This window comes from Phascolarctos cinereus, unplaced genomic scaffold (genome assembly GCF_003287225.1).
Source record: "Phascolarctos cinereus isolate Bilbo 61053 unplaced genomic scaffold, phaCin_HiC Scaffold_5;HRSCAF=322, whole genome shotgun sequence".
NCBI lineage: Eukaryota > Metazoa > Chordata > Mammalia > Diprotodontia > Phascolarctidae > Phascolarctos > Phascolarctos cinereus.
The window spans coordinates 272,409,211-272,552,682 of NW_027555958.1; the positions used below are offsets into that span (position 1 = coordinate 272,409,211).

At 41.6% G+C, this 143,472-nt stretch overlaps 6 protein-coding genes and 1 long non-coding RNA gene across 13 annotated transcripts in view; 3 read left to right on the plus strand and 4 right to left on the minus strand.

Moving 5' to 3' along the window:
- LOC144457727 (uncharacterized) overlaps positions 1-3,132 on the plus strand; it is a 9,481-nt gene extending 6,349 nt beyond the window's left edge. Inside the window, exon 2 of the long non-coding RNA XR_013487171.1 lies at positions 2,655-3,132. This is a non-coding gene — a long non-coding RNA (uncharacterized LOC144457727). The remainder of the gene's footprint in view (positions 1-2,654) is intronic.
- Positions 3,133-31,481: 28,349 nt separating this feature from the next.
- On the minus strand, positions 31,482-35,376 carry ALYREF (Aly/REF export factor). The gene is made up of 6 exons (XM_021000890.2): positions 35,039-35,376; positions 34,508-34,639; positions 32,916-33,063; positions 32,259-32,322; positions 31,979-32,155; positions 31,482-31,776 (listed from the first exon to the last, which is right to left on the minus strand). Exons 1-5 carry the CDS (start codon positions 35,276-35,278, stop codon positions 32,008-32,010), a joined length of 732 nt encoding a protein of 243 aa, XP_020856549.1. The 5' UTR covers positions 35,279-35,376; the 3' UTR covers positions 31,482-31,776; positions 31,979-32,007.
- Positions 34,568-64,808, plus strand: ANAPC11 (anaphase promoting complex subunit 11). 2 transcript variants are annotated; one of them, XM_078155865.1, is made up of 3 exons: positions 34,568-34,656; positions 38,289-38,411; positions 64,182-64,808. In XM_078155865.1, the coding sequence occupies exons 2-3, from the start codon at positions 38,303-38,305 to the stop codon at positions 64,325-64,327; spliced, it is 255 nt and encodes an 84-aa protein (XP_078011991.1). In that variant the 5' UTR covers positions 34,568-34,656; positions 38,289-38,302; the 3' UTR covers positions 64,328-64,808. The 2 variants fall into 2 exon arrangements, with proteins under 2 accessions (XP_078011991.1, XP_020856552.1); XM_021000893.2 differs by lacking the exon at positions 34,568-34,656 and adding an exon at positions 35,441-35,611.
- Positions 64,809-64,900: 92 nt separating this feature from the next.
- Positions 64,901-68,781, plus strand: NPB (neuropeptide B). The gene is made up of 2 exons (XM_021000892.2): positions 64,901-68,320; positions 68,538-68,781. Exons 1-2 carry the CDS (start codon positions 67,958-67,960, stop codon positions 68,664-68,666), a joined length of 492 nt encoding a protein of 163 aa, XP_020856551.1. The 5' UTR covers positions 64,901-67,957; the 3' UTR covers positions 68,667-68,781.
- Positions 68,782-79,617: 10,836 nt separating this feature from the next.
- PCYT2 (phosphate cytidylyltransferase 2, ethanolamine) lies at positions 79,618-92,436 on the minus strand. Of its 4 annotated transcripts, none has more exons than XM_021000886.2 (13): positions 92,212-92,436; positions 88,681-88,769; positions 88,002-88,163; positions 87,590-87,656; positions 85,506-85,590; positions 85,092-85,136; positions 83,655-83,793; positions 83,190-83,272; positions 82,853-82,930; positions 81,764-81,829; positions 81,384-81,449; positions 80,935-81,023; positions 79,618-80,751 (listed from the first exon to the last, which is right to left on the minus strand). In XM_021000886.2, the coding sequence occupies exons 1-13, from the start codon at positions 92,298-92,300 to the stop codon at positions 80,625-80,627; spliced, it is 1,185 nt and encodes a 394-aa protein (XP_020856545.1). In that variant the 5' UTR covers positions 92,301-92,436; the 3' UTR covers positions 79,618-80,624. The 4 variants fall into 4 exon arrangements, with proteins under 4 accessions (XP_020856545.1, XP_020856547.1, XP_020856546.1 ...); XM_021000888.2 differs by lacking the exon at positions 92,212-92,436 and adding an exon at positions 91,499-91,654; XM_021000887.2 differs by lacking the exon at positions 81,384-81,449.
- A 761-nt stretch (positions 92,437-93,197) lies between these two features.
- SIRT7 (sirtuin 7) lies at positions 93,198-105,396 on the minus strand. The gene is given in 11 exon segments (XM_021000928.2): positions 93,198-93,961; positions 99,642-99,748; positions 100,463-100,543; positions 100,670-100,759; positions 100,761-100,907; positions 100,990-101,088; positions 102,021-102,093; positions 102,253-102,323; positions 104,437-104,541; positions 105,010-105,147; positions 105,239-105,396. Coding segments are annotated over 11 exon segments (1,215 nt in total). The 5' UTR covers positions 105,332-105,396; the 3' UTR covers positions 93,198-93,750.
- A 93-nt stretch (positions 105,397-105,489) lies between these two features.
- MAFG (MAF bZIP transcription factor G) lies at positions 105,490-117,556 on the minus strand. Of its 3 annotated transcripts, none has more exons than XM_021000854.2 (3): positions 117,492-117,556; positions 111,428-111,489; positions 105,490-111,309 (listed from the first exon to the last, which is right to left on the minus strand). In XM_021000854.2, the coding sequence occupies exons 2-3, from the start codon at positions 111,461-111,463 to the stop codon at positions 110,857-110,859; spliced, it is 489 nt and encodes a 162-aa protein (XP_020856513.1). In that variant the 5' UTR covers positions 111,464-111,489; positions 117,492-117,556; the 3' UTR covers positions 105,490-110,856. The 3 variants fall into 3 exon arrangements, with proteins under 3 accessions (XP_020856513.1, XP_020856509.1, XP_020856508.1); XM_021000850.2 differs by lacking the exon at positions 117,492-117,556 and adding an exon at positions 117,125-117,330; XM_021000849.2 differs by lacking the exon at positions 117,492-117,556 and adding an exon at positions 116,742-117,064.
- Positions 117,557-143,472: the final 25,916 nt, after the last annotated feature.

The following is a 143,472-nucleotide window of genomic DNA, read 5'->3' on the forward strand; positions in this document are numbered from 1 at the left end:
GAGAGATCTAGGAATGGCCAAGTAGTCTGGGGTGACTGGAGGAGGGGTCTAAGGAGGATCTGGGTGGGAGTGGCTAGAAAACTGGGGTTTCCGTGAGGTAACAGAACACCAGGGACCTGGACCAGGTGACCAGGGGAGAATGGAGCTTCGATATGATTAAGAGTAGGAAGTGGCTGGGCCCTCAAATAGACAATGGAGAGTTAGGCTAGGTTAAGGGTAACAGAATTGAGAGATTGGGCGTAGGCAATAATGAAAGGCCAGTTGATAGGTTTGTAGCCTCAGGCAAAAGCCAGAGATTTGGCCATGTGGAAAAGTCCAGGGCTTCTCCTTTTTGGGATCCAGATCCCAAAGACATGGTCTTTTCCTTTTAGGGGTTCAGATCCCATTCTCATCAAAGCCACTTGGTCACCACATGCCACAAGGGATTGCAATACACTTTTTTTGTTTGTTTTTACTTTTTGGTGAGGCAGTCAGGGTTGAGTGACTTGCCCAGAGTCACACAGCTAATAAGTTTCAAGAGTCTGAGGCTGGATTTGAACTCAAGTCCTCCTGACTCTAAGGCCGGAGCTCCATCTACTTCGCCACCTCATTGCCCTACAGTCTACTTTTTAAAAAGTCACGATCCTTTTAAATGCTGTCCTCTCCCTATTAATTTGAGATAATTTAATTTTGAAAAGGGGATCCAATATATGTGACACTGGATTTTTGTACTGATAATCAGGACTCATCAAGAGCACACTTATTAAATTTTAACACTTTGGTCTTAAAACTAGCTCAATAATTTGCATATACTTGAAGATGATGGAAACTGTTGGTTATAGAAAAACTGAAAGCTGTTCAAAAGGACATTGCTGAGGCCAGTACTTTGAAAAAATACAGCCAATGAAAAGCTGCAGGAAATCTTGATGTTGCTGTGGAAAATATTCTCAAAGTCTCTACTTATTTCAGCATTTGGAATCATAGGGAACTTAGAGGCCACGTGGAGGCCATTCTGGTAGCTCAAGTTTCAGATTGGAATGAAATGAGATATTTGGTGGTAAACAACAGGAAATTTACTTTGCCAGATAGCATGGAAAGGATACTCAACCAGGATATAGCATTTGACTTAGGGAGATAGGACCACATGCAAAAATGTGTCTAGTCTGTAGGACAGAGTGTGGTGACTCACACTCCCATGACCTACCTGAGCTGGCCTATACCCTTAGGTGGCCAGTTAAACTGTATAGCTCAAACCTTAGCCCTCAGGCCAATCACCCTTGAGTCAACCCTTGATTTACTTCCCTCCCTTGCCTTAGGAGAAGAACTAATCTTAGTAGATTTTGCTCCAGTCTCACGACACCCCTTGGCAAGAAGGCCCTCAAGTTCTAGTTCTCTTTAGGGCCATTATTGGAAAAACTGGATTTTAAGGATTTGAGAAGCTTGGAGTAAGTAGCACTGAAGGGAGATTAAAAAAAAAACAGCTAAACCAGAAAAATAGCAAAAGTGACTAGCCAATCAGGGCCCAGTCCTTAGACCATTTGCTCTTTCTGATGGGTTATACAGAGCATGCACATAGTAAGTGTTAAATAAATGCTTCATTCATTCATTCATTCATTCAGTATTCTCTAACTACTGCCGATCAAATACATGGAAATATATGAAATAATTTTCTTGTCGTAAGTGACTGAAAGGTCAAGATTGATCAAAGTCTTCTGGTTGGCTGCTAAGCCAGAAGGACCAATAATTAACTGTATAGAGGCTGAGCAGGAACTGAGTGAGCATACTAAAAATTGGAGCAGGTGATCTCTAATTCTCTTCTCTGGCAGCTTTCCTGTGAGAAAGATTACTTCTAGATCCCTAATGATAGCTTGACCACCATGTTTGTGTTTACTTTCTTTGTTTTTGTGTTATTTATTCTTTTCTGATTTTTGGTAAATGAGTGTCAAGAGAAAGAAAGGACCATATTGTAACCTTGTGAGCTTTAGGGGTGCCCCAAGTAGAGTCGGTAGCAGAGTTTGCTAGTAGCCACAGCAGCCGAGTCCAGAGAGGAGCCCAAACAGCTATAAGAAATGAGCCATTGGAAAAGAGTCAGTCTAAGTGACCCTCATGTTTTCACGTTGCTCAACCTTTGGGTACAGTACTCAGCCAGCCTGCCAGAGAAGACTGGTTCCCTACTTAGAACTAATGCCATCTACAGACTATTCCCATCACCTGAGACCAATCTGCCTGACTCTAGGCCCAGTACACTATCCTCTGTACCACTTAGCTGCACTAAGAAGAAAGCAGAACTTGATATTTATCAAAATTGTGGTACATAACAATACACTTACTAGCTGTGTGACTCTGGGCAAGTCACTTAACCCTCTTTGCCTCAGTTTCCTCATCTGTAAAATGTGCTGGAGAAGGAAATGGCAAACCATTCCAGTATCTTTGCCAAGAAAACTCCAAATAGGGTCACAAAGAGTCAGACACAACTGAAAATGACTAACCAACAACAATAAAGAATGAAAGAGCCCTCCCTTTGGGAATGAGGTGATTAAATAACAAATACAGCTCAACCAAGAAAGTCCTAGATCTCACCCAAGGGGAAGTTCCTCAAAGTCTCTAATATAGCAAGCTGCAAACAGGGACATGATGGAGACTGCCAGCTCTTCTTATGTTGGCTTTTTCCCCAGAGTCTTTTTCTTCAGGAACCTGAAGTGAGATTGGCATCACCCATCTTCTCTCCTAAATCTGGAAGCCAGAAGCATCTGAAGTGACTACAGAGCCTGTGAGATTGAAAAGACTGGAAGAACCTGACAGTCTCCTTTCTCTTGCTCTCACAAGCTCTACCCTGGCCCCTCATCTCTGCCACTTAGGAGTGAGTCCTATACTAATGGTTTCTGGGACTCCAGTTGTATTCATGTTTCATGTTTATAGAAATGTTCTTTCTTTTTTTGATCTTTAAGTTGGGAATAAAAAAAATAAAATATGAGAAAATCTCAAAAGTGAGGAAGATCACAGATATAGACATACTAAAGAGCATATCTTTTATCTATTGTATGTGTATGTAAAAGAATATATATTTGCAAAAGCCCTTGTTTTATTTGCTTATTATTTAACTGGGAATTATTTGCATTGTTGTTTGCTGAATGTAAACAATGTTTTCCATCACTTCCTACTGTGTCTTTTAGTTTAATAGAGTATAGGGTAATTTGAATTATTAGTATTTTAAAAGCATTTTACACCTTAATAAATAGATTTTGGTGGTTCATCTCCCCCTCACCGACTCACTGGCAGGTAAGTTAGAATACTCCTTGCTTGCCACTGCCACTTCCAGGTTCCATTACCACAATTATTCATCACTCATAGCCTCTCCTCCTTTGAGGTTCACACAATCTGTATATTCTACCCATTCAGAAACCTGGTAGCTGTCATCTATAGACCTCCAGAATACTTCCTTTCTTTCCTTAATGAGTTAAGTACCTGGCTCATAATCTTTCTCTCTTCCCCAATTCCTGCCCTTACATGAAGGGACTTTGAGAGATATACACACAATTATATATGAATATATATATATGTATGCATACATACACATATATACATACTCCCTCAAACACCCTCACCTCCTAGTTTCTCAAATTACTAATTTCCCATGACCTACTCACCCACTTACAAAGATGGTCACACCCTTGATCTTGCCATCATGCTATCAAGTTCATAAACTCTGAAATTCCCTTACCTGATTACAGTCTGTCGACTTTCCACCTCTTTCTCTGCCTTCCAGTATCAAACCTTGTCCTTCATACCGTGACATCCAATCCCTTGATCCTTCAGTTCTCTCTTAGGCCATCAACACTGCACTAGCTACACTTTCTTCCTTCCCTTATCTGCATCCCTTGGGAAACTAGTTCAATTTTACCCTGTCTTTTTGAGTCCTTTGCCCCCTTATACCACCAATTGTTCTCTACCAAACCTCAGCCTTGGATCATTTCCCTCCATCCACTGCTTTTGCTCCACATATGCTGCTGAACAAAGGAGGAGAAAAATCACTCAATCATGATGACTGAGTCCACAAATTTGTTATATAATCTCAATTGGACTGTTGGTGCTATTCGGCAGTTCTTTTATTTTTCCCTAATTAACTTACTGTTCCACTCACCATAGCCACTTCTCTAAACATTTTCATCCTTTTTCAAACTTCACATGGCTCTGCTTCCCCTCCCTTCTCAACTGAGAATTTTGCCTCATATTTTACTGAAATTGAGACCATTCACCCAAAACTGCCTTTTCTCCACTTCTTCTAATCTCACATCCCTCTGATGCCTTCTACTATTTCCACTATTTCCTCCTCTATTGCTGTCTCACATGATGAGGTCCTTCTTGCCAAGGTCAACTTGCCTTCAATGGTCAAGTGATCCTATTCCATCCTGTTTTCTCCAAGGCCGGGGCTGGGGAAACCTGCAACCTTGAAGCCACTTGGGGCCTGGAGGCTTCTGGTTCTCCATCTGCTCCAAGGGATTGCCTTCACTATCATCACCATTTCCTCACTTTTCAGTCTTTCCCTATCTACTGGCTACTTGCCTACTGCCTAAAAACATACCCATCTCCACCATCTTCAAAAACCCCTTGCTTGATCTCTCCATCCTAGCTAACTATCGTCCCATATCTTCCCTGCTTTTTGTTGCCAGACTCCTTGAGAAGGCCTTCTACTATAGAGGTCTTCCCTTCCTCTCTTCTCACTCTCTTACCTTTCTACAGTATAGCTTCCAACTTCATCATTCAAACAAAACTGGTCTGTCCAAAATTACCAAATGATTTCTTAATTGCCAAATGTAATGGACCTTTCTCTGTCTTCATCCTTCTTGACTTCTCTTCAGCCTCTGACACTGTCAGTCACCCTTTTCTCTAGATTTTCCTGATAACTTCTTTCTCTTAGTTCTCCTGCCTCTCTGACCAGTCTGTCTTCTTTGCTGTATCTTCTTACAGGTCACATCTCCTAACCCTGGGTGTCCTGCAGGGCTCTGTCCTGGGCTCTCTTCTCCTATACTATTTCACTTCATTGTCTCACCAGCTCCCATTATTTAAATGATCATTTCTTTTTTTTACATGGTACTTTTCCCCCTTTAAAAAATTAATATTAAAGTTTTTGCACAAACAAAGCCAATGCAACCAAGATTAGGAGGGAAGCAGAAAACTGGGAAAGAATTTTTACAACCAGTGTCTCTGATAAAGGCCTCATTTCTAAAATAGATAGAGAACTGAGTCAAATTTATGAGAATACAAGTCATTCCTCAATTGATAAATGGTCAAAGGAAATGAATAGGCAGTTTTCAGATGAAGAAATTAAAACTATAGTCATGAAAAAATACTCTAAATCACTATTGATTAGAGAAATGCAAATGAAAATAACTCTGAGATACTACATCACACCTATCAGATTGGCCAACATTACAAAACAGGAAAATGATACATGCTAGAGAAGATGTGGGAAAATTGGAACACTAATGCATTGTTGGTGGAGTTGTGAACTGATCCAACCATTCTGGAGAGCAATTTGGAACTACGCACAAAGGGCTATACATACCCCAGCAATACCACTTCTAGGTGTGTATCCCAAAAAGATCATACAAATGGGAAAAGGACCCACATGTACAAAACTATTTATAGCTGCTCTTTTTGTGGTGGCAGAGAATTAGAAATTGAGAGGATGCCCATGAACTGAAGAATGGCTGAACAAATTGTGGTATATGAATGTAATGGAATACTACTGTGCTATAAGAAATGATGAACAGGCTGACTTCAGAAAAACCTGGAAAGACTTGTATGATCTGATGCTGAGTGAAGTGAGCAGAACCAGGAGAACGTTGTACACAGTAACAGCCACATTGTGTGATGACTAACTTTGATAGACTTATCTCTTTTTAGCAGTGCAAGGATCTAAGACCATTCCAAAAGAGATGATGGAAAATGCTATCCATATCCAGAAAAAGAACTGTGGAGTGTGAATGCAGATCGATGCATATTATTTGTTTTCTCTCACTTTTTTTTGTTGTCTTGTGGTTTCTCCCATTGGTTGAAATTCTTCTTTATGACATGACTAATGTGAAAATGGGTTTGATATGAATGTATATATTGAGCCTATACCAATTTACATGCCATCTTGGGGTGGGTGGAGGGGAGAGATGGGGAGAAAATTTGGAGCTCAAAATCTTTTGGAAGTGATTGTTGAAAACTAAAAATAAATAAATTTATTAATAAAAGAGACAAAAAATTAAGATTTCTCCCAATTACATGTAAGAACAATTTTAACATTTTTCAAATTTTGAGTTCCAAATTCTCTCCCTCTCTTCTTTCCCTCTCTCATTGAGAAGGCAAGTGATTTGACATAGGTTATACATATGTAGATATGTATACATGTGTAGACACTTAATGATCATTTCTACTCTGATGATTATTTATCCAGCCCTAACCTCTCTTTGAACCTCAAGTCTTGAATCTCCAACTGCATGTCCTGTGAACATCTTAAACTCATCATTAACTCATTATCTTACCCCCTAAACCCTCCTACCTTCCAAATTTCCCTGTTATTGTTGGAGGCACCACTAGTGCATAGTCATTTCTTGAGGCTCACAACTGAGATGTCATCCCAACTCCTATCTATCTATCCTTCTATCTCACTCCCCATATCTAATCTGTTGCCAAAGCCTATAGATTTTACCTTCTAACATCTCTTATATCTCCCTTTTCTCTCCTTTGATAGTGCCACCACTCTCATGTAGGCCCTTATCACCTCACACTTGGACTACTACAGTAGCTTGATGGTTGGTCTCAACTTCCATCTGTCCCCCACTCAGCTGTCAAAATAACGTTCCTAAAGTGCAAGTCTGACCATGTCACCACTTACCCCTTCCTAACTCAATAAATTCCAGAGACTCCCTCTCAATTCTGGGATCAAATACAAAATCTTGTGTCATTCAAAGCCTTCATAACCTAACCTTCCCCCAACCCCAACCAAACCTTCCAGTCTTCTTACATCATACACATTCTCACATACTCTTAGATCCACTGATACTAGCCTCTCCTGCTCTTTGAATAAGACATGTCATCTCCTAATTCCAGACATTTTCACTAATTGTTCTTCCTCTTAGTCTCTTGCCTCTTTGCTTCCATGGCTTCCTTTAAGTACCAGCTAAAATTTTCCTGGTACATGAAGCCTCTTCTAATCCCTCTAAATTCTAGTACTTGATTGTTTCCTACTTAGCCCTTTTATAGCTTATTTGTACATAGCTGCTTTCATGTTATTTCCCCCATTAGATTGTGAGCTCTTTGAAGGCAGGGACTGTCTTTTGCTTTTTTTTTTTTTGGTATGCTTGTCTCTTAGCACAAGAGCATAAGAGTAGAACATAGTAGGCACAATAAATGTTTATTGACTAATTGACTAGGAAAAGAGTAAAGTGTGAGAAGGGAGCTAGAAATAAGATTGAAAAAAGAAAGAAAGAAAAATGAAATAAAGAAGATTATTAAAACATGTTTTTGAAAAGCACAGAAGGGAACAGAAGGAAGGCCAGAAGGAATCACAAACAAGCCGGACAACCTTGAAAATAACATGTTGAATTTATTACATAGTTAAAAAGAAAAGCAAGCTACCCATAATATTTGCATTTATATATGCTAACCTCTTTGTTCTACCATATCTATGGAAATTCTTGTTTTAGTTCATGTTTGTTAATTTCATAATTTTTTAAAATGGAAAAGAAAAAGCAACTTGGAGGGAGAGAGTTTGTGGCAGAACAGGCATACTATTGTACTTTTGGTGGAACTGTTAATTTGTTTAACCATTCTGGAAAGGAATTTGGAATTATACACAAAATTGTTAAACTCTGCATACTTTTTGATCCAGAGTTGCCACAACTAGACATATGTCCCCAAAGGATCAAAGACAGATATAAAGGATCCATATATACAAAATATTATTTACAACTCTCTTCAGTATTAAAAAAAAGAGTCAGAAACAAAGTGCTTTTGTGTCTATCAATTAGAGAATGGCTGAACGTAATAAATTATGGTATATGCATGTAATGGATTGTAAGAGATGATGAAAGGAATATATAGTAGGAACAATATCCTAAACTTTGCCCCCATGCTAGTTTAACTAGTTTTTCCTTTAAAAAAGTTATAACCATTCTCAAGACTTGGTTGGCTCACATTCTCCAACTGATAAATAAATGGTTGAAGGATATGAGCAGGCATTTTGGGACATAAAGAAACAATAAAACAGTTAAAAGAATGGGAAAAAAAATAGAAGAAAATGTGAAATCTTATCAGAAAACAACTGACCTGGAAAATGGGTCAAGGAGAGATAATTTAAGAATTATTGGACTATCTGAAAACCATTATCAAAGAAAGAGACTAGACACCATCTTTCAAGAAATTATCAAGGAAAATTGCCTAAATATTTTAGATCCAGAGGGTAAGATAGAAATTTAAATAATCCATCAGTCACCTCCTGAAAGATCCCCAAAATAAAAACTCCCAGGAATGTTATAGCCAAATTGCAGAGCTCTCAGGTCAAAAAGAAAATACTTCAAGCAGGCAAAAAGAAACAGTTCAGATTTCATGGAGCCACAGTCAGGATCACACAGGATTTACCAACTTCCACGTTAAAGGAGCAAAAGACTTGGAATATGATATTCTGGAAGGCAAAGGGGCAAGTATTATAACCAAGAATAAACTACTCAACAAAACTGAATATAATCCTTCAGAGGGAAAAAAAATGAATAAATGAAATAGAAGACTTTCAGGCATTTCTGATGAAAAGACCGGACCTGAATAGAAAATCTGACATTCAAGCAGAACACTCAAGAAAAGTAATAAAAGGTAAACATGAAGGAGTATTTACAAGAAACTCAATGATATTGAACTATTACATTCCTATATGAAATGATACATGTAACTGCTAAGAATTTTATCATTATTAGAACCATCCAAAGGAGTTTACATAGAAAGAGGGTATGGGTTTGAGTTGATTATGTTGGAATGATCTGAAAAAAAAATGAAGGGGTGAGAAAGAGGGATGCATCAGGAGAAGTAGAATGGGGAAAATTTTCTCGAATAAAAGAGGCATGCAAGGAAGAGATTTTACAATGGAGGGGAACATGGGAAGGCAATGCTTGAACCTTACTCTCATTGGAACTGGTTCAAAGAAGGAAGAATGTGTATACACACTCAGTTGTATAGTAAAAAAAAAAAAGTAACTGACCCAATGAGGAAATAGGAGGGGAGGGGTATAAGAGAAGTTTATAAAAATAAGAGCCATTCCCTTATTTATAAATGGTCAGAGAATATGAATGGGCAGTTTTCAGAAGAAGAAATTAGAGCTATCTATAGCCATGTGAAAAAAAATGCTCCAAATCAGTATTGATTAGAGAAACCCAAATTAAAACAACGCTGAGGTACCATACACCTATCAGAAATGACAAATACTGAAGAGGATAAAGGAAAAATAGACACATAGGGAACTGGGGTTGGTAGAGTTGTGAAATAGTCCAACCATTCTGTTTTCAATTTATAGCCCAAAGGGCTATGAAACTGTGCATACACTTTGACTCAGCAATACCACTACTAGATCTATATCCCGAAGAGATTTAAAAAAAAAAAAAGGAAAAGGGCCTATGTGTATAAAAATATAGCAGCTCTTTGTGGTGATGAAGAACTGGAAATTGAGGGGATGCTCATCAATTGGGGAATGGCTGAACAAGTGGCATATGATTGTGACGAAGTACTATTGTGCTATGGGGAATGATGAGAGCGTCATTTTAGAAAAAAATATGAAAGCCCTATATGAACTGATGCAGAGTGAAGTGAGATCATTGGGCACAGTAACAGCAATGTTGTAATGATGAACAACTGTAAAAGACTTAGCTACTCTGATCAATACAATGGTCCAAGAGAATTCCAAAGGACTCGTGATGAAAAAAATGCTATCCATCTCCAGAAAGAAAACTGATGAACTCTGAGTGCAAATTGACATATAATTTTCTCACTTTCTATATTTTTCTTACTTTAAATATAGCTAATATGGAAATGTTTTGCACAGTTACACATGTAAAATTAATATCATATTGCTTGCCTTCTCAGTGGGTATGGGAAGGAGGGAAATAATCAGGAAATCAAAATTTTAAAACAATGTTAAAATGAATATTTTTTTTTTGGTGAAGCAATTGGGGTTAAGTGACTTGCCCAGAGTCACACAGCTAGTGAGTGTTATGTGTCTGAGGCTGGATTTGAACTCAGGACTTCCTGACTCCAGGGCCGGTGCTCTATCCACTGGACCAGCTAGCTGCCCTTTAAAATGAATAAATTAAAAAAAAAAAAGAAATGAAGAGGACAGTTTCAGAAAAACCTAGGAAGACCTATATAAACTGAAGCAGAGTAAAGTAAGCAGGCAGAACCAGGAGAACAATTAATGCAATAACATTATTGTAAAGACAACTTTAAAAAGACTTTAGAATTCTGATCAGCTTAGCTCAGAATTCTACATAATGATCAAACACAATTCCAGAAGACTTGTGATGAAACACAAGACTCCCTTCCTGACAGAGTAGTGATGGACTCACAGAGTAGATCGAAGCATATATATGTTTTTGGACACAGCCTATGAGGGAATTTATTTTGCTTGACTCTACATGTTTATGACACAAGTTTTGCTTTTCTTTCTTTCTCAATTGGGGGAAGGGATGAAGTAGCAATGTTAGTAATTGGGGGGAAAATTTTTTTTTTAAATTAATTGGCTTAGGATGTTAAAGGCTGCTGACATCACTTCCTGGTTGCCTGAGTATAAAACAGCCATAAGGAGCTCTAGATTCTTTCTTGATGCTTAGGGATCTATGAGGGGAACTCAGGCAAGGGAGCTTCACTTAGCTGAATCAGCTCAGGGTGTCCTCAATGCTTGTCCTTATTTAATTTTCTTCTGCTAAGGCTAAACTCTTTTTCTTAGCTGTTGAATGATTTAAAAGTGTCTTCTTTTGTTCTGGTATTGAACCTAAGCTTTTAGGAGACTTTCTGTTGTTTAGTCATTTTTCAGTTATGTCTGACTCTTTGTGACCCCTTTAGCGGGTCACATATTGGAGTGGTTTTCCATTTCCTTCTCCAACTCATTTTACAGATGAGGAAACTGAGGCAATCAGGATTAAGTGACTTCCGTAGGGTCACACGGCTAGTCTGAAGTCTGATTTGAACTCAAGAAGATGTCTTCTGACTTTCAGCCTGGTATTCTATCCACTGTACCACCTACCTGTCCCAGGTTGTAAAGACAAGCAACTTGAAAAGGCTTTAGAACTCTGACCAAAGTAGATCAGAGTTCTAAATGATGATCAAACACAGTTCCAGAAGACTCATGATGAAGTACTGAACCTAAGCTATTAGGAGACTTTCTGAGTCAGGCCTATCCCAGAACAGAATGTGAAGATTGGTGTAACGCTCATTTGCAGGAGGGTCTCCTCATTGGAGGAGATTGATTATTCAATGCACTGTCCCAGTTCCAAATCAAAACCCTGCCTCCCGTGCCCTCTCCACTCCCTGCCCCCAGTGACTGGCACCCTGTCTTCTCAGAGTTTCCCTGACAGGCTGGCTGACTATATCACCCCAACTGCAATCTTGGCTCTAAGGTTGGAGTCAGGCTCAGACTTCAGGTCCCTAGGATCACCTTTGGCATGTGAAACTGAGGACAAACAACACAAAACAGAAATAAATACCCCTAGGCCCATTTCTGGAGCCTGGGTAAAAGGGAGGAAGAAGTAGAAGGAAAGTCCACCTCTCACTGGTTCAATGTAAAAGCAGAAAAAGAGTGGTGGAAAAGAGGATTGACTGGCTCAGTCTCACCAATTTGTAAGATGCAGTCAGCTAATCAAAAGAAGCTACTTCCATTCATGTGGCAGGGGATAAAAAGGACTCCACAGTAAGCAATCTGGATATGCACCAAAGTCCTCTCAAAGGGTCATGTTCCCTAAACTGGGCAATGCCCAGACCTAGTGATTTGGAACACTCTTATATATGTTTATTAGTAGTAGCTGGCAATCTTTCTTTTGAGAACTCTTCATTCATGTCCTTTGACTACTAATCAACTGGGGAATGACTTTTGGTATTATATATTTCTGTTAGTTGTCTAAATGTCTTGGATGCCAAATTCCTAACCAAAAAAATCTGATACAAAAGTCTTTTCCCATTTGACTCCTTCATACCCTAAGCAAAACCTTTTCAAACCTTTTCAATTTTGTGTAATCAAATTATCTATTGTATCTTTTGTAAATACATCTCTGACTCACCAATATGAGAGGTACATGATCCATTTCTCTTAATTTTTTAATGGAATAGTCTTTAATTTTCAGGTCATGTGTCCACTTCAAATTTATTATCAAATATGGTATAAAATGTTGGTCTAGCCTAATTTCTGCCAGGCTGCTTCCCAGTTTTTTCCAGTTCTTATCAAATAGGGATTTTTTTCCCCCAATGGAATTTGTTTTGAAGTTTATCAAAAATTGGGTTACTAAGTTCTATAATTTCTCATTCTCCTTTTACAAGTTTATTCCATTGATCTATTTTTCTAATTTTTTAAAACCACTTCCAAATAGTTTTGAATACTATCGCTTTATAATATAGTTTGAGTTCTGGAAGTGCTATTCCCTCTTCATCCCTACCTTTTTACATTATTTTCCTTAATGGTCTATATTTTTTATTCCTTTAAAAGAAATTTTAATATTTTATCCACTTCCATAAAATATTCCTTTGATAGTTTGATTGGTATCGAATTAAAACTGTAAACTAATTTGCATAGTATTGTCAGTATATTGGCATGACCCAGAGAGGTATGATCTTTAATGTGGACTTCTAAATTTTTTTTTTCAGGAGTTAGATTAGCTCTTTATTTTTTATTAATTTATTTTGATTTATCAACAATCACTTCCATAAGCTTTTGAATTTTACATTTCTTTCCCCCTTCCTCACCTCCCCCCTCCCCAAGATGGCACTCAATCTGATATAGGCTATACATATATGTTCCTATTAAACATATTTTCACATTAGTGATGTTGTAAGGAAGAATTAGAACCAATAGGAGGAACCACAAGAAAGAGAAAACAAAACAAAACAGAAGAAAAAAATAGCTAATAGTATGCTTCAATCTGCATTCAAACTCCATGGTTCTTTCTTTGGATGTAGATAGCATATTCCATCATGAGATCTTTGGAGATGTTTTAGATCCTTGCATTGCTGGGTTAGTCATCGCACAATGTGGCTGTTACTGTGTACAACGTTCTCCTGGTTCTGCTCGCTTCACTCAGCATCAATCCATACAAGTCTTTCCAGGTTTTTCTGAAGTCCTCCTGCTCATCATTTCTTATAGCACAGTAGTATTCCATTACATTCATATACCACAACTTGTTCAGCTATTCCCCAATTGATGGGCATCCCCTCAATTTCCAATTCTTTGCCACCAGGAGAGCTGCTATAAATATTTTTGTACATATATAGGTCCTTTTTCCTTTTTGTTTTTTATCTCTGTTGGGATATAGACCTAGTAGTGGTATTGTTAGGTCAAAGGGTATACATGGTTTTATAGCCCATTGGTCAAAATTCCAAATTGCTCTGCAGAATGGTTGATTCAGTTCACAATTCCACTAATAATGCATTAATGTCTCGTTTTTCCCCTACTGGGCATTTTTTGAGGTGTACATCACTTTGTTGTTTTTCAGTCACGGTTGACTCTTCAGGACTCTATTTGGGGGTTTTGCTTGGCAAAGATACTGGCCTGGTTTGCCGTTTCCTTCTCCAGCGCATTTTACAGATGAGGAAACTGAGACAAAGAAAGTGAAGTCAGTTGCCCAGAGTCACATAGCTAGTGTCTGAGGCTACATTTGAACTCAGGTCTTCCGGACTCCAGGCTGGGCATTCTATGCACCTAGCTGCCTTAGGCAGCTAGATAATCCCTAGGATTATCTAAAAGTGAAGATTTTCTGGAATTTGTATACAAATGTACCCAGATCTCTCTCTCTCATACTTTTCCCTAGAGAGTAAGAAATTTTTATTGTTTTATTATGTCTAGGGAAGGGGTGGTGATTAATAATTTGAAGTTGGTCTCTAAGCCTGGAGACATTCTTACACTGAAATTTAACTGACCCAGACCTAACCTACTATCAGAGGTTTGGGTAGTCCTTATGCTTATATATATTGTGAGGGATGTGTTTCACTGTGTATGAAAAGATAACTCAGTTTTGCTGAAGATTACAAAAAACCTTAATGGTTGATTATTGTCCTTTACTCAAAGAAGACCAAAATGACATCACTATGTCTGGATCAATATACAACAATTTGTCCAACTGTGACTGATCAGACCAATATGAGCTTGGAAGGCTCTAACAGAGGTCGAGAGCAAATACTCCACATGAACATTGGGGATGGATATTTCTCTAAATTTGTGCATCTCATTTCTGTTGAGCTACTGCAATTCTGCTTTGCTCATAGAGCACAGCGCCTTCTTTGATGCTGGGCAATCCTGTGTCAGTGTCTCTCATGTCTCAAAATTGATACTAAAGTTCTTCAGGGAGACCTTGAGAGTGTCCTTGTATCACTTTTTCTGACCAAGGTACTTACCTTGTGTGAGTTCTCCATAAAATTGTCTTTTAGGCAAACATGTATTTGGCAATCAAACAATGTGACCAGCCCATTAGAGTTGTACTTCTCTGCAGTAGAGTTTGAATGCTTGGCAGTTCAGCTCCACAAAGGACCTCAGTGTCTGGTACCTTATCTTACCAAGCGATCTTCAGAATCTTCGTAAGACAATTCAAATGGAAGCAATTCAGTTTCCTGGCATGGGGCTGGTTTACTGTCCAGGTTTGCCAGGCATACAACAATAAGGTCAGCACAATGGCTGTATAGACCTTCAGCCTGGCAAGTAGCCTAATAGTTCTTTTCTCCCACATTTTCCTTCGGAGTCTCCCAAACACTAAGCTAGCTCAGACAAGATATGTGTCAACTTCATCATCTATGTCTATATACGTGGAAAGTATACTGCCAAAGTAAATAAACTTATACACAACATTCAGAATTTCTCCATTTGCTGTAACTGATGGTTCCACACATGGATAGTGTGGTGCTGGCTGGTAGAGAACCTCTTTTCGTGGTGGTGTGAGGTCAAAATTAGCAAAAGTGGCAGAGAATTGATCCATGTTATGTTGCGTCTCAGCCTCAGAGGCTGCACTGAGTACATAATCATCTGTGAAAAAAGTCACACACTAATTCATCCTCTACTTTAGTCTTGGCTTGTAACCTTTTCAAGTTCAATAATTTACTATCAGTTTGGTAGCTGACCTTGATGCCATTTTCATCCTCTTTGAAGGCATTTGACAACATCATTGAAAACATCATGCTAAAAAAAGCATGGAATCCACACCCAGAGAAAGAACTATGGAGTCTGAATGCAGATGGAAACATACTATGTGCTCTCCTTAAAAAAATAAAAAAACATGGAAGCAAGCACACAGCCCTGCTTCACTCCATTGGTGACTGGGAAAGTGTGAGATCATCGTCCCAGAGATCCAGAACCCATGCAAGTATGCCGTCATGGAAGTGGCATACAATACTGATAAACTCCAGGCAACCAAAATTTTGTCATGATCTTCCACAAGCCCACACAACTGACAGTAACAAAGGCCTTGGTCAGATTTACAAATGTTGTGTACAGACAGACCTGTTCTGCTCTTGGCATTTCTTCTGAAATTGTTGAGCAGCAAAGACTGTATTGACTGCTCCTTGGCCCTTTCTGAAGCCACACTTACTCTCAAGTAGATGAATCAGGTGAAGGATTAGCCTATTAAGGAGGGCTCTGGCAAGATCTTGCTTGCGATGCCCGAGAGACTCTGCTGTGATTTGTCACAGGACAACCTACTTCCTTTTCTTTTATAGAGGTGGACAGTAGGGGCATCCTTGATCTCCTAGGAGATAACTTCCTCTTGCCATATAACCCAGAAGATTTCAGTCAGCTTTTGTATGAGTCCTAGACTCCCTGCCTTGTAAATCTTTGCTGGAAATGGCACTAGGCACTTTGCCACACGAAGAGCCTAATGGCATTCAAAACCTCTTGTTCGGTTGGAAATTTGGCTAGAGAGGGATTGACTTCAACCTGAGGTATAGTCAATGGCTTTAGCATTGGTTGATGATGGTCTGTTGAGAGTGCTATAGAAGCGTTCGGCCCATCTGTCCAGGATTATGTCCTTATTGATCAGTGCTCCATCAGTGCTGAGTAGTTGAGATGCACCACAGATCTCTGGCCCATAAATAGCCTCCGGGGCATCACAGAAGTGCTTTAGGTTGTTACTATCAGTGTAAAACTGAATTTCATCTACTTGGTTACTGAGCCCAAAATCCTGCATCTCTCTAAGCTTCACACACACTTTACTTTTGATGGAATTGAATGCTGCCTTCTCAGAGATGGATGAACCATCCTGCTGGTAAACTCTGTGAAGTTTTCATTTTTCATTTAGTATCGTTTTCATCAAAGCAATCCCAGATGAGTAAATGAAGTACTGTAAACCAAATTTCTGAAAGCTGCCCCACTCCTTTTCTGCTACACTGCTACAAGGTAGCTCAGCTTTCTCTCGAAGTCAGCAACAAACTGTTGGGGTGTGGAGAAGCCCTCTAATCTGTTGACATTAAGTCTTTTGGTAGTCATCTTGCCTTGGGGACTCAGCTTTTGTTGAATGTAAATGTTTAGGCTGGAGAAGATGTCTATGAATTGTCCAGCACTCTGTGCCGCACATTGCCCTCATCACTCTCACATCCTCTCTTTTTTCCAAATTATTTATTTATTTATTTTTAGTTTTCCACATTCACTTCCATAAGATTTTGAGTTTTAAATTTTCTCCATCTCCTTCACCTCTCCCCTCCCCAAGATAGTGTATGATCTAATATAGGCTCTACTTATACATTCATATTAAGCATATTTTCCCATTAGCCCTGTCTCTTTTCTCCTTAAAATGACATAGTCTATTAAATGCCCGTGTTTGCTGTGAGAGTGCATCCATGAAGTTTTATTGGGTTTAGGTAAACAGAAGATGGTGTTGGTGACTAGGTCATGAGACACACATCTTCAGTAGTAAGTGACCATTGCTGTTGTTGTTTCTGATTCCATTCTTCCAAAGGACTCCCTGCCATGTCTGATAGTCTGTGCCTACTCTGGCATTAAAGTCACCTAGAACTACAAGTTTGGGTCTCCAGATCTTCATAAAATTTTTCTTTGACCCCATCAGGGTTTGTCACAGTGGGAACATACAAAGAGATGATGGTGGAATGGCACTTTCCTGTAAGTGACAATTGTATTGTCATGAGCCTGTCATTCTCTTCTTTGGGGAGATAGACAAGCTTGTGGACTAGAGTAGATTTGACTGTGAAACCTGTATTAGCTTCATGGTGCTCCCCATCACGGTGACCCCTCCAAAAAAACATATGTACAGTTCCAACTTCAGCAAGCTGCCCTTCATTTGCCAGCTTTGTTTCACTAAGGGCTGCTATTTAGACATGATACCCACTAAGTTCTCTCACAACAAAAGCTGTACATCTTCCTGGCCTACTGGATTTCGTGTTGTCCATAAGTGTGTACACATTCCTTGTGTCAGTGGTGAGTGGAGTCATCTTTGGAAGTTTTTGCACCTTTTTTTTTTGTGTTTCAGCTGTAAGACAGGTAAAGAGTGAAATCATAAGGAGTTTAGAATCACATGGCATGGGAGAGTATTAAACCTATGCCAATTTGAGTAAGTTTTAAAAACAGATTTAAAATGTTCAATTTTACAATTGCTTCATATGTACCAGTTTCTTACTGTCTCATCTCCTAGCTAATCTTGAAAAATGAGACAGATAACCTTTATATCTTTGTGTATGGTAAGTTTGTCAGTTGGTAGAAGAGTTTGATGTGTAAAGGATTTCATTCCCAAGCCAATGTTCTCCACTTTAGCCATAGAAAAGAGAGAAAGGACTGAAGCCTGATGAGGAAAGGACTTCACCAGAGAACCCTAGACTTTAAGCACTGCTACTAATTATCAGGACTTTTAGCCTTGGATCCACAGACCCCAGTTATAAAAGGTTTTTGTCCTAAAGATTGACATGCAGTATATTAAACCATTCAGGCCAACTATAACAAATATCTTTCTGTTTTAGAGTGAATTGTCATACATTCACCTTCTATATAAAATCTCAGAATGTGATTGTATTCATTTTGAAATTATTAGTTTGTGATGATTGATGTTTATATCGGAACTTGTTAAGAGGTAGAAATTTTTAGAAACACCTTTAGTACAAAAGATGGATTTTTTTTTCAATAACATACTATGCCACACTGTGAAGTTGGTGGTATTAATGTTACATTTAAACAGTGAAACTTCCTGTGTAAAGCAGAAACTCTTTGGAACTATGATTTTTATTTGATCTGAATTTTACTCCAGATAAAAGGGTTTTTTTTTGTTTCTTCTGAGTCAGTGACTGTTATGCATGGGAAGATGCCAAGGGCTGCCTACAGAAAGTGCTGCCTTTCCCTCAATCAATCCACATTGTGCTAAGCACTGGGGATACAAAAAGACAAACTGTCTCTGCCCTCAAGGAGCTTACAATCTGATGCCATAGTCAGCCTGGTAAATATATGTTGCTAGGAAGGTTGAGAGGATAGCCTTATGAAGGCAATGGCAAGATTCTTTTGACTTTGTTCGCCCACTGAATGGAAAAGTTTGTCATATGGATCATGTTCTGGCTAAGACACTCTGAATATGTGAGGAAGGGAAGAGAGAGAGAGAGGAGGAGGAGGAGGTAGGTGTTGTTATTATCCCCATTTTACAGTTAAGGAAAGTGAGGTTAAGTGACTTGCCCAGGGTCACATAGCTAATAAGTGCCTGAGGCTGGATTAGAACTCAGATCTTCCTGATTCCAGGCCTAGCCCTTTATGTGGAGTTCTCATACATGAGTGACTATTCTGACACATGACTGAGTTTTTATTTTAATCTTTATCCCATTTGCCTGGGGTCAAACAGAACTAGGAGAGCTGTTTCCCCAATATAACTATGACAGTTCAGTCTGTGGCTTTCAGGCCCAGCCCTAACTGAACAGTTTTAATGTCTCTCTTCCTCTTTTTTTACAGTCACTTCCTCTGAATGTGATAGGAGAACAGTACATTTTATGATGAATCTTATCATCAGACATACCAGAGTCCACAATCACGGATATGTAGGAGTGGAAGTCCCTACTACTTGTATTTCTACTGCTCTGAATTTGTTAGGTTAAAATTTTTTTTGTAGATAAAAATGTTATTTTTGAGACCCCACTACCAGCTTCAGACAACTGAAGCCTATTAGAGCCCTTTGTACAAGTTCTAATGTGTGCTCTGAAACACAGGCAACTGGTGAGGGAACACCAACTCAAATATTTTGTGTTATGATCCCTTGATAAGGGGATGAAGATGCTAGAGGAAGAACTATACATAGATTTGAAAATACAAATGGCACTCCCTTTAAGTCCTATGTGTTTAACATGCTATTTTTTCAGTTACTACTTCCTACACATTCACAATACAGATATAGATAGCAATTATACTCCATTAAGACAATGCATTATAATGTTTTTTTAGTAGCAAGATAATGCAGTGAATTTTTTTGTTGTTGTTCAGTTGTTTCAGTTGTGCCCAGCTCTTTGAGATCCCATGGACCTCTGTCCATGAGGTTTTCTTGGGAAAGATATTGGAGTGGTTTGCCACTTAGTGGATCATCTTTTTTTTTTTTTGACAATGCAAGTGATCCGTATGCAAACAGGTTAAGTGACTTGCCCAAGGTCACACTGTTAGAAGGTTTCTGAGCTGGATTTGAAGTCAGGTATTCCTGACTCCAAGCCCAGCACTATCCACTAAAACACCTAACTGCCTTGGTGAATTTTTTACCATTCTTATTTGGCTGTGTGGTTCAGTGCCTGGATTTTAATTCAGAGCACCACCATTGCCCATCAATAAACTATATTTTTTAAAAAGTCATTTCATACATCATCAAACATTATTTCTTTTTTTCTTTTAATTAATCTATCATTTCCTTCTGAGTACGTTTGTGTACAAACCTAATAAATATCCCTCAATCCATAGCTGCATTGTTGGGCAAAACAAATGGCCGTGGATTGGTAGTATCTAAAAAGGTCTGTCTCTGCTTCTTAAATTTATCACCTCTCTGTCAAAAGGGAGTGGTGTTTCATCATTCTTTTAGATTCATGAGTTGTCATTACATTGATTAGAGTTCTAAAAGTCTTTTAAGTTGTCTTTTCTCTATAGTGTTATTGTTTTATAAATTTTTCTCCTAGTTCTGCTTGCCATTTGGTATCAGTTCACAAAAATCTTCCCAGTTTCCTCTGGAACTGTCCATTTTATTCATAATTTCTTATAGCACTATATTATTCCATCACATTTCTAAGTAAACATGGGTTTACTCTGGTCCCACTCTGAGGATCAGTTCTGCTATATTTTATCTGATCCCTACATTAAGGTTCTCTAGAGAATTGGGGAGTTTCTATTCTTATGTCATTGGCTCAATCCTCACCAATTATTTTGCTCCCTTTTTTAGGGGGCCAGTGATTAGCACCCTAGTTGCCTTTAATCACTTAACATCATATGTACTTGTTTGCGTGTGGTCCCTTTCGGCCCCCAGCCCCTGCATCATTAAATTTTGCTTTCCTTTGTATCCCTAGTGCTTAGAGCACATAGTTGGCACCTGATAAATGTTTATTGACTGACAAATATTTATTTACTTCAAGGGTATACCAGTAAGAAACACAAATATTTTCCCTAACACCTCAGAAGGCATAATGCTCTCTATAGGACCCTTACCCCAGTCTCTGGAGAGGGGAAGGGAATTAGGTTTACAGCTTAACTAAATTCCCAATTAGCACTGTTCCATCAAATTCAAGTCCAAGGGTCAAAGACTGTACTCCCTGCACCTAGAAATGAAAAGGAGAAACAGAACCAGACCATAACTTTAATCCCTTTTCTTGTGGCCATGTGACTGGGAACAGAGGAAGGAAGGCCCACCCGCTTGCCAAGTAGCTTTACTTGCTGAATGAAGGTGCTCTACAGGAAAGACAGTAGTCTATGCATATTCAGGTGGTATTAAAGATGTAGACAGTTCTGGCTATGCAGCCAGTGGAAAGAGACTGCTCTTCACCAAGTAGCAGGCCAATACAGAATATCCATGCATGGGCCAGTTCTGTCTCTCAGAAACAAGTCCCCACCAGCTTCCACTTGGATGACTCTATCTTAGGTGATCTGGGCATGTGCTACCGTTGCCGCTTCCCTCCCCCCATTACAAAAATACCACAATTTGTTTAGCTGTTGCCCAATAGGAAGATACCTAGTTTTCTGTTTTTTTTTAAACTAGTGCCAAATAGTTTTGGTAACTACCGCTTTATAATACTGTATTTTGAGGCCACTTCTAGACTTCAGCAAGTTTACAGGACAAGAGGGGCAAGAATAAAGACAATGAGATGAAAAGGTAAAGCATTTTTGGAGGTGATGGGATCATTCCAGGCAAATAGGATAACTGAGGCTTTGAGTAGTTCATTTGCATAAAAGGACAGCAAACTAGACTTCGGCATAGATTGCTTTAGTATCTTTCCCCCAACCCAACCAGTCATTTGCACAGTCCAACAGGAGACCATGAAAAAACTTTGTGGTTTGTTTTGGTTTGGTTTGGTTTTGTTGTTGTTGTTGTTCCTTACCCCATTTGGGGTTTTTTTGGCAAAGAAACTGGAGTGGTTTGCCATGCCTTCTCCAATTCATCTTACAGATGAGGAAACTGAGGCAGGTAGGGTTAAGTGACTTGCCCAGGGTCACATAGCTACTAAATATCTGAGGCCAGATTTGAACTCAGGAAAATGAATCTTCCTGACTCCAGCCTCAGTGCTTTATCCATTTTGCCACCTAGCTGCCCTATTAAAAAATTAGGAAACCCTGGGGGCAGTTAGGTGGCCGCAGTGCATAGAGCTCCAGCCTTGGAGTCAGGAGGACCTGAGTTCATATCTGGCCCCAGACACTTGACACTTACTAGCTGTGTGACCATGGGCAAGTCACTTAATCCCGATTGCCTCACAAAAATGAAAAAAAACAAACCGAAAATCGAGGAAACCCTGAACCCAGGTTTGGTAGCTACTAGGCACATGGCCACTGATTGGTTTTGGCCTGGCTGACAGAGGTAAATATTTGTGTAAAGTACTTAATAGTCGCCACAAATTAGAGTGAAGTCTCACATTGAGGGTGGGGAGCTGTGAGTGAGGAAAAATTCTTAAATCTCTCATGTCTTTCCCACCTCCAACTTAGAAGATGATAAACCTCAGAACCAATTCCCTCAGGTAACAAAGCTTCTGCCAGTCCTGGGCTATAGTTCTCTGACCTTTTGAAAAGGGCACAAATAGCACCCCAGGCTGGAGGTAGTAAAGATTGGATCTGCCCAGCAAAGAGAGACCTTTTGAGAAGTATGCCTAGCAGGAGTGTGACCTGCCTTACCTACCACCATCACTTCCTGCAGGGAACTTTGAGGCCCTGCTGTTCCAGAGTTGTGAGTTTTCCTGGAATCTGTGTATATGTGGGAGCACGTGACCCAAAATGCTTTATGCCAAATGTTCTTGCAATGTCATTTGAGCAAATGCCTTTGATAACAGCCAATTTAGTATACTGCTGATTGTTAATGAGAAGCACGTTGCCAGGGGATTCTGAGTTACAAAGTTGTGGAAATAGCTAGCTTACCCATGGGATTACCCTTAGAACCCAAGGCAGCAGTGATCATTTTGGGAACCCAGCCCAGAGAGGTGAAGTACAGGTTGGAGGTGTGGACCTATTATAGGCATGGTTTCTTATGATGAAGTTAAATTATATTACATTCATGAACCACAATGTGTTTCGCCATTCCCTAAACAATGGGCCCCTTGTACCTTGCGTACAGTTGTTACCACAAAAAGTGCTACTTTGAATATCTTAGATACTTTTTTCTGTCTTTTCCTTCTTTGGAGTATATATGCTTAGTAGTGGGATCCTGGGTCAGAAGGTATGGGCACTTCAGCCACTTTCTTAGCATAATTTCAAATTGCTTTTCAGAATGGCTAGATCAATCCTCCTTCAGCTTTCCCAACACTGTATTAGCATGTCTATCTTTCCATAGCCCTAAAATGTAAACTATTTCTATGTTTTGTCATTTTGCCAGTTTGCTGAGTTATGAGTAAAAAGACTCAGTTGTTTTGATTTGCATTTCTCTTACTATTAGTGATTTAGAAAAACCGTCCATATGGTTCTCAATAGTTTGCAATTCTTTTAAAGAAATGTTTGCTCATATTCTTTTACCACATTCACTAGGGAACAGTAGGAGTTGTTTTTAATCAGTGGCTTGGAGACAATCCTATCAGATAAAAGTTTATCAGATTTGCAGTATATATGATGATTTGGAATCTAGTTCCAGCCTATATTTCTAAACTTATTATATATCACTCCCCTTCATAAACTCCACATTCTAGTCACAAAGACCTTGCATTGGTTGTCCATCTTCACTGAAATATACTCTGCTCAGCTCTGCTTCTTAGAAATCCAAGTTTTTTTTCAAAGCTTAGCTCAAGCAACATCTTTTACAAAAGCGTTTTCCTGACAATCCACCTCCCCAGCCCCATCAAATTATCTAGCATTTAATTTCTATGTATTTTTGATCTACTTGTTTATCTATGTTGTTTCTCCTAATAGAACATAAGCTCTGCGGATAGGGAATTTTCCATTTTTGTCTTTGTGTTTCCATTGCCTAGCACAGTCATCTACTTAATGAATGCTTAATGATTGAACAGCCTCTTTGCTGTTCCTCAAACAAGGCACTCCGTCTCCAGACTCCAAGCATTTTCACTGGCTGTTCCTCATACCTGCAATTCTCACCCTTCTCATCTCTTGGTCTTGACTTCTTTCAGGTCCCAGATAATGTCCCACATTCCACAAGAAGCTTTTCCCAACCCTTCTCAATGCTAGTATGTTCCTTTTGTTGATTATAGTTTCTATTAAACAGTGAGCTCCTTGAGAGCAGGGACTACCTTTTGCCTTTCTTTGTATCTCCAGTGCTTAGTACCATGCCTAGTGGGCACTTAATAAATGCTTGTTTTCAACTGTGCATAACCTTTGATCCAGTAATACCATTGCTAGGTCTATATCCCAAAGAGACCATAAAAAAGGAAAAAGGACCTACATGCACAAAATATTTATAGTAGTCCTATTTGTAGTGGCAAAAAATTGGAAATTGAGGGGATGCCCACCAGTTGGGGAATGGCTAAACAAGCTGTGATATGTTAATGTAATGGAATACTATTGTGTAGTAAGAAATGATGAACAGGTAGATTTCAGAAAAAACAGGAGACTTGTATGAACTGATGAAAAGTGAAATGAGCAGAACTAGGAAAACATTGTACATAGTAACAGCAACATCGTGTGATGATCAACTATGAATTACTTAGACCTTCTCAGTGATGCAGTGATCCAGGACAATTACAAAGGACTCATGATGGAAAATGCTAACCACATCCAGAGAAAGAACTGATGGACTCTGAATGCAGATTGAAGCATACTATTTTCAATTTATTTTTTGTTTTTTTTTTCTTTTTGGTATGTTTCTTCTTTCACAACTGTGACTAATATGGAAATATTTTACATGATTGCACATATATAACCTATAGCAAACTGTTTACCATTTTACAAAGCGGGGAGGGAGGGTGAAAAATTCGGAATTAAAAATTTTGCAAAAAATGAATGCTAAAAATTGTCTTTACATGTTAATTGGAAAAAAATAATAAATGCTTGTTTTTTCTGACCTCTGATTGACTGATTCAGACAACAGAATCAAGGCCCAAAAAGAACTTGACAGGCTAAAATAGCCCACACCTATAAGATAAAATTTTGTAGCAACAAAAGTGTTACATTTGGGTTCACAATACCAGTAACACAAGTACCAAACAAGGTTGGTTAGGTATTTCTTATACCAAAATCCCTGGAATTTTAGTAGAGTACAAGCTCACTATGAGCCAACGGTGCATCATGACACACACCTACCACCCCCTAAATTCCATCTTAGACTCTCGTGCCAAGAATTAGGAAGGTGATAATCCTGCTGTTCTCAGCCCTCTTCAGAACACATTAAGAGTATTGTGTTCAGTTCTGGGAGTCCTGTTTTAAGGACACTGACCAACTGGGGACTGTCCAGGAGGTTAATCAGAATCTTAAGGCGACTACAAACTATGCCATAGAAAGAGCAGTTAAAGTTCTTGGCATGTTTAACATGGAGAAGATTTAAAAGGGAATTATGGCTCTAAGGGATTGGCATAAATTGGAGATTTTAGCTGAATAAAGAAAAACTTGAGTTCCCTATAACTGGGGGCATTCAAACACAGACCTGGACTTTTGTGGGAGAATGTTGTAACTCAGCTATTCCTTTTTAGGTACATATTAGGCAAGATGACTTCTGAGGTTCCTTACAATTTTGTAATTCTAAGTGGTCACAAAGTGGAAAGAATTTGTGGATACAGGATAGCAGGATAAATTAGTTCGTTATTTTCAACTTTGTTATTGCTTTCTATGATATCTGTGCCTCCACTTTAAAATATACCCCCTTAAAATTTTTTTAAAGCAAAGATTCACTATTCAACAAAAGATTAACAATTTGATTAAAAAAACTGTTGGGAAAACTTGAAAAGTTTTTCAGAAACTAGATTTATACCAACATTTCACACCATTTGACACAATAAGCTCTAAATGGATACATGACCTAAATATAAAAAGTCTTATCACAAAAAAACTAGATGAGAATAGAAGGGGATATCTGTCAGAACTATGGACAAGGAAAGTGTTTCTGACCAAGCTAGGGATGAAAAAGATCACAGGAGACAAAATGGACAATTTTGATTACATAAAATTTAAGTTTTTGCACAAAAGCAATGCAGTTAGAATCAGAAAACTGTGTTACACTTTGACCCACTGATACCACCACTCATAATATACAGCCAAGGAGGTTAAAAAAAGAGAGCAAAGGCCCGTATGTACAAAAGTATTTATAGTAAAGAATTGGGAACAAAGTGAATGCCTATCATTTGGGGAATAGCCTATCAAATAATGGCATCTAAATATAATGGAATATTACTGCACTATAAGAACTGATGATAGGAATAGATTTAGAAAAACTTGGGAAGACTAAACTGTTAGAGTGAAGTGAATAGAACCAGAACAATTGATACCAACTATTTTGAAAGACTTAAGAATTCTGATCAAGGTAAAGACCAATCATAACTCTAGAAGACTGATGACGAAACATGCTTCCAATCTCTTGACAGAGAGATGATGATCTAGAGAAGGGGACACATAAAAGCAGGGCAGGGTTCGGAACTACCATGTTAAATTTAATTTGCTTTAAAAAAAACCAAGTCATACATCATAGATATTCATAATACAATCCTTTTTTTTCTTTGTGTAAGGAAATGTTCATGTTTGTTGATAGTTATCAAGTTCTTAATAAATTTTTTTAAAAATTTTACAATAGTTTTGTTTATGGGATCCCCCCCTTTCCCTCCCCTCCCCTTCACATCCCCCCCCCCCAATTATATTACAGCAGTGAAATTGAAGTCACCGGACCTGGATATGAATCTTTGCTCTGCCATTTATGAGCTGTGTGACCTTGGGGATGAACTAGATGATATCTAAGGTCCAACCCTATGGAGCCTCTGTCCCTGACCCCCTACCCTGTGAGCCTTCTCTTGTAACAAAATAAAACAAAAACAGGTAAAACCACCTAAACATTGATCAAGTCAGATAGCAAAATTCCACAACCATAATCAACCACCCCTCTAACTAAAGGAAGGGATCCACTTTTAAAATTAAAGTGGAATAGAGAATACTTCCAAGCCTCAAATTATATTATACAACAGTAACCATCAAAACTATTTTGTCCTGGTTAAAAAAACAACAGTAGATTAGTGGAACAGACCACAGGAGGGACAATCAGAAACAATCAAACTCAATAACCCAGTGTTCAATAAATCCCAAGAGATAAACTACTTGGGGGACACCACCCTATTCAATAAGAAATACTGGGAAAGCTAGAAAAGTCAGAAATGAAGTTTAGACCAACATCTTGTACCATATGCCACAATAATCTTAAGATAGATGACCTGAATATAAAAGGTTGCTATAAAATAATTAGAAGAGAACCAGATCAGGTACCTTTTGCAGCTATGGATAGTGGGAAAATTCTTAACCAAATGATATCATAAAAGGCAATCACGAAAGATTTAAAATGTTAATTACATGAAATTAAACAAACTTCTACAAACAAAATCAATGCAACCAGCATAAGGAAAAGGGCTGATTAGATGAAAAAAAATGTGCATAAAATTATCTCTGATAAGGGTCTGAAATGCAAGATATATGGTAAATTAACATAAAGATGACCAAAAATCATTCCTTAATGGATAAGTAGTCAAATATAAACAAAAAGTTTTCAAAAGAATTGTTAACTGTTAGCAAACATATAAAACGCTCCAAATCACTAAAAATAAGAAAAATCTAACTCAAAACAACTCTTGAGTTTTTACCTCATACCAGCAAATTGGCAAAAAAGATGACAACAGATGGAAACAGTTGATATTTGAAGGGCTGGAGAAAGCCAGGAACACTAATACACTGTTGGTAAAGCTGTGAATTGGTTCAACCATTCAGGAAAGCAATTTGGCATTGTTCAAGAAAAGTAACTAAAATGCCCATACCTTTTGTTAAGCATATATCCTAAGCAGGTCAAACACAGAAAGTTCACACACACAGAAACACAGACACAGACACACACAGACACAGACACACACACACACACACACACACACACACACACAATATTCATAGTACTACTTTTTGTGGTAACAAAAAAACTGAAGCAAGGTGGTTACCTATTGATTAAACGGCTAAACAAATTGTAGTTGATGAGTGTAATAGAATAGTATTGTAGTATAAGAAACTACAAATGTGAAGAATTCAGAGCAGCATAGGAAAATTTGAGTTGATGCAAGGTGAAGTAAGCAGAACCAGGAATACAACATACACAATGAGTACAACATAAATGGAAAGATAATAAGCATTTATGTAGTACTTACTATATGCCAGGCATTGGTGCTAAGTGCTTTACAAATATTTTCTTATTTGATATGGAAATAGTAAAAAGTTGAAACAACACTGTAATTCTGATGACCAGAACTGCACCTACCTCTCTCCGTTCTGTACAGAGGTAGGGAACTATGGATATGGAGTGTTGCTTATAGTATGATTTTGTTTACTGATTTTACTGTTTACTTTTTTCTTCTGTCTTTTAATATCTTTGTTACAATTTTTGTTCACTGGGTAGGAAAGCTGAATAATATACCTGGAAATGACAGTGATGTATATAACCTTTTTATTTTTAATTCAATGAATATAAGATTAAAAAATTCAAAATAAAGGTGCAAGAATTTTGTGCTATTCTATGCAGTAAGGATAAATGACAACCAACATCACTGAACACTTAATTTGTATATTGCACATAGCAAGTGACTGATAATATAAATGGTTGTTAAGATTGAAATGCATCAAGAAATGGGCAATGAAAATGTAAGAAGTGCCCTGTGCTTGAATACTACCCTAGCCCCAAGATATCTTTTTTGATCCTCTATTTCCTGTGATAATTCCTATAAAACTTCTGAAGCCAGTGGGCACTCAGTCATTCAGTTGTTTCATTTTCTCTATTAAATAGCTGTCCTATTTGAGTATTTCTTTAAACATGTTTAGGAAATAGAACCCCCTCCTTGGCCTGCCTCTGATCACATATTGAATAATAAATTTACAATAATCTTTCATTAACTGATCTGCCTTTTGATCCTTTCCTCTAAATACACAGAGACCCCATACTATGCACCTCTGGGCCAAGAATAGCGTTTATTCATTGTGACATAATGCTTCCAAGTGTTCAAATATTCTATCTCTGCTGTTCTCATTCTATTAACCATTCTGCCTACAAACACACAATAAATGTAGAGAAAGGTTTTTCTTGGTTTATTTGTTTTCTAAGGTAAACTCTCTTATGACCGTATCTGAGGCAACAGCCTATCCATCCATTTTTATAATTCCCATTTTCCCAGTAACTCTACAGGTAAATCACTTGGAGAACGAAATATTTTATCTTACAGAAGTAATGAACAGAGTGAAAACAACAGCAGACTCTCAGTCAGAGGACCTGGGGTCCAGTTTCAACTCTATCCACTACTAACTCAGCTGTGAGATCTCAGGCCAAGACACTGAACCTGTCTAAGCTTTTGATTCCCAACTGCAAAATGGTTAATAATATTTGCTTCATCTACCTCTCAGGTTGTCATGAGGAAAAGAGCTCAGTGGCTGTCTTGTTAAATGTATAGCAAAAAAATAATCCCCACTATAGAACCGAACCAGGCTATGTTTGAGTAGCTGTGATAAGGGTGAAGTCCATTCCATTTTTTAAAAACTCCAATGGTTAGGAAGTTTCCCTTGCATTCTGCCTAAATTTTGCCACTTCAGAATTCCTACTTACTGGTTCTAGAGTTCTGCCCTCTGGTAACAATCAGAACAAATCTAACACCTCTTTACAGGATAGCATTTGAAGCACTTTAAGACAGCTCTCGGGTTGCCCAATTCTCTTCAAGCAAAGTATCTCTAGTACCTTCATTAATCCATTTGCCCTTTCTATGTCTCCTAGCTTTTCAACATCTTCCCTAAACTGTGGCACCCAGAACTTGACACAATATACTGAACACAGTCTGACTAATGTTGAGTGCAAAGCAACTATAACCTTTTCTCTGGAACCTATGCCTCTTACCCCAGCCCAGGATAAGATTTTTTTGGCTGAGACAGTCTGCAATCCATTAAAAAATTTTTTCCAAATCAAAGTCTGTACATGCCTTTATCGTTCGCTTGTGAAATCAATTTTTTTTTTAACCCAAGTCTTAAGACTACATTTATCTCCATTATATTCCTTATCACTCAGGGATCATACAAGTTGCTCAATCCTAGCCATAGGCCAAGAGACAACAGAGCTAGGGTTGGTGGTAGCTTAGCCTTAGCCTCTCTCTTTGGGTTCCTAACAATTAGCTACTAGCCCGCTGTTATCCAAGATCTTGAAAGTGGAGCTTCAGGGCCTCAAAGAACTTCTATTTTGAGTTGTTTGGTAGTCACAAAACTTCCACATTCTGTACCAGTTCCCATAGGAAGAAAGAAAAGCTACTAAAGGGAGGCCACAGACCTCATGATAATTAGCTGTGTATCTAACTTTAAGAGGGCCATCCATTTAGCCAAGTTTCCTACTTTAAGCATGACTCATGGCAGCTTGAGTCATGCCACTGAGACTTTTTGGGCACTCTTGTCCTTTGGGCCAGACGGACTTTCCACCTGCTTCTTATCCATAGGACACTGGTACAGTTCTGCTTGGTGAAAGGCCTCTGGTATACATGGAGTACCTGTAAAAGTAGCCTGACATCCTTAAATCCTTAACTCAATTCACAACATTGGTCAGCTGAGGTTTACCAGCCCAGCTCACTCTGATAAATTCCATGCATTTTATAAATAATTCCTGAGTAAGCAAGAAATATTTTTTTCTCTTTTGAATATTCCAGTGAACCACAAAGCACAAGGGTGAAGCAATTTAAGATTCAGTTATATTACTAGTACACAAAAAAAAACACTCCCTCTGAACAGGGGTGCCAGGGAGCATTTTGAGTTTACTTTAAAAATATTAGGAAAGGGAAGAGGCAGGTAATCTGAGAAATGGGCTACTAATTTTTCAATAGAAATACAGGGCACACTGGTACAGCATTGTTAACAAACTAGGCAGTTTTGGCTTGGGATCAGAAATGATCCTGTTCAAAGGAGAATAAACAAATGTTAGCTTGTCATCCTGCCTACTGTAGACTACCAGCTTTCCAGATATGGAGGTATTATGCTCTGTGCCCAAGAAATTAGTTAACTATCCCCTAATTCCTTGTCCCAAAAAGCATAAAGAGACCACAAGGAAAACCAGTATTGTTGCAAAATTTTTTCAAAAAGTGAAAAATCAAATTTCAGAAACCTTTCATAGTTCCAAATGTTGATGAGTAACCTCTTTCATCTACATAAAAGTTTAACACTGTCTCATGATGAATAAATTTATAATCATTTTTCATAACCAATCTATCCTTTTGAACTTTACCTCTAAAAACATGAGACCCTACTGTACACAGGCGGGCCAGGAATAGGGTTCTCAAAATACGATTCATTTTTTTGAATGGCATGGTATGGTAAGACCAAATAGCAATCCCAATGGGAGCTATTCATCCAGTCTACTCAGCAACATACCAACTCGGACATGAAAGTTCTGTGCCACGTACACAGCCCACTAGCAGTGGGATGAAGCAAACAGTTCCACTTCTACACACATTTCCATTTTATTATGGCAAAGGTGAAAACGCCACCTTCTCCACAACAGCAACCAGTAAAATTTATCCCAAAAATAACTTGGTACAAAACAGGTCTGTTTCAGAATTAAAAAAAAAACCTTTACATGAGTTTTAAATCCTATTTCGAAACATAAAAGAAACAAATCCATCATTGACAGCAGAGCCACAGTCCTCTACTCCGCCCTCCATCGAAAGGGTAAAGAATGAGATTCCTGGGTCCTGTTCCATGCAGGGAATATGTTGGCTACTTTAACTGGTATCCATCTGAAAGAAAAAAAAATAGACAAGCACTGTAAGAAAGAATCTTAACACACAGCAAAAGGTATCTCAGATAAGACTGAGAATGCCTCACCTCAACAATCTGACTTGCTCTGTCCCTAACAGATGCGGGTTGCTGGAAAGAGGCTATTCGCAGCACAGTTCTGGAGCCACTCACCACCCCACACATTTCTACCCCTGTACTTACCCTGGCATTATAAGCATCCAATTGTGCATCTAGTTCTTCTGCGGAAAGCTGTTGTTTCGAATTTCTTCCAGTCCCTCTGCCTCGTCCTCTATTGCTCCACGAGTGCCTCTCCGGGTGCTGCCTCCACCACCAAAACCCCCAGAGCCACGGTTTCTAGTCATTCCACCTCTATTTACACTAAATACAAAATTAAAAGGAATAGTGTTCACTTAGACATGCCTAAAAAGGCTCCCAAAAAGATTATATAGCCCTGATGGATTCCAGGAAGCCAAAAACTAACCTCTGTGCAGGTCTTCGTTGTGTATCAATCTGTGATGTAACAAGCTGAATATTCATAGGGCGACCTGCAGGAGAGGAAGAGGAAAGAAACATCAATCACTTTTCTACAGAACAATTATATGGTACTAGCAATGTTCTAGGCTCCATGCAAATAATACTGGATGGGTACCTTGTTGTCTCATTCTACATACAAACATGGGAAAAGAATGGAAAACATTTGAGAACGACAAATGGCAATAGAGAAACCACCAACCTCCTCTTTGACAAAGTTAAAACTGGGTAAATATTCAATAACTTTTTCTTTGGTGGATATGGGTTGGAAGAGGGAAATACGCCTGGCTGACCTAGTGGAAAAAAGATCCAGTACCTTTTTCTTTATCATTATAGCCCCGCTCTTTGAGGTGTACTATGGTGGTTCTGGGAAGGCCTCACAGAAGTGAATCTTCAGGAAGGGATCTGAAGGAGGGGGTCACAAGAGGTTGGTCCAGATGTATGGGGCAGCACGAAAGGTGGCAGAACGGAAGAGAGAGACAAAGCGGGCAAATGCAAAGTGTGCTCGGCCAGAGTGGGCAAATCATATTCCTACATGGGCAGATGACAGCCCCACACTCCACAAAACGTAGCACCCAGCCCTTCAATGATGGAAGGCTCAACTTACCATCCAAAGGGACACCATTATACTGTTTCATGGCCTTCAGAGCATCTGCTTTTCGCTCAAAGTGAACATCTGCTGTTCCTAAGCTCCGGCCAGACCGATCGTAATGTACAGCTGCCTTTTTCAGAGTTCCAAATTCAGCAAATAGTTCCTAAAAATAGGAAAGGAAGGCAAAATGATAAATACGCCTCTCTCCCATAGTGTCCAAGGAAGAGGACCCTAGAAATATTTATATTAGGAGTTGTGTTCCTGAAAGGGAACACACATCTAGGGGATAGAGGGTGGAAGAGCGGAACAGCAACTTGAAAAGCAGCGGGGCCTGTCCCAGGTCGTGCCAACTTTGGGGCATGCCATCTGTATGATGCTATGGGCCATAGAGTGCTTTGCCCAGTGGTGAGGGGTATAATATTCATCAGCTGTCTTTTCACAGATAAGAAAAACCACTCTTAACAAAAGAGTGTTCTGAGAAATTAGGAAAATCTCCAGGTCACAGAGCAAGGGAAGCTTTTCAGGCCACTAGAACAGATTTAAGGGCCCATAGATTCAGTAGACCTGATCCCAGACCCACCCCCACAAGGCAGATTCTGGCTCACCTGCGTTTCCCTCTCCTCCTACTCAAGCCTGCCGCAAAGTCTGACGTCAAGCGCTGCCATGGAAACTGCCCTGACCTCACGGCAGGCTGGGAGTTGGAGAGGGAACCCAGAGTGTGGGGATACTCCGGCCGCAGGCACACAGCGGGAAGTGGAGTTCACCAAAAGCGGTTTCCAGTGGATGCCAGAAACCACCTTAAAAAAAGTGTTGACACACCATGAGTGCTTGTCTGCCTTGCTCTGTCCTCCCACAGCAAAGCCATATGGCTGGGCTCTAGGAAGTTTGACCCAGGAAAACCTAGCATCCTGTCCCAACCATTTCCAATCTCCAAAGTTTTACTCCAGGGAAGGAGTTTCTTAACAAGAAAGACGGGGTTTTTTTCGGGTCGGTTGTTTTTTAAAGAGTACTGTTTTTTGACAATCCAAAAACAGGTGCTTTGCAGAAGAACATATCGGTAACTGAAGAATTAACACTGAACATATTTTGACTAAGACCAAACAAGGTTACAAGGCTGCAACAAACGAAAATAACACTGCCTCTGCTCTTTCCACCTGAGAGAAGTTATGCCTCCTCTCTCAACAAACCCAGCATTTTCAGCACAAAAATAAATTACCTAAAAAACTGTCCAGGCTCAACTTAACCATTTTTGCTTCCTGGAACAAGGTTAACTCTGACCAGAAGTTAAGAAGCCTGCCTACCTTGGAAGCAAAAGATACCGACTAAACAAGTCCCCCATAGCTCAGCACAGGCCAATCCCACACTCCTTACTGTACCCTGAACTTTAAGCCACTGCAAAAACATCAACTGATGGCCACAGCCTTTCCTACAGAAAGATGAGGATAAGTCACCCCCAGGGCCAGATAAGGGGGTGGGAGGCCACCTTCCCAGAAAGAGGGAGGGGGTGGTAGGTGGAGCTAGAGGGTCGAACCCCAAACAGCATAATCCAGGCTGTGCACTTGGCTCCCGACATGGGTCGCTTAAGCGGAAGTCTCCAAACTCCTTACCTGAATATCCGCATCTGAGACCCCAAAATCCAGATTGGAGACCAGCAATTTGCCACCGGTCTCGACGCCAGCCCCGCCTCCAAAGCCGCTGTCGAACAGGTCGTGTTGCCACTTATCTGGAAGCTGTTTTGGCTGAAACAAATACAAAGGTTGGTGAGTCGTCCCCCCCCCCCGGCCGGGGCCTGGCGGGTTCTCCTTTTCCTGAGACCCCTTCCCGCTCCCTCCGCCCCCAGCAACAAGGGGAGGCGGTCGCCTTCCCGCCCCCACAAGCAGGCCGTAGTTCCCGCCCGCAGGGTCGCCATGAGGCTCCAGGCCTTGGACCTCGGCGGCCCACGAGAAACAAAAGGCCTCGGGGGATGGGTGGGCCGGGGATCCCTCGGTCGTGGGTCAGCCCCGCCATCCCCCTCACCCCCCACGCCCCCACACACCGCCCCGGCCTCACAGGACTCAGCTCCCCCGGCCTCGAAGCTGCCCGCCTGGCCCGCTTGGTCCCGGCCCGGCCTCCCCCTCTCCCCGGGCTCGCTCACTCACTCGGCTGTAGGGCGCGGGTCGGTTCCTGCCGCCGCCCCCGGCGCCTCCGCGGGCCATGGCCGGCCTATTCCGGATGGGCCCCCCGCCCCGGCTCACGCGGGCTGCCGCCTGCGCGCCCCCGCCGCCGCGGCCGCCCTGGGCCCCGGCCCGGCCTCGGCCCCGGCCCCCGCCGCGTCCGCCCCGCTGGCTCCGGTTGAGTTTAATGATGTCGTCCAGGGACATGTCCATCTTGTCGGCCATGGCGGGCGCGGAATCGGGGCCTCGGCACGAACCCCGCGCGTCAGTACGTCGGCGCGTCACTTCCTTCCCAGCCGAAGGTTGAGGGCGCTTCCGGGAAGCCGGGGCCTGCCTCCCAGCTGGGGCGGGAGTACGCTGGGTGCCGGCTGGCGGCGGCTGGGCGGGGGAGCGGGTGCGCGGGCGGACGTCGGGCGGGCTGACTGCGCTCCGGGACTGCCTCCCTAGCTCTCTGCTCCGGCTGCAGAGTGCTGTCGCCGAGGTCCCTGCGGTCCCTTTTGTACTCGTCACGAGGGCGCCAACGGAAGGGCTCGAGCTGGGAGACAGGCGCGAACCGAGGTGTGAACACTTAGCAAGGGCGGCTCCCTCGGGAGGGGGCCCCAGCCTCGGGGAGGAGGGGCGAGCCCGGGGGGAAACAGCGGGGCCGGGGGGGAAGGGGAAGGGGCGAGCACGGCGAGAGTCCTGTTGGGGGGCGAGAGCCCAAGAGTGCGGAATTCGGGGGGCGGGCCGTACGGGACGGCGCGGACTCGAGTGGGAACTCAGAGGGGGAGGGGGCGAAGATGAAGGGGCTGGGATTCTGGTGGGACCTCCAGGGGGAGGGGCTCGGACTCCAGTGGGAGCTGGAGGAGGGGACTTGGACTGCTCAGGCTTGCCTTGAGTGCGAGGCCTGAATCTGGTGGGAATTCTGGGGAGGGGGGCGGGGACAAGTGAGCCTGTGTAGTCTGGTGTGATTTTAGGTGTGGGGGGAGCAAGACAGGTGCGACTCCAGAAAGGGAAGGAAACCGATTTGGGCCTAAGGTGTGCCCCAGTTCACCTGCCCAGGAGAGGCCTCCTCCTGCTCGGAGGGACGATTTCTTTAGGTTGCATAGTATTTTTTCATGTTTTCAGTTGGATTCTGTGAAGCTTTTATTAAGCACCTACTGGATGCTAGATTCTCGGAATACAAAAACCAAAATGGAACCACCCTTGCTTTCAGGGGGCATTTATTCTACTGGGGTGGTGGTTATGTTCCCATCTAAGACAAGACTGCTCAAATCTTACTTTTCTTCTCTCATTAGGAGTTCCTGTTTTTATATAGCCTTTTTATAGGTTTACAGGAAGCCTTCCTCTAGCAAGCCTTTGAAGCAAGTAGTCCAAATGTTACTGCCCCCATTTTAAAGATAAGGAAACTTAAGCTCTAGGAAGTGAAGATGCTAGACAAGGGTCACATACTTTGCAAAGTTTGAATGGGAACTTGGGTCTTCTGACTCTGGACCCATGCCAGGAAGTGGTGGGATCTAGAATACTTGGGGAATGGATTTTGGAAACATCCGTTTTACAGAGGAGAATTAAAATTAAACTTTGAACAATTGCTGTATTTTTATTTACTAAAAGATACTAAAAGATTATTTTGTCATTGTTTCTTTTAGTGTACAAAATTTTCCTCAAATCTTATCTCACAGGAAGGAGGAAAATAAGGGAGTGAATATAAACAGAATACAAACTTTTAGAAGGTGAACAATCTTTTCCCCTCCATCTTTTGTCCTCAGCCTTTTTATTTTGATGCCTTGTAATGATCTGCTTCACTATATATGTATCTGTATGTTTATAGACATATGTAGCTATACATATATGTGTATCTCTCATCTATACACATAGATGTGTGTATGTATGTATGTACACATATTCATACACACATATGTAAAAGCTTCCCAGGACTTCTGTATAGCTTTTTTATTTTTAATTTGATTTTTTTGGTGAGGCATTTGGGGTTAAGTGACTTGCCCAGTCACATAGCTAGTGAGTATTATGTGCCTGAATCCAGATTTGAACTCAAGACCTCCTGACTCCAGAGTTGGTGCTGTATGCACTGATACCTAGCTACCCCAGTTTAGCATATTTTTAAATGTGAAAGTTAAAAACAGTTGATAACTTTTCTGCTTTTCAAAAAAGCCCTTAGGAAAAGCTTAGTGCATCACAGTATCAAACCCCTATCAAATAGATAGGGAGCTTTCTGTTCCCTGCTTGTCCTGTTTGGTTCTTTCCAAGCTTCCTATTGGAAATTTCTGGCATGTTTCTTAGCAAGAAAGAGCAGGGAAAATGAATCTTCTCCTCTGGGGCAGGCCTTTGACTTTGTGTTTTTTGAACTTCAAGCAGGTAAAGGTATAGTCATCCCTTGACATTCTTGAGGATTAGGGGTGCTGGACTGCTAAGAATGTGAAAAGGCAGGAATAACTCGGTCCCACCCCCAAATCTTTATTTTAATAGTTCAGGTTATATTTATTTAACACAAAAAACAACACACTGCACCTATAAAAAAAATTGCAATTTCTACATGAGAGAGTAGTATCTTGCACACTTTGTAGCTGCAGCAACTGCTTCACAAATATCCTTCTACAAATTGCAAAATACAAAAATCACTGCTGAAAAAAATCATGTGACTGAGTTTGGATGGTAGAGAGACAAAGAGGAGGTGGTCCCAAAGAGTGCATTGCTTAGGCAAACTTTTAACAAAATTTAACTGTTTACAATAAATTTATGTACATATACTTATGGTAGTAAATGAGAAAATAGATTAATAATACGACACAGTATTTATGCGTTGATGACTTACTAATTTTTTTTGTTTTCTTTACATACACAAGTCATCTACAGTTTTCTAAAGTGCACTGCAAATCTCCGCAAATTCCCATTTAATTATCCACGGCCAACCTTCAAATAACCAAAAGCTAGAATGTGAAACCCCCAAGTATCTAGAGATGACTGTATTTCTAGTGAGCCCTAAAACTGTTTTTTGGCAAAAAGATCATTCCGTTTGTATTGCTATGCCTCCTACCCTTTAAAGGTACCTTGTTCGCCTAGATTTATGTTGATAATGAATCTCAAAGATGAGGAACAAAAACAAAGACATAATCAATGCACTTAGTTATTGTTTTTACCCAGGTCCTTTGTCACGGAATGGATTGTCACCTTTAACCTCTACCCCATTTGGTTTCCTCTCCAAACTATTCAAGATAATTCCCTTTCTCCTTCCTAGGCTACAGCCTCACCATGAAGGTGAAGATTAAGTGTTGGAATGGTGTAGCCTCCTGGCTTTGGGTTGCCAATGATGAGAATTGTGGTATTTGTCGAATGGCTTTTAATGGCTGCTGCCCAGACTGTGAGTACATCTGTCTCATTCTGTTCCCTTTGCTTTTACTTTCTTCCTTTTCATTTGTATTTTTCCTACATTAGTATTTACTAATGGGTCCCAGTCAAGATGAACTCATTGAGTGAACTCATTTCTTATTGCATAGGTGAAGGAAATTCTCAACAGTCAACCAAGGCTATGATGCTTTTGCAAAGAAAGTATCAGGCTTTCAGGCTTTTGACCGAAAAAATAGGCTGATTTGTATGTGTTTGTGTATATGTATGTGTGTATTTTGCATAATGAGCACAAGAAATTTACTCTAGATATAAAAATGAAATAATCAGTTGGTTCTATAGTCAAAAGAATTCTTTGAACCAGACTTTTAACCATAATCTAGGATGTGTGTGGAATCATAAGACTATAGATCTAGAAATGAGGAGTCCTCAGTTCTCTCCTTACTTTTTTTTTTAATATAAATTTATTTTTAGTTTTCAACATTCACTCCCACAAGTTTTTGAATTCCAAATTTTCACCCCATCTCCCCCCCCACCCCAAGATGTCATGCATTCTGAATATCCCTTCCCCTAGTCTGTCCTCTCTTCTATCTCTCTCCCCTTCTTTCATCCCCTTCCCCTTCTATTTTCCTGTAGGGCAGGATAGACTTCTGTACCCCATTTCCTATATTTCTTATTTCCCAGTAGCATGTGAAAACATTTTTTTGAACATATTTTTTTAAAACTTTAGGTTTCAAATTTTCTCTTACTCCCTCCCCACCCACCCTCATTGAAAAGGCAAGCAACTCAATATAGGTTGTACATGTGCAGTTATGCAAAACACGTCCATAGTAGACATGTTGTGAAAAACTAACTCTATTTCCCTTAATCCTATCCTGCCCTCCCATTTATTCTATTCTTTCTTTTGACCCTGTCCCTCCTCAGAAGTATTTACTTCTGATTACCCCTTTCCCAATCTGCCCTCCTCTCTATCATCCCCCTGCTCTCTTGTCCCCTTCTCCCCCTATTTTCCTGTAGGGTAAGACAGATTTCCATACCCAATTGAATGTGTATGTTATTCCCTCCTTAAGCCAAATCCTATGAGAATAAGATTCACTCATTCCCTCTCACCTTCCCCCATTTCCCCTCCACTGTAAGAGACTTTTCTGTTTTTTTTTGTGAGATAATTTACCCCATTCTACCTCTCCCTTTCTCTTCTCCGAGTATAATCCTCTCTCATCCCTTAATTTTATTCTCCAGATATGACCCCTTAATCTTCAACTCACCCTGTGCCTCTATCTATCTATCTACATATACATACATATAATTTTTTTCCTCCAACTACCCTAATACTGACAAAGGTCTCATGAGTTATAAATATCATCTTTCCATGCAGGAATGTAAACAGTTCAATCTTAATAAGTCTCTTATGATTTCTCTTTCCTGTTTACCTCTTCATGTTCCACTGGAGTCCTGTATTTGAAAGTCAAATTTTCTATTCAGCTCTGGTCTTTTCATCAAGAATGCTTGAAAGTCCTCTATTTCACTGAATGACCATTTTTTCCCCTGAAGGATTATACTCAGTTTTGCTGGGTAGGTGATTCTTGGTTGTAATCCTATCTCCTTTGCCCTCCAGAATATTATATTCCATGCCACGTGGTCCTTTAATGTAGAAGCTGCTAAATCTTGTGTTATCCTGATTGTGTTTCCACAGTACTTGAACTGTTTCCTTCTGGCAGCTTGTAATATTTTCTCCTTGACCTGGGAACTCTGGAATTTGGCTACAATATTCCTAGGAGTTTTCCTTTGGGGATCTCTTTCAGGAGGAGATCTGTGGATTCTTTCAATTTCTATTTTGCCCTCTGGTTCTAATATATCAGGGCAGTTTTCCTTGATAATTTCTTGAAAATGATCTAGGCTCTTTTTTTGATCAGCTTTCAGTAATTTTTAAATTCTCTCTCCTGGATCTATTTTCCAGGTCAGTTGTTTTTCCAATGAGATATTTCACATTGTTTTCTAATTTTTCATTCTTTTGGATTTGTTCTACCGTGTTGTGATTTCTCATAAAGTCACCATCTTCCAATTGCTCTATTCTAATTTTTAAGGAAGTATTTTCTTCAGTAATCTTTTGGACTTCCTTTTCCATTTGGCCAATTTTCTTTTTAGGGCATTTTCTCCTCATTGGCTTTTTGGACCTCTTTTGCCATTTGGGTTAGGCTATTTTTTAAGGTGTCATTTTCTTCAGTATTTTTTTGGGTCTTCTTTGTTTTTCATGATTTTCTTGCATCACTCTCATTTCTCTTCCCAGTTTTTCCTCTACTTCCCTTACTTGCTTCTCAAAATCCCTTTTGAGCTCTTCCAAGGCCTGGGACTGATTCATATTTTTCTTGGAGGCTTTGGATGTAGGAGCTTTGACTTTGTTGTCTTCTTCTGGTTGTATATTTTGATCTTCTTTGTCAGCAAATATAGTCTGACTCTTTTTGTGCTGCTTGCTCATGATCCCAGCCAGTTACTTGAGTTTTAAACTCTTTGTTAAGGTAAGAGTCTGCTTCCAATGTGGAGAATGTACTGTCCCAAGCTTTGGGGGGTTTGTACAGCTGTTTTCAGAGATACTTGTAGGGTCCTGTAAATTTTCAGTTCTTGCAAGGTGGTATGATAAGGGGCGAGGTGTTTGCTCCTTTCCTGGCCTGTGACCACAAGTATTCCTTTCTGTCCCGTAACTGTGAGGAGGGGTTCCTCTCCACAGCCACTACAAGCTCCACCATGCCATCACTCCTCCTCACCCCAGCACTACTGCCCAGAACTATGACCCAGATCCAAACAGGGGCAAAGCAAGAGATTCCTGCCTCAGCACTGGCAAAGAGATCCCTGCAATCCCTCTCTGATCAGCCACTGAATTCCCCCTCAGTCTGTGGGCCGGAAGCTTGGGAAGCAGCTGCCCCCTCTCGGCCAGGCTCTTGGGGAATGGAGCTGAAACCCCACCTTCCTGTCTCAGCACCGACAGAAACAGACTTTTCCCACTGACCTTCTAAGTTGTCTTTGGCATTCATGGATTGAGGAGTCTGGAAACCTCCACAGCTGCCTGCAATTCAGTCCTCTGAGGCCTGCTCCAGGTTTGCTGCGGCCTGCACGCCCATGCCGTGCTGCGCTCCCAGCCTGGCGCGATACACCTTTCTGATCAATCATCCAGGTTGTCTTGGGCTGGAAATTTGTTGCACTCTGTCTTTTTGTGGGTTCTGCTGCTTTAGAATTTGTTTAGAGCCATTTTTAATGAGTATTTAGAGGGGTTTAGAGGAGAGCTCAAGCAAGTCACTGTTTTCACTCCATGATCTTGGCTCCGCCCCCTCCATCTCTCCTTACTTTTACAAGTGAGGGCACACCAGCAGTCAGCTAGGGGGCAAGGGGTGATTTCTATCTCAATCTTCTTGACTTTAGAGCCAGTGCTCTTTCTATTGGGCCATGCGTCTCTGCTTTATATTTGTATAATACTTTACAGTTTACAAAGTTCACACTCTTAGGGGCAGCTAGGTGGTGCAGTGGATAGAGCACTGGCCCTGAAGTCAGGAGGACCTGAGTTCAAATCTGCCCTCAGACCAAAAACTTGACACTTATTAGCTGTGTGACCCTGGACAAGTCACTTAACCCCAATTGCCTAAAAAATAAATAAGTTTTAAAAAAAAAGAAGTTCACACTTTTACAAAAACTGAATGCAGTGTATAGTTTGAGTGTTGTTATTATTGAATTTTTTTGGACCAAATCTGTGAGTTCATTAGTATAGGGAATTACAAATGGGAGAACTTCTAACCATGGAGAAACATCCCACCTGCTTTGTAATTTATTAACTCTCTAAGGAGAATTGCTTGGGGGTACTTAGAGGCTTAGTGTCTTGCCTAAGGTCAAACAGTCACTATGTATCAGAAGTGGAACTTTAACTAGATCTTACTAACCTTAAAGCCAGCTCTCTATCCTTTATACCATATAAATGTGTGTGTGTGTGTGTGTGTGTGTGTGTGTGGTGTGTGTGTGTCACATCATAGATTGTAGCATATTGGTCAGAAACAGGTCCTCTGGGAGGTGAATGGATTAGCTCATGGTTACCCATTAGGAAAGGGCACTGGGTATGTGTGTAGGATAAGGGAAGTGCTTTTTAAAAAGATACTCTGAAGACTGAGAGGTAGCTTATCTGTGCTTGTTTGAATAATTTATGATTCTGTGATTGTGTGATTCTGTTAGGGAGTAGTCTGGCTCATTCCACTTAGGAGAATAACCTCTAAGGAACTGTCCTTATGTACCCTATCTTCTTTCCAATCCCCATTCCTTTCTCTAATTTTCTTGTACTCCTACTCTTCTCCCTAAATTAGTACCTTCCTTGACCTAGTAAACCTCTCACAGAATCCACATACTCTCCTTTGTTTGCTTATGGAACCTGATAGATTATAGAACATAGATTTAGAGCCAGAAGGGACCTTAGATGTCATTGAGTCCAATTCCTTCATTTTACACATGAGGAAAAAAGACCCAAAGAAGGCAAATGACTTTCCTGTGGTCACATAGCTACTAAGTGTCTGAATTGGGTTTTAAACTTAGGTTATCCTGACTTAGATCTAGCATGCTATCCGCTGCATTTTACTGCGTCTTTATCCTACTTCTTTGAGGCCAGTTCAAATTCTGTCTCTTTCATGAAGTCTTGCGTGAACTTTCTTTCCTTGGACTTTATGTAGCTTTTTGTTTGTATACCTCATCATTTTGATAATTATTTGTAAACTTGTCCCCCTTCCCACCCACAATGCTACAAGCTCTACAGTATTGGAATGGGTAGGGAACAATAGCTGGTTTCTTCTACTCTTATTGCTATGACTTGACCATGTGTGATCTGGAATTGGATTGGAATTAAGAGAAGTTATTTCATATAAGTAGGGCTATAGAACTCATAGAATTCAGAAGCATTATTAAAATAAAAGTTGATTATTTCTAAGATTAGGCCAGTAGACAGTAGTAACACAGCTTTGTTAATCTCTTAATGTGAAATGTGCTACTATTAATAATTTAGTGCAAATACTTTTTTCCAGCCTTTAGTTAAGGTAGAAAAACCTCATTCTGTTTTCTTTTTCTTTTCTTTTTTTTTTCTCTCCATGTTTTAGATGTCTCATTTGGGAAGGTGAGCTGGTAGTTTTGGAAATCATTAGCTATATACATTGTATAATCAAGCTGAAGAGATGCCATATGTACTAAAAAGAAATTGTTAATTTTTCCATACTAGAAATTTCACTGTGATCTTTGACTATTTCTTACCTACCATATCCAATCAGATATCAGCTTCTGGCAGTTCTACCTCCCAGATATCTCTTACATCCATCTCCTCTTCACTGTTCATACATTAACCACTGTGGTTCAGGCCATCTTTACCTCTCCTCTGGAGTAATGTAACATCTTCCTAATTGGCCTCTTAATCTCCATTCTGTCCTTCACACTAATGCCAAAATAATCTTCCTTAATGCATAATCTGTTTGGGGGGGGAAAAATCCCAAAAAGAAATAAAGGTCTGCAACAGCCTGGCTCCAGACTGTCTTTCCAGCCTTATTTCCTTTCACATGCTTTCTGTTCTAGCCAAACTGGACTGCTAAGGGATCTCTTTCATCTCTTACTGCCCTCTGCTACCACTGTTCATTAGCACAGTATCCCCCATATATATTATACGTTACTTCCACATCGTTTACTGTTAAAAGATCTTTCTCTTCATTCAAGATGAGCTCAGGTTATGAAACATTCTCTGATTCCCTTGATGACTGTACTTACTCTCTCCTCAAATTTCTTTTGATACAGTCATTCTTTTCCTGGCTTTTAGACTAATAGTTCTCAAAATGTGGTCTAAGGATCTCTGGGGGTCCCTGAGAGGTTAAAAAAAATAGCTTTTCATAATGATACTAAGATGTTTTCATTTTTAATATGATAAATGTCCACAGAAATCCACATAACCGAAAGGTCTTTGTATCTTCAGTAATTTTAAGAGTGCGGAAAACATTCCTGAGACCAAAAAGCTTGAGAACTGCTGTATTAGACTGTAAGCTTTTTAACTATAGAAACATTTTTTTTATCTTTTCATACCTAGTACCTTGAAAAGTGTTTGTCTATAAAAAAGTAGTAAAAACTGACATTTATAAAGTGCTGTAAGGTGAGAGAGGTTGTATGGTTTGCCCAGGATTACACAGTAAGTACTGTTTGAAACATTCATTATTTCTTTTGCCCTAGTTTTCACCTAAGTAAAATAAAGAACAAACTCATTTTAACTGTTGATTTATCCTACTTCTGCCACCCCTACTAGATTTGCAGGTTCTTAAAAACTATTGCAAACATTCTTCTGCTGTTGACTTTTATTGTGACTTTGTGAGAAGAGCACTAAACTTTTATACAGACCCTGGCTTTGAGTCAGTATACAAGAGTCCATTGAGAAATCATTCATTAAATACTTGCTGAATGCATGGTATTATACGAGGTCTAGTGTACTTTTAAAAGCTTAGCTATATTAAGTGGTCATTTAAGTAGGGCCATACACCTCGGGGACTTCAGAGGCAAAGTCAGTCCTCTTTAACTTTAGAGGTAGTGTTAAGCTTGGCAGTGGAACAAAAATTCTATTTGGAGTCAAAAGACCTAGGTTTAAATTTTTGTTCTACTTACTAATTGTGTGATGTTGAGCAAATCATTCAGATTCTTTGGGCTTCAGTTTTCTCATTTGTCAAATAAGAAAATTGGGAGGAATTGAGCTCTAAAGTTCCTTCAAGTTTTAAATCCTATTGTACTGTGGTAAGAAACTTCTCTGCCCTCACCAAGATTATAGTCTAGTTGGGGAACACTTCTTGGTAAGTTGGTGATGAGAAAGGTCCTAGAGGAACCTGGTTCTCCCATAAACACTCCAAGAAAGTTTTTAGTATTCATCAGAAAGAAGAATGATAAAGAAAATCAAAGAGAAATGGTAGAACTGCACAAGAAAACTGCCAAAACTCTGTGGGTACTTTGAGTGGAGCCAAGAAGCCAACACTGTGAGCTAGTGTGGTGGTATCTTTGGCCTGTTAGAACAGCAGGTGACAGAGCAAACTCCTCCAGAGAGAGAGAGGTGAGTGAGGCAGGACGTGTTCACCTGGGACCTTCCAAAGGTCCTGAAACACCCTGGCAGTCGACTCCAAGAGTCATAGCACAAAGTTCCAGTCAAGAAACTGAGCCTGTATAGAAAGGTAAACAAAAGTAAGTGCCAAACACAGTGAAGAAACACTATGGGTTAAGAGAAATCCATGAGGTGAACCTGGAAAAGAGTAACTCCAAAAGTACAAGTAAAGCCATGGAGGGGGGAAAAATTGTTTGGCCACAAGGACTCTAGGAATGTTAAATTAAGCAAGAGATTAAAGGTGAAATTATAAATGATATAGGAGCTGAAGGGAAAAAATTGGAAGGGGAATAAATAGTTTAGAACAGAACGTGGAAAATTTTACCAAAATTTGAAAAATATCATGGAGCAGATGGAACTAGATGTTTCTATTAGGCAATGAGAAATATGAGAACAAAGTAAAAATATTTTTAAAAACAAAAGAAAATGTAAGGTATCTACTATTAAAGCAACTGACCTGCAACAGGTCAGTGAGACAAAATTTAAGAAGCATTGGACTCCCCAAAAACCATGACCAAAAAAAACCAAGCCCCAGACCCCTAGACACTGTATTTCGAGAAATCATGAAACTGTCCAGTTCTGTTAGATCTAGAGAGCAAAGTGAGAGTAGAGAATCCATTAATCACCTCCCAAAAGAAACCCCAGATTGAAATCATCCGGGAACATCTTACTTGAGAACTGGAGCTTCCAAGTCAAAGAATACATTAGGCAGCCAGAAGGAAAAAAGTTAAGTGCCAAAGAATTACAGGAGGGATCACCCAAGACTACATTGAAGCTGCTGGAAAGAAGAGAAGGTCTTGGAATACCAAAAAGAAAACAGGCCTACAACTAAGAATACTTTACCATAACAGAACTGAGTATAATTCTATAGGATATCAACTACCTTACCATAATAGAGGCCTTTGAAGATTTCCTAATGTAAAGACCATAGCTTTGAAACTAGAAACCTAGGAAGGTAAATACATTCAATCAACACTATCTCCCAGTTTCACAGAGGGAGTAAAGTAAGAGAAATGGTGAGCCTGGAGCTAGTTTTGTCCCATATTAAAGGTTTTAGGAAAAGGAAAGGAAAATGTAATATATGAGGGAAGAAGTGAGAGGAACTTAGTATATCAGTAATTGAGGTATGTGAGAAAAGTATAGAAACATGTAGGAGAAGGGAGAGGGCATCTCTTGAATTCAGGTAAATGAGAGTTGAGCACACTAAGTCTAGTGCAAAAATACATCAGACTCAATGGTGAAAAAGACAGTGACAAGGAAATGGGGTTAAAGAGAAGTTAAGAGTCAGTGAGGGAATAGTCACATGCAAAACAAACTTCGTTTTTGGAAGGAAAATTATAAAGGGGATCATCAAAAGGGCAACAAAGTATGAGAGCTTGTGAGTAGTCTGGACTAGATGAAAAGAGGAAGGGCAGAATTTGGAATCAGATCACTTCAATTATAGATTCCTAGTATGATCACAGTCCTCTTTTACCACCTTGTTCTGTGTAAAAGGCGAGGACAAAGGGTTTTAGGGGGGAATATAGGAGGATATGATGGAGAGAAATATACAATCAACAGTCATAACTGACTGAAGGGATGAACTCAATCAAAATAGAAGAGAGTTGCAGGATAGTTTACAAAGCAGAATCCAACAATATGTAGCTTACAAGAAACAGGCTTAAAACACAAAGATTCACAGGTTAAAATGATGGGCAGAAGCACAATGCCTTGGCCATATTTTTTTAATGGGTTGCAATCTTGATATCAGGCGAGGCATCAGTAGGAAATAATCATGATTTTTTAAAATTTATTTTTGTTCTATCAACAATCACTTCCATAAGCTTCTGAGTTTTAAATTTTTCTCCCTCTCCCTCCCCAAGACAGCGCATAATCTGATATAGGCTATACATATACATTCCTATTAAACATTTTCACGTTAGTGATGTTGTAAGGAAGAATTAGAACCAATAGGAGGAACTACAAGAAAGAGAAAACAAAACAGAAGGAAAAAAATAGCAAATAGTATGCTTTGATCTGCATTCAGACTCCATAGTTCTTTCTTTGGATGTGGACAGCATTTTCCATCATGAGACCTTTGGAGAGGTTTTAGATCGTTGCATTGCTGAGAAGGGCTAAGTCTATCAATATTAGTCATCGCACAATGTAGCTGTTACTGTGTATGACATTCTTCTGGTTCTGCTCACTTCACTCAGCATCAGACCCTACAAATCTTTCCAGGTTTTTCTGAATTTCTCCTGCTCATCATTTCTTATAGCACAATAGTATTCCATTACATTCATGTACCACAATTTGTTCAGCCATTCTCCAGTTGATGGGCATCCTTTCAATTTCCAGTTCTTTGCTACCACAAAAAGAGCCGCTATAAATATTTTTGTACATGTGGGTCCTTTTCTCATTTGTATGATCTCTTTGGGTTACAGCGGTAGAAGTGCTATTGCTGAGTGAAAGGTTATGTTCATTTTTATGGCCCTTTGAGCATAGTTCCAAATTGCTGTCCAGAATGATTGGATCATTTCACAATTCCACCAGCATTGCATTAGTGTTCTAATGGAAATAAACATGATTAAAAGAGATAAGCGGGGAAATAATATCAGCACTGTAATACATGTGCAACAAATGATGTAACATCTAAATACTTTCAGGAATTTTAGGGAGAGATAGCAAAGTTATTGGTGACCTCAACATTTTACTTTCAGAATTAGAAAAAGCTAACAGTAAGAAAGAAGTTGATGGGGCAGCTAGGTGGCCCTGAGGTCAGGAGGACCTGAGTTCAAATGTGGCCTCAGCCCACACACTTGGCACTTACTAGCTGTGTGACCCTGGGCAAGTCACTTAACCCCAATTGCCTAAAAATTAAAAAAGAAAAAGTTGATGACCTGAATAGAATTTTTAGAAAAGTTAGATATGATCAGTCTCTGACAATTAATAAAAAGAGGTAGGTTTAAAAAAAAAAAAGCTGTTGAGTTGATAAGTAAAACTAGGAACTAGTTTTGTTTTTTTTTAATAAATGGCAAATGTGATTTTTAAAAAAGGAAAACCAAATTTCCAAAATCAAATTTGAAAAAGGAAAACTCACAATAAAAGACATTATGAAAAAAAATATTGTACCCAGTTATATGCCAGCAAAAATAGCATGAAATGGGCAAATGTAATAAAATACCCAAATTATTAGAGTAGGTCAGCACAATATATGGCCTTCCAAAGGATTTCAGGCTGCCCATGAAAAATGTAGGGTTGCCACTGCACGTTCTCTTTGTTTGTCACGTGATCCTTGGCAACCAACCGTCATTGGTCTGTCTCTAGTCTAACCTATCTGTGATCCAAAGAAGTTTACAAGTTGTGCAGGTCTGTCTTAGAACAAGAAATAAGTAATTTAAATATCTGATCTCAGAAAAAGAAACAGCCCGTGAAAGAACAACCAAAAGAGAAAACTGTAGTGTCAGGTTGAATTCCACTAAACATTCAAGGAACAGTTAACTCCGGTATTACCTGTTGGTTTTTTTGTTTTGTTTTGTTTTTTTCCTAAAAATAGGAAATGAAGGGATCTTATCTCAGTCTCCTTCTGTGAGCACAAACATTCCTAATACTGAAGAGAAAGAAAACCTTGGGCCAATATTACCAGTGAAGATCAGTGCAACAATATTCCATAAAATATTAGCGAAGAAGATAGAGCAACATATAGAAAAGCTTATACACTATGACCAGGTCAGATTAATACCAGGGATTTAAGGTTGAATTATTAGGAAAACTATAAGTATTATAGCTCATTAATTACAAGAATAATGGAAATCAGTCATATCACTATATACAGAAAAGGCTTTTGATAAAATACAACATTTAAATGCTGCAAAAGGACAGGAATAAGTGGACTTTTCCTTAATGTGATAAACATTGTCTATATAAAACCAAGGGTTAGCCTTATCTATAATAGTGAACCAGTAGAAGCCTTTCCAGTATCATAGGTAAAGTAAAGCAAGTGTATACCTTGTCACCACTATTATTAACATAGTTCTAGAAATTCTGGATAAAACAATAACACTAGTAAAAGAAGTGAAGGAATAATTATAGGGGAAAGGAAAAAAAATATATTTATTTTGGGAGATGATATGACTTGGAGAACTCTAAATAAATCAGCTAAAAATTAATAGAAACAAAACATCGTATAAAATAAACCAACAGAAATTGTTAACCTTTTTGTTCATTACCAACAAAGTGTGACAGAGAAAGAAATTCCACTGAAAAATATCACAGAAAGTATGAACTATCTGGGTGTCCATTTACCAAGACATACATAGGAATTCTTGGGGAAAAAAGATCTACGAAGTGTTCTTTACAGAAATAAAGGAAGATAAATATGAGAGATATTAATTGCTCATAGTTCAGCCATGCTAATAAAATAAAAATAATACTACCTAAATTTGTAGATTCAGGGCCATACTAATGAAACTACCAAAGGATTACTTTATAGAATTAGAAAAAGTTACTTCACTTCATTTGGAGGAACCAAAAAAAAGAAGTTTAAAGGAAATAATGGAAAAAAGGAAGTGTGCCGAGTATTAACAGATCTCAAACCATGTTACAGATTAGTAAACATTGAAACAATTTGGTACTGGCTGAAAATTAGAAAAGTTGACAGATGTAACAGATTAGGTCCACAAGATCCAGAAGCAGCTGAACATATTAGTATAATGTTCAGCAAACCTAACGCCTCCACCTGTTGGGGTAAATACTATTTAACAAATGTTTGAAAAATTGGAAGCACTCTAGCAGAAATTATCTTTATATCAGGAGTTCCTTTTTTTTTTTTAATGGACACCTTTGGCAGTCTGGTGAAGCCTATGGACTCTTCATAATAATGATTTTTTAAAAAAATTGAATTGCTAAATTTCATTTAGAGATGAGTGAATATAAGATAAATTTTTTCCTGTCCAAGTTTACAGACTCCCCTCAAATCTATGGCTTAGATGAACATCTCATATCTCATATTAAATGACCTAGATATAAAAGGTCATAGTATAAACAGAAGAATGAAAGGAGATACTTTTTCCATGCTTTGGATAGGGGAAGAGTCCTTTACAAGAAACCAGAAAGTATTAGGAGATAAAATTGACAGCTTTAATTGCATAAAATTGAAAAATTTTGTATTTTAAAAAATCATTTCTGTTAGACTTGAATTCAACTGAGGAAGAAAACCTTTGTAGCACATCTATCTAACAAAGGTTTGATATCTAAGATATTCCCAAAATTGTCCCCATTTTATTCTGAGATAGGCAGAGGTTAAGTGACTTGCCCAGGATCACATAGGTAGGAAGTATCTGAGGCTGCATTTGAACTCAGGTCTTTAGATTCCACTGCTCCATCTAGCAGCCTTTCTAGATAGTCAAAGGATATGAGTAGGTATTTATCAGGGGAAGAAATCCAAACTAAAAATAGCCATGTGAAAAAAAAATCACTGAGAATGAATAAATAAATCATTTATCAAATACTGTGTGCTGAGCACCTGAGATACAGACAAGTTCAAAAGTAAGACTGTCTTTGCTTTCAAAGAACTTACAGTTTAAGGAAGGGTGACAACACAATGGAAGCTACAAGGCAAATGGAAAGATACTCCATCCCACTTTTAAAGTACAAAGACAGAGCGGATAATAATGCCTCTTTAGTGTCATTTCCACTAATAGAATAAAATCGTTTCCTGATGTTGACAGTACCAAAGCAGTGGTCAGAATGCATCTCCACAAAGGCTGCTTCCCAGGATGGTGGGTGGTGGCACATGGCACCTGGCTAGAAGCATTGCTATTCAGAATCCTAGCCTGTCTTGTATCAGGCTTTGAGAGGATAGGTTTTCCTGAAGCATAGGTCTGACCATGTCATCCCCTACTCAGTTAATTCTAGTGGCTCCTTATCCCCTCCAGAATCAAGTAGGGGAATTCTCTGACATTCAGAGCCCTTCCTAACCTAACACACACCCTCACCTTACCAGTCTTATTATGCATTACATCCCCCCCTCCAACATATACGCTTTGATCCAATGACACTAGTTTCCTTGCTGTTCCTTGAAAAAGACACTGCTATCTCTTGGCTCCTGCCATTTTTTCTGGCTGTTCATTTGTTCTGGAATGCTCTTCCTCTTTTTTATCTACTGGCTTCCTTCAAGTCCCTGCTAAAATCTCATCTAGAGGAAACCTTTCCCAGCTCCTCTTAATCCTAGCACCTTCTCTTGTTTCATTATTTCCTGTTTTTCCTGTTTATAACTTGTTTGTACATATTTGTTTTCCCCCATTAGATTGTTAGGGCAGGAAGTGTTTTTTGCCTCTTGTATTCACAGTACATAACCCAATGCGTGGCACATAGTAGGTGCTTAATAAATGTTTATTGACTGATTGTTAAACCTTCCCCAGCTGATAGGCATCAACTTAGTTTTCAGTTCTTTACTATAACAAAAAACTATTATAGGTATTTTTACATATAAGTCCTTTTTCTCCCTTTCTTTTAGGCATAGGCCTAGTAGTAGTATTGGTGGGTCAAAGAGTACACCTGTTTTCATGACTTTTGGGGAATAGTTCCAAATTGCTCTCCAGAATTGCTGAACCAGTTCCTGTCTCTACTAACAGTGCATTATTTGAGCACCACATTCTAGAAAGGACATTAATAGGTTGGAGGGCCTTCAGAGTAGAGAAGCTAATATGGGTGGAGAGCCTTGAGATCCTGCTGTATTAGAATGAGTAATCAAATTGGGGCCATTTATCCTAGAAAAAAGAAGTCTTGGAGGTTTGAGGGGGGGTGGTACAGGGCATGATAGTCATTTTCCTTACCTTGAACCACCGAGGATTGAAGGTAGAACTAGGAACATGAAATCAATAGAAGTTGCAAAGAAGTGAATTTCTAGTTGATTTAAGGAATGTATTTTTTTTAATTTAAACACAAGAAAGAGAACATTTCCATTTACACAGCAGAACATAAAAAGAAGATTCAATATAAAACCACAAATTTCCATTTTACGCTGTTTTACCTATTTTGGAAAAACTGTAATAAATACTTCACATCATTTTCAAAGCTACCCTGCCTTTCTGTGCTTCCTTCTAAGTTTTCTTTTTTTTCTCTTGTGTACTTTTTATTTTTTTTCTCCCTCCTTTCCTACCCCACCATAGAGGAGGCTACCATTAGACATAATATGTATAAAAACATACTATACATGCTTCTAATTATCAGTTCTTTCTCTGGACATGGATAGAATCTTCCTTCCATAGAACCTTTGTAGTTGATTTGAGTATTTATAATACTCAAAATTATTTAGTTGTTCTTGGAACAGTACTGCTACTATGTACAGGATTCTCTTGGTTCTTCTTATTTCACTCTTCAATTATTTCATGCAAGTCCTATGTTTTTCTAAAATCAACCAGCTCATTATTTCTTATAGCACATTAGTATTCCATCACAATCATATACCACAACTTTTTTAGCCATTTGCTAGTTGGTGGGCATCCACTCAATTTCCAGTTCTTTGCTACCATGAAAAGAGCTGCTATAAATATTTTAGAACATATAAGTTCTTTTCCTTTTCCCATAATAACCTTGTGAAACAGTCCTAATTGTAGTGTTTCTGAGTCAAAGGCTGTATACAGTTTTATAACTCTTTGGGTATGATTCCAGATTGCTCTCCAAAATGGTTGGATTAATTCACAGTTCCACCACAGTGAATTATTGTCCCAGTTTTTCTGCATCCCCTCCAACATTTGTCCTTTTCCTCTTCTATCATTTTAGCCAGTCTGATAGGTGTAAGTAAGATGACATCTCAAAGTTGTTTTAGTTTGTGTTTCTCTAATGAGTAGTGATTTAGAGCATTTTTTCATATGGCTATATGTAGTTTTGGTTTCTTTTGGTTGTTCATATCCTTTGACATTTTATCAGTTGGAGAATGATGCATTCTTATAAATTTAACAAAGTTCTATTTGAGATATGAGACCCTTATCTGAGAAACTGTTTATAAAATTTTTCTCCAGATTTTCTGTTTTCCTTCTAATCTTGGCTACATTGATTTTATTTGTACAAAACCTTTTTGATTTAATATAATTAAAATTTATCGATTTTATACCTCACAATGCTACCTCTTGTTTAATTCATAAATTGTTCTCCTGTCCATAAGTCTGATAGGTAATATATTCCAGTTCCAATTTTTTTTTATATCTCCCTTTGTATCTAGGTCCATGTATCCGTTTTGACCTTATCTTTGTAAATGGTGTAAGATATTGGTCTATTGCCAATTTCTGCCAGATTGCTTTCCAGCTTTCCCCAACATTTCATTTATTTATTTATTTATTTTAAATGGTTTGTTTATTTTTAGTTTTCAGCATTCACTTCCATGAGATTTTGAGTTTCAAATTTTCTCCCTCTCTCTTTCCTTCCCCCTCCCAAGACAGCATGCAATCTGATATAGGCTCTACTTATACATTCATATTAAACATTTTCACATTAGCCATGATGTAGAGAAGAATTAGAACTAATGGGAGGAACCACGAGAAAGAAGAAACAAAACAAAACAACAAAAGAAAAGAAGAGCAAATAGTATGCTTCCATCTGCATTCAGACTCCAAAGTTCTTTCTCTGGATGTGGATGGCATTTTCCATCATGAGTCTTGGAGGTGTCTAAGATCCCTGCATTGCTGAAAGAGCTGAGTCTGTCAAAGTCAGTCATTGCACAATGTGGCTTTTACTGTGTAAAATGTTCTTCTGTTCTGCTCATTTCACTCATCGTCAGTTTGTATAAGTCTTTCCAAGTTTTATTTTATTTTTTAAAAATTATTTATTTTTAGTTTTCAATATTCACTTCCACAAGATTTTGAGTTCCAAATTTTCTCCCTAGCTCTCCCCTCCCCCCACTCCAAGACAGCGTGGATTCTGAATACCCCTTCCCCAATCTGCCCTCCCTTATATCACCCCCCCTTCTATGTTCCTGGAGCAGGATAGATTTTTTTTTTTTTTGGTGAGTCAATCAGGGTTAAGTGACTTGCCCAGAGAGGATAGATTTCTATACTCCATTGCCTGTATATCTTATTTCCCAGCTGCCTGTAAAAACAATTTTTAACATGCATTTTTAAAATTTTGAGATCCAAATTCTCTCCCTTCCTCCCCACCCACCTTCATTAAGAAGGTAAATAATTTGATTTGGGTTATACATGTGTAGTCATGCAAAACACTTCCATAATAGTCATGTTGTGAAAAACTGTAATTCCATCCATCCTAAACTGCTGTCCCATTTATTTTGTTCTCCTTGGACCCTGTCCCTCCTCAAAAGTGTTTCCTTCTGATTGCCCCCTCCCCTAATTTGCCCTCCCTTCTATCATCTCCCCACCACCATCCTCTTTCCCCTTATTTTCCTGTAGGCTAAGATAGATCTCCATACTCAATTGAGTGTGTATGTTATTCCCTCCTTAAGCCAAATCCAATAAGAGTAAGATTCATTCATTCCCTCTCATCTCCCCCCTCTTCTCCTCTGTTGTAAAAGCTTTTTCTTGCCTCCTTTATGTGAGATAATTTACCCCATTCTACCTCTCCCTTTCTCCTTCTCCCAGTACAATTCTCTCTCACCCCTTAATTTTATTTTTTACATATCATCCCTTCATGTTCAACTCACCCACTGCCCTCTGTCTCTCTCTCTCTCTCTATTTATACATATGTGTACGTGTGTGTGAGAGAGAGTTTATGTTTTTATATATATGTGTATATTCTCTCCAACTACCTTAATACTGAGAAAGGTCTCATGAGTTATAAATATCATCTTTCCATGTAGGAATGTAAACAGTTCAACTTCAGTAAGTTCTTTATGATTTCTCTTTCCTGTTTACCTTTTCATGCTTCTCTTGAGTCTTGTATTTGAAAGTCAGATTTTCTATTTAGCTCTGGTCTTTTCATCAAGAATGTTTGAAAGTTCTCCATTTCATTGAATGTCCATTTTTTCCCCCCTGAAAGATTATACTCAGTTTTGCTGGGTAGGTGATTCTTGGTTGTAATCCTAGCTGCTACTTTGACCTGTAGAATATCATATTCTAAGCCCCCTGATCCCTTAATGTAGACGCTGGCTAAATCTTGTGTTATCCTGATTGTGTTTCCACAATACTTGAATTGTTTCTTTCTGGTTGCTTGCAATATTTTCTCCTTGACTTGGGAACTCTGGAATTTGGCTATAATATTTGTAGGAATTTTGCTTTGGGGATCTCTTTCAGGAGGTAATTGGTAGATTCTATCCATTTCTATTTTACCCTGTGGTTCTATCAAGGCAATTTTCCTTGATAATTTCTTGAAAGATGATATCTAGGCTATTTTTTTGATCATGGCTTTCAGGTAGTCCAATAATTTTTAAATTCTCCCTCCAGTTCAGTTGTTTTTCCAGTAAGATATTTCATGTGGTCTTCTATTTTTTCATTCTTTTGGTTTTGTTTTATAATTTCTTGATTTTTCATAGAGTCATTAGCTTTTATTTGTTCCATTCTAATTTTTAAGGAATTATTTTCTTCAGTGAGCTTTTGGACCACCTTTTCCATTGGCCAATTCTGCTTTTTAAGGCATTCTCCTCATTGGCCTTTTGGACCTCTTTTGCCATTTGGGTTAGTCTATTTTTTAAGGTGTTATTTTCTTCAGTATTTTTTGGGTCTCCTTTAGTAAGCTGTTGACTTGTTTTTCATGATTTTCTTGCATCACTCTCATATCTCTTCCCAATTTTTCCTCTACTTCTCTTACTTGCTTTTCAAAATCCTTTTTGAGCTCTTCCATGGCCTGACACCAATTCATGTTTTTCTTGGAGGCTTTGGGTGTAGGAGCTTTGGCCCTGTTGTCTTCTCCTAGTTGTGTATATTTTGATCTTCTTTGTCACCAAAATAAGATTCTATAGTCTTTGAGTTTTTTGCTTCTGTTTGCTCATGTTCCCAGCCAGTAACTTGACTTTTAAATTCTTTGTTAAGGTAGGGCTCTCCTTCCAGTGTGGAGGGTGTTCAGTCTCAAGCTTTGGGGATTTTGTGCAGCTGTTTTCAGATAAACTTCTAAGGATATGTAGATCTTCTGAGGTGGTATGATCAAAGGCAAAGTGTTCACTCCTTTCCTGGCCTGTGTTCTGGTCTGAGTGACCACAAGCACTGTTTTCTGCCTTGGAACTGTGAGGAGGATTATCTCTCTACTGCTGCCACAAACTCTACCACACCAGCGCTCCTCCTTACCCCAGGACTGCCACCCAGGACTCCGAGCTAGATCCAAGCAGTGACAAAGCAAGAGAATCCTGCCTCAGCACTAGCAGAGAGATTTCTGCAATCCCCTTCTGATGAGCCACTTGATGCCCCCACAGTCTGTGGGCTGAGAACTCTAGAAACAGCTGTAGCCTACCGCCATCCCGGGGCTACATTCCTCTCTCACCGAGGTCCAATAGACCTTTCCTGACCTTCAAGTTGTCTTTGGTATTTGTGGGTTGAGAAATCTAGAAACCACCACAGCTGCCCCGTGATTCAGTCCCTGAGGCCTGCTCCAGGTTTGCTGTGGCCCTGTTTTTGTTGGCAAGGCCCACACTGAACCTGTGCTCCTCTCCCAGCCTGGCACAACAAATCTTTCCTGTTGACCTTCCAGGTTTTCTTGGGCTGGAAATTTGTTTCACTCTGTCTTTTTGTGGGTTCTCCTGATCTAGAATTTGTTTGGAGTCATTTTTCACAGGTATTTGGTGGGGTTTGGGGGAGAGCTCACTGCTTTTACTCTACCATCTTGTCTCTGCCCCCTTTCCAAGTTTTTAAACAATATATTGTAGGATTATGGTTCTTAATCCATTCTGCTATCCACTTCTGTTTTATAGGAGATTTCATCACATCCACAGTTAGGATTACTATATGTGTCTTTCAAAGTCAACTTATACCCACACCCTCTGTCTATGTATACCCATTTTAAATGTCATAATAAAGATACAGTTCTCAAGAGTTACAAGTGTCATCTTCCCTTGTAGGGATATAAATAGTTTGCCTTCATTTAATATGTTGTTTTTTTCTTTCCTATTTACCTTTTTATGCCCCTCTTCAGTCTTGTATTTGAAGATGAAATTTTCTGTTGAGCTCTGGTCTTTTCATCAGGAAGGTTTGGAAGTCCCCTGTTTTGTTGAATGTCCTCCCCTGAAAGATTATGCTTAGTTTTGTTTCTTTCTGGCTACTTGCATTATTTCTCTTTGAACTAGTAATTTTGGAATTTGCCTGCAGTATTCCTTGGCATATCCAATGTGGAATCTCTTTCGGGAGGTGATTGATGGATTCTTTCAATGACTATTTTGCCTTCTGGTTCTAAGACCTCAGGGCAGTTTTCCTTGATGATTTTCTGAAAGATGCTGTCCAGGCTCTTTTTTTCATCACAGTTTTTGGATAATTTTAAAATAATTTTTAAATTGTCTTTCCTGGATCTATTTTCCAGGTCAGTTCAGTGAGGTATTTTATGTTTTCTTATATTTTTTTATTCTTTTCTTTCTGTTTGACTGATTCTTGATATCTCATAGAGTCATTAGCTTCCACTTGCCCAAATTCTAGTTTTTAACAAATGGTTTCCTTCTATTAGATTTTATACCCCCTTTTCCATTTGGCAAATTCTACTTTTTTTTTTTTTTGGTGAGGCAATCAGGGTTAAGTGACTTGCCCAGGGTCACACAGCTAGTAAGTATTATGTATCTGAGACCATATTTGAACTCAGGTCCTCCTGACTTTAGGGCAGGTGCTCTATCCACTGTGGCACCTAGCTGTCCTGTTGGTTGGGGGGAGGGTTGTTTTTTGGGTTTTTTGGTTTTGTTGGCTAGGCAATGGGGTTAAATGACTTGCTCACACTCACACAGCTAATAAGTGTTATGTACCTGAGGCCATATTTGAACTCAGGTCCTCCTGAGTCTAGGCCTGGTGCTCTATCCATTGCCCCACCTAGCTGCCTCTGTTTCTGCTTTTTGCTGATGTTTGCCTATTTCCTGGCTTTTAAAGTTGAGCTCTCCTGCTAGATCACAGGGGGCAGTGACTCAGCTTCTTGTGATAGGAGCCCAGGACCTAGTCACTAGCTTTATGTGCTGGGGCCTTAAGTGCTGGCAGCTGGAGGCTGTAGGGGTCTGGCAGCTTATGTAGTGCTGAGCTAGGCTTAGCAGCACTGGAACTGTGGGGTGGGGGTGGGGACTCTCGCCCCTGGAGGACACCTGCTCACTGGGGCTTCTTTGAAGCACTTGACTGTTTAGCTGCTGCAGGATATCTGCCAGCCTGGAGTTGTGCTGAGGCACTGGGAGATTTGGCTGCTGGAGAACACGGGCGCACGTGGTGGTTTTGTGAATGGTATTTATAGGATCCCCTCGTCTGTGCTGAGGTACTCGAGGTGGCCTGGTGTTGGTGTTTACCTGCTTCACCACCCTGGGGCTCAGGATCTCCCAGGTTTGCTGAGGTGGGGTTTGACACTGGCTTGCCGGGATAATTCCTGTCCTGTACTGCTCCCCCTCCCCCAGAGCAAGAGGGGCCTTTCCCGTTAGTCCCCCAAGCTTATTGGGCTACAAGACTGCTGCACCTTGTGTTTCTGCTGGCTCGGCTCTCAGGTTTTTCCTGGGGTGATATTTTCTGGGCTTTCAGAGGTCAAGAAGGGAGGGTGAGAGAAGTTCAACTTTTTTTTTAACCAAACAATGAATTCTTATCCCAAAAGCTTAAATCTGTACATTTGTCAAACACAAGATTGCTATAATGATATGCTACTAGTTCTAGTTCTCCTAACTTTACTTTGCATCAGAGGAACCTAGTGTTTGGTAGTTCCATTTCTTAGGGCATGGTGTTGTTGTTGAGGCACTTCTGTTGTGTCCCAACTCTCCATGACCCCATTTGGGATTTTCTTGGCAAAGATCCTGGAATGGTTTTTGCTGTTTTTTTCTGCAGCTCATTTTACAGATGAGAAACTGAGGCAAACAGGGTCACACAACTAATAAGTGTCTGAGGCTGGAGTTGAGTTCAGGTCCTCCTGACTCCAGGCCCACTTCTCCACCTAGCTGCCCTATGATGATATACTATAATTTGCTTAGCAATTCCCCATTCAAAGGACCTCCATCCCTCCTACCCCTTTAGTTTCTGATTTTTTTGCTCCTATGAAGAATGGCTCTAAATGAGTTTTACACATATAGATAGATCATTTTTATCTTTCTTTGATTTCTTAGGGGTATTCACCTATTAGTAGTGTGGCTGGGTCAGAGGGCATGTGTGGTTTGGTAATTCTGGGGACCTCGTTCAAATTGCTTTCCAGAATAGCTGGAGTAATTCACAGTTCCACCAATAGTGTACTGGAGTTCTTGTTTTCTCACAGCCTCTCCGGTATTTATTTTCTTCTCCTTTTGTCATGTTTGCTAGTCTGATAAATGTGAGATAGGATGTTGCTTTAATTTGCATTTCTCTAATTATTAGTCATTTAGAGCATTTTTCAAATGATTGTTGATAATTTGGATTTCTAACTTTGAAAACTGCCTTTTCACAATGAGTTTTTAGTGAGCATTTAAGTACTAAGGGCTGGAATGGTAGTTCTGTAAATTGTTCTGGTTCTACTCCATTTTATATCATAAGAACCCATAGTTTTTGCTAGCTATTCCATTAGTCTTCCCAAGACACAGGGAGAATTTTGGAGAGTTTTTCAAACAGTTCTTTAGAAACATCTGGCAGATCTGAAGTGTGTCACTGGCCTCTCTAAGGCTGCCTTGATTGAGCATAAGAGAGCTCCAGCCATTGAGGGCTAGGCAGCAATTGGCCATCAACATCACTTATGCATTCCTTGTGGGTGGAGCTCAATATTGTAATAGGCAGTGTGGAGGATATCACAGAAAAGAGGTGTTGGGGAGACAATATTTACCTGTGAAAAAGACAACATAGAACCTGGAGTAGTCTCTCCAGCTCATCAGACTCTGTTATGTCCTATATAGTGAAGATCCAAGATGTTCTTTTCTTTTTGGCACCCAGGACAAGAAAAAGAGCCTTTGACATCCCAGGGGACAGTCCATCATAGACTTGATTAAAAATACTTCCTTGTTCTTCTGTTTTGCTTTCCCTGGAGACGGCTCTATTTCAGCCTCATTAATGTTATTTATGAAGGAGCGGTGGGCCCTTTAGCTAGCTCCCTATAGCTGTTCTAAAACTCAGAAGAATAATCTGCACCCTTGGGGCCCCATATGACTCTTTCTTAACAGTTGAGCGCCTCCTATGTGCCAAACACTGAGCTAAGAGCTAGGATACAAAGAAAGAGAAAAGACAGTCCCTGCCCTTGAGAAGCTACAATCTAATGGGGGAGACAACAAGCAGCAACTATATATACTGGGTAAATAGGAAATAATCAGCAGAGGGAAGGTACTAGAATTAAGGGGGATTAGGAAAAGCTTTCTGCAGAAGGTGGGGATTTTAGCTGGGACTTGAAGGCCAGGGAGTCCAGGAGGTAGAGATGAGGAGAGAGAGCATTGTAGGCATGGAAGACAGCCAGAGTAAATGCCTGCAGCCAAGAAATTAAATGTCTTGTTTGAGGAATGCCAGGAAGGGTTGAGACACATGCTGGGTTGTGAAGGACTTTGAGTGCCAAATAAAAGGTTCTGTATTTGATCTTGGAGATGATAGAGAGCCATTGGAATTTATTGAATAGAGAAATCACATAGTCAGACCTGTACTTTTAAAAAAATCACTAGTGGTTGAATGGAGGATGTATTGGAGGGAGGAAAGCCTTGAGACAGACCTAGCACCAAGCTATTGCAGTATTCAAGGTGTGAGGTGATGAGGGCCTGCAAGAGTGCTGGCAATGTCAGGAGAGAAGGGGTCATGTTTGAGAAATGTTGTAGAGGTGAAATTGACAGACCTTTGCAGCTGATTGGGTATGGGGGGTGAGATAGTGAGGAGTTGAGGACACCTGGGTTTCAGGCCTGGGGGACTGGGAGATTGGTAGTTCCCTTGACATTAGTAGGGAAGTTAGAAAGAGGAAAGGGTTTGAGGGGAAAGGCCTACTTCTTGAGGCAGGGTTGACTAAAAAACAGGAATCAAGAAACCAGAACCCAGCCCAGAGATATCCTTTCTTCAGCATTCCCAATGAGTGGTCATCCACCTTCTGTTTGAAGACCTTCATTGTACAGGAAATCCACTGACTCTTCCCACAGTATCTTTCACTTTTTAAAAGGTTTTACTGATTTTTTTTAAAATTTTTACGTTGCAGACGGTTTCATATGTATCCCCGGTTTCCCTTGTAACAAAGAAAAATCTTATCAGCAAATATTTATCATTTGTTTGTTTGTTTGTTTGTTTGTTTGTTTTGGTGAGGCAATTTGGATTAAGCGACTTGCCCAGGGTCATATGGCTAGTAAGTATCAAGTGTCTGGTCTGAGAGCATATTTAAACGCAGGTCCTCCTGACTCCAGGGCCAGTCTGTCAGCAGATATTTAGCCGGCACTGTGTTAAGTACTAGAGATACAAAGACTAAAAGGAAGCAGTATTTGCTTATATTTTTATAAGGAGGGAGAACATGTAAAGAAGATATATACAAAGTAATTTTGGGAGGGGTGACATTGGGAGCTGGTGGGGGGCATCAGGAAAGATTTCATGAAAATGGTGACACTTGAGCTGAGTCTCATAGAGGTGAGAGGATTATAATCCGCACAGGGAAGATAATCTGAAAAGGGCATTAAGGTGGGAGGTGGAATGTTCTATCTGAGGAATAGAAAGAGAGCTAATTTGGCAGGATTGTACAGTGCATAAAGAAGAGTAATATATATAGTAAGGCCAGAAAGGTGATTGGGGCCAAGGCTGTGAAGGACTTCATACGCCTGACAGAGTTTAAATTTGATCCAAGCAGCCATAGGGAGCCACTGGAGTTTTTGATTATGGAAATGACATGGGTAGACCTGGGCTTTAAGAAGATAAAATTTGCCAGCTGTTGGAGGATAAATTAAAAGAGATTTTTGAGGCAAGGAGAATAATTAGGAGGCTTTTACAAGTGAGAGGTGATGAGGTCCTGAGCTAGTGTAATGGCAGTATTTGGAGGGAAATAAAATAAGGGAAGAGAAGGGAATAAGCATTTATATACCACTATACTAAGGCTTTAAAATGATTATCTCATTTGAGTTTCACAACAACCCTTCGAGGTAGGTGCTGCAGTTGTAATCCTCACGGGTTAAGTGACTTGTCTAGGGCTGCACAGCTAGTGGAAGTCTGGGGCCAGATTTGAACTTGAACTCAGGCCTTCCTAACCAGCCCCATTTTTCTATCCACTTTGACACCTAGCTACTTTGTATGAGTCAGAAAGAATGGTTTAGAATTTGAGATGTCTTGGAGATAGAAATGAGATTTGTTAGCTGAATATGGAATATGGAATGAGAGAAAAGTAAGGCATCAAAGATAGGTTACAAACTTGGGTGACCGGGAGAATGGGTGGTTCCCTCAGCAGTAATAAGAAAGTTTGGAAGAGAGGTGGATTTGGAGACAAAAGGGGTGCAGGGATAATGATTTCTGTTTAGTACCTGTTGGATTTGAGCTATCTATAGGGCATCCAATTTGAAATGTCTAGTAGGCAGTTTGTAGGGAATAACTAAAAGCTCAAATAACTCTAAGCAGAGAAAAAATGACATGATTGTAGTGGGGCTTTAAGAGATTGCAAAAACATCCAGTTAATCATATCTGACCATGATAGCCACATTTTGTATCCATAGTCCTCTATGTCTCCTGGGAAAATTGAGTTTATTTATCATCATTTGCATTTCTCTTATTAAGAAATTAGAAATAATATTTCATATGGCTGTTAAAAGTTTGCCATGCTTCTTTTGAAAAAAATTTGTTTATATTCTTTGACCTGTTAATTCCCTATAATATCTTTGATGTAAGATGATGTCTTTTATCTTATGTCCTATACCTGTAGATATTATATCTATATACCTTTCAAATATTTGATGGGAAAAAAAAAAGTATTTGCTCCTAGCAGCATTAATTTTGTTTATCCAAAAACTTCAGTGCTACCATTTCACTTTTGGATGTTGAAAAATTGTTAGGAAATTTTTTCTTATGCCGGACCTAAATGTGCTTTTGAAGATGGCTATCATGTCTCCCACCACATCTTTCTTCTCCAGGTAAACCACCTCAGTTCCTTCAAGCTATCATTGTTATTAACTCACCACCCTGTTCCTAGAGATGGAGGGGAAAAACATGGCAGTTTTGTAAATGGGAAAAAATAGGAGCCAAAGGAGTTTTCCAGATGATCCCTTGAAGCAGTAATATTATTTTTCTTTGTTTTTATAGTTATTTGCATTTGTAGTTATTCTCCAGAACATACCACAGAGATGGGGCTAAGAGATTTTCCCCAGTTTCTAGATGGGAGAATGTAGGAGCTCTGAATTCAAAGCGGAGGCAAGATTTCTCATTCCTACTGGCATATTTTAGACTATGTGGAATTTCTGTCTCCAAAAAAAGCCAAGTTTATAATGGGAACTGGGCTCTCAAGTAGTCTCAGTTTAAAAGGGTATGAATGCTTTGCACATAGTAGACACTGAATAAATGTTTGAATTAAAGATAAAGGAATAAAATAGTTGAATTTAATGTAGTCAGTAAATTATAACTTTAGATGACGAACTTGCTTCTTGTGACCTAAATAAATTTTTTTTTTTAATAACAGGTAAGGTCCCTGGGGATGACTGCCCCCTTGTGTGGGGACAGTGCTCACACTGTTTCCACATGCACTGTATTCTCAAGTGGCTTAATTCTCAGCAAGTGCAGCAGCATTGTCCCATGTGTCGACAGGAATGGAAGTTCAAGGAGTGACTGATAGCTTCTGTGACATCTGCCTTCTACCTGTCATGTGGTGAAGAACTCTGTAACCTTGGGCATATTGATCCCAAGCTACAAAAAGGGGTCATTTTTACACTCCTGTAGGCCTTGATCCTTTTAGCAGGAACCTGAGACCACCCACATAATAGGAAGGACGTGGGAGACAAGGTGGGCACACAGTCACCTTTCTTCTTCTGATGTGTTTTAACCCTCTCTGTTAGTGGATAGAAGCTGGTGTGGTTGCAGGATTAGGCTTCTTTGATTATAAGAGGGTTGGAAGGAGGACTGGACTTGATTTTGTTTTTTTCCATTTTACAGTGTTGAAACTTTTTATCTTGAGAACTAAAATTCATTAAACTGTCAGAGCCTTGCTAAAGGCCCTAGGGCCCCCCAGTTCTTCACTTGATAGGTTTATAAGTCTTTGATGTGTCTTGATATGAAAATGCTCATGAATAAACATTTCTGTGAAACATCAGTGAGGCCCTCCTGTAAAAACAAACAAACAAAAAACCAGAGGAGACTTACTGCTGCTTTAGGGCTTTCGGATATAAATTAAACAGGTAAGAAGACATAAACACTAGGAGGGGGACAAGCAGTGACTAGAACACACTGGGGTGAGACAGAGGTATTTCTGTATGCATCGAATTCTCAAATAGCTTAACTTGGCTCATGTTTAACAGTCCAAGGGAATAGTTCTTGTTGACAGAGTAGAAAAAGCATTTGGGGGAGGGTGTGGTGAATACTGTACAATGAGAAATTTGGGGAGAGAAGTCAGACACAAATGGAACTGGAGTTTATACCCCCAAATGGCTCCATGAAAGCCCCAAAAAACAGAACAAGAAACATTAGGAGAGGTTGTTCATTGGAGAGGACATGCTTGGCATGTGTGAAGGTTTGATCCTCAGCATCTTTAAAGTGGGGGCTTTTGTGAAAGGCATCGTGGCCTAGTGGAGAGAACACTGGACTTAGGAGTCAGGAAGACCTGGACTCAAATACTTCCTGTGGTGACCCGGACCCAAGTCACTTAGTGTCTCTGTACCTCAGTTTTCTCATCTGTAAAATGTAGAAATTGGACTAGATGACCTCTAAAGTCTCTGCCATTTCTAAATAGATGATCCTCTGAAACCATACTGGCCATTGAGGCTGGGCACTTGTTTTCTTCTGCCTCCACCCTTTTCATTTATTTTACTGATGCTCTCGTTCATATCGTTGTAACTCTTTAATGGTACCTGATCCATTAAAGCCCTCCCTTGTAAGGAAAATCAGCACATTGCCTGTGTCTGATAATGATTAATCACCACATTTTGCCACTGCTACAATTAATGATGTGAAGCTTTCTTATTTTTTTAAAGACTGAGTTTCCCTGTCCTGGTCAGACTATAAGTTCGTTGGCCCCATCCCATTCTGGTCAGCATAGGATCTTGGACCTCCTCCATTTCTAATCTAGGTCAGTTTGAACCTTCTTAGGCAACCTCAGACTATCTTCCAACCTTACCTCATCCCCACCCCCACTCCCACTCTCAGGGGCTCGCCATATTAAGGCGGTACTTGGTGTAGACAGACTTCAACTCAGAACTGCCAGGTTCAAGAGATGTGCCAGCTTCAGCATCCCTAATACCAGGGGTATGCACCAGCACACCCAGTTTGTCAAGTGTTTTGTTGTCATTTTTCTTTACGTTATTATCATTTTTGATCCTGTGATATAGAATCATAGGATGTTAGAGATGGCAAAAAAGCACCTTTTGTCTGAATACAGATTGAAGCATACTTGTTTTACTTTATTTTTCTAGAGGTTTTTTGTTTTCTTTCACAACATGACTATTAGGGATATCTTTTGCATGACTACACATGTATAACCTATATGAAATTGCTTGCCTTCTCAATGAGGGAGGGTAGGGAGGGAGGAAGAGAGAGAATTTGGAACTCAGAGTTTTAAAAATGAATGTTAAAAATTGTTTTTGCATGTAACTGGGAAAAAATAAAATACTGAAAAAAAAAAGAAAAAAAGCACTTTAGAGATAATCTAGTTCAACTTCAATATACAGAGAGCTTGTTTTCCACTCCTACTGTGTCTCTTCAGCTTTCAGATAACCTTTACTAAGCAGGCCAGTGATGCCAGAGGATGTTACCAGAGTCATGGCGTGACATAGCTGGATGTTTTTCTTTCCCCAAGGAAGTTGCAAGAAATATAGTTTGTCTAATAGAAACAGTAAACACCTCGAGGGCAGATCCTCTCAAACATATTTTGCATTTCCCCGGGCACTTAAAAGTAATGGTATTTGCACAGTGTGCATTTAATAAAAACTCTTCAGATGGTATTGAATGCTCCTTAAAGGAGGATAGCTCTACTTTTATCAGTCTTATAACCTGGGAAGTGGGTAAGGATAGTTGAGGAAGTCCATGTCACCTCATTTCCACTCTAGTCCTTCACATATTTCCTTCATCTGAGCCATGTGAGCTTCCTGGCTATCGTATTTTCAGCCCCCCTCCTGTTAGGAGAATCCACTGGTTTAAAATTGCCGCGTGCCGCCCCCCCCAGAGTTCGAGGAAGTGACACCAACTTCAGAACAGTCTTTGTTCTCGACCGACCAAGAATTTCTGTTTTTCATATCTTGCCCCTTTGTCTCTTAGATGTCACTGACCCAAACAGATCCCCCCTCCCACGATGAAACAACCTGCTAAGCTCTCAGAATCTCCATGGAATCTTTGTTTAGAAACCTATTTTAAATGCTGATATCAAAGAGTTGCTTTTCTCTTCACTTCAAATAATGAGTTAATAATATTGTCACTTTCCACCATTAGCCCAGGAAGGACATCTTTGCTGGCCAGCTCCTGTCCTTCCTTGCTGTGTGTCTGCTGTAGTGTTCCAGTCAGGAACAGATTGGCCACAGAATTTGTTACCATTGCGCCTGACCCCTAAGAAACCGTACTTAATGTCATTTGCCTTTCCCCCACTCTGAACCTGGGGTTCTTAGGGCTAGCTAAGTTAGGACAAACTCCAAATACTTGAGGTACTTTGGGATTCAGCCCACATTTTCCACTTTAAATGGTGTGTGCACCTTCTAAAACAAATTGGTCTTCCATCACTTGGGTTGTGTGAAAGGGGTCCCTGAGAAAGGGCTGGATATCAAACAATATTTGGAAAGATTGGGATGGTACCAAGTTCTAAGGTCATCCAACCTAGCACATGCCTGGGCACCGAAGTGTGGGTTCTCACCTGGCCTGATATCCTTACATCCACTGAAAGCTTCAGGCTGTAGATGCTGAACCAGGAGGTTAAGTATTGCTGAGCCAGCTCGAGGAGATAGCTGGACTTGGAGATGTCCAGGACTTCCAGGGTGCAAGACCAAAGATTGTCTTTATTTGTTTCCATGGATTTCCCTGCCTTTGAGGGCGAGCAAAGAATTTCGCACAGCTCCTGCTTGGCACCCCCCTTCTCTCCCCAAGTGGAGGTGGTGCTGCTGGGGCTTTAGAGCAGCTTAAGAGCTGACTCCGCCCCCGCAGGTTCCCCCCTCCTTCCTTTGCTCTGCTTGCCTCCTGCCTTTCCTGTGTTTGGGGTGCTGCAACTGGGAGGGAAGGCGCGGAGCCCCCCAGGCCCGCCTCCACCCCCGCTCGCCACACAGTATGCCCTGCAGCACCTCCGATATAAAGAGCAATCGGGCTCCTCAAAGGCTCAGAGCGTGTGGTCGCTGGAAGAAAGGGTACTACAGCTTGTCCGTCGTGAGTCTGTCCCATTTGTCCTCCCCAATGCCTTCCCCCGGGAAGCTAGTGGCGGCTCTCCTGGCCCTTGGCCTCTTGCTGGTGCCACCCAGTCACGCCTGGTACAAGCAATCAGCCGGACCCAGCTACTACTCCGTGGGCCGGGCGTCAGGGCTGCTGTCTGGCATCCGCCGCTCTCCATATGCCAGGCGCTCTGACTTGGTGCAGGACAGCGGAGACACTGGAAACAGCGCCTTTCCTGAGCCTCGAACCAGCCTTCGGAACCTCGTGAGTGTTGGGTGACTGGGGCATCCCGCGACAGGACGAGGCAGGGTGCCCTGAGAGGATCCAGAGGGCTGGGGGTGGGTGGCAGGTGATGAGGGGGGGGATGAGTCTGGAAAAGGTGCGGGGCGCAGGACGGCTAGGGGAACCCATGCGGGAGGCTGGGGCTGCCGTCCAGGATGCGTCTCGCCTTCTTTACCTGTACGGTCCCCTTACTATCTAGGCGGTTTGTGTGAAGGACATCACCCCGAATCTGCAGAGTTGCGAGCTGCTTCCAGATGGGCTCGGGACTTTCCAGTGCAAGGCAGATGTTTTCCTGTCTCTGGACTCGGCTGACTGTCTCAGCACCTGACGTTTCCTATCCCCAGCAGACCCTGGGAGGAAAATGGAGAGCTGAAACCTCGACATCCCAGCCCACCTCCTATCCCTTCTCACCCAAAAATGAATAAAGTGAAAAAGTGAGACCACTTTAGAGTCTGTATGCTAGCTCCTGGGGACGAGTATGGGGGCGGGGTGGGGGGGTTGGGGGGGAGGAAAGAGGGGCGAGAAGTAGGGCCCCTCACGAGTTCTCAAATTGGAAGCTTTAAAGTTTCTGAGATGTGCCAATTGCAAAATAGCACTGGAGGTCCCCGTCCCGTTCCAGTCCTACCCTCTTCGTTTCCCTCATCACAATCACATGCAGGCACACACTCCATTACTTGTGGACTTGGTCATTGGTCGTGATTCCCATGGGGGATTTTGTGTTGTGTTGTGGTTGGGGAAGGAATCTCGCTTTCTCCCTGTCCTTTTCCGGTAATCCTTTTAATGTACAAATATTGCTGGGAAAGATGAAATATTGACCCCAGTGGTTTATTTTTAATTGGATCAGCAGGTTTGGGGAGAGATCTTCACAATTCAGTCTTAGGATAACAAGGAACCTAAGATGAAAAGAAGGATTTATGGAAAGGACTTGAAAATAAAATAAAATTGAATTAAAATTTAAAAAAGGATGGTAGCGATACAGTAGGAAAATGGTTATTTACTTGACTGATTTCAAGTCCCAGCTCTGCTTGGGACCTTGACCTTAAGCAAATCACTTTAATATCTCTGGGCCTCAGTTTTCCCATCTACAAAATTAAGGGATTTGAGTATATGGTCACTGAGGTCTCTTCCAGGTTTAAAATCTATGATCCTAATGCAAGAAGGCTGACCCCTGTATGTAACATGGAGATATCCTTGTGTGGCTGGAAGGGAACAAGAACAGACATCTTTAGCCTCTTTTCCCCCAACCTTCTCCAAGGGAGACCTTATTTCCTTGCCAGGAGGGGAAGCAGGAAGTTGGGACCAGAAGCTTGACCACTCTACTCAGAGAGAGAGACTACTAGGCTAGAATTATATCTATCTATCTATCTGCTCCCGAAATATTGTTAGTCTGGAGGATGTAGTTTTCAGGTCCAATTAAACCTGTGATTGCTGTTTTATTAATGGAAGAAGCAGGAACCCACACTGTATATCTAAGGCTTGACCCCTTTTCCGCCAAATACCAGCTCCACAATGAACACACATGACACAGGAAAAAAAACAAACAAAACCCCTAGTTTATCCAAATTCCATAGCCAGACAGAAATCAGAGAAAGTATATGTAGGAGAATATATACCAGACAAAACAGTAAAAGAGCAAGGCACTTCAGCCTAACTCAAGGAAGAGAGTGCTAGGTCTAGTGTAGCGAGCTGGTGACAGGGTCACGATGGAGACTGCTAGCTCCCCTCGTGTTGGCTTCTTCCCTGAGTCTTTGCCCTCAGCAACCTGAAACAGGGCTGGCATCTTTCATCTTCTCGTGGAAGCTGGAAGCCAGAAGCACCTGAAGTCTGAAGAGACTCAGGGTCTTGAAGCTAAAAGGAGATTCAAGAGCAGAGCAGAGAGAATCTGCTTCTCTCACCAACTTCACCCTGCCCCTCATGCAGACTTAAGATATTGGTCTCCTCCAATAAAGAGAGAGTCCCATACCAATGGACTTTGGGACCAGGGTTACAATGTAATTAGGGAAATTGGCTTAACAAAATGGGGTTCTTTTACTCTTTAAAAATTTTATTTTTAATGTCCATTTTTAAAAATCTTGAGTTCCAAATTTTCTCTCTCCCTCCTGTCCCTCTCCCACCCATTGAGAAGGCAAGAAATTATGCATGTGAAGTCACACAAAACATTTCCATATGAGATTTTTTTTAAACTTTTTTTATTTTTAGGCAATTGGGGTTAAGTGACCTGCCCAGGGTCACACAGCTGGTAAGTGTCAAGTGTTTGGTCCGAGGCCAGATTTGAACTCAGGTCCTCCTGACTTCAGGGCCGGTGCTCTATCCACTGCGAGTTTCAGAATCTTAAAGAAGAAAATAACTTCTTGAAAATCAGAATTGGGCAAAGGGAAGACAGTGAGGTTATAAGAAACTAAGAAATAATAAAACAAAATATAAAGAATGAAAAAATATTAGAGAGTATGAAACATAAGAAAAACAACTGATTTGGAGAACAGATCAAGAAGAGAAAACATAAGAATAATTGGCCTACTTAAAAGGTACGGCCAAAAAAAAAGGATCTTGATACAATAATACAAGAAATAATTAAAGAAAATGGTCCTGAAGTGTTAGAACAAGAAGGGAAATTAGAAATGGAAAAAAATCCACTGATCGCGACCTGAAAAAGATTTTATAAGGAAAACCTACAGGAACATTATAATCAAATTCCAAAACTCCCTGTTCAAGGAGAAAACAGTTATCAGCAACACACACACAAAAAATTAATTAAGAGTAACACACAATTAGAATAACATAAGACCTAGCAGTGGCAACACTAAAAGACCAAAGCTCTTGAAACACTATATATTGAAAAGCAAAAGAAATGGATTTGTAGCCAAAAATATCATACCCAGCAAAGTTAAGCATAGCCCTGAATAAAAAGAAACGGACATTTAATGAATTTCCAGACTTTCAGGGTGTTGTTTAAAAAAAAAAAACAAATCAAACCCTGAACTTAACAGATTTGATATATAAGATCCAAGAGAAATATAAGGTACATATCAAAAACTAATTACAAGGGACTCGAAAAGGACAGACTGTGTACTTTTTATATGAGGAAATATAAAATGTATGTCTAAGATTGTTATTAGTAATTGAGTTCAAAAATGTCATATTTCATCACATAATCGTTGCCATCACATATGTGTTGAACCTTGGTTTTTTTTTGTTTTCAGTCCAAAAATTGTTTTATAAGCTTTCATCATGTAATTGTCTCATGGTATCATTCTGTTTGTCATGCTACTTAAAAGGTAAACAGAGCAGCAATGTATTCACCTGTGGCACATGGATAGCACATAGCAAGTCATGAGCCTAGAATTCTCAGCACATGCAAATTGCAGAACTCAATTTTAACATATATTCACGAGTATTCTGTGCATCCTAATATTGCACCAAAGACAGTTTAGTAATAAATGATTTTTAAGTAACACTGACACATTTTTAAAAGCTTCACAGAATGGTCGCACCCCACTTTTTTGCAAAATTTTTTGGCATAAATCTGCGATGATTATGTGGTAAAATACAGTAAGATTGGGGTAGACCTGAGTGTGACCTGATTCTAAAAAGTAAAAACCATTTAGAAGGTAAAAAGAGTGATTATCTTATACAAATGAAGTTCTAGAGGAAGAACTGATACAAGAGAATTAGATGGGGGATGAGGGCTGGTAGTTCTGGAACCCTACTTTAATTGAGAATGGGTTTAAGAGGGAACAATACACACACCCACACATGTATGGGTATAAAAGCCTTCTAAATTCAGAAAGAAATAAAAGGCTAAGGGGATTGGGGGAGGAGATAAGGGAAGAATTTTTAGAGAGGAAGTTGAGAGAATAAGATAAGGTTGGGTATAGAAGGATGTTTAGATTAAAGGGAATGGTAGGATAAGAGAGGGACCACTGGAGGGGGGTTAGGTTAAGTAATAGGGCAAGGTAGCAGAGAGAAGTAAAGTAGAGGAGTCAGAAGGGATAGGAAATAAGATACAAACATAAGACAAAGATCAGGAGTAGAATTTATAGGGGGAGCTAGGTGGTGCAGTGGATAGAGCACCAGCCCTGGATTCAGGAGGACCTGAGTTCAAATCCAGACTCAGACACATAACACTTACTAGCTGTGTGACCCTGGGCAAGTCACTTAACCCCATTGCCTAGCCAAAAAAAAAAAAAGTAGAATTTATTAGGGAAAAAGGAGCAGGGGTGGTAATCATGATCTTGGGCAAAGTTAAGACTAAAATAAATTTAATCAAAGGGGAAAAATAGGGAAACTACACTATATGTCAGCCATATTCATCAATGTTGTTTGGGACTATTTAAAATAACTAGACAGTATAAGGTTGGATTGCAAAAAATGATGAGTTAGTTGGTTTGGAAAAATATGAAAAGAGGATTATCTACCCTCAGAGAAACAAAGGACAAATAAGTATAGTGCAGTCTTACATAGATGCATATGAATGCGTATGTCTATACATGGATACGATTATAGATATCTAAGTATATGTATGTGTCTATATGTCTGTGTATATAGCTTTGTGTGCATATTTGCATACATGTGTGTATGTTTGTACATGTATATAGGTATGTATGTGTGTATATATAAATATATCTGAGCTCATTTGTAGCCTTCTTAGGCTGAGTTGGGGGATGGAGGGAGGAAGGAGAAAAAAAGAACAAAGTAAAATGTGCAAGGCCAAGGCTGAGAAGAAAAAAAAGAAAAGAGTGAAGTAGGAAGGCGTTGGAAAGAACCCATCCTACTTTCTCTCATTGGCAAATTCCTGCTGGAATCACCATTTTGAGGCAAGACCCAGAGGAGCCATCCTTTCTTCTCCTGACTTCACCACCCAATTCCTTGTCTCCTCCTTACCCTCTCCACACTTTTCAGCCCTCTTTTATGCAATTGTCTTCTTTCACAGAATGAGGGATTCATGCCCTTCTTGAGGGCAGAGACTGTCTTTCTACTTGTATTTGTGTTCCCATTGCTTAGCACAGTGCCTGGCTGTTGTTTGTCAGTCAATTAGCATTTATTAAGCATTGAATATGTGCCAGGCATTGTGCTAAATGCTGGGGACATGAAGAAAGGCCGAAAAAAGAGTCCCTATTCTCAAATAGCTCACAGTCAAATGGAGGGAGGGGCAACATGCAAACAATTAGGTACAAACAAGATCTATGCAGAAGGATTATGGGGGATTGGGAAATGCTTGCTGCAGAAGGTAGGACTTTAGCTGAGACTTGAAGGAAGTCAGGGAAGCCATGTGGCCGAGATGAGAGGGGAGAGTGTTCCAGATACAGAATAAAAGCTTAATAAATGTTTGTTGTTATTGTTGTTGATTTGGTATAAAAAAAAAAGGCATAAAAATTATTTTGTTCACTTGCGTCTGACTCTGCATGACCCCATTTGGGATTTTCTTGGCAAATATACTGGAGTGGTTTGCCATTTCCTTCTCCAGTCTATTTTACAGATGAGGAAACTGAGGCAAACAGGGTGAAGTGACTTGCCCAGGGTCACACAGCTAGTTAAGTGTCTGAGGCCAGATTTGAACTCAGAAAAATTCATGTGGAGGTTCTGGGACACAGACAAAGAGCTGGAGAGACCATTTGGAGCGCTAAAGGAGTTGTGTAAAGACTCATTCGGTCCCTTGGAGGGAAATCTGTGCAACCGTGCAGATCGAGTCAGTTTTTTGCCCTTTCTTTTTTTAACTGGATGTATTTGCTCTGGGTAGGGTGGTGCTGGTGAAGAAATTCCATCTACTAGTCACTCACTACCTGCCCTGCCCTGCCCCATATCTCTCCTTGTTTAAATACCAGAAATGAGTCACCAAGGCCATATTCTTTGTCTTACCAGTCTCTTGTACATGAACCCTCCATTCTGTACAAATGAAACAATTCGCTGTCCCTGAAAACACTTCTTGGTCTATCCTACTTCTGTGTCTTTACCTTTTCCTCCCTTCTCCCCATTTCTACCAATCCTTCTAATCTCTGCGCAGTGAAGTCTTCCTATGGTAATGATATGCTACCTTTTGTTACTGGCTATTTTGCAAAATTTGGAGATAAATCTCTCTCTCGGGAGACAGTGTAATATAATGGCTAGAAAACTTACTTCAGAATCATGAAGAACTTGGTTCAAGTACACCAATAAACACATTTTGGCTGTTAGCATAGTAGGAAAAAAGCATTGGGTGGAAGTCAGGTTATTAATTAGCAGCAGAACCAGATTTCTTCCCATAATTCTTTTTGGCTAACGCTAGTGCTTCCATTAACAAGGTGTGTGACCTTGGAGAAGTCTCTGTCCCTCTCTAGGCTTTAGTAAAATGAAAGGGTTAGAGTAGATAAGACCTTAAGTCCCTTCTAACTCTTAATAGCCCATGATTGCTAGGACTCTCCAATTGGCCTCAATGTCTTTGGACTGTAAATACGGGTCGAAGTAGAGAGAGTGCTGGAGTCAGGAAGACCTGACTTCAAATCTGGCCTCAGACACTTACTAGCTTCGTGACCCTGGGCAAGTCACTTCACCCTGCTTGCCTCAGTTTCCTCATCTGTAAAATGAGCTGGAGAAGGAAATGGCAAACCACTCCAGTATCTTTGCCAAGAAAACCCCACATGGGGTCATGGAGAGTTGGACATGACTGAACAACAACATGGAGGAGGCGGGAAGACCGAGTCCTACTGAATCATCAGTCTTGGGAGAATTCTGAGCCTAATATTGACACTTGCATGCAGGCAACAATCATAAAACAATAACTACTTACCAAATAAGTACTCAGCACTATGTGAGGGGGCTTAGTGCTGGAGACTGCAGAGGATGCACAGAGAAATAAGACATAGTCCTTGCCTTTCAAGAATTTATGGTTTATTGGGGGCAGCTAGGTGACGCAGTGGATAGAGCACCGGCCCTGAATTCAGGAGGACCTGAGTTCAAATCCGGCCTCAGACCCAACACTTGACACTTACTAGCTGTGTGGCCTTGGGCAATTCACTTAACCCCAGCTGCCAAAAAAAAAAAAAAAGCCAAAGAATATAAGAATGTAAAATGTAAGCTTTTTGAGGGCGGATTGTCTTGTTTTTATTTTATACATTCCAGGTACCTTGCATAATTTTTGTTGTTGTTCAGTTGTTTCAGCTGTCTGACTCTTTGTCACCCCATCTGGGGTTTTCTTGGCAAAGATACTGGAGTGACTTGCCATTTCCTTCTCTAGCTTATTTTACAGATGAGGAAACTGAGGCAAGATGAAACGACTTGCCCAGGGTCACATAGCTAGTAAGGGTCTGAGGCTGGATTTGAACTTAGAAAGAGGAGTCTTCCTGACTCCAGGTCCAGTGCTCAGTCCACTATACCACCTCCTCCAACCACCAGAAATTCTGTAGTCTAGTGATACTGGTCTCCTTATAGTTCTTCCAATAAGAGTCCATTTCCCAACTCCATGCATTTTCATTGGCCTGGAATTTTCTCCCTCCTCTTCTCCATCTCTTGATCTTCCTGGGATTCCTTCAAGTCCCAAATGCAGTGGACAGAATAATGGACTTGGAGTCGGGAAGACCTGAGTTCAAACAATGCCATATGACATCTACTTCCTGTATGACTTAGATATTCCCATAAACCAGGATTGGCTCAGATGCCATCTTTTACATAGGGCCTTTTCTAACATCTGGAAATAATCTCACCCTCCTTAAATACCTCCAGTACTTTGTTAGGACTTCTGATACTATTCTATTCTGCCCTCTATCGTTGCATGGGCATAAATTGTTCATGAGAGGCAACAAGACCTTTACATTGTAGTCAGAAAAAACTAGATTCAAGTCTGGCCTCTGACACATTAGGGCTATTTGAACCTGGGCAAGTCATTTATTCCCCCAGGCAGCTCTCTAAGATTATAAATTACAGAGGAATTGATGATAATAACCAATATTCATATAGTACTTCAAGATTTGCAAAGTGCTTTATACATATTATCTCATCTGCACTAATGGAATTTCCTCACTTGGAATACCTTTGTACTGTTATTGATAGGTTTAGACCAAAGTAAATGAGTGCATAAATAGTTCCTATCTTATCTCCTGTAATAGTCTGCAAATTGTTTAAGGAAAGGAATGTCTTATTCATCCTTATAATCTCTCCCAGTGCCCACTAGTGTCTTACCTACAAGTTGACACTCACTATGTTTGCTGAATGAATGAATGTAAAGCTGGTACCCTTTAGGTGGTGGCAGTCCAGCACCCATGTTCAGTCAGCAATGCCTCATACCCAGCTCTAGAAGATCTATGTTTTGCCACAACAAAAGTAGGTTTTGTCACAGTTCTTGAGTGACTGGTATTCTTGGCTGAAAAGGCAGATGTTAACTAGGATGAAAGTGCTAAGGAATCTGATTTTACTCTAGACTCAAAGATAGTCTCATCTTTATCCTAACCAATTCAGTTATTTCTGGTGACTGGAATAGTTTTGCTTCCCTTGAATCCACTGAACCGGACCTTGGAATTAAGATTCCCTCTCCAGGTAAAGTGGGGGGCTTCATGCACTCTTCTAGTTCCTCTAATAAGCCCAGATCCTGTTCCGTTTCTCCATGGCTTCTGGCCAAATGGGTCTTCTGTCTCCTCTCTCAGAAGTCTCCTCACAGTCCAAAGAGGCAAAGGAAAAGTTGGGAAACACAGCTGGTTTATAGGAGCCCAGCTAGAGTCTAGGCTGTGGATATATTTCTTGGTGGGGGGGGGCAGGAGGGATGGGGAGTTGGCACAAACTAGTAATGGGATCATAGAGTAGAGCCCTGGTCTAGAAAATTGAAAGACCGGGATTCTGGTGTCAATTTTGGTGCATTGTATGAACTTCACATGTGGTACTTTGAGCTTAAGTTGTCCCATCTGGTAGAGTACAATAACCCTTGAACCCACTAATACTCCCTGACTAGATCTTGGAGCTGGCATTTCATCATATCAAGAGATAATTGATGGGTGGGAAGCGTGGAGGTACTTTGGAAGATAGTATGATTAGTTTTTTATATGGGGGAGGGAGTACTGAGAACACTGCCTGTGGCAAGGGCTGGTAAGTTATTTAGCTTGTTTGATTTATGAACAGAAATTTCCATCTCTACCAATTTGCCCAGCCCTGGAGTCTCCCGCCCTCATCTTTGTTTTATTGCTTCTGTGCCTTGAGGCACAAGGACACAGGCTGTCCCTGGTTTACTTAATGAATTGGTCTTGGCTCTATTCCAGGGGGAGACAGAGAAGGCTTCCAGTTCTAAGCTTGTCACTTCTGGGGAGGCGTAACCCTGAGCCCCTTAACCCTTCACAGACCAGAGACACGACTTGATAAGCAAATGCCCTACATAGATACACATACACACTGAAGTACTGCTTTCCTGTCCTTCCTCTCATCCAGCACACCCTGTCCCCACCACGCCAATGACAGTAAATAGAAAAGGGCTTCTTAAGCTTTTTGGTGTCCTGGGCCCCTCTGGCAACAGTCTGGTGATGTCTGTGAATCCCATTTCAGAATGTTTTCAAATATATAAAACACAGAAAATTACAAAGGAAACAAATCATAGTGCTAAGTGTAATTTTCCCCCTGTAAGTTCACAGACTATCCACGGACCTCCCAGGTGTACCCCAGGCTAAGAATCCCTGGACTATTAGTATATTGATGCAGCTGACTGAGGGGATTAGTTCTGGATCGTGGCCACTTCACCCAGTCACCCCTAACCCTAGCTCCTTCGTCCTGGACACCAGGTCTCATGGAAAGGACAGGTGAACAGCAGAGGATTAGAGCCTAGGCCTCCCTCTGTAATTCCTAGAGTCCAACCTTCTAGGTGCTGTGAGGAGAAGGCTGGCTTCTCTTTGGGCACTAGGGTCCTGGGTATATCACTGATCAGGAGGGCAGAGCCAAACTCACAAAGAGCCACCATGCCCCTGACTGATCCCTTCTGATCCTCTAACCCAGAGGTGTAGCTCAATGCCTCGCCTAACTCACACCGCTAAAGTCCCTGGAGACATTTGGTTTGTCTTGAGATCTCGGTCCCAGACTTTATGGCGTAGACATGGCCAATGATCAGGGTAGGCACACGACTGCTTAACAATGTCAAACCCTCATCCAGAAACTGGTTAGCCTTGGAAGCTAGGACTTGCAAACAGGTGAGAATGGCAACTTTAGAACCAGCCATGCCAGTTTCTTTGGCAACAGCCACTGGAGTTTCTCTGCCAGAGTGTGTACCTCTGGTTCCTACCTCCTTGTCCCACAGTGCCTCACACACCATGACAGTTCACTGCACAAGACCATAGATATGTGTGGATATTCCACACCCTTGACTCTCATCGTAAGGAGCTAACAGGCCTACAGACCCCGGGAAGGGTAAGGTAGATGATGTTTACCCTAGGGCCGCCTCCTCCGTGGGAAAACGGAACACCCCAGAGATCTAATATAGTCTAAACCCTCAGGATCTGAATAATCAGGATGAAAAAGGAGCAGCAAAGCATAACGGGGATGTAAGGGCCAGTGCTCAGTTTTAGAAAGAAGGAAGAAAATAGCTGTCCATCAAGGGCAGCAAATAGGTTCTAAGTGATACCACTGCTGGGATCACAATACTGAAAGAAGTATGGGGATGCCTGAAGCTTCAGAGGGAGGCACAGAAAATCAAGGGCTGGCCACAGTAGGCAAAAGGGAATAGTCTAGTGCTGAAATACTTGGGATGTCCTATAGGTAGGACTAATTCCTTGCCAAGAAAACCAAAATCCAATCTGATCTCAGGTCCCTAAGTCCCAGAGCTTTCTTTCAGGAAGGGGCTAGAGAGCTGGGAATAGTTAAACACAAGGGGGGATATCCTGGGAAGATGAACAGAAGCCTAAACCCCAACCCCAGAGCTCTGTATTGTTCATATGTGGGGAAATGAAGTTTTAATCTTCTATTTGACAGCCAGAGAGAGAGGAGAGGAGCTGGTTTTCTCATTCCCCTGGCTCCCTGAAGGGGTGGTGGGCAGTTCAGGGCCTGGAGCTGAATCACGTTTGGTGTCTGGAGAGGCTGCTCTCACTTGCTTTCCCTGCTCCCGCTTATTAATCAGATGCTGCTGGGGGAGTGACACTGAGGCCTGGGGGAGACTGGTATTTCTGCATGGCTAACTAGGTAGCTGTCATCAAGGGTACATACATGGCAACCCAGGATAGAGAAAGAGCACTAAGCCAGCGGATAAACAAGAGGAAGGCACACCTGTCATCTCCAGCACCATAGTCTTTCCTTGTTCCTACTTGAGAGGGACCAATAACGGAGAGGGAATGCTGGGTGGATCATGTGCCCCCACCGTATTTTATTAAGTTTCACTGACAAGGAAATTTACAACAGTCAGTTCCATACAAAAATCAGCACACAAAGTCTGTACAGCGAGCAGCAGGATTAGGGGAGGACTGTGGGCCCCCAGATAGCAAAGCTGCAGCTGAAAGAGAAAGGTCCTAGAGCTCGGGCGGCACGTGGGAAGCTTCGGACTAGAACTCAGACCATAAGGAGAATGAGGGAATGAGAGGATGGGGCGGGGAGGAAGGTTTGGGAGGCATGATTCCCCCTCCTAAGGAGGTAAGGGAGGTCACCATTCGGATCATTCCCCTTCTTGTGTGGCTGACCCTCTTTCCCCTCACCAGCCAGCAAGCAAGGTTAGATGGGGGCTAGGCAGAGGCAGCCCAGCCTCTCAGGGGACAGTGGAAGACAGCGCTTCATAAGCCCGTTAGGATTGTGCTTAAGGTCATGAGAGCCAAAGGGCAGCTGTGACTCACCTCCTTCTCCCATCCCACATGTTTCATCTAGCTTCACTAGAGGTAGGCAGTGCCAAGGAAAGGGAAGCTGGGATTAAAAGTGGCCACAGCCTGCCCATGGCTCGGTCACAAACCTAATGCCCCTTCCAGACGCAGACAGAGATTCCCTGTGCTCACAGTACTATCTGGGTCTTCCTGTTTTCCAACAGGGTCAGATCAGTAGAGCCTAGGCAGAAAAGCATTACTAGGGGATACAAACTCTCCAAAACACCAGGGGAGAGACCCAAGGGTTCATTTCTGCCAGCACCAGACAACTCCACGCTAGTTGTGCAAGGTTCCGACAGTTACTCCAAGACAGGGTAAGTTAAAAAGGGGCCTCAGCTTCATTAAAATGGTAGGTGTGACAAATTCTAAAATCAGAAGGGCAAGAGAAGGTGACGAGAGTAAAAGGGAGGGCAGGCCCTTGGGCACTCCCCTAGCTCAGGATGAAGGGTAGGGCTGGGGAAAAAGGGGCCGGGCGTCCTGCTCAAGCTGGTACAGGTTTGTGATTAGGCCTCACAGGGACCCTCCACCTGCATTGCTGCCCCTTCAGGCATCACCTCCCTTTTTTTTATGGCCTCCAGGACAGCTAGCTCTCGAGCTTCTTTCTTTTGATTTCTTGCTTCATACTCTAATCTGTTAGGAAAAAAAAAAACAGCAGGCCTGAGGTCACAAAGTCTAGCCCTACAACCTGGATTCCCTGGGACAGATGGCCTTACAAAGTTATCCTTTTGCTAAACTTTCATTCCACCCCTGAGCAACTAAGCAGAGAGATTCCTGTGAACCACCTTCTGGAGACTTGCAATGGAGGAAGCTCACCTGTTTTTAATAATTCTCTGTACAATGAGGTCTGTGGTGAGGTCATTGCCACTATTGATCTGACGAAAGATACCCCGTCTCTTGGGCTCCTGTGGGTAGAGACGGATGCCACCAAGCGGTCACAGACTGCTGAAGGCTAGGTTCCTCCCCTCCCTTCTTGCAGTAAGGATAGGTTCAAAAGGAGGAAAGAGGTGGGAAGTGATGGGTAGGAAGGAGGAAACGATGGAAATCCATTATTCCCCTTGAGAAAAGAGACAGTTTGTCACTTCCCCAATAAGGGACAGAAATGTGTGCCCATGAAGCCCCACCTATCCATGTTCAGAGAAAGTATTCACAGGAGAGGTCAAAGGACAAGAAAATGAACAGAGAAGGATACATATCTGGGAGGCGGAGGTTGGTGTGGGGAAAAGACAAAGGTGGAGAACTAGCAAGCACTCTGGAGCACTCACCTTATATGGATCTGAACCGTCCTTATCAGGCACCACTTCAGTCTTCCCATGACACACTAGGTCTACCTGAGAAGAGGAGCTGTGGGGGTCAGGAGTACTACTCCTGGCTAGAAACTCTAGCGGCCCTTAGGGCAGAGGATGGTCCTTGACAGAAAGCTGTCCACCCCACCCCACTGGGCCTTGGTCAGCCAGTCCGCTATTCTGCCCCCGCTCTACTGAGGGTGGGCTGCCGCCCTTGGGCAGACAGAGATGAGGACACCACGATGGAGACTCTGAGTGAACTCAGGAACCCTCGGACACCTCCTTCAACTCAAATGAAGGCTCTGGCAACCCTCCACTCCCGTAGTAAACAGTGCTCATGAGTCACCAAGATGACTCACCTTGAAATGATCTAGAAGGTTAGCTGTGACGGCATATGGCGCTCCAATCACCACCTCAGCCACATACTGGGGAGACAAGAGAGAGCAGTGACCTAGCTTTTCCATACCTCCTCCAACTCCAGGCTAAGTGACCAGGGTGGGAACCCAGAAATTTGGTTCTGAAGACCGGAAAGTCCCACATTAACCACTTTACAGAGCAGGAAAGGAGCTCGGATAGTCAGACTGTTCCAGAGATAGTTCCACTCTGCCAGTAAAGCTTGGAGTCCTAGAAGTCACTGAATACCTCTCCTTCTCCCCTGTCACTCAGACAGGGCTCAGAGGAATTAAACAGTGAGTGGCAAGGCTGGGACCTGAACCCAGGTCTCCTGAATCCAAGTCCAAAGTTCCCAGATAGTTTACAAAGAGCTCTCAATAAACCTGACAGCCATTGTTGAGACAGCCATTCTAAGCTTCCTCTCAAATCCTCCACAGAAGAACAGAGCTTTGTTTAGGGGCTAGGACAGAGGAAAAGAGATGGTTCATAAGAGGCACTACTGGAGATTCTGGACCCAAGATTTCCTGAAGGCAGAGGACGTCTTCTTCCTCTGAATTCTTCCCACCCCAGCTCCTAAAACAGTCTCTGTAAAACCTAGGGATGCCAATGATTGAGGACCAGCACGAGGAACTGATGGCAGTGGAAACAGAAAAATGGGTATGTGATGGTGGGACTTTTACTGTTGTTGCTATCACTGATGTTTTTAATTTGGAATGAAGTCAAGGGAAGAGAAGCAAAGAATTTATAGAAAGCTGTTCTCCACATGCCATTTCTGATTACGCTATAACTAAAACTATTGGCAGGCAGACGAGAAAACAGAGGCTGGTGAAGTGAGAAGAGGCTTTCTTGGCTAACGAGCAAGGGCCCAAACTGACCCTGCAGTGCAGGTGAGATGTTCTAGGGAGCAGTGGTGACTCCCAGAGATGAAGCATTTCTTCCCCACCAACGAGCCAACACCTTTCAGGGGGCCCGAGTTTGGAGGTGACTCAAAGGGCAAGGGAGAGACCCCTCACTCTGACTAGAGTACCCAGAAGCCCAGCTTAGTCCCAGCTCACCCTGCAGGCCAGCACACTTAGCGTTCTCTCATGCACATTCATGATGGGGTAGTTCTTCCCTTTGTAGTGATTCACTTCCTAGAATCAGACAGAGAGGCTGCAGTCAGTCAGAGCCACACTTCCCTCAGAGGGTGGAGTTTAAGTCAACTGACTCCTCGTAGCTACTTCCTGGTGGAAGGCCCGCCCCCTCCCAACTCCTGGGGCTTGGCTGAAAAAGGTCATTTTTTGTAACAGTATCCTCCTGGAAGAGAGGGGCATGCACTGAGATGCAGCTAGAGGAGGGAAGCAGGCAGTCGTTCTTGCTTCTTTCCTTATCGTATCACTTAGTTGTTCATACCTGGTCAAAATGTAAGCCTGCAATGATGTAGGGTCGCTCTGCAAGCTGGTAAACCTTCTCCAAGAAAGACACATGCCCAATATCTGTGTCCAGGTTAAGAGAACAACAGGGAGGGAACAGGGTGCCTGTCTCCACAGGGTGGGGCCTCAAGCACCCTTTGTGGAAGACTGGGGAAGAGAAGAGTGCTAAGGAACCCCACGACTTGCAGGAAAGGGGATCCTTCACTCCCTTTTCCATGGTCCATTCTAACCAAGCGTTCCTTCTAGCCCACTTGGATACACTTTTCCCCCAGTTTTTCCCACAGCCTGAAAGAACCCTGGCAAGAGTGACAACCTAGTCCCTTGGGCCCTAATGTTTTCTGCAACCTTTTCAAGGATGACTGTGAACGGTGAAACTGTTTCTAGGACAGACGTTCTCCACTCTTCCCTGGGGAGGCCAAGAGGAGGAGTGGCACCAGAAAGATACGGAACAGGTCAAAGGCTCCAGCCACATAGATGATGGTATCTCCTGGCTCTGGCTCCTTCCCAGAAGCAAACTGGATGATCTTCTGGGATGTCTGCAAAAACTGGGACACTCCAGTCCAGGGGCTGTGGCTCCTTGGGCACTAGGGACCAAGCAGGGGAGACTGGTTAGAAATGTCCCATGTCATACACCCAGTGAGCGCACCCTTCTACCCCCCACCAGGATCCCCAGGGGCTGTAGATATTGCCTGTCCCTTCTTCCCAGGCCTTTTGAGCTGCTGCCTTCCTATGGACTCCCTCTGCTACCTCCCTCATCTGTGAGCAAGTCCTTGCTTCTTTCGGCATGGGTGTTCTACACACCAGTGCAGGGAATGTTCTGTGATCTGGGCAAGGGTGAAGAAGAGGCTGCCAAATTTACAGCTCTCTTTCTAGCCCGAAGATGCTGGTGGGTACTGATCTTGAGGGCTATTCTCTCAGCCCTCGAGGAAAGGGAAAAGAGGGAGTGGAATGGGTTGGGGCAGGGGGACGTCTGAGAGAAACCAATGAACAACGAAAACTCTTTCTTTGCACCAGTTTCTAGGCAGGCTAGGGGAGAGGAGGGGACAGGGGAACAGTGACACCTGATGGAAGGGGACTATGTGCAAGGAATGAAACCTAGCTTTAGCTCCAGAAAGCTTTAATTTGGTAAGAAAGGACGAGCAGATGACAAAAGTCAGAAGTGGTCTCAACATGGCCACTGAGTAAAACGCCAGCATCCTGGCCTCCAACAAAGGGCCCCAGATGGACAGAGGAGAAGCAGACAGCAAATCCCGACACATTCAATAGGACCCAGAGGCCACTGTCTTGTCACCTGGGAGAAGCCTTCTGGGCAAATACCTGCCCCAGCAGGTACAAGGTGAAGGGGCTACAAAGGGAGACAGGGGCCATACCACTGTTAGAAACTTCAAATAGTGATGGTCTCAAATGGTAGTGTCTACTAACACCCAGGGACTGGCATGACGGTCAGGCCCAAGGAAGGAGCATATGCTGGAGAAAGGTACCTAGCTCCTGTCTGGCCCTCTCAGCACTTGCTATGAACGCTAAACTGAGTCTGAAAACTCACTGGGGGAAATTCGGAAAATTGTGCCCGATACCATCATGCTCACACGAGGACAAGTACTTCCTTTAGAATGCAAGGAAACCCAGAACAAGGTGGCAGAGTAAAGTCAAATTAGGATAAATCCTGGGTTGGGGGAGAAGTCTGCTGAGGAGCAGAAAACAAAAGGACAAAGGTGACAGGGGCCAGGGACTGGGTCTTTCCCTAACCTCACTCTAGTAAAGGAAGAAATACCAACCCTCTCTCCTCGGTGCTATCATCAAGCCTCTTATGCATGTGAGTTCCTAGGCTTTTGTCAGACTGTGTGCTTAGCAGCTGTATACAGAGCCCTTTCCAAACACTCACCTTGCCAAAGCTGTCAGTGTACTCCTGGTATTCTGAAGGCAATTCCTGCACAGAAAAGTGGAGTCAGGCCCCAGGGCCAGCAGGGCACGAGAATTCCAGCCAGTCCTTTCCATGGCCACTGAGGGGGCTTTCCTCACTGATTTGGAGATGTCCCTGTTGAGAAGCAGGAAGCCTGATGCTCCCTACATGCTGACCAGTCTCAGGAAAGGAGAGTGACAGATTTATTTCTCATGGCCTACAAACATCCCATCAGTAATAAATGGAAAGATATATCCCCTCCCTTCCCAACCAGGGTCCTGGCTTTCAGGCAGCAGCCATATCCTAAACCCCAGGACCCAGTGGCAAGGAAGAGAAAGGAGAGTTACTCGTCAAACTCCCAGAAGACCACTGCCCTCTAGGCCACTTCGAACTTACCCGGCTGCTGTGATGAGCCTTGGTCATGAGCAGCATCCGGCCAACTAAGTCAGTGGTAGAGACGCCCTGGGTGCGCTTACATTCTCTGTGGGGGACAGGGCTGGGTCAGATCAGTGCAGAAATGGCTCAGTTCTTCTAGTGAGCAGTACCACTGCCAAAGGCCTCCATCACCCAGGGTGGGCTTACTGTGGGAAGGCCTATGTATCCACCCCCTCCTCTAGTCAGGTGGGAAAACAAAGAACACTGTTCTGCTGCAGTTTTTTCTGATTCCCACTGAAAGATGAGAGAGGTGAGGTAACATTTACTCTGGGATAACAAAGGACATCTAGCTCCACAGTCTATGAGAAGAATTGTCCAAGCTGGAGCTTTCCAAGGGCATGACAGCCCCAGGTGCAGAGTAGCCTCATCTAAAGGTATCAGTGGTGAGGCCTTCAATTTTCCCCCTCCATTTAAGGCAAGCTCCCATTGTTGGCCGAAAAGTCAACAATTTCAGCATCCTGCCTGAGAGGCAGAACTGAAGACCCTGATTTAGATCCCATCTTGTTGAGTGACCACCAGATATCTGCTTCCTGTTCTGTACCTCAACTGCACACCAGGTCCTAAGAAAGTGGTTAAGACTTAGGAGACAGGGAAGTAGCACGGCACAGTGCAATGGCTCCTGGTCTCTGGAAATAGCTGCATATCCATATGGGGCAACAGGTATTTTGGTTTTGATCTCTACTTTGCTCCAGTGCAATCTACATGTCACTATTTTTCAAATGCATGTAGATTCTGATGCAATTAATCAAAATTATTCGAAATTACTACTGAAATCACAATAACTTTTTATCACTGTGTGTTTTCTTGGTCAATAATTACAACTTAAATTTATACAGCATTTTAAAGTTTTCTAAGAGATTCACATACATTATCTCATTTGCGCTTCATAACTCAGTGAGCAACTGTCCCCATATTATAGATGAAGAACTATTACTAACAGTACAGTACTCATAGCATAGTATTACTATGCTAGTAGTGTAAGTAGTATCATGTAGAGTCCACTAAAATTTTGGCACTAAAAAAAAGTCCTTCCCAAGCTTAAGCAGGAAAAGAGTTGAGAAAATCCCCTTTTCTCCCCTCTTTGCTGGTGGGAAGTTTATGGGTGGGGAGCACTGCACACGCTGCCAGACACAGCTGATGTGTTGTCGATCACTTTGCAAGTTTCCTTCTTACTTTTTTAACCTTTGTTACAAGGGATGTCGCAATGGGAGAGACAAAAGGGGCCAGGGACGTGCTTGGAAAGGAGGGCTAGGTAAGAACAAAAGCATCGATTAAAAATGAGATTGTTACAAACAGATGCTCATTGTCAAAAAGGCAGAGGACCATCAATGGAGTGGACCAGACAGTGTGGGCTCCAGCTTCAGTTCTGTGTCTTTGGGAAAATCACCTGACCTCTGTAAGCACTGATTTCCGTGTCTTCAAAATGAGGGTTCTTAGGCTGAGAAGGCAGAGTGGTGCTGGGGGACAGGCGCTGGACTGACAGAGGACCTGGTTTAAACCTGAGCTTCATCACCTGCTGCCTGTGTGAACCTGGCCAGCCTTTCTGGCCTTTGGTTTTTGCATGTGTGAAACGAAAAGGTTGGATGATATGACTCATAAAGTCCTCTCCTTCTCTAACTTTGTGATCCTATGATTCCTTTTCCACTAAAAAATCCCACAAATCTATGAAATGCTAGTGTTAGTGAGATGCCTGCAGCACAACCTAGTAGTCACACCTAGAAAACCTTTCTACAGGTTACCCTACTTTGTAGCTGGGGCAAATTCTAGCCAGTAAGAGAAAAAGGAACATAGAACCATGCCCTTATATTAGCCTGACTTGAGAAGCCTCCCTCAGTGGCTACCAGGAATCAGAGAACACACTATGAAATCATATATAAAGTACCATATACACAGTAAAGCATTACCTATGGAAATGTCAAAGACAATTATTTCTACTCCCTTGATTCAGTTCAGCAAACAGGTATTTAAGTACTCACTCTGTGTAAGGCATTTCTCCTTACAATCCCCCCTCCCTCCCACCTTAGGGCTTGGCAGATGGGTCTCACCTGTATCTCCCAGCCTTCTTCACTTCTTCATAGGTGTCCCGCCCATCCACAGTTAAGGTGATATCATCTAGGAAGCAGCGCACACGCGCGCACGCGCGCACACACACACACACACACACACACACACACACACACACACACATTAGAGGGTCAGCCCTGCCAAGACACTTCAGGACAGCCTTGGCCAAGAGCCTGAGTCTCAGACAGAATCCAAATCTTCATATCCTAAAACTCCAGGGTCAAGGAAAATGCTTTCAGAGTCCAAGATTTCTTGGGTCTGCCTGACACACAACTTTTCTGCAATTTAAAAAACTGTCATCTCTGCAGAATCATGTGGGGCCTGCCCCCCCCCCCAGTTGCCACGTTGCCACTTTGGGACTTCCAAGATAGGGTGTGCAGCCAGGCCACTTACTGCCATGAACACAGAAATCACAGTTGTATTTGTCCAGGGTCTCCAGGGCAGTGACGTAAGGAGCACCAGCCACAATCTCATCCACCCACTTGATGGCTTGGACCATTTTGTATCTCTCCTCCTGAGTGAAGACAGGAGGGCCCTTGTGCTTGGCAATCTCCTCTAGGGCAAGGCAAAGAGGAAGAAAGAGTAGAGTAATAACAAACACTACTAATGGTCTCCTAAAGAATCCACAGCAAGGACTCTCGTTTCCAACAACCCAATGTGCTAAGGTACTCCAATACCAAATGTCTTAGTTCTGAGATCTTGGGTTCAATTCCTAGACAATGACAAATCTTGAAACGGATATGGTATTTCTCTTGGGGAAGCAGAGTAGTCACTTAGTAAATTCTCCATATTAGTAGAATAACTCCGCCCCCACATTTCTTTAGCCTTTCCACCCATCTAGGCCACTAGATCCAAGTAGGGAAAGGGTCTGGGATACAACCCTAGTCATCATATTTTGCTTTCCCACATCTCCACTGCCTGGCAAGGATTGCAACTTATGGGGGAAGGCACCATGTCTGTTTAAAACGTCCTTATATGATCTGACTGGCTGAGAACAGCCAACATTGCAGTCCCGTGCTATGGGATGGGGAGGCAAGAGCTAGGAGAGGAGCTGGGGCACACAGCCTCTTACCATCATTGTGGACCCCTACGACAAGGTAATCTCCCATGGCCCGGGCCTGACGCAGCTGGTTTGAATGCCCATAATGTACCATGTCATAGCTGTGGAAATAAATGGAGGTATCAAGCCTTGTACCTGGTTGACAGGGAGGGACATGTTTGAGTTGGGGAAGCAGAGTTCCCCTTTTGTAGCCTCTTTGGGGTAACCCCCTATGGAGCCTCGAGCTATCACAAATGAAGATGAGTAGTGAGGGCAGATTAGGGTGAAAGGAAGGTTCAGGAAATAAAAGCCAGGCTGTTCAACAGCTTAGACATGGAAGGTTTTAGGAGTCTTGACAAAGTCATGTGAAGCCAGAGAAACTCAAGCGAAACGAAGGGCAGGATCCTTATTGCCAAACCTAATACCAATGTGGGAATTCATTACTAGGGTTTGGCCATGTGATCAAGTTAGGCCTATAAGGATTTCAGGGTGATCCCCTAAGGAGTGATGAGTAGCACTGTGACTCCTAATCTTTTCTTAGTTGTTAGATTTCCAAGAGGAACTACATAGCATGTTTATTTCTAAAATTTAAACTTAAATTAATCTTGTAGTACACCTTGAGGAGGCATAGAGGGGGTGTTATTATTTTGGAGTCTGATCTTGGCATAATGGGGGCATACCATGCTCTTTCTTCATCAAGAAAGCTTATCCAAGAACTATCAGGCCTCAGTTAGGTTCACAATCAAAGACCTAGCTCCAGGGAAGGCTGAATCAAAACCCAAAAAAAGCCAATTAAAATGTCCCCATGAAAGCAAAGAGGACTGAACAGAAGAAATGGGAGTGGAGGAAAGGGACAGAAAGGTGAGATTAGAAGGGAAGCTGAAGTGGGGTGAACTTAGGGAGTATTGAATACTGGGGATTTTGATCAAACAGAGGCCCTTTCATAAGTAAAGTCCACAGGGTACATTCCAGAGTCCACATGATAATAGGGGCAGAATGGCAGCCTATGTGAAGACCCATTTCTCACTTTCTCTAGCCCAATATGAGTTAATGGAACCACTGGTTTTGCTTAAAAAACTCTGGATTGACCGTGTGGGAGGGCATAGTACAGGAATATGAAGTACCGATGTGGTTTTGTTCCCAGAGTCTCTAAATTTTTATTAGATATAGGATTTTTTTCAGTTCTTTATTACTGCCATCCACTGTCCAGAAACTCCAAACTCTCCACTTACTAAAACACTAGAAAGGTAACTATGGAATAAAAAAAAATTCCCTATAGGACAGAGTACCTATTATTTGGGTTGTTTTGATACAGCCTAGTTTGGGCCCCTGGAAGTGTTCCCAGAATATACTGGGAAGAACAGCAGTAGAACGTGAATCTGCTTCTGATAATTCAGCAATTGTGTGTGAGCAAAGGTCAAATACTCACTACCCCAGAATACTTACTGGGATCAGAGGCAGAATACCTGGGTTATAACCTAAGTATCCTGTTGTCAATAGTATCTTGTTTCAGCATCTCTCTCTCTCTACAGAACACTAACTTCTCTTTAACTGAGACATGTGGGTGTATTGAACTATAGAAAGGAAAAAATACAATGCAGGCACATCTCACTTCGAGTAAATCTAATACATACTAGGTGAACTTCATACAGTTTATTACAATTTATGAAACATTTCATATAATCTCATTTGATCCTCACTAAACCCATTTGAGGTTGGTGGTAGTACAAAGTAGTAGAGGTTAAGTGACTTTTCCAAAGTTACATAGCTGGCAGAGTTCAGATTATTGCCCAGGTCTTGATTCTAAATCTAGGGCTCTTTCCACTACCCCAAAGCTGCCTCTGCCTATGAAAATCCAGATCTGTAAAACCTTTGAGAAGTGGACACTCCTTTACTGGAATATGAGATTTTGTATAATCTACGTACTGGAGCACAAGGCCTGTACGGCATTTTAAATGGTTAAAATGACAAAAACTTGACTCACACACATTTTCTGAAACATATGCAACTGTACAATATTAGACATACCAACAGAAACATAAAAATTTTAGCTATTATACTGAGCCAAATGTTTTATATTAGAACAAAAGCAAATAGAGCTTGGCTGGACCTTTCTGGGGGAAAAACAAAACAAAACAAAAACCTAAATGTCTGAGGGAAACTTTCTGGAGCCCTGCAAATGCTCCCCCACAATTTTAAATATTCTTAATAAATACTAGTATGCTGCTTTTTTCTTGCAATCATCTGAAAACAAAGTGCTTAGTGTACTCATAAAAGACTACCAGATCTGGGGCTAAAAGCCAAGAATTCTCAACTTCCCCATTCACTTTACCACTATCTCCCTTTGGAAGGATGAAAGTCAATCTCTTCATCTGAAATGTTTTTCTGTGTTCACATGAATCTGAGCAAGAGTCCTAAATGTGAAGAGTGAAAATTTTATGCACCTCTTGGTAATACTTCAGAAACAGTAAAGTATCCCATGTCTCCATGTCACTAGGGATCTGTGAAATCATATGGGCCAAATTCCTCAAAAAATCACACACAAGAAAATCAGGCATCAAAACCATGTTTCTACCCACTTTCCCAACCCAAAACATTCCTTTGAATCTCAAATTCAAAGTCCTACAGCAAGAAACAATCTCCCTCCCCCCCACCGGAATATCAAAAGAACCAGTTTATCTTAGTTTATCTTATTTTTAAGTAAAGGGCTGGTCCAAAAGTCCACCTTATCCTACGACGATTAGCACTCATATAAGGGAAGAAATAGCTAATCTTGAGTTTCTCAACAGAAATCCAATCTCTTATAACAATAAATTCTCTGTAAATGCCTTTTCTCTTGGTTCTTGCTTACAATCCTGTTTCCTTTTCCCTGTTCAACTCTCTGGCTCTCCAGCATAGACATTGCTGATTCCTTGACCTTTTCTTGGCTCTACCCTGCTCCAGCGGCTCAGGGCTCCTACTGCCCGGACCCCAAAGGGTCACTTATTCAATGGTTATTGCTATACAGCTGAGGGAGATATGGAAAAATACATGCAGTTAGCTTGGACTTTTTTTCGCTGAGTTGAGTCCCTGAGAACTGAGCCCCGGCGCACGTTTCCAGGAAGGGCAGCCCCACTCGGGCCGGACACACCACCGAACCTGCCCTGGGCAGCCAGGAGCCCCGGCTCTCCGAGGAGTCCGGAGCCGACCGGCTGTCCGCACCAATCGTCCGGGCTCCCCCGGGTCCGAGTCCCGGCGGGGCTAGGGGCTGCTACGGGACCCGGCGCAAAAACGTCGCCCGGCAGACCCGGAGTTTAAAGACCCGCAGCTTCGGGCAAGACCCGGGGCACGTCTCCCGGGGGGGGGGCCGGGGGCGGGCCGCCCACACAGGGCGAGGCGGGGCGGTCCGCTGTCCGCGGTCCGCAAGGCCCCGGGGCGGCGGCAGGGAAAAAGGAGGGAGGGAAAGGGGAGAGAAAGGAGCGGGCGGGCGGAGGCTGGCACAGGTGGGCAGCCGGCCCGACCGGGGGGCGGGCAGGGAGGGGTCTCGGGCCGCCCCGCTCTGCCCTCTCTGACCCACGTTCTCACCAGCCGTCGCACCAGACCCGCACGGTACGCTTGGTCCCCGGGCCGAGGTTCTTGGAGGAGTCCGCGGTACCATGTCCGTTTCGGATCATGTCCCGGCGGCAGCAACGGCTCCAGCCCTTTCGTGTCCGGTGTTGCGATCGCTCGACAGACTGACTACCGACACAGAGCGGCCACTGCCGGGGGTGCCACGGCTCCAGAGCCGCTGCCCCCGCCCCGCGCACGCGCCCACAACCGTCACGTGGGGGCTTACCCTGCCGCACCCGGCCAATCGCAAAGCGAGGAGCTCCTGGCCCGACAGCCCCGCCCTCGCTCCTCGCAGCAGGCCACGCCCCTCGGCGTGCTGTCACTCCCTTCTCTTCCTGCGGCAGCCGGTTGGAGGACGCCCCTCGCTCACCAAGCCCCGCCCCTAGTCCAGACAACGTGTACCCGCGGTCCCTGAATTCCCCTCCTAGAACAGGAAAACCAAGAGTATCCTTGTACTGGGATCAAGGAAGGCGCTTCCCTGCTTCCCCACCCAGCCCCTCTACAAAAACCGGTGTCTAGCAATGGGAAACCTTGCCGACGATGCCCGGTCCTGAGCACACGAGGCCTTTTATTTCTATCTTCTCCACTTCTCAGAATTTTGGAGCAAGAAAGAAAGAAAAGGGTTCACCTAAACCAATCAGGCCAGTCAAGGTTACACAATTAGTTGTCAGCATGACTAGACTAGTACCCTGACCCTCTGACCAGGCTTGCACCTTCTCACATCACATCCCCTTCTCTTGTGAGCCTTACTAAAAGTATTGTTCCCTTTTTAAGGCTTTTACATTCCTCGTGGAGGTCACAAAGCTTCTTACTCCATTTAGTCACTCAGTTTTTGTTTTTGTTTTTTTTTCATATTATGCTTAGCAAGAATCTAAGGTACAGAAATGGATGCAACATGTACAGGTTAAGGCAGTCTCTTTACCTAGATAATGTAAAAAATAACCACACACACCCCAAAATAATCAAGGTATTGTAGAGTTTAATCGAAAAAAATGAAAGGATCTGCTTAGAGCTTTTAGAGAGGTCAAAGCCACCCTATTACTGTATACTCAAATACAGAAAAAAGATACCTATAGTTAGCAATATTTTTAGTAACAAGTGGTAGAAATACAGTTCAGGGACCTAAGAGCAGTCTGGTGAACTGAGGTAAAGGCAGCTGTGTATTTCTTCATGGCCAGCCAGATGTGAAATATCACCAAGTCCTTTATCTTGCAGAAAATTATTAAGTCTGCCACTTCCTCACTCAGAGACGTCATCAATAGACCCTAATTCATGATTGGGTGCAGTTTGCAGCACAAAAAGTGGTACAAAGAGCTAGAAGACAGGCTTTCAAGGGGGGAAAAAAACCCCAGATAAATTACTAAAAATCCCAGTACAAAAATTTCATCCATTATTCCCCCTTACCAGTCAACATGGAGGTTAACTTCACCCTTCATGGTGACTTCTGACCCCTGAATAAGGTTTCCTGAAGTTATTTGAAAAGTGCCAACTGTCTATTCCCCTACAGGCATGGGGCTACACTTTTTTCCTCTTTGTGCCTTTGGTGCAACCCCTGCCAAACCAGCCACCTGAGAATGGCACTGAGCTGAGTGGAGCCCCTTGCTCCTTTTGATCCCTGGACTGAGTCTCTTCTGCACTCTGTGGGGGTACCAATGGCTTTCGGCTGTGGCTGCCTTCTTCATCAGCACGGAGAGGAGTTGCCAGAGAGAAGATGGGGTCTTGCCACCTACCAAAAGCGAAAAAGATGTATTAGGTGGCACTCAAGGCAAGTACTTGAATCTGACTCAGAAACCATACTCTATTAAAATGAGTGGCTAAAACGGGTTCCTACCCTGTTACTAAATGATAAACCAGGGTGCCAGAAGTACTAATCCACTCTTGCTACTTAGAGGTGATCACCTTTTTGTCCGACTCCCTCACCTACCAAAATCAAAACCACATTAATTTACCATACTGGGAGGGAAGACCAGTCTGTAAAGTATAGCTTATGAAATATATTTTAAAGAAATTAATTCATTCAAACATTAAGCACTTGATGGTAGGTGCTGAAGGAGTTGCTAACTTTGGATATGACCCCCTGGCCTTCATAGAGCTTATAATCTAAGGAGAGTATAAGACGGTATAAAATAATTGTATTATACAATACACAAAAATGAGTTAGAGTTGTAAAACAAAATGTCAGGTGAAGTTCAAGGGTGGAAAGGGCTTCAAAGAGTAAGTTACATTTGAGCTGGGCTTTAAAGGATGGTCCCACATTTATGTCTGTATTGTAAACTAAGTTCACACAGAATCTGTGTATGACACTGTGCTGACTCCAACAAGTTCCATTACGAGGGACCCAGAGGAAGGTAGTCAGCATGCTGGGCAGACCACCAGATTATGAGATCTATAATCACCAAAAAAGTTTCAGCCTAATTATGTACAAAAGAAGAAAACAAGTAGATGAAGCATGTTTACAGTTAATGCTGATATGTAGTTGAATGACCAGCCTATAAAGCTCATATGTACATACTGTAATTAGTATATTACTGACTGGTACATATTACATAATGTACTAATCAGTATTGCTAATATACAGAATATACGCTGTACATACTGATTAGTGCATTCTGCAATAACCACCAATCAGTAATGGATTAATCAGTATGTACTACACTATATACTGTACGTATCAGTCGTACTGTTTAGTACATTACTGATTGGCACATATTGCTAATATATGAGCTCTAATGGTTGGCTTTTCACATCCAAATGCATATCGTTAAGCATTTATTTATTTATTAATATAAATTTATTTATTTTTAGTTTTCAATATTCACTTCCACAAGTTTTTGAGTTCCAAATTTCTCACCCCTCCCCCCACCCCAAGATGGCATGCATTCTGAATACCCCTTCCCCTGGTCTGCCTTCTTTCTATCTCTCCCCCCTCTTCTCTTATCCCCTTCCCCTTCTATTTTCCTGTAGAGCAGGATAGACTTCTGTATCCCATTTCCTGTATTTCTTATTTCCCAGTTGCATGTGAAAACATTTTTTTTAAAAAACTTTGAGTTTCAAATTTTCTCCCTTCCTCCCTTCCCACCCACCCTCATTGAAAAGGCAAGCAACTCAATATAGGTTGTACGTGTGCAGTTATGCAAAACAATTCCTTAGTAGACATGTTGTGAAAAACTAACTATCCTGCCCTCCCATTTATTCTATTCTTTCTTTTGACCCTGTCCCTCCTCAGAAGTGTTTGCTTCTGATTACCCTCTTTTCCCAATCTGCCTCCTCTCTATCATCCCCCTGCTCTCTTGTCCCCTTCTCCCCCTATTTTCCTGTAGGGTAAGACAGATTTCCATACCCAATTGAATGTGTATGTTATTCTCTCCTTAAGCCAAATCCTATGAGAATAAGATTCACTCATTCCCTCTCACCTTCCCCTGTTTCCCCTCCACTGTGAGAGACTTTTCTTTTCTGTTTTTTTTTTGAGATAATTTACCCCATTCTACCTCTCCCTTTCTTCTCCGAGTATCATCCTCTCTCATCCCTTAATTTTATTCTCCAGATATGACCCCTTAATCTTCAACTCACCCTGTGCCCTCTATCTATCTATATATACATACATATTTTTTTCCTTCAACTACCCTAATACTGACAAAGTTCTCATGAGTTACAAATATCATCTTTCCATGCAGGAATGTAAACAGTTCAATCTTAATAAGTCTCTTATGATTTCTCTTTCCTGTTTACCTCTTCATGTTCCACTGGAGTCCTGTATTTGAAAGTCAAATTTTCTATTCAGCTCTGGTCTTTTCATCAAGAATGCTTGAAAGTCCTCTATTTCACTGAATGACCATTTTTTCCCCTGAAGGATTATACTCAGTTTTGCTGGGTAGGTGATTCTTGGTTGTAATCCTATCTCCTTTGCCCTCCGGAATATTATATTCCATGCCCTGCGGTCCTTTAATGTAGAAGCTGCTAAATCTTGTGTTATCCTGATTGTGTTTCCACAGTACTTGAATTGTTTCCTTCTGGCAGCTTGTAATATTTTCTCCTTGACCTGGGAACTCTGGAATTTGGCTACAATATTCCTAGGAGTTTTCCTTTGGGGATCTCTTTCAGGAGGAGATCTGTGGATTCTTTCAATTTCTATTTTGCCCTCTGGTTCTAAATATCAGGGCAGTTTTCCTTGATAATTTCTTGAAAGATGATGTCTAGGCTCTTTTTTTGATCATGGCTTTCAGATAGTCCAATAATTTTTAAATTCTCTCTCCTGGATCTATTTTCCAGGTCAGTTGTTTTTCCAATGAGATATTTCACATTGTTTTCTAATTTTTCATTCTTTTGGATTTTGTGTCTTGATTTCTCATAAAGTCACTGTCTTCCAATTGCTCTATTCTAATTTTTAAGGAAGTATTTTCTTCAGTAATCTTTTGGACTTCCTTTTCCATTTGGCCAATTTTCTTTTTAGGGCATTTTTCTCCTCATTGGCTTTTTGGACCTCTTTTGCCATTTGGGTTAGGCTATTTTTTAAGGTGTTATTTTCTTCAGTATTTTTTTGGGTCTCCTTTAGGAAGCTGTTGACTTGTTTTTCATGATTTTCTTGCATCACTGTCATTTCTCTTCCCAGTTTTTCCTCTATTTCCCTTACTTGCTTCTCAAAATCCCTTTTGAGCTCTTCCAAGGCCTGGGACTGATTCATATTTTTCTTGGAGGCTTTGGATGTAGGAGCTTTGGCTTTGTCGTCTTCTGGTTGTATATTTTGATCTTCTTTTCACCAAAGTAAGATAATATAGTCTGACTCTTTTTGTGCTGCTTGCTCATGATCCCGCCAATTACTTGAATTTTAAACTCTTTGTTAAGGTAAGAGTTGGCTTCCAATGTGGAGAATGTACTGTCCCAAGTTTCAGGGGTTTGTGTACCTATTTTCAGAGATACTTGTATGGACCTGTAAATTTTCAGTTCTTCCAAGGTGGTATGATAAGGGAAGAGGTGTTTACTCCTTTCCTGGCCTGTGACCACAAGTATTCCTTTCTGTCCCGTAACTGTGAGGAGGGGTTCCTCTCCACAGCCACTACAAGCTCCACCATGCCATCACTCCTCCTCACCCCAGCACTACTGCCCAGAACTATGACCCAGATCCAAACAGGGGCAAAGCAAGAGATTCCTGCCTCAGCACTGGCAAAGAGATCCCTGCAATCCCTCTCTGATCAGCCACTGAATTCCCCCTCAGTCTGTGGGCCGGAAGCTTGGGAAGCAGCTGCCCCCCCTGGGCCAGGCTCTTGGGGAATGGAGCTGAAACCCCACCTTCCTGTCTCAGCACCGACAGAAACAGACTTTTCCCACTGACCTTCTAAGTTGTCTTTGGCATTCATGGATTGAGGAGTCTGGAAACCTCCACAGCTGCCCGCAATTCAGTCCTCTGAGGCCTGCTCCAGGTTTGCTGCGGCCTGCACGCCCATGCCGCGCTGCGCTCCCAGCCTGGCGCGATACACCTTTCTGATCAATCATCCAAGTTGTCTTGGGCTGGAAATTTGTTTCACTCTGTCGTTTTGTGGGTTCTGCTGCTTCAGAATTTGTTTAGAGCCATTTTTTTATGAGTATTTGGAGGGCTTTGGGGGAGAGTTCAAGCAAGTCACTGCTTTCACTCTGCCATCTTGGCTCTGCCCTATCGTTAAGTCTTAATAGGCATTCTTCATCCATCTGCTTTTTCCTTTTTCCTCTGTGGATAGTTAGACTGAACTCTGTTGAGTAGTTATAGAACTTAGCGAGTTATAGAACTTATTTAGGAGGCTGTCCTATATCCTGGGAATTGATATAATCAGCTCTGTTTAAGCTCCCTACAAACAGGAGCATCTGGAATATCTTAGTTTATTTATGTTATGAAATATATCTTATAATCCATTTACAGACTGGTCTTGTCTCCCAATACTGTATATGAATAAGGTTTTGCTCTATTCAGTAATCTATACTTTGTGAGGATATTTATAAGGAAAACGTCAGAAAAGTGACTGCCTTACAGTGATCTAGTGGTTTGTTACTTCTACTTCTCTGGAAGCAGTTTAGTCCATCTTGGATGGACACTGGAAGATGAACCATGAACTGGGCTCAGAATTGACAAAAACAAGGGGCTTGACGGCCTCTGGGAAATAGTACACGGTGGTTTGGTTTTGTTTTGTTTGAATGATCTCCAAACTTCACCTTGGATAAAAAAACAATATTCCTCTGGTAATACTATATATGTCTTTGAACCAGGGGATATCAGTCTCCAAAGTATTAAAGTTACAAATTACCCAAAAGGCACTAGTGGATGTGAGTAGGCTGCAGCACATTAACAAGGAACAACTCCATAATAATTACAAAGACACTGTCAGAGAACGTACTACTGGAAAAGAAGGAGGGCTGGATTACAGGAAGAGGGATAACTAATGAGTAGCTTGTGTACTCCAATGGTGCCCACACAATGTGAAGGGATCCAGAGGAAGGCCCTCAGCATGCCAGGCAGATCAAGAGCAGGAGAGTACAGAGCAAACTGTACAGAATGAGTTTGTGATGTGCATCAATGGATGCCCTACAACGATGTGATCATATATCCATCAAAGTTCTAAAGTTTGTTAATAAAATGTGTTGTTTTTTAAAGTGCAAGTCATATTACATAATGCCTAACATTACATAACACCATCAACAAATGTCCTTTAAACACAAAAATTACAAGGTCCAGAAGTCAAAGAATCATTTATAATTGAAATTCTTTACTTAAAAAAGCTGTTGATTTAGGAATGTCCCCGTCTTGATTAAAAGGAAAAAAAATCTTTGAAAAAAACCCAACAGAAATAACTAATGTTTTTATAGTAAAATGGGCTTTTTGATTAAGCTGTGCTACAAACACACAGCCCTTAAAAACCAACTTTTTTGTTTTTAGTTCCTTGAAATAAAATTCTTATTTCTACTAGCAGAAGACATGAAGAATATCAGAACATAAAAATTAACTACAGGCCAAATTATCTAAAATTCATCTAAAACTAAAGCTAGATTTCAGTCAACTGCAACTATTCTTAGAAGTAATTCTATTAGACGCCCCTTTACCTCAGCCATTACCTTAGGTTTAAACCAGTCTTATCACTTCATTAATAACCAGGCTGCAAGGAGAGAACAGTTTTTCAGAGGTACACGAACAAGCAGGACAGTTTTGAAACTAACATGATGAGGCAAGTTACTCATAGCAAAGATTTGCTGTTTTATATACAATTCCCCTCTTCTGTTCTTTGTATGAGGAAATGCTCATGTTAATCAGTGTTTAAGTATAGAACAAAACATTCAGTCTGAAAGAAGAGGCAACCATGTCCATCTGTACACACAAAACAGGCAACAGAACTGAAGGCTGCCTAGCTCAGGCTAGAGACGTAGGTCCTAATCACAACACTCACCTATTGTAGTGGGGGATCTCAAGACCCAGTTCATCCATTAGCAGCTGCATGACATCATCACATTTCCCATGAAGTTTCAAGGCAGCCAGGTCATCTTTTGGTGTCCACTGAGTACAAAGGGGAATAAATATGAATGCATTAAAAAATGCTTTTCTAAAAGCATATTGGTATTGGTATCTGCTGGCTCAGGGCTAATGAGTGATATTTGTTGATTTTTCACAGTGTGTTAAACCTAGTATTAGGCACTGTGTGGGAGAGGTGAGGTAGAGCTGGAAGGAGTTACTAAAATGGAGACCCATTAGTCCTAGGTTAGGATCACATTCTTCTAATGCCTAGAATGCTGGAATCCCCCCCGCCCCCCAATCTCTGGCTTTTGATAGCTTACTTAGCATTTGAAGCCCAACTTAAAAGCCACTTCTTTCATTAAGCCTGATTCCAGCCCCAAACTCTAAGCTGGGAATGATTCCTCTATCATCTGATCTTACAGTATTTTATCTTTTTCTTATATACTTATATTCTAATTTGTGTATTTATGAACATATATTTTCCATACCAGCATGTAAACTCTAAGCAGAAACTATGTTATTTATATTTGTACTTCTCCCTGTGCCTGGCACGTACTTAAAAGTGCATTAAACATATTAGATGCTTAATAAGTGATTTTTTGAAGTAAATGAATGGCTACACCCCTCCTTCTCCTGTACCTACCACTAACTCCACCACCATCACTCCGAATTCTTACTTTAATTAGTATTCCCATTCCCCTAAACTTGATATACTAGGTAGGTACTTCCAGACACATTTCAATTTTCTCTAATTACCTGTAAGTTTACTATGTAGAGCTTAGGCCGCCGGCTAGGGGGTTTAGTCATACACCAGAGACGTGGATACTTCTTCAGCACCTGCGCCAGGATCCAAATAAACAAGACTATAGAAAGTTGAGATTTGACTGAGCCTAAATGTTGAGGAGGGAAAGGAATAACAAATTACTGAAATCTAATCTGCTCACTACTTTTCTCATCTAGTACCTTTAAGCTGGATCCCAAACACAGAATTGTGTCTGCTTTGCTTGCTGCCTCGGTTGCTGCTTCCCAGTTCAGAGGTTGCCCCAAAATCCCCCCTCTCACCAAAGTGCACAATGGTATCTCGAAGGTGTGCCCCACACTTATGACAGGTCCGGCCTGTCTGGTGTCTGTGCAGGGCTGTGCGCTCTGTCACATCAAATACTCTCAAGTACTCTCGGTTGGGAGTGCAGGATGTGCAGACCTGAGGAGAGAGGAGGCCCGGTGAACCAGAGTTCAATGTGTTCTCCTTCAAAGCCTCTCAAGTCCCAGTGATGGTTGCTCACCTCAATGTACATGTTCCCATGAAGTTCTGAAATTGCTGAGCGGGGCAATCCACTCCGTAAATGGAGTCCATCACAGTTCTGGGATACTACATGCTGCACCTTTAAGGGAAAAACATGGGTGGAAAGACAGCAAAATGTGCTGAGGAATCTTCCCACCTCAGCTCAAGGGACGTAGCAAAGAGCTCACAACACCAGAACCTAGGGCAATATCACTCCTGCCGAAAGCCTCGGGATGTAAAGGCGAGTATGGCCAAACTGTGAGATGACGGTTACATCCTGCTAAAGAAGCAGGATTGAGTCCAAGCAGGAATTGGATAAAACATCTAAGGAAGTCTTCAGTAAGGCTTAGGGGAATTCTTTTAGTCATACTGTTAGGTATTTGTGAAGTAACTGGAATATCTCACCTGCACGTTAAACCAAAACAATGACCAACTTGCTGCTGTCTTTTAGTGTCATAAGCCATTAGAGGTCTCAGTGTCCCATCTGCTTTCCCTCATAGCCACTGAAGATTCTCAAGGTTTTAGGTTAAGAGTTAGGCGTTACCATAGTACCTTAGGGGAAAGCTATTTTGAGTTATTACATCTAAATTCCCTAAAGGCCCAGACAGATTCACTCCTGGCTTCTCGCAACTGAAGCTGTTGAACAGATACACTTGAGCAAAGTCAAAGGAGCCTTGTCTAGAATTACTGTGGCTTCTGAAATCCACAGAAGCAAAAAAAAAAAAAGTCAGAGGGGTACTATTAGTGCTTAAAGTCTTAGGATGAAAGCTGGCCACCAGAAAGACGTTTCAGAGATCCTAGTAGAGTAGTAGAAAGGCCTGGGGATGCCTAGCTCACCCTGCTAGCCAGGCAATAGAGAAGATTATATCAGGATGACTGAAGCAGCACAAACCTGGAAACTAAACCCATCCAGGAGGGCTTCTCAAAAGGGTGAATCAAGACGTTTTGGAACAATAGAGAAGAAACAAAAAAAGTTAGGTCCTCTCCTTCAGGCCCTGGAAAGTAGAAGTGCTAGAGACCCTGGACTCTTACCAGCTTCTGCTCATGTAAGCGGGCGATGCTCATGTGGGTGAGGGTGGGCTCCGCCTCACTCAGATCGGCAGCACTGCCAGATGGAAGGGAAAAAGGGAAAGGTGAGGAGGAGCTGCCAAGTTCAGGTTCACACTACATCTGACATCCCTCCATTTCACAGGGAAGGCCTCTGTAGCCTGCCTAGGAGGTAGAACAGGGGCAGAGAATTAACTTCTGCATTATGCTTGCTTACCTAATGCTCCTCCCTTTCTGAAGCAATGTCCACACTCCATTTGGGCCCCGGTAATCTGGGATGGAAGCTGCCTGCATGACCAGGAAATACATAAAAGAAAAGACAAGCAAGAGGAAGGGCGTCAACTGTAGCTACTGGCAGAACTCCAAGAATAGGCAGCAAAAACTGTATTGCTGTTACAAAAAGTCATTATACAATTCTATATGTACACTCAGCACTTTGAGATAAAAGATTATTTCATGCTTTGTATTTTCATCCCTAGTACCTAATACATAGTAGGTGCTTGATAAATGTTTGTTGACTGAAGTCTTCAACTACTGAATCAGGATAATTGGTGACTTATGAATCCCTAAGTTGGGGAGGATTGTGCTGTTCAAATTCTTACTGCCAGATACATTTTCCTTCAAAATAGTTTCTACTCCCAGGGTGGTTGTAAGAATAAAATGAGATAATACTTGTAAAGCACTTGGCAAATTTTTAAAGCACTACATAAATATTAGCTATTACTATTATACTTCTAAATAGACACTTTAGACCCTAACAAGATAGAATGAAAATTAACCAAATTTTCTGAGTTTCTAATCTAACCAACACTACTTCTATCTATCTATCTTAGGGTATAGGATGTTAGAGGGTAAACCAGGAAAGGTGAATCTTCTGGCTCTTGAGCTAGATTTAATTTGATCTTTAAGGAAGCTATTCACTTACTTGCCGCTGCTATAGCCTGGGACATCTGGGTAGCATAGTGGATAAGAGTCTGGGACTGGAGTCAGGAAGACCTGAGCTCAAATCTGACCTCAAGACACTTACTGTGTGACCTTGGGCAAGTCATTTAACCCTGTTTCCCCCAGTTTCCTCATCTGTAAAGTGAGCTGCAGAAGGAAATGGCAAACCACTCCAATATCTTTGCCAAGAAAATCTCAAATAGGGTCGTTAAGAGTTATACACAACTGAAAGACAACAAAGTAGCCCAGATAATAATTTCTGTTACCGTGAGTAGTTCTGGTTCTCCCAGAGTGGAATTTCTAAAGCAGCAACACTCAAGACTCCCGCTGCATTCAGCCCTCTCATGTGCCACTTAACAATGCTTCAAGGCCTCTTATTACTGAATTAAATATTAATCTGACTACAGGGAACATAACAGTCATGTGACTCTTCTGGTTATCTGTGATAACAAATGTTTGATTCACAGAACTGTCGGTACTAAGAGTACCTGTAGAGATGTGAATAAGTTAGTAAGCTAATAAACATTTCAAAGGATGGTATATTATAAGTGACAATCTGTAACATGGTATGATTTTCAACATGACTAAAAGTGTCCTCCCTACATATTTTGCTCCTTATTTAATACCTCTTTTTCCAGTTTTAAAAACAGCAGATAATGGAAAATCCAGGATTCCATACTTGGGGACAGAATGCTAAAGGGTAAGCCAGAAGCAGATGTTCTTTCTACTGTATACTTTAGAATGTAGAAGAGAGGCAATTTTAGTGACTGAGGATTTGGAAAACTGGGTTCTAGTACCATCTGTGCCACAGTACAACTCTGACAAAGTCACTTTAACTTCTCTTGGCCTGTTTCCTTATCTATAAAATGAAAGAATGGGAAACTGAACTAGATAATGACAGTTCTATCTATATTGTCACTTTCCTTCCCCTCCTTTTCCCTCAGTGCTTAGTTAACCCTTATTACAGAATTTTAGACTGTGTAAGCTCCATAAAAGCAGGGAGTTTGTTTTTTTGCCTTTCTTGTATCCCCATTGCTTAACATCTAGTGGGTACTTAATAAATACTAGCTAACTGACTGGGTATTTGTTTTAATTTACTAAATTTAATGTAAACATTTAAAAGTCTATTATTACATACAAGGTACTATGCTAAATACTGAAGCTTCACATTCTCTTAATTATGAGATGAGTTCAATATTATATATTGTTCTAAAGCAATAACCAGCTGCTTTCTGAATATGACCTTTAGCTGATTTTATGTGGATCTCATTAGGGAGAGAAGTTCCTACATCTATGGTAAACCAATGGTCCCCAGGGGGCACCATCCACAAACCTACCATTCTATCCAAGTGACCCTAAGGAGATTTCTAGGGCCAATAGTTTCAGAGTAGCTCTTCCAGGAAGGATTTCTGAGTCAGGTTAACCCTAAAGAACACAACAATGTCACTCTTTTCCCTACCGTGCTAATTCCGGCTCCCGTGTAGATGACCAAGTATTTGGCGTTTTGGACAGCTACAGCCAGCTCCCTGACTTTCCTCCTTAGTTCCCCTGGGTCATCACACACCTGAGGAGACACAAGAAAGGTGGTCAAAACCCCCCCACCCCTCCCAGAACAAAGCACCGAGAACCAAGGAGCCGCAAATGATTTACAGACCGGGGGGTGGGGGGTGGGGGGTCAGAGACCCTTCTATCCTTTCCAGAGCCAGATGTTTTTCTTTTTCTTCTGAACTGGGAGCTGATCTTTCTCCCTGCTTCCCCCCCCAACCCGCGCCCCCCCCCCAAAAAAGAAGCATGCTCTAAACTTAGGGAAAAGAAGGCTCTGCGAGCCCGGCAGGGACAGTTCGGAAGGAGCCGGGCTCCGGGGGCCTCGAGGTCGTATTTCATCGTCCTCGATCCGGGGGTGGCCAGAGTCGGGCTGTGGAGCCTCGAGGCCGGGGAGAGTCCGGGGGTTCGGCTGGGGGGTCAGCTGGGGCCGAGCTGGGGTCAGAGGGCGGGCAAAGGCACACGGGGCCGGAAGCCGGCGCGCACTTGCCTCCTGCTGCCGCCTCTTCAGGCCCTCCCGGCGGCGGCTCCGGCCCTGCAGCTCCTTCACCAGCTCTTCGCTCTCGGCCAGCAGCCGGCACTCCTCGGCGCTCCGCTCCGCCGCCGCCTTCTTCAGGATCCGGGACACCTGCGGGGGGAGGGGGCCCCGACGGCCGTGAGGGGGAGCGCGGCAGAACCGCGCGCTCCCGAGGGGACGCCCCGGGCCGTGCTCGGCCTACCTGGCGGAGCCGGTTCCGCTGCTGCTCCTCCTGCAGGATCTTGTCCCTTTCGGCCGCTTTCCGTTCGGAGCGGCTCAGGCCGCCGGCGGCCATCGCTCCCCTAGGCAACCGGCTGCGGCCGCTTCCGCCCCCGAAGTGAGCGGCGCGCCTGCGCAGCTGCGCCTCCCGGCCCCGCCCCTCGCTCCTCCCCGTTTCACCGGGCGCTGCCCCTCCCTCCCCGGCACCCTACCAAAGAGGGAGGCAGGCGGTGGTCTCTTTAAAAGGTTTTTATTGATCATATACAAAATAAAGAAAACCTTATATATCACAAACATACAATATATACAGCAATAAATACCCGGGGGACCCGGCCCCATGCCGCCCCGCCTGGACAATAATTTAGCAATAAATACTGAGCTGGGCTGGGGGAGGAGGCACCCAGAGGTCGACCCTGGCTGCCCCGGACTCCCCCAACCCGCACCCAGACCCCAGCCTTGCTCGGTTCAAATCTGTAAAAAACCCCAAAGCATATTCCAAGGTGGCTCGCCTACATCCGTTCCTAGTGGCTTCAGCCCCAGGCAGAAGCCCTTGCTCAAGGCTACCTCCTCTCACCCCAACCCCAACCCACTCAAGGCCAAACGCAAGGAAGCAGCAGAACCAGGCGTACCAGGGGCAGCCTTTGTCTCGCCGCTGGAAGTGCTCAGGATGCTGCTCTGCCCCCATTCCCATTTGGTGAAGGCTTAAGAGCAGGGCCCACTGAGGGGACGGGAGGAAGAGGTGATGCTGTGGGGCAAAGTCCCCTCTAATGTGCCAAACAGGGATCACAGCACCCAAGATGGGAAGCACCCACCGTGGGAAAAGGCTTCATTGAGGACTCATGGACCCCTCCCTCCCCTTCCCACCATTCCCGACCAACCCAACTTGATCTCCTAGGGTTTTGGGTGGCTATGGCTGCTGCAAAGATGGGATGGGGATTCAGATACTGGCAAATACAAATGAGCACACACCCAGGCACAGGCAGACAAACAAGGGACGAGTGGAAAGCTGACTCTAGTGCATAGCCCAGCCTCACCTTCCCACTCTGGGCTTTTCTCTGGACCCATCTCTTCTGGGTCTCAGCTGTGCCCTTAGTAATCTCCATCGACTTACTCCCAAGCCACTGGAAACTGACAGGAAAGGAAGAAAGAGCCATAAACTATTACTCGGTGGCTTCTGGGGAGAAAAATCGTTAATGTGTCAGTTCCTTCCAACAAACCACAGTCTAAAAAAGTAACTCACAAAGTCCCAGTGCGGAAACTGTGCTGCAGGCTGAGGCCTCATGCTCCCCAGCCTGTGGAAAGGGAGCTTTGACCATCCCCAGCTGTCACAGAGGAGCTATCCAACATGATCTTACCTCCCATGGCAGTCTGTGGCCAACAAAAGCCATAGAGCCAAGCACTAGGAAAACTTAAGCAAACTACTGACAGACATTGCTGAATCATGAATAATAATAGTAATAATAGCTAAACTGAGAAACAGACTGTCGACACAATACATTTGGAGGCGGGGGAATGGTAAGAATCTAAGACTCCAGGAAGGTACCACACACCACACATATAGGTTACATTTCTACACAAATGACAACACATCCCCTGGAATAGCAGCAGCCAGTGGCCCTTGGAGTGTATCTGTTCTGGAGCTAGGGTCCCTCATTCAAGAGTGAACCTATTCTTCATCCCACAGATTAATTCAGAGGCTTGCTGTGAGCCCCCTGAAGTGGGTTGAGAGGGGTTTAGAGCAGGGTTAGGAGGACGGGAGAAATACACATCACGGTATTACTTTGCAGGTGAGTTTGGAAGAATTGGCCCCAGATGAAGCCCTTGATTCATTATCAAGAAAATTCAAAGGAGAAAGAAAAGGAACACAACACCCTCACAGCAGGAAACTTGAACAAATGAGGACCAGGAAAACACAAAACACCCACACGTGGACACAGTATCTATTCTAGAGAAACCAAGGTGAAGGACAAGAAGCACCCATGAAAACAGGGTGACCCCTCAGGTCTGGCTGGGATGGGAGTGGACAAACTCCCCTCAATCTGAGGAAAGCATTTCCCCAAATGTGTCAAAAGAAAGGAAGCATGAATATCTTGATATGTCACAACTCCAGAAACAGCAGCACTAGACAGGAGACAAGTACTCTGGTTCGGGCTCGAACATGCAGAACAAGCCTCTTCTCCCCCTCAATGGGAATTAAAAATCCACAGTCTTATAGACGTCACTCCCTGGTTCTGCATACATCTTTCTCCCTGCCTCATAAGGTCCTTCTCCTCAGTGCCCAAGCTGAGAGGTTCAGAGAACTACTCAGGTACAGCCCTAAGGATAAAACTGGCAATGACACTTAAAAAAAAAAAGGGTCAGTCCCTGCCCTGCTCTGGCATGATGTTACAGAAGGAATGCTAGACCCAGAGTCAGGAAGACTTGGGTTTAAATCCTGCCTCAGGCACTTACTAGCTATGTGACCATGGGTAAGTTATTTAACCTCTCTGGGCCTCAGTTTCCTCATCTGCAAAATGAGGGGGTTGGATATGATGACCTGAGGTCCTATCCAATTCTAAATCTGTGAGCCTATACGATTTTCCTCCCTTGTCTCTCCAAGGTCTACCCTAGACCAAAAACTCTCTTTTGGGTACCTTAAGTCATTCTTTGACCCTGCTGACAGCCCATGTGAGCTGTTCAATAGTGTGGAAGAAAGCAGATCATCACAGGTTCACTTAGAAGTTACTTGGATCAAAGCTGGTGAATTTGTCCCTGGCCCAGCTTATAATGTGCAAGTTTCTGAGTAAACATAGTCAGGAGGGGTAATTCAACCCTTCCTTCCCTGCAAGAGGTAACCCCCCCCCAAAAAAAAATCCTTCCTCCATCTCAAGGAATAATTTAGCCACACCTTTATGTAAATATAACGCCTTCAGCAAGAAACACCTTTCACCCCGAATTTAGTTTAAATAGCCATTAAGGTGAGAGGCTCTGCATTTTCTTTTACTGGTTCTTCCCTTACCCTGTACATTCTGGAGAGAACCCAGGGGTCTGGTTTAGTCTGTAGTACTGAAACAACCCAATGGGAAGAAGTAGACGATGCCAGTATTGCCAGTTAGGGCTAACTGCCCTCCTTCAAAGTGGGCATTTATTTGGCTGGGCAATCCAGGTACTGCTCAGACCCCCTATCCAGACTTGTCCCTTTTGGACATATCACCAACAAAAGCTTGCTGGGCCAAGATAGGTAGACCAGCTAGCTCTGTTGGTGAGGCCAAGACAGGGTATTTGGCTCAATTCCAAGAGGGAGAATGCTCTGAAAGTAGAGTGGCCAATCTCTGGAAGACACAAAGACCAAAAAAGGCGAAGAGGAAGGATTCAGGTCAAAAAGCTGCCAAGATGTTTGAGGGTGGTGGTACAGGTCGAGGGGAGTGGATGGAAGAAGGAACCAGACAGAGCACTAATGATTGTTTTGCATCAGGTGAGACTTCTCACCAGGCCACCCAAAAAAAGGCAGAAATGAGGAAATGGGTTGTTTTACATACCTCCACACCACAGAACTGGAGGGAATATATACAAATACCCTTTATGGAACCTCATCATCACTGATCCCATTCTGGGATAAATATGGGATAATTTCCTGCCCCAGATTCAAGTTCTGACAGATGTCTGGCCAGAGGGCTTCAGCCTCAAGCATCATGTTTAGCCCCTTCATCTGAAGTCTAGGAACAAAGTAGTGGCCAGACTGGATACCAATTACAGCTTTCATCATGTCAGGGAAATAATGAGGAAGACAGTTAGGAAGGACAGTTAATCTATACCCCAAATTCAGACCTATGGCAACTCCTTGGTCCCTGAAAGGCTACCACCCCAGGATACAGGGAGGAGAATGTGGAAGCTGCAAGGATGACTGTCTGCGCAGACAGCCCCTGAAGTCATCTCTTCTGCCATGGACCATCAGAAGACCAAGGCATAGAGGAAAAAAGCCAAGGTGTCCATTCATGAGTGATGAGAATGGTCCAGCCCTACATCTCATCAACATGATACATTCTATCCAAAACCAAAGCCAAATCCTTGCCAACCCTAGAGAGTATTCATTCCGGCCTTTGGTGTTCTGCCAACAGGGGATTCAGGATGGATTAGGAAGAGAAGAAGGCAGAAGGAGGGGAGACTGGGGAAGCACAGATCCTGCATCCTTCATATAAGTGCTGCACTAGAAGCTCTGGACAGCCTGTGCTGGGAATCCAGAAAAAAGCCAAAAGCAAAAACAGATCCAAAAAACAAACACAGAAAGAACAGACACAAGAGCGACACCCACACGTCAAAGGTCACCAGAAGCACCAGCACGCTACCGTCACACAAGACCTCACCAGGCACGGACGACACCACGGCCACCGGCAAAGAGTCGGAAGCAGAAAGGGCAAAAGAGTAAGTCACTTTTGGTACAATTGCAAAAGAGATATCAAAGAACATTAGGACTCGCCTTCTGGTCGGTTTTGTGATTAGGCTTTTTTTTCTTTTTTTTTTTTAAACTAAGTTTTATAAATAATGTCTGATAACTCTGTGTTTATAAAAACTAAACTCCAACAGCCACAGAGAATTGTCCAAAGAAAGGATTTACAACAAAGGATTTTTCCCCAAGTTCCTCTCTCTTTTTTAAATTAACAAAGTTTCTAGGATACTTTTTTTTTAACCTTTTCCATTTCTATGGTCAGATACTCCTCCTACTCTGTGTTTTTAAAAAGACAGTTTTATAAATACTCTGCAGCTTTTTCTTCTTTAGTCTTTAAACTTATATAATTTAATAGCTTCTTCAAAGGAACTTTTCTCTTTTCAATAAAGGACCATTTAACCACACAAATAGGTTGTGTAAACAGTGACACAGGACCCATTGCTAAGACACACTGTACACGCCCTTCACATATGCTCACAACTAGTGATTTCGGTCTTGTTCAGTGCAACGGGTCAGGCACAAAAGCTGTGGCTATTGACTCACAGCCACCACATGACACCCCGTCCTCCCCCCAGTACCTCCCATCACCTTCCCCACCAACCAGGGAGGCACCACTTCACTCTCCCCGTCTCACGAGGACATTCTGCACTTTCCCCATTAGAACAAGGCCCGTCTGTCCCCACGCTGCTGAGCTATAACAAACCACTCCAGACAAAACAATTCCCAAGGTGGATCCTAGCTCCTGACACTAGGGGTGCTAAGGACAGCAATCTGAGGTCTGGGAGGCAACCTGGGGCTCAAGAAGGGATAGATCCCCTCCTCTCAAACCGGAACCTCCCCTCCCCAGAAACAAAGGCGTCCTAGCACACTCTCTCTATGCCAACGGGGGGCACATTGGGACTCCATGTCCACACGGCCTTGGTACCCAGAGGAAGGAAGGGGGCCACCCCATGTCACCGCCGCACCGACCAATCCCAACGCACGAGACACATGACGATAATGATGAAATCAAAGGGGGCTCAGCCCGGCACCCCCGGGGTGGGAGGTTGTGCTTTGCAGGGAAGAGGTGGGAGAAGAGAAGAAGGAAGAGAGGTGGGGACAGGGCTGTTGAAACTGCCTCGTGCCTAACCACCCCACATATACCCGCCGCCGGGGAAGCATACACACACGTGTCACTACGACCGGGCGTCCGTTTTCGACTTCACTATTGTGATGACACTGGTGGCGGCCACTTTGCCAGGGACAAGGGGCCCCATGCTGGCAGTGATGGGGCCCCGGGCTGGGGTCACGGGGCTCCGAGCCACCGTCCTCGCAAAGTTCTGTAGTGCCTCATACTTGGAGCGGAGGGCGTCCAGCTCCAGCTTCATGCTGGCATTCTCGGAGGCTAGCTTCTCCACCTCTTGCTGCAGCTCTGCCTTTTGTTTCTCCAGCTCTTCCTTCTGGGTGACCCTCTTCACTCTGCAGCTAGCAGCATAGCCTCGGTTTTTAAGTGTGCGCCGACGTTGCTTCAGCTGAATGATCTCCTCCTTTGATAGGCCTCGAAGGTGCTGGTTCAGCTCTCGCACAGACATTGTCACCAGCTCCTCATCTGTCAGGCTGGTGCCATTCTCACCTGGCTCCCTCTTCACCTAGTAGAGTAATTTAAAAAGGTACAGTCATTAGCCCCAGGGACTCATTCCCCATTATAAGACACAAACCACATGCTTTTCTCCTTCACATCCTGCTCCTCACCCTTCTATCACTCACCTTCAAGGCCTTATTTCCTTTACTGGGGGTCGTCATAACCTGGGAGCCACGACAGTTACTCTCTGTAATGAAGAATAGTTGCAGAGTTAAGGGATAATTCTAAGACCTTTCCTTCTACCAAAAAGAGAACAACTTAACTCTCTCGGTTCAGTTGACCCCATCAAACCACAGTTGTTCCTCTTTTCCCTGACCCATTTAGATAGATTTATATAGCTATGATTTTTAAGATCCCTTCTACATTTAAAAATTCTTATGCCCATACCACAGTTTCCTATTCCTCAAATTGGCTGGGGCTACTTTCTTACTATCACTCCCAGTCCAGTTTCCAAAACACCTAAGCCTGAGATAGTGCCCACACCACAGCAGATCTCAGTTTGGGTCCTCTAAAACTGTGCTGGCCCTCTGCTCCTCCCCTTTGGGAACTGGGGCTGGGGCCAGGAAGGTTAGATGGGTATAGAAGGAGTGAGAGAAGACAGATTAAAGGGAAAAGAAGAGAAGTGGAGGTAGAGATTAGGAGGAAAGAGATCGGGGAGGGGCCAGCCTAGAAGGAAGCCAGGAGCTTTAAAAATAACTTGGCAGCATCAGAGAGCGGCTGTTCTTAGCGAGTCATGCTGACTCAGCACATCACTTTGCTCTCCCTCACCCACTTTGGCAATCCCAAAGTCCAATCAGTCAGCAAGGCCCGAGGGACCCAGACAGCCTGAGTCCATAAGCCTAGGTCCATATGTTAGGGAATGGAACATCAGTCAGCAAAAGGCATCTTGCCTGAAAGCTGAATGAAGGAATGCACACCTGAGTTCATTCCTTAAACACCTCTCCTACTCCACTGAAGGTTGGCTCCTGAAGGTGAGAAGGGATGTGGGAAGAAAGCCCTGCCTTTGAGATCCTTTCTTTTAACACAGAATAACCATGTCAGTGGCCCAGACCAAATTCTACTTGGTTTTCAGGGAAGTAGAAATTGAAAGTTTACCACTATAGCCTTTGAAGAAGTAAGCTTTAGACGGAGTTCAGCGTAAGGATGATCCCTGACTCCACTAGCCTTTTTACAGAAAGCAGACCTCACAAGACCAGATTCAGAGCTGGTAGGGACCTCAGAGGTCAAATAGTCCTTACTTATATATGAGGAAACCGAGGTCCAGAGAAGTTAGAAAAGTGCTTTTGCCTGGGGTCCCATATATAGCATAAATTTGGGGATGTCAACCTCTGTACTGTGCCACACTGCTTGCCAATCTTCAGCTACCTCCCAGCAGATGCCTCTGTGCCCATCTGCCAGGCCCTATTTGTTCATGGGGTAATAGTCCCGGCTCCTGTGGCTTTGGGTTGCAGAATCTTAAGAGCTCCCACTTCCCACACACAGTTTCACTGCAACCAGGGTATTTCACAAGGCCCACCTAGCACTAACCACTCAGAGGCCCTGCTTGGACAGAGGGTAGCCAAAGGCTGTGCCATTTGGGCTACTAATTACTCTCTGAATAGTATCTGCTACACATTTATGCCTGACTCCTGCTGGGAATAAAATTCCCACAGTGCCAAAGACAGAGCAAATGGATCACAGGCAGTAGAAGCTAACACCAAATAGCTTGTCATTTGACAGCCTTTTTTTTCTCCTAAGGGAGAACCTAGGCACTTTTATTTTCACCACCATGCCTCAGCATGCCTTGACTCCTCCCCACCATAATAGTACAAACATCTTTTGCCTACATCAAGATTTATACTTTTTAAAGTATTTTCACATTTATTATCTCCCTCTAGCCCTCAGAATATCTTGAATTTGTCTGCAAGTCCTTAGGTCCTCCAAAGTTCAAGCCTCTAACTACTTTCTAACCCCAAGCTCTACTCAGGGCTTAAGGTTCAGACTTAACAGGGGAAAGAGGGTAATATAAGAAAGCTATTTATTTTCATGACGTTTTCTTAATTATAAATTTTAAGATGTACCATTCCTCACGCTCAGGTCAAGGAAGCTCTTAGTCTAAGGAGAGTTTCAGTTGGAAAGGAAAGAGGTGTGTGTAGGGAACACAAAAAGAAATTTTAGGAAGAGACTGGAAGCCTAGGTAAGGGAAAGGCATACTAGGACTGGTTAGGCATTCCTTCTACAGTGAAACTACTTTGGGGTCAGAGGAGAACATAAATAGGTCAGGGAGAAAAGCTCCTTGGAGAAAGACACCTGGTTAAGGAAACATTGTGTCAATCTGACAAAGCTCCTGGAGCCACAGCCAAAATCAGGAGGCCTGTCTCAGGATTGATAGGAGTTGCAGAACAAGGTCAAAGGACAGAGAGATGCAGAATCGGGACTCCTAGACCTATATTAGGGATTTATTTCTTTAACGGAGATATGAAATATCTTAAGGCTCTAAGAGAACTTTGATCCTATAGCCAGCACTGGTCCTTTCTGGCAATGACTGAGGTGATCCAGGACCCACACAAACTGGATGAGAATAAGGCCTCTCACTTTTCCCTTGCACACAATGAGGCCACATTCCTAACTTTATCAGGGGTTTGAAAGACAGTACAGACTGGACTTCATGAAAAGGAAAAAAAAGACCAGTTTGGACGCTGTCCCTAGTGCCTCCCACAAAAAGGGCCAAAGACAGGTAGCCTTGGACAGCCTCAGTAGCAAAACCCTCTCCTCCTGACCTGCTGACTGCTCAGCACAATGATGACTCCTTGAAGAAAGATCACACTGAAAAACGCCAAGTGTGACGGCTGGGAGCTGAAAAGTGCCTCCTCAACAGATTTCACCCTAGCACAGAAGGCCTGAACTCAGCACAAGTACAGCCAATCCTCTTCTAATCAAAGGGGTGTGTGTGTGTGTGTGTGCATGTGTGTGTGTGTGTGTGTGTGTGTGTGTGTGTGTGTGTGTGTGTGTGTGTGTGTGTGTACGCTCTAGAGCCTATGAGAGCACTGGAGAGTATACTCAAACTGGAGGTGTGCGCTCAGGGTAGAGAGAAAGACTCAACCTGCTAGCCTTGGCCTTTAGCCCACCCAGAATACACACACATACACACACACACACACACACACACACACACACACAATGATGTCACCCGTAACTTCTTGACAAGGAGAAAGAGCTTTCAGGGAAAGAGCTGAATCTTTAGGCAGGTTAGGGGGAAGAGAGGCAAAGAGGCTTGGTCTCTGGGAAGCTCTCCAAGGTCCCACTGGCATTTATGCAAGGCAAATGATTCCATACATAAGTGGAGAAGATTTGAGGAAGTGGTGCAGAAAGCCCTAAGAAACCAGGTAGTTTCTGGATTGAGAGGGACCCAGATGGTCAGTAAATGAAAGAGTCAGCATCAGGGAAGAAGCTGTACTACTCTTAGTCTCCTCTCTGTCCTTCAAGCAAACTAGGCACCAATTCCCTCATCATCTTTTCTCCTTGCTGGAGTCCTGATCAGAGCTAGACACTGGACCAGACTTACCCTCTTATACTCTAGTAAGATCAAAAATTTCCTTCCTGAAAGGTCAGGGAGGAATGTCCTATCTTCATCAAGATCTTTCAAGAGGGTTCATTCTGGGGTTCTGTTCCATCTCTTTCAATCAGGTGGAAAGTTTAATCATTAGCTAAACAAGGTTCACTTCACAAAGGCCACAATTCCAAAGAGAACCAAACCCCCAATTCTGGTTCTCCTGACTTGCACTTTTCAACAAATTCAAGTAAAAAAAACACCTCTTACTTTCTTTAAGGTACTGTTCAGAGCAAAGAAAGGGTCCAAAAGCTAATCTAATCCCTATCAATATCAACTGTCCCTCTCACCCAGTGGGACCCCAGCTTAAATTAAGTCAGGCAACTGTCAGCCCTTTGTTCACCACTTAAAGGGTAAAAGCCTGGGTCAAGATCTAATTCTCTTTTAATTTCCAAAACCATGTGACCAGTACAACCAACAAGTTTGTGAAAACTTCAGTACCACCAGCTCCCTACATTTGTACACCTTCACACACACTCCTGCTACTCTCATCTCCTCTTCTGTGCCATTCCATTTGTACCCCACTGGGTTCCCAGCATCCCCAAGGTCTTTCTTCCCCTGGTCAAAACCTAAGCCCAGGGAAGTATGTAATAAACTAACTTAACACCAAAGTAGAAATGATTGATTAAATTTAAAGTGTTATCCCTCCTAAGGATATGTATTTTAACAGAAGGAAAATGCCTTGAGCCAAAGTACTAAATCTCTGGTGGCAGAATTTCCCACACCAATGTTAGTGGGTTAGTGGGTCTTTCTTTGTGGTGGGGCTAAGTGGGAGAAGAGAGGAGAGGAAAGAAAAGGTCTTCCTGATGACCTTTGGCTAGACAATCGAGGTCAGAGTGTGTGTTCCTACTATCAATCTATCCAGGTCCAGAAAATATACACATGAGTCTACTATAAACAATGCTAATCCCTTAAAATACCTATCAATCCCCCAAATTGGCTCTAAAGAAGTCAGCACCTTTCTCTCACCCACCTATACCACCATCTACAAATACTGGCCTCATGAACTCTAGTCAGGAAGTACTCCTTCACATAGTCTTAAGGTTCATGGGCTCTCTATCCTTCCTGCTCCTGGCCACATAGCCCTTTGCTCTAGCATAAGCCTCTTTGCACCAGACCACCCACGTTCTTCAATCTAGGTCTCAAGTCACAAAGTATAGACTGAAAATGTGCCCACCCTAAGCACACCCATACTTCCCAGCAAGTCCTACTGCTTCCTTCATTTGCCATTTTCCAGAACATCTGAAAAGTGTCTTTGCAAGCCAGCTTTCTCCCACCTTTCTCTTCTTTGCTCTTCCTCGGGGTCCACTAATACCACCTTTCAACTCTTTGCTCCCCCATATACTCTCCACACACACCCTCTTCTCCCCACAACTCCTTCCTTCACAGCCACCCAGTCTGATCTGCTGCACCAGTCATGTGGACAAGGTCCCCTGCCATCTTCCAGATGTATCCCTGAACTACTGAACGGTTTCAGGAAGTGTCCTTGACTTGGGACTAGTCCTGGTAACTAAAAAAAGTGATGCAAAGTGCTGTCTCCCAATGATCTGTTGGGGTGGGAGAGTATGAACTCAGGGCTCTAGAATCTGGTCTATTACTCTGAGGGAACTTTTAACTTAACACATTGCAACCTCCCTCACCCTGCCCAGGAGATTGCCTCAATTTTCTCACCAGCAAAATTTAGAGGTTGGACTAGATGATGTCTAAGATTCTTTCCAGCTTTAGTATTCTTTGATGCCAACTAAAACTTAAAGATAGCGCGGTCCACAATAACAACACCCTTAGGCTGTCCTTACACTCCTTTCACTTTTTTCCCTCCAAATTTCCCCCGTTAGTGCTGTCACCTGCACCTTCAAATCCCCCCAGGCATGAGGATGAGCCTCCAGTGACCTCATGCTGATGAGTCAGCAAGTCTTTGCACCAGGCTCTGGCATCAGCTTCAGGAAGAGGAGCTTACAAGGGCTTGGGCAGGGGGGTCTTTACTTCCCCTTCCTCCCTCCCCACCCTCGCAGTGCTCTTTCTTCCAGTCTTCTCAAAAGGCCCTAACACACGGGAAGATGCTGACACAGACACCTGATGAATCAGCAGCTTTGTTCGGTCAAAGCTCTCCGCAACCACACTATGCTACGGCCTTCCCCACCAACACGCGCGGGACTCACCTTCCCTGCCTGGCCCACCAGGGTCGGGGGAGGTCAGCCCTATCGAACCGCACCTCCGGTATTTACTCACGTACATTAACACCCCCAGACAGGACTTAAGCGGGTCCGCATGCTCCGGTCCTTCGAGTAGGACTCTGCAAACCGGGCTCATCCCGCCCCCCATCATCTAGAACCGCCGAAACCCTCAACTCGGCTTCAAGGGGAAACCGAGGCACGGGGGCTTGGCTCCGTTGGCGGGGACGGCGCGGCTGGACGTGACGCCCATGGGCCCTGCCTTGCCCCCACCCCCGGGGCCCCGAGGGCGGCTCCCGGGTCGCCCCGCCCGGCTCCACCTCAGCGGCCCGGCTGGTCAGACGGCCGGGGTGCCCCGGCCACTTCCCCGCCCGCCCTGCCCGCCCGCAGCCCCGGGCCCGCCCGCCCTTCAACCCGCGCGGTACTCACCACACAGCGGGGCCGAGGCCCGGACCGGGCGGGCGGGGGGCAGGGGAGGAGGGAGGGAGGGAGGCCGGGCCCGGGCGGGCGGAGACTCGGGACCCGGGACGGGACGGTGGGCTGGGCAGCGGCGCCGGGCCTGGGCTGCGCGGAGGCCGGGCGGGGCGGGGTGAGGCGGCGCCGCACAGCGCTGCGCTGGTCCGGACCGCGGCGGACCGGACCGGACCGGACAAGGGCTGAGGCCGGGACGGGATCAGGCTCGCGGATCCACAGCCGCCACAGCCGCCGCCGTTCCACAGACGTCACATGATGTTTGGTCACGTGGGCTCCATTCATGAAGCGGCGACGCGACCGACCAGTAGGGAGCTTAAAGGGGAAGGAGAGAGCGAGATGGGGATGGAGGGGGGCGGGGGCGCGGGGAGCGGAAAAGAAAGAGGGCGGGGGAGGGGAGGGGAAGAAACCCCGGTGAGGCTACTGCGCCTGCGCACTCCGAACAGCGCGTGCCCCCCCAGCCTGCTCGGTGAGATCCGGTCCTCCCCCCACCCCCGCCCTTAGTTTTTCTGCCTCATTGCAACCCAATGCAATTCTTCTCTTTGCTAGACCTTTCCTCTGTTCCCTCCCCACCCTCTCACCCCGCCAGGCCTTGAAGGCCTTCCAGCCCCACGTGTTGGGTAAATGTGGTCTCTCCCAAAGCAAAATAGGCACCCCGAAGTTTGTATACCCCGGGCCTAGGAGAGTGCTGGGTACAAAATAGGAGCTTACTAAATGCCTGTGGATGATTGTTGGTCTCACTTCTCTTTTTTTCTTTTTTTTTGTCTTTCTTTGTAAACTCAAGGATAGCACAGTGCCTGTCACATAGTAAGGGTTTAATAAATGCTGGTTGACTGATGTGACATCAGGCCTGGGTTTGCTGTCCAAAGAATATTATCTATCCCGTGCACACACAGACACTCCACCAGTCCTCGGGTCTGGCTCCCCAGCACTACATATTTATACAGGGAGTCCCTGAGCGTTTGGTGGCTTAAAGCTGCACTAAAATTTTTGGGACACCTTGTATATTTAATAGGGCTTAGAGATCGCGCTCCCACGTTCAGCTCAGGACTTGAAAAAACATCAAACATCAAACTTCTTATCTCTTAGCCCTATATTTAGTTAATTATCTTATTCTCATCCCAAATTCTAAGATAATCAAGGGATATGTTCTGGTATGACCTCATAAATTAATAGAAAAAGACATTGTTTCTCAATTAATTAATTATCTCATGTTCTCACCACCGGTTATAAAAATCAGAGAAACCTTTCGGGTTATGATGGCGGAATCAGAATACTCGTTGGTCCTCATTGCTGCTTCCAAGCTCTCCCTTCTCACCGAGTAATCTCTCTTCAGTCAAGGGTCATTCAATTCGTATTTATCACTCAATCAAGATTCTGAACGCTGTCATCATTATATTCATCCTCCTTTAATGAGTTCTACCCCCTTCTCTCTCTTCTCCTGCCCTCATACTAGGGGACTTCAATATACATGTTGATCCTCTCTCAAACACCCTAATTTCCCAGTTCTTGAGCTTGCTCATTTCTCATGACCTACTCCTCCTCCTGACCTAAGCTACACACACATAGCATATATATGATCTTGCCATCACCCACAAGTGTTCTACTTCCATGTTTATGAATCTTAAATGATCTGATCATAATCTTTTGTCATTCTACTTTTCCCTCTGCCTTACAGCCCCAAACTTTATTCCCTCTTACTGTGACTTCTGGTTCCTTGTCCCAGGCCATAAGCACTATGCTGGCTACTATCTCCTCCCTTCCTCATCTTTACCCCTTGGTGAACCAATTCAATTTTAAACTATCTTCTTCCCTTGAAGATCTTGCCGGGTCAAGCCTTGTATTATTCCCACTGTCCACTGTCTTTGTTCCTGCTCATAAGCTACTGAATTAAGCTGGAGAAAACCATGAAGCTATGCTGACTGGATGCTGACTCTAAATTCATTATGTAATCTCAACTGGGTCCTCACTGCAGCAAGATAATCCTTTTATACCTCCCTAACTGATTTACCATCCCACTCACCACAATGACTTTTCTAAATCTTTTCATTCCTCCTCAAGCTTCCCATGGCTCTCCTTAACCTCCAACAATCAGCTGAGAACCTTGCCTCATATTTCACTGAAAAAAATTGAGGCTATTTACTGAGAGCTCCTTTTTCTTACCTCTTCCTTCAGTTACCTTCTACTACATTAATATATAATATTTATAATAATTTATATTATGTATTTATAAGTTGATATAGATATTGTACATAGTTGTTTGCAAGTTGTCTCTCTCATTAGACTGTGAGCTCCTTCAGATTGGGGACTGTTTTTTCCTTTTGTGTCCCCAGCATGGAGCTCAGTTCCTGGAACATAGTAAGGGCTTGAAAACGTGCCTTTTCTTGACTTAACTTGTCTCTTTACCTATAAACATTATCTCCTCTTTTTCAGACTCCCTAATCTCATAGGCTTAAAGACGTTAAATAAAAAATCAGTGTTACTGTCTTTACAATTACTAAAAGTATGGCGATAGGGCCTGCTCTCCTGATTGATGACTGCCTCTCCTAGACTACTCTTTCAGGAAAGCCCCAGCCATGCTTTTACTTCACTGCCTCCTCTCTGGCCACTTCCTCCATAGCCACCTCTGACAATTTTCTCTCTATCCATACCAGAGACCGTACCCTGGAGAAACTTGCTTTGTCCCTTGGGCCCTGCTCATCTGATAGTAACTGGCTCACTGGACCATTATTTCAGGGAAGTCCCAGCCATAATTCACTTCACTCCTTCTCCACTTTCTCCCTCCAATCAAACTGTATGCACAGGTACCATTTCCTTCTCATCTCTCACTCTCCAATTCTGGAACTAGAACAATTTATTCAATAGTAATGTTATAGAGAAAAAACAATTTTGAAAGACCTTAGAACTCTGATCAATGTATTGATAAATAACAAATACAGAAGAATGAAGATGAAACACACCATTAACCTCTTGCCAGAGAGGCAATGAACTCAAAATACAGAGAGACATACATTTTTGGGCATTGCCAATGGATGCTTTTGTTTTATTGGACTATGCATATTTTAGACAAGGATTTTTAATTTTTTGTTGTTGTTATTGTTCAGTGTGGGAGGACAGTGGGAGGGACAAATTAAACACTTGAAATTCTTTACCTCACAACATTTCTCTCAGGAAAGAAGCCCTCTTAGTCCTTTATTTCTATGCTCAGTCTCTCTCCAGCCATGACAGTTAATAGTATCTCCAGAATGACGGGTAAGTTGACACTGTCTTCAGTGTTCTATTCTTTTTTTAAGAGACAGCAACGGGATGACCTTTCCAAGCCTTTGGCCTTTGGCTGTTCTCCATTGCCTGCCCAGGCTCCCTTGTTCAGTCCTTCTTTGCAGAAACCAGTCATGATGTATCAGAACTTTATTAAAAATGTTTGGATTCCACTGAAACCCTACTATACCCAGGTTTACCAGGAGATCTGGGTAGGAATGGGCACGATGGGGTACATTGTTTACAAAATAAGAAATGATGATTAAAAAAAAGCAAAGCTTTGAAAGGTTAAGATTCAGGGGCTCCTGCTCACGGACATGGTTAATTGGATTTACCTTGGGCTGCAAATTTGGGCATTTGACAATAGAAGAATACAAGGACTTCCCCATTAACTTTTAGACATTTGTTCATAATATGAAATAAAGTCATATGTGTAAGGTGATTATTGTGTTCTAATATTATATCTTTTCTTTTTGTGTATCTGTTTATATGTTTCAGATTCATCATTTGTTTTATAATACATCTGGTGGATTAACTATAATTACCTCTCAAATTAAATTTTTGGAAAAAAAAAGATGCAGTAACAGTATTTATTGTCTATGGACATGGCTTATTGAAGTTGGGGTTACATGCCTCCTCATGGCCAAAAACTTTTGAATCCCTGAAAAATTATTTGGGGTATATCAAATCCATATAAGTATATAAACATATGTACATATTAAACACATAATAGGCCGCATCACACAGGCTAAATGTCTAAACTATATATAGAACATAATATATACATATTAATGTACACAGAAATGTATATACAACAGTATATGCAAGGAAGAAAAAATAATAGCTAAATATAATAATATATATATATACAATGTAAACACATAAAAATACAAAGCAGAATCATATATAATTAATCAGGAATTATGTCTAATTATATGAATAACAATTCTTACTTCCACTCCACTGAAAGTATCACATTTTAGCTAATGCCCAGTTCAGACAGTCTAGTTGTCAGATTGTCTCTTCTCTTCAGAGTCCAATTAACTAATTGCTTATCATTACTTTCCTCTTGCTCAGCAGGGAATATAATTCTTACTGATGGAGATTTCTATAAATTGTTTTTATAGAGCCCTGACCACTCTTTGGATTATTTTATACACTGGCTAATTGCCCAGTCTCTCAACAACTTGCTAATGAGTAGATCTGTCTGTCTGCTAATTTGTGGTTTCCTTGAACTCTAAGGTTTCTTAGTAAAATTCTACTACCTTGCTGTAGTGTTTAATAATGAACTCAGATATCATACTTTTTTTTTTGCTATCAGAATTCTCTTGAGCTGACATCATAGCTAATTGGTAAAACTTTTTTTCCAGTTTCTCTCTCAATGATGAAATGCATTGATTGTGATTAACTACATCCTTTTCAACCCTGAAGAGACTACAAAACATAAGTCAATAGGAAAGTATAGTTCTTATGGTTCTTGCCCAAACATTAGTAAATATGGTGTAAAATCTGTGGCATCACATCTGTTATAGTTGTACATATAAACTAAAGATGCCTCAGAGATTTTTTTTTACCTTTTAGTGTTCTCTATATGTTGATCAAAGTTTAATTGTAATGCTCAGGTGGTGGGTCTCTTTGAAGGCGGTAATATGTTCTTGATTCCTTAATACTTGCCAAAACTAACATTTCTATGCCTTTAAAGACCCTAAATTGGCCAGAATAGATCCTAGCAGGGAACTGATAAGTGGAAAAATACTTTTATAGTGCTCTAACAGCTGTGAGTTTTCTTGTTCCTTAGTGGATTTGTGTATGCCTGGTAAAATCATAGATTATAGATTAAGGGGCAGCTAGATGGTACAGTGATAGGTGGTACCAGCCCAGGAATCAGAAAGAAGGACCTGAGTTCAAATGAGGTCTCAGACACCTACTAGCTGTGTGACTCTGTGTATGTCACTTAACCCTGAATGCCTCCCAAAAAATTGCCAAATGTAGATTATAGATTTAGAGTTGGAAGGGACTTTAAAGGATATCTAGTCCAACACTGTGATGTTACATTTAAGAAAATGGAGCCCTAAAGAGGTGAGGAATCTTGTCTAAGATCATGAGACTAGTAAGTGATGGAGGCAGGACGCAGATATCCAGAAAGGATGTTACTTGCCAGTAAATGGCAGAAGTAGAATTTGAATATATTCTTTGATGAGAAACTAAGTTTTCCCCCCTTGTATCCACGGCCTAATCACTATTAAAATCTGGCTTATATTCTTACTTTCTTCTAACAGGGATAAAAAAAATCAATGCATATAAGTTCTAAATAAATGGTTTAATATTTTAAATGTTATTTTGCTGTTGTTCAGCCATTTTTCAGTCATGTCTGATTCTTTGTGATCCCATTTGGGGTTTTTTTGGCAAAGATACTGGAGTAGTTTGCCATTTCCTTTCTTTTTTTTTTTTTTTGCTAGGCAATGGGGTTAAGTGATTTGCCCAGGGTCACACAGCTAGTAAGTGCTATGCGTCTGAGGTCAGATTTGAACTCAGGTCCTCCTGACTTCAAGGCCAGAGCTCTATCCACTGCACCACCTAGCTGCCCCTGCCATTTTCTTTCTCTAGCTCATTTGACAGACAAGGAACTGAGGCAAATAGGGTTAAGTGACTTGCCCAGGGTCACAGAGGTAGTGTCTAAGGCCAGATTTGAACTTAGGAAGATGACTCTTCCTGACTCCAGGCCCAGTATTATTTACTATGCCAAGTAACTGCCCCAAGTGTTATTTTAAATATATTTAAATATTTTCCCAATTAAAAAAATTAACAAGTATTTGTTAGCCAACTATTCTCTGCCAGGCACTATGCTAAACATTTAAAAAATATTATCTCTTTTGATCCTCACAAGACCCCTGGGAGCTAAGTATTACTATTATCTTCTTTTAACAGATGAGGAAACTGAGGCAGATAGCAGTTGGACTTATCCAGAATCACAAAGCTACTAAATGTCTGAGGCCATATTTGAACTCCGGACTTCTGACTCCAAGCCCAGTGGAGTCCACTTTGCCACCTAACTGCCCCATTAGCATGAATTGATAACACTTCTCTAAGCATATCAGGTGCAATTCTTACACTCTATGATACCTGCTGCCATTAAAAGCCAATAAAATGAGATGTTGTTGTATTAAAATAGCCCTGGGATTGTCTCTTTTTCTACTTATAGAAAGTCATCACACAGTGCTTTCGTGGTCATAGATAGACACGCACGGGGAGCACTAATGATTTTCTAGTACCTTGCAGAGGATCAGTTACATAGCTCTAATTTCTGCAATTGTCCTGGCAATAAGGTACTTGCCAGGGAATAACATTTGAGTTGTTTAGCTTAATTTTCTTGTTTCTTGATTTGTGTTATTCTTACAGTCCTTTATCAACTACCTGCTCTCTCTTCCAGGCAACTGAAGCAAAACTTGTTAGTTTGATTAAATAAGGTCCACATATGCTGCCGAAACACTGGCTAGTGGAAGTCTTAAGCTCTTAGCTACACTGGCATTTGATTTTGACTAGCTCCCTGGGTATCACCTATAGCTTTCCCTCCATCCTTAGGTACTACTATAGTTTTAGGGCCACATGATTTTTGAGACAGAGCATCAGTATCCACATTAGTTTTCTCTGCTAGGGAGAGTATTCATTCCTGATAAACAACATCTAACTTGGCACTGTTCAAAATACAATCAGAAGATTGTTATTGGTCCATACTTTAAATTTAGCTTTATACTTATAGTCTTTGAATTTTTTGGTGACAGTTCACTTCAAAGCTAACAGCTCCAATTTATTTGTGGGATAGTGAGTCTCTTAGTCCTGTGTCACTAAGCTTTCTACTGTCAAAAGCAATCAGTTTCTCTTAGTACAAGATGAGGATCTTGGTACAAGACTTAGGACCCTAAGCCTTCTAAGCTAGCATCTGTATATAGGACAAAAGCCTTTTTTAGATCTGCACAGGCAAAAAATGTTACATGTGTGAGGCAACTCACCAAATCTTTAAAAACTTCTTTGCAGTTATCTGTAATTTGTTGACCTTTAGGAGAAATATAACCTCAGTTTTAATATTTTTCCCATGAAGAGTATGGGTACTATTGTTGTATCTTAATGCAAGGATCTCCACATCATAGAGTTAAGAATCTATGGGCCTCTCATGACCTACTTTTGTTGTCTTTAATCATATATCCACAGATAAGATCATTCAGCTTATCAATAGTAGCATAATTCTTTACAAATTGGTGAGAATAACCCCCAGATTCTAGAAAGGTTCTTGATCTTGTAGGTTTCTTGGATATGGACATTTAAGGAGTGCTTCCATTTTCTTTGGGTCAGTGTGTACTCCTTGCTGAGATACTACACGATCCATATATTTAATAGAGGTTTGGCAAAATTGGCAATTGTCAATAAATAGCTTGAGATCAGCCTTCTCTAGTCTAGTGGTCTCCAAAGTAGGTGGCAGGGCATAACCCCAGAAGGGTTATGGTCTTACCCCAAAGGGTAATATGACTTTCTTTCTTTCTTTCTTTCTTTCTTTCTTTTTCTTTCTTTCTTTCTTTCTTTCTTTCTTTCTTTCTTTCTTTCTTTCTTTCTTTCTTTTCCTTCCTTCCTTCCTTTTTCTTTCTTTCTTTCTTCCTTCCTTCCTCTTTCTTTCTTTCTTTCTTTCTTTCTTTCTTTCTTTCTTTCTTTCTTTCTTTCTTTCTTTCTTTCTTTCTTCCTTCCTTCCTTCCTTTCTTTTCTTCCTTTCTTCTTTTCCTTTCCTTCCCTCTGTCAAAAACATACCTTTGTGTGTAGGTGCTCTGCCCAAAGGAATGTAAATTTTGATTGCTGCAACCTCACAAGATATCTTGGGGTTTAGGGGCTAGATTTCTCTCTTAAGGACCATGCCTTAAATCCAGTTCACTCTGGCTGTCATTGATTGGCCAACAGTAGGTCCCAGGCCAGCCCCACTTGTTCACTCTGTGGGCCCAGATGTCTCAGAGTGAATGTAAATAACAGTTGTTTCTGTTTTGGCCAGAAACCCTAAGGGTCTTCCCCTCCCATATTTATTTTTTTTTTTTGACTAGGTAAAAGAAGCCATTCTCTGCCTCATTTCTCACCTAGCCTTAATTACCGAATGGGCATTGCCTCAGTCAAACTGAGACCTGTTAAAGAACTTAGCTTAAAAAGGCCAAGTCTCCCACTTCTTCTGGGGCCACCTCTAGTGGTCCTGATATCTTGCCACTGGACCCACAGGACTCCAGAGAAGGAAGCGAGGCAGGTGACTTTACACAGCCCTCCCTCACTTAAATCCAATTCACTCAACTACAGCAAAAATGATTAACCAAGTGGAGGGTAGAAAGACAGGTCACATCCCACCCTCACTGAGATAGCCAATTTGGGGACTTGTCTCCATTATCTACCTTTATCTCCCCAATACTTTCCAACGAGCTCCTATTGTGCCAACTCTGACCTCCTATCTCTGAGCCAGGTGTTGGCTCTTCCAGACAGTTAAAAAATAAACTAACCCTACCCACAGCAGCTGCTCATGTGTATTGGAAAATTCTGCATCCTCCCCTTGCCCCAGATCCCTCACACAGGCTCAGAGGCAGGCTCTGTGTTTATAAGGCAGTGACTAGTGAGTGAAAACTTCATCTTTTTCTCCCCTTTTTGTGGTGGGATAGTGAGTCACACAGGATGAGCATGTATGAATGGATTGTGATCTGAATCACAGATCTCATTACAAAATCTTTGCTCCTAAATCCGTCCATCTTCCAAATTCCCCTCTTAATTGTCAAGGTCACCACCATCCAGTCTGTCACCCAGGTTCTCACAACTTCAGGATAAACTAAGTCAATATTCATAAATTACTTTGCAAACCTTAAAGCACTATATAAATGGTAGCTATCTAATAAACTCAGTCTCATTTTTGAGTCCTCATTTCCCCTAAAAAAAGCAATAGATAGCATTTATTAATTTCTTTGAGCCTCACAGCAACTATATGGGCAGGTAGCTATTTTATCCCTGTTTTACAGATGAGGGAACTGAGGCTGAGAGAGGCTGTGTTCATACATCTAGTAAGTGTTTGAGGCAGGATTTGAACTCAAGTTTTCCTGATTCTAAGACTGTTTCTCTACTCATTGTGCCATTTAGCTGCCTTCACAAATCAAGTCAATTAAGAAATCTTTTCAGTTCTACCTCCACGTCTTTCATATCTGGCCTTTTCTCTCCATTCACACCACCACCATCCCAGTTTAGGCCCTCATTAGTTCTTTTTTTTTAAAATTAATTTATTTTGATTTATCAACAATCACTTCCATATGCTTTTGAGTTGATAATTTTTCTCCCCCTTCCTCCCCAAGATAGCGCACAGTCTGATACAGGCTTTACATTTACATATCCATTAAACATATTTTCACATTAGTGAAGTTGTAAGTAAAAATTAAAACCAATAGGAGGAACCATCAGAAAGATGAAACAAAACTCAACAGAAGGTAAAAATAAGTGATAGTGATTCGACTTCCATAGTTCTTTCTTTGGATGTGGACAGCATTTTCCATCCCGAGGCCTCTGGAGAGGTCTTAGATCCTTGTAATGCTGAGAAGGGTTCAGTTTAACAATCTTAGTCATTGCATAACGTGGCTGTTATTGTGTACAAAGTCCTCTTGGTTCTGCTCACTTCACTCAGCATCAGACCATATAAGTCTTTCCAGGTTTTTCTGTAGTCAGCCTATTTATCATTTCTTACAGCACAATGGTATTCCATTACATTCATATACCACAACTTGCTCAGCCATTCCCCAATTGATGGGCATCCTCTCAATTTCCAATTCTTTGCCACCACAAAAAGAGCTGCTATGAATATTTTTGTACATGTGGGTCCTTTTCCCATTTGTTTGATCTCTTTGGGATATAGCCCTAGAAGTGCTATTGCTGGATCAAAGGGTATGCACATTTTTGTAGCCCTTTGGGCATAGTTCCAAATTGTTCTCCAAAATGGTTGGATTTCACAACTCCACCAACAATGTATTAGTGTTCCAATTTTCCCACATGTTCTCCAACATTTATCATTTTCCTGTTTTGTCATGTTGGCCAATCTGATAGGTGTGATGTGGTACCTCAGAGTTGTTTTGATTTGCATTTCTCTAATCAATAACGATTTAGAGCATTTTTTCATATGACTATAGATGGCTTCAATTTCTTCATCTGAGAACTGTCTGTTCATATCCTTTGACCATTTATCAATTGGGGAATGGCTTGTGTTCTTATAAATTTGTCTTAATTCTCTATATATTTTAGAAATGGCCCTCATTAGTTCTTGCCTGAACTATTGCAATAACCCCCTAATTGTTTTTCCTCCCACAAGTCTCTCCTCACTCTGATTTTTTTAGGGGGGTTAGGCAGTGGGGTTAAGTGACTTGTCCAGGGTCACACAACTAGTAAGTGTTATGTCTCTGAGGCTGGATTTGAACTCAGGTCCTCCTGAATCCAGGGCCGGTGCTCTATCCACTGTGACACCTAGCTGCCCCTCCTCACATTTATCCTTTACACAGCACCAACATGGTTTTTTTTTTTACTTCAGTTTTCAACATTCACTTTTATAAGATTTTGAGTTCCAAATTTTTTCCTCCTTCTTTCCCTCCCTTCTCTCCCCACCTCTCCCCACTCTCCAAGATCGTAAACAATCTGGTATAGGCTATACATATACAATCATATTAAACTTATTTCCACGTTAGTCATGTTGTGAAAGAAGAAACATAACAAAAGGAGAAAAACCATGAGAAAGAAAAAAAAAAGAGAAAATAATATGCTTTGATCTGCATTCATACTCCATAGCTCTTTCTCTGGAAGTGGATAGCATTTTCCATCTTGTCTCTTGGAATTGTCTTAGATCATTGTATTGCTGAGAAGGGCTAAGTCTATCAAAGTTAGTCATGGCACAACATGGCTTTTACTGTGTACAATGTTCTCCTGGTTCTTCTCACTTCACTCAGTATCAGTTCATTCAAGTCTTTCCAGGTTTTTCTGAAGTCCTCCTGCTCATCATTTTTTATAGCACAATAGCATTCCATTACATTGATATACCACAACTTGTTCAGCCATTCTCCAGTTGATGGGCATCCCCTCAAATTCCAATTTTTTTGTGACCGCAAAAAGAGCTGCTATAAATATTTTTGTATGGCAACATGATTTCTAATGAAGCACAGGTCTTACCATGCCAATTCTCTTCTCAGCAAATTCCACTGGCTCCCTATTGACACTAGGATCAAATATTATTTCATCTTTGTGTCACACTTCAAAAACTATTTTTGTGTAGCTTTTATAATGTACATGTTTATTAGTAAAGCTGTACATTTAAATAATTTTTAAACTCATAAATTTACACATATCGAGAAAGCTAAAAGTTTATTTATTTACTTATTACTGATAAGGATGCATAATCAAACAAGTTTGGAGACCACTGCCATAATCGATCTAATCTTTTTATCAATCTCTCCTCATGTTTTTCTAGTATCCTTCCAAAACATTGAGGAGGAAGCAAAGTGAAGACGATAAAATAAAATGTCATGACTGCCAAACTTCCCTCAAAACGTCTTCTACAATATGACTACAGAAAACATTAAACAGAAATCTGATGGGAAAGAAAAGAAAAAGTCGCAGAGACTCATTTTCCAGCCTAGGGCAGACAGAATGTGAGGTCTGCGGACGCTGAACTAATGGCTGTCTGGGAGCATGGCAAGGTAGAAGTAGCACCAGGTAGAAGCTGCAGCAGGCAGGAGTACTGGGGAGCAGCAGTGGAGGTGTCAGTGGTACCAGTGCCCAGGGATGGTAAGGGAACTGAATACCTTGTCAGAAAGAAACCCCAGGTGACCTCCTGTTCTAGCACTGTGCACGAGATCCAGTGCCATTTGGCAACTGTGTTTCTCATCACCCCATTCTGAGTCACAGTTCCAGGGGGGAGAGGAGCAATTGTAGTCATGAGGGAGCAGAGACCCTACCTCAGGAGCAGAACACAGACCAAGAGGACAGTGACCAGACCTCTTTTAGGATCATACCACTTTGGAGGCACCAAAAACCTTCAGGCTCCCACATCGAGTCGCGAAAGCAAAAGGGCATACTAGACAGAAGCTCAAGCCAGTGAGTTATCCACTCATCTCCCCCTCAAGGTAAGCAGAGCCTAAATTTAACAAAGTCCAAAGTAAAGAAACTGGCTGGAAAATAAGCAAACAAAAAGAGAACCTAACCACAAAAAATTATTATGGTGACAGGAAAGCTCAAGACACAAATTCAGAAGATGGTAATGACTTGAAAACATCTACAAGCAACGCCTCAAAGAAAAATACAGATTGGTCACAAATTCAACAAGAATTTGTAGAAGAGTTAAACAAAGAGGTTTAAAAAAAAGAGCAAAAAAAGATTTTTTAAAAAATCAAATAAGCTGAAGAGGAAAAACTGGGAAAAGAAACAAGAGCTATGAAAGAAAATTATTTTTTTTTCAGCCATGTGTTAGTCACTTTATTTTTATTTGCTTATTTATTTAGATTTATCAACAATCACTTGCATAAGCTTTTGAGTTTTAAATTTTTCTCTCCTTTCCTCCCCACCTCCTTCCCCAAGATGACATGCAATCTGATATTGGCTATACATATACATTCCTATTAAAAGTATTTTCACATTAGTCATATTATAAGGAAGAATTAGGACAATAGAAGGAAACACAAGAAAGAGGAAACAAAACAAAGCAGAAGATAAAAAAAAGTAAAGAAAAAAAGAAAAAAGTAAATAGTATGCTTTGATCTGCATTGAAACTCCATAGTTCTTTCTTTGGATGTGGATAGCATTTTCCGTCATGAGACCTTTGGAGACGTCTTAGATCCTTGCATTGCTGAGAAGGGCTAAGTCTATCAACGTTAGTCATCACACAACATGGCTGTTACCGTGTACAACCTTCTCCTGGTTCTGCTCACTTCATTCAGCATCAGTCCATACAAGTCTTTCCAGGTTTTTCTGAAGTCTGCCTGCTCATCATTTCTTATAGCACGATAGTATTCCATTACATTCATATACCACAACTTGTTCAGCCATTCCCTAATTGATGGGCATCCCCTCAATTTCTAATTCTTTGCCACCACAAAAAGAGCTGCTATAAATGTTTTTGCACATGTGGGTCCTTGAAAGAAAATTATTAAAAAAGAATTAACATCTTGGTAAAAGCTGAAGAAAATCACTCCTTAAAAATTAGAATTGGCCAAATGGAAGCTAATAACTCCACAAGACATCAAGAAGCAATAAAACCAAGTCAAAAGACTAAAATAAAAAATAAGAAAATGTGAAATATCTCATAGGAAAAACAACTGACCTGGAAATTAGGTTGAGGAGAGATAATTTAAGATTATTGGACTATCTGAAAGCCATGATTAAAAAAAAGAGCCTCGACATCATATAATTTCAAGAAATTATTAAGAAAAACTACCCAGATATCTTAGAACCTGAGGGCAAAGTAGAAATTGAAAGAACCTACTGGTTATCTCCTGAAAGAAATCTCTAAATGAAAAATCCTAGTATTATTTTAGCCAAAATCCAGAGTTCCCAGGTCAAGGAGAAAATATTGCAAATAACTAGAAAGAAACAGTTACAATAGTGTGGAGCCACAGTCAGAATCGCACAAGATATAAAAGAGCAGAAGCTTGGAATATGATTTTTTTTGGAAGGCAAAGGAACTAGAATTATAGCCAATAATAACATTCCAGAAAAGCTCAGTATAATCCTGTAGGGGGAAAAATGGAAATTTCATGCAATAGAGGAATTTCAAGCCTCCCTGATGAAAAGACAAGTGCTGTATAGAAAATCTGACATTCAAACACAACATGCAAGAGAAGCATAAAAAGATAACCATGAGTGAGAGATCATAAGGTTAAACTATTTACATTTCCATATGGGAAGATGATACACGTAACCACTAAGAACATTATCATCATTAGGGCAATTAGAAGGAGTCTTTTTAGACAGAGAGCATGAGTGTGCGTCTATTATATTGGGATGATGTCAAAAGAAGAATGGAAGGGTGAGAAAGAAAGATGTACTAGGAGAAGAAAAAAGGGAGAGGAAGGAAGAATGGGGAAAATTATCACACACAAAAAAGGTGTGCAAGGAAGAGCTTTTACAATAGAGGAGAAATTGGGGAGGGAGCAGGCAACACTTGAACCTTATGGTCATCTGAACTGTTTCAAGGAGGGAAGAGTACACACACACACACACACACACACACACACACACACACACACACACACACACAAAGAGTTGGGTTTAAAAAGTAATCTTACCCAACAGGGAAGTAGCGGGGAAAGGGAGAGGGTAATAAATGGGAGGGCAGACTCAGAGAAGCAGCGGTCAGAAGCAAAATTGTCTTTAGAGCAGGGGACAAGATAAAAAAGAGAAGGATAAATAGAAGAGAATAAGATGGAGGAAAATACACAGTTAGCAATCATAACCATGAATGTGAATAGGATGCATTCATAAAATGGAAGAGGATAGCAGAATGGAATTGAAACCAGAATCCAGTGATATATTTGTTACAAGAGACACACTTAAAGCAGAAAGACAAAGTTAAAACAAGGGGCTGGAGCAAAATCTATTATGCTTCAGCTGAAGTAAAAGAGACAGAGGTAGCAATCATAATCTCAGGCAAAGCATAAGCAAAAATGGACCTAATTAAGAGATATTCAGGAAAATGACATTTTGCTAAAAGGTACCATAGATAATGACTTAATATCAATACTGAACATATAGAAGCATTTTGCATAATGCACCAAATGGCATAGCATCCAGATTCTTGAAGGAAAAGTTAAAAGAATTGTAGGAGAAAATAGAGGTGTAGGAGGTATTCAAGGAGGACTTACACCTCTGGTGTGAGGGCTTGCTGAGCCTTTTTCAGGGCTGCTTATTCAACTTTGGTGTCTACCTGGCACTCAATTCTTACCTGTGACTCCAAGAAGCTGTAATATGCACAGAGCCCATACCCTGGTAAACTGTCTCAGCAGACGGGTCAAACCAGGTTGAGAGTAACCAAATGGGCCTCAAACCTGTTGGTAAGTTGAAAGGTGTCTACTCCAAACATGTGAAGACTTCCCTTGGTGGAAAGGGTGGATGAGAACAATTTATTTCAGTGGGTAGGAAGGCTGCTGATTCAGGTGCTGTGGAGTGCTGAGGGCATTGGTCAAATATCAAAGACACCAAGGTCATCCACTGCATCCTGGGCCATCACCGGTCCTCTTGACTTTTATCTTGCCACTGGATTCCAAAGACTCTGGAATAGAGTGAGGCTGATGACTTTGTATAACTGTCTCACTTAAATACAATTCATGCAGGAGTCAAAACAGTAAAACTGTTTTACTGGGGGACTACAGTTTACCCCTCTCAAACATATTTAAATCTATAAAATAAACAAGGAAAAAGTTAAAGAGATTAATATAATTTTAGAAAAGTTAGACATGACAGACTTCTGGAGAATATTGAAAGGAATACCTTTTTCTCAGCTGTGCATAACACCTTCATGAAAACTGACCATGTATTAGGGCATAAAAACATCATAAACAAATGTAGAAAAGCAGAAATATTAAATGTACCCTTTTTGGATCATAATGCAATAAGAATTACATTCAATAAAATTACACTCAATAAATAGATTTAAAATTTAATTGGAAACTAAATAATCTGATACTAAAGAATGAAGGGGTCAGAGAAGGAATCCTAGAAACAACTGATAATTTCATTGAAGATAATGACAACAATGTGACAACATATCAAAGTTTATAGGATGCTGCCAAAGCAGTACCTAAGAAAAATTTATATTTCCAAATACATCAATAAAAGAGAGAAAGAACAGATCAATGAATTGGGCATGCAACTAAACCTCCCCCCAAAAAATAACAAATTAAAAATCTCCATTTAAACACTAAAATAGAAATCCTAAAAATCAAAGGAGAGATGAATAAAATTGAAAAACAAAGAACAAAAACCATTGAATTAATACATAAAACTTGGAGCTTGTTTTATGGGGAAAATAGCCACTGGCTAACTTGAATTTTAAAAAAAAGAAAGAAAGAAGAAAACCAAATTACCAGTATCAAAAATGAAAGGGGTAAATACATAACCAATGAAAATGAAATTAAAGCAATTATTAAGAGCCATCTTTGCCTAACTTTATCCCAATAAAACTGACAACTGAAATGAAATGGACAAATATTTACAAAACATATATAAATTACTCAAATTAACATAAGAGGAAATGTAATATTTAAATAATCCATTCTTAGGGGAAAAAAATTGAACAAGTCATGAATGAGCTCCCTAAGGCAAAACAAAGAAACAAAGAAACCCAAAGTACCAGACAGATTTACAAGCAAATTCTACTAAAAAAAATTTTACGTTCAATACTATATGAACTATTTTTTAAAAATAGGTAAAGAAGGGGTCTTACCAAATTCCTTCTATTATACAAACATGGATTTGATACCTAAACCAGGGAGAGCAAAAACAGAGGAACTAAACTATGGACAAATTTCCCTAATGAATATTGATGCAAAAACTTTAAATAAAATACCGTCAAGATCATAGCAATATGTCACAGAGATCATAGACTATGACCAGGTTGGATTTATACCAGGAATGTAGGACTGGTTCAATATTGGTGAAATTGTAAATATGCTTGATCACATCAATAACAAAAACAACAAAAATCATATAATTATCTTAACAGCTTTTGACAAAAGACAGCACCCACACTTATAAAAACACTAGAAGGCAGGGCAGGTTAGTGTCGCCTGCAGTGGATAAAAGCACTGGCCCTGGAGTCAGGAGGACCTGAGTTCAAATCTGGATTCAGACACTTACTAGCTAGCTCTGTGACCCTGGGCAAGTCACTTTACCCCCATTGCCTCCAAAATTAAAAAAAAAAACACTAGAAGGCATAAGAATAAATGGAGAATTTCTAATGACGATAAAAACCATTCAAAACAAAGGGCAAGCATTATCTTTAATGGGCATAAACTGGAAGCCTTTCCAATAAGATCAGGAGTGAAGCAAGAATGTCTGTCATCACCATTATTATTCAATATTTTGCTAGAAATGCTAGCTATAGCAATAAGACCAGACAAAGAAATTGAAGGAATAAGAAAAGGACGCAAGGAAACGAAGCTATCACTTTTTGCAGATGATATGACATTATAATTACAGAACCCTAGAGTATCAGCTTAAAAACTAGTAGAAACTATTAACTTTAGCAAAGTTGCAAGACAAAAAAGAAAGCCACATAAACCATCAGCACGTCTATACAACAAACCCCAGCAGGAAGAGATAGTAAGAGGAATTCCATTCCATTTAAAATAACTGCAGAGAGTATAAAATATTTGGGAGTCTACCTGATGAGACACACATGGGAACTATATGAACAAAATTATAAAACACTTTTCACACACAAAGACATATAAACAATTGGAGAAATATTAATTGCTCATGGATAGCTAATATAATAAAAATAAAATATTTTATATATTTATCAACATAAAATACAAAACTAAATACTAAAACTAAAAATTACAATACTAGCTAAATTAATTTTCCTATTCAGTGCCATATCAAACTGCAAAAATTTTGTAGAGGTAGGAAAAATAATAAAATTCATCTGAAGGAATAAAAGGTCAAGAATATCAAAGGAATCAGTGATAAAAAAAAAATGAAGTTAGAGGGCATGGCAGTACCAGATCTCCAACTATGTATTACAAAGCAGTAATCACCAATATGGTACTGGATGAGTAATTAATCTGTGGAATAGATAAGATACACAATATATAGCAGTAAATGGCCACAGTAACCTAGTGTTTGATAAACCCAAAGATTCCAGGTATGGAGGCAAGAACTCTCTATTTGATAAATACTGCCAGGAAAGCTGGAAAGGAGTCTGGCAAAAACTAGGCAGAGACCAACATCTCACAGTATATACCAAGACAACTCAAAATGGATGCATGATTTAGACATAAAGGATGATATCATAAGCAAATTAGGGAAGCATAGAAAAAATTGCCAGATCTACAGATAAAAGAAGAATTTATGACTAAACAAGAGATAGGGAGGATCATGGGAGATAAAATGGATAATTTTGATTACTAAATTAAAAAGGGTTTGCACAAACAAAACTAATGAAGCCAAAATTAGAAAGAAAGTGGGAAAAATTTTTACAGAAAGTTTCTGATAAAGGCCTCATTTTTGAAACATATAGGGAACTGAGTCAAATCTGTGAAATTAAGAGCTGTTCCCCAATTGATGGTCAAGGGACATGAACAAGCTGTTTTCAGAAGAAGAAATCAAAGTTGTCAATAGTCGTATTAAAAAATGCTCTAAATCACTGGTAATTAGAGAAATGCAAACTAAAACAACTCTGCCATCAGATTGGCTAAGATGACAGAAAAGGACAATGACAAATACTGGAAGGGTTGTGGAAAAATTGAGGCATTAATGCATCATTGGTGGGGTTGTGAACTGATCCAACCATTCTGGAGAACAATACGAAACTAAGTCCAGGGTTATAAAACTATACATGCCCTTAACTCAGCAATACTGCTACCAGATCTATATCTCAAAGATATCAAAGAAAAAAGGAAAAGGATCCATTTGTACAAAAATATTTATAGCAGCTCTGGCAACAAACTGGAAACTGAGAGGATACCCATCAATTGGGGAGTATCTGAACAAATTGTGGCATATGATTGTGATAGAATGCTGTTGTGCTGTAAGAAATGATGAACAGGATGGTGTCAGAAAAACCTAGAAAGATTTATATGAACTGATGCAAAGTGAAGTGAGAAGAATCAGGAGAACATTGTACACAGTAAGCAATATTTTAACAATCAATTGTGAAAGATTGAGATATTCTGATCGATATGGTGATCTATGACAATTCCAAAGGACTCAAGATAAAAAATGTTATCCACTTCCAGAAAGAAAACTGATGGACTCTGAGTGCAGATTGAAACATATTTTTTTCTTTTTATTTTTCTTGCCTTCCCCCACCCCCACAACATGACTGGAAAAATGTTTTGCATGACTTCATATATATATATATATATGTGTGTGTGTATGTGTGTGTATAATGGGTATTGTATTTCTTACCTTCTCAAAGAGTGGGGGAAGGGTGAAGGAAAGGAGAAGATCTATACCTGAAAATGAAAATTAAAAAATACAAATACAAATACAAAACAATAAGGACACCTAGCTAACCCAACACTTCCAGATGATTCATCTCCAATTACTTTCTCAATTAACCATTGTAAAGTGGTGGGTATCCTTGAGATAATCTCAAGTGTATGCTCAAACTGACAAAATGCAGCTTGAAAAGATGAAAGTTGTATTCTACTTTTCTTCTTCTACCATTGCAATCTGATAGGAACTACCATGTAAATCTAACACTGAAAACCCTGGCTGCCTAACAGACAATGCAGACATCTTGAATCCTTGGTGCTATGTTCTGGTTCATATTAATATCTGATCAGAGCCTGACAGATCAGACATCTCGGTATCTCCCTAGTTTTGACATTGTGCAGTATGCATAGTAGATGTATACTGTCAGTCAGTCAATAAACATTTTAAAGTGCCTACTATGTTTTGGACATTGTGCTAAGTGCTGGGGATACAAAGAACCTCACATCCAAGGGCAGGGGGAGTGAGACAACATGCAAGCAACTATGTAAACAAGCTCTATACAAGATAAATTGGAAATAATCAATGGTGGGAAGATACCGGAATTAAAGAGAATTGAGAAGGGCTTCCTGTAGAAGGTGTGGTTTTAGCTGGGACTTGAAGGAAACCAAGGAAGCCAGAAGGTTAAGCTGAGGAGGCAGAGTATTCCAGGTATGGGAGAGAGTCAATGAAAATTAAGGGAGTTTGCCTTATCTTGTTTGAGGACAAGCAAGGAGGCCAGTGTCACTGGATGGGGTGAGTGGAGGGTTGGGGGATGAAGTGTAAAAATATTGGAAAGGTAGGAAAGGGCCAGGTGATAAAGAGGATTTTATATTTGGTTTTGGAGATGATAGGAGGCTTATTGAGTGGGTGGTGGGGTAAGGCAAACATGGACTTTGGAAGATTATTTTGACAGTTGAGTGGAAGATGGACTCAGAAGTCTAATCTTGAGGCAATGAAGGCCTACCACAGGGTGGTGGTTTTCGAGGTGAGAAGGGAGCATATGGGAAAGATACTGTTGAGATAAAATCAACAGGCCTTGGCAACATATCAGATATGGAGGATGAGAGAATGAGGAGTTGAAGACGATCCCTAAATTATGAGCCAGGGAGGCTGGGAGGATGGTGGTGCTCTCTATAGTAATAGCAATGACTGGACTCTAATGCTGCCATTAACCAATAGTTATTCACTAGAAGAACTGGACTTTAAGAATACCTATGAGGACCAAGCTGTGTCAACTGATACTGAGCATTTTTTTTAACTTGTAAGGCAAAGAAAATAGAGATGGTAGGATGAAAATTGTTATTACAAAGTAAAATTACAATATTTTTGTGTCAATTGACATGTCTAGTCCTTCTAGTTCTGAGATCTCTAAGCACAGATAAGGCAATCTTCCTAGATCAATCTTGAAATGGTGCAGAGTCAGTAAAATGTATTCTGTGAGAGCTGCTCCTTGGGCACATCCCATATCCTGCTTATGCAATGAGAAAATGTCCATTCTCTGTCTGAACTTTTAAAAAAGGAATCTATCCCTTCAACTACTCACCTCATTGAATGAAAAGAGTCCTCCCCAAACAACAACAGCCAAAAAAACGCCAAACGCTCATCACAAACATGTATGGTCCAGCAAAACCAATTTCCACATTCACCATGCCCAAAAGTGTTTGTTTCTGCGTTTTAAGTTCTTCACCTCTGCTTCATGAGGTGAGTGGCATGTTTCATCTTCAGTCTTTTTGAAGCTTATCATTTCTTTGATCAGAATTCTAAAGCCTTTCCGAACTGCTGAACTTCTTCTTCAACCAATTTTTCGATCTTTTATGGAAGTATAGAGCTGCCAAACTTACACTTCTCCACATCCACTTCTCACTTTCAAGACTTAACTGTTCTCTTGATATTGACTGCTACCTCTTGCTTCTATTTTTCTATAAGCCTCACTTCACACTGGCTATATAGATAGTCAAAGCTTTCAAGTATTGAGTCTTAACTTTTTACTTACAGTATCCTACCAACACTTTAAATAGAATGGAATGAATCCTATAGTAACTGGAATCAGTCCAGCAGCAGTTGGATCTAGATATAACATAACATAACATCATAACATAACATAACATAACATAACATAACATAACATAACATAACATAACATAACATAACATAACATAACTTAACAGTGACTACTTTCTTGTTGACCACAATATCTTAAAAAAATTAAATCTATAGAACCAGACCCAGACTTATCAACATGTTTTTTTGCTCTGTTTGACAACTATATCCTTACAGGCCAAGAAAACCTTTTATAAAACTAGGTGGCACAGTAGACAGAAAAAAAGATTTCGAGTCAGGAAGACCTGTGTTCAAATTCAATCTCAGACACTTAGTAGCTGTGTGACCCTGGGCAAGTTACTTAACCTCTCTGTGCCTTACTTTCCTCATCTGTAAAATGGGGATAATAACACCTACCTATTATGGTCAACATATGTAAAACATTTTGTCAACCTTATAGAGCTATATACATGCTAGCTATTATTATTGTTGGGTCAGTCATTTATACCTTGCTGATACCTGAGCTAGGATGCCTTCCTCAGACTCTAAAAACAATAAGCTTGGTCCCAAAGAAGAGAGAAGGCAATTCATTTCCCTACTTTCTTTGCAGAAAGCGGCGATGCAGAGGTTGCATCTTACAGGGGTGGGACATCTCATATATAGTCAGATTCTGTTTAAGTGTTGATTAATTTTTGCTGAGCTTCCTTTTTTCTTTTTTATTCCTTGTTAGAAGCTGTGACTTTCGAGGGAGGGGAGAGATGGGATATTCTTGGAAATGAAAGTGATGAAAAAATCCAAACGATATTAATACAAATTTTAAGTGTTGGGCATAATTTTTTATCTTTCATACAAAGTTGTTGAAAATAAAATTTTATTTATATCTGTTTTTGGATACCTACGTTTCTCAATATAGCCCTTCTCCTATCTCCTCTCAGAAACCTAGCCCTTATAAGAAGAGGAAGAAAAAGAGAGAAAAAAAGCAGTTCAGCAAAACTAACTCTAATATGGAGGACTGGCCAATGGGAGTTCCATCTGTGGAGTCTGTACAGGGTTCTACCTGAGGCTAACTCATGGGAGTTGCTTGGCCATCCTGATTCCACATGCATAATGCAGGCCTTTCTCTCTCCACTTTGAAGCATGCAAGGTACTCTCTGACTATTTCTAGTCAGCTTACCATATGCTTTTTGTTTAGCTGCTGAACTAGAACTAAGAGTACAAAAGACAAAATTCCTCTGGGAGCAGAGGCGGTGTTAACCTTTTTGCTGCTTGGTTCCATTCTAGTGAGAAGAAGTTGCTACCGACCCTCTGGATGGGGAGGAGCCTCTGTCCTCTCTCGCCTGGGTTGAGGCCCATGGACATTCACTGTGCTGTTGCTTCTGTCTTTGTTGTGCTATTTTTTTTTTTTGGTGAGGCAATGGGGTGAAGTGACTTGCCCAGGGTCACACAGCTAGTAAGTGTCAAGTGTCTGAGATCACATTTGAACTCAGGTCTTCCTGAATCCAGGACCAGCGCTCTATCCACTGTGCCATCTAGCTGCCCACTGTTGTGTCTATTCTTCAATGCTCTTAGGTAAAGGAATATTGAAAACACCTGCAATCTGATGAATATTGAAAGATTGGGAGAGTAAGCTACTCAAGGTCCAGAAACTGGAACTCATACAGGTACTATTTCGTGCAAGTAAGAGATTGACTTTGTCTATTGGCAAGGCCACATTTAGAAGTGAACTTGGTAGGTGAATGCTTTGCAGCATCCATTTGAAACTTAAGTCCACCTCCCCAGGGAGGGGCATAGAGGAGAATGTGCCCCCACCCCAATTTGGAGAGATGTATATATACTTTGATTCTTGCTATATCTTTTCAGTAAATAACCCTCTTGTAAGAATTGACTAAATGATACCGGGGCACCAATCCCTGGTGATTTAGATTGAGAACACCTCAGAACAGGGGCTTGAGCTAATAGCATTAAAAAGAATAACCCCCAACTACTCAGGGGAAAGCTTAGAACCCTGAGGGGGAGATACAACAAGCTAGCCTTTCTCTGAGGGACTCAACTCATCAGTGTGAGTGTAAGTTGGAATAAGGACCCCCAGAGTCTGTAAAGGCTACATAGCCAACACTCCAAAAAAGTCTGACATTTGAACAGGGGTGGGAATTAAAACCATCTGATAGGGCCAAGAAAAGTGCAACTAAGTGGCACTGTGGATAAAGTGTCAGGCCTGAATTCAGGTAGACTCATCTTCCTGAGTTCAAAACTGGCCTCAGACACTAGCTGTATGACCCTGAGTAAGTCACTTAACCCTGTTTGCCTCAGTTTCCTCGTTTGTAAAATGAGCTGGAGAAAAAAATGGCAAATCACTCCCTTATCTTCACCAAGAAAGCCCGAAATGGGGTCACAAAGAGTCGGACACAACTGAAAAATTGACTGAACAACAACAGAGCCAAAAATATTTTAACTTTGACAATACTTTCCACAGTGTCTAGCCTCCATAGCTCTCTGTCCCCTCCATGATATGTATAAGGTTTTGTTTCTGAGAATTATAAATGCAAGTGTTTTCTGTCCTCACTCTGAGGAATGTAAATGAATTAATTTTGCTTGCTATTAAATATATTCATATATTTACATTCATATATAAACGTGTTAATAAATAGGAACTTAAAAAACTTTTTTATTTTAAACAAATACAAAACGAGAAAAGAAAAAAATTGCCATGTACACAGCAGAACATAGGAGAGGATTCAATATAAAGCAATACATTTCCATTTCAAGAAAACCTGTATAATAAATACTATACATTGTTTCCAGCTTTTCTTTGCTTCCTTGTAGGTTTTCTTTTGTACTCTGCTATGCACTTTGTACTTTATTTTTTTATTTTTTCCCCTCCCCCCCCGACCCAGCCCTAAAGAAGGCTACAATTAAGCTTGGATATATATATATATATATATATATATATATAAATATACATAGATATCTATAAACACACACACACAAACACACACATACACACATAGACTCATACACCTATATGTAGCACTGTATTATGATTGCTTCCACTTGTCTGTTTCTCTGAAAGTAGATAGCATTTTCCTTCATAAGTCCAAGTCTTTTCATGTTTTTCTAAATCAACCATCTCATCATTTCCTATACCACAGCAGTATTCCAACCCAATAATATCCTGAGATGGTCTATGAAGATTTTTTCCCAATTTTCTGCATTCCTTGTGAGTGGGATTTTGAAACCACTTACCCAAATAAAAACTCAGAGGTATCTCCAGGTAGAAAACATAAGGTTTTATTCTAGCAGGGGAGACTGGTCTAGAGAGGCAAAGCATAAACAACTATATAGTCTTAGACAAAAAGCCCCCCTTCCCACCTGTTTGTCTCAATCTCTTTATCCTCATTGGCTGAGGCAAGAGACCTCACACTATATTTAGAACCCAAGAGATACATTTTACTCAAAACTAGCTGGGGAGCTAGAGGATTGCCTAATTTGGTAAAGTTAAGGCACAAACAACAGAGGGGGTGGTTACAAAACTTGGGGGGGGCAGCTGGCGCACAACCCCCTTCCCCAAAAATGAAAGTGAAACTTAGGCCCAGCTCATGCTGAAGCCTTACTCCATCTATAGAGCATAGCTTACATATTACATGAGAAACTTTCACTTGTCTCATAGGCTTCTATTCTTGGCTACATAGTCTTTATTCACATAAGAAAATGTTAATTTAGGGGCAGCTAGGTGGCAAAGTGGATAGAGCACCAGCCCTGAAGTCAGGAGGACCTGATTTCAAATATGACCTCAGACCAAACACTTGACACTTACTAGCTGTGTGATCCTGGGCAAGTCACTTAACCCCATTGCCTAGCCAAAAATAAAATTTTTTTTAAAAGACCAAAATTTTAAAAAAATGTTAATTTAAAGTAACTGAAATGATCCATTTTGTCTTTAACAATGCTCTCACCCCATAACATAGTTTAAGGTCTGATATTGCTGAATCTGCTACCTTTACATCTTTTTTCCCTGGTTCCTTTGATGTTTCCTGAATTTTTGTTCTTTCAAATGAGCTTTGCTATTATTCTTTCTAACTCAGTAAAAGAATTTTTTAGTAATTTAATTGGGATAGCATTGAATAAATAAGTTAGGTAAATTTGTCATTTTAAAAATTATATTGGCTTTACCTACCCATGAATAACAGATATTGATGAATAAATGCTACTTCAATTATTTAGATCTTACTTTATTTGTATAAAAAGTATTTTATGTTTGTGTTCATATAGTTCCTATGTTAGTTTTGGCAAGTATATTCTCAGGAATAAATAGGTATTTGTTATTATCTTTGTGTATTGGAATTTACCCCTACCCTGTTTGTCCCCAAAAAACCTAAATGAGAATTTCACATCTAAAGAGAAGAAAAAACAT

What these genes read in the sequence shown, in the direction of transcription:
- PCYT2 (XM_021000886.2), bottom strand. Translation starts at nt 92,300, where the DNA reads ATGATCCGAAACGGACATGGTACCGCGGACTCCTCCAAGAACCTCGGC. An exon ending in ACACTGACAGCTTTGGCAAG is followed by an intron (nt 83,794 to 85,091) that starts GTGAGTGTTTGG and finishes CTTGGTCCCTAG; the next exon opens with TGCCCAAGGAGCCACAGCCC. An exon ending in ACGGTTCAGATCCATATAAG is followed by an intron (nt 81,024 to 81,383) that starts GTGAGTGCTCCA and finishes CTCTACCCACAG; the next exon opens with GAGCCCAAGAGACGGGGTAT.
- MAFG (XM_021000854.2), bottom strand. Translation starts at nt 111,463, where the DNA reads ATGACGACCCCCAGTAAAGGAAATAAGGCCTTGAAG. An exon ending in AAGGAAATAAGGCCTTGAAG is followed by an intron (nt 111,310 to 111,427) that starts GTGAGTGATAGA and finishes TTACTCTACTAG; the next exon opens with GTGAAGAGGGAGCCAGGTGA.
- ANAPC11 (XM_078155865.1), top strand. Translation starts at nt 38,303, where the DNA reads ATGAAGGTGAAGATTAAGTGTTGGAATGGTGTAGCCTCCTGGCTTTGG. An exon ending in TAATGGCTGCTGCCCAGACT is followed by an intron (nt 38,412 to 64,181) that starts GTGAGTACATCT and finishes TTTTAATAACAG; the next exon opens with GTAAGGTCCCTGGGGATGAC.
- ALYREF (XM_021000890.2), bottom strand. Translation starts at nt 35,278, where the DNA reads ATGGCCGACAAGATGGACATGTCCCTGGACGACATCATTAAACTCAAC. An exon ending in TCTCAGATGCGGATATTCAG is followed by an intron (nt 33,064 to 34,507) that starts GTAAGGAGTTTG and finishes TCCTATTTTTAG; the next exon opens with GAACTATTTGCTGAATTTGG. An exon ending in CAACGAAGACCTGCACAGAG is followed by an intron (nt 32,156 to 32,258) that starts GTTAGTTTTTGG and finishes TTTTGTATTTAG; the next exon opens with TGTAAATAGAGGTGGAATGA.
- NPB (XM_021000892.2), top strand. Translation starts at nt 67,958, where the DNA reads ATGCCCTGCAGCACCTCCGATATAAAGAGCAATCGGGCTCCTCAAAGG. An exon ending in GAACCAGCCTTCGGAACCTC is followed by an intron (nt 68,321 to 68,537) that starts GTGAGTGTTGGG and finishes CTTACTATCTAG; the next exon opens with GCGGTTTGTGTGAAGGACAT.